This window comes from Canis lupus, chromosome 4 (genome assembly GCF_011100685.1).
Source record: "Canis lupus familiaris isolate Mischka breed German Shepherd chromosome 4, alternate assembly UU_Cfam_GSD_1.0, whole genome shotgun sequence".
NCBI classification, from domain to species: Eukaryota; Metazoa; Chordata; class Mammalia; order Carnivora; family Canidae; genus Canis; species Canis lupus.
This window is the reverse complement of record NC_049225.1, coordinates 28,412,807-28,553,233: the sequence shown is the minus strand read 5'-3', so window position 1 is coordinate 28,553,233 and position 140,427 is coordinate 28,412,807. Positions and strand designations below refer to the sequence as shown.

Genomic DNA, 140,427 nt, shown 5'->3' with positions numbered 1-140,427 from the left:
TCTCTGCCTCTCTCTCTCTCTCTCTCTCTCTCTGTGTCTCTATGAATAAATAAATAAAATCGTAAAAAAAAAATAAAAAGAGGAAAAGACTGACCACGAGAAGACACCTCGGAAGGCCAAACCTCTGCAGAGGAGAGCAGTGCATCCATCTGGAGGCCAAGCAGCCCCTGTCAGAACAGGTCACAACACTCCGAGAGGTTTCATTAAGGAAATTAAATTGGTAGACTGGCGTCTGAATTTAGTGAAAGGAGGGAGATGTCAACACCTGAAAGAGTTTGGCCTTGAGTACAAAGAAAACGAAGCAGGGATCCCTGGGTGGCACAGCGGTTTGGCCCCTGCCTTTGGCCCAGGGCGCGATCCTGGAGACCCGGGATCGAATCCCACGTTGGGCTCCCGGTGCATGGAGCCTGCTTCTCCCTCTGCCTGTGTCTCTGCCTCTCTCTCTCTCTCTCTCTTTCTCTGTGTGTGCCTATCATAAATAAATAAAAAAAAAATTAAAAGAAAACCAAGCAAATGGATGAGGGGAGGGATAATTATTCACTCCGGGGGGCGGGGTTGGTGGTGGTGGTGGTTAAAAACCTAGTGCACGGAAAAGGGAATCACAGTCCGTCCATAGCTGAGAGTATAAACGCATGCGGATAGTGTTTACCTATTGCCAATACTCTTAGCACCGAGTGCGGCTCTTACCAAACTATTACATGGAGACGTTGCCAGAAGGGGGGCCAAAGAGTGAGTGGGGTCGTTGGAGGAAAAATGAGCCCTAAAAATTGAGAGTGGGTACTCTGACCAGAAGCCTCTTTTTCATGAGTCTCGTGCCGCTCTTTGACTCCTTGAGCTATGTGAATGAATGGCTTTACTAGAAATTCCAACTGTGCCCTGATTTCGCTCTTAGAATGCTCAAGCTGAGGCAGGCGGGCACAGGGAGCAATGCTAAGATACAAATGAAGAATCCAGGACCCCAAAGAAAGCTTGAGCTGTAGACAAGGAAGGAAAGGGTACATACAGGTATAAAAGGAACAATGGTGCTTCCGGGGATAGGCCCAGGATAATAGTGAGGCCTCCTCAGACTCACCCGGGAAATGGCACGCACAACATAACCTCGGAACCTGATCTTTAGGATGCAGCCCTGGTCTCCAGAGAACGTGGCCCGGGATGGAAGGCCCAGCAGCCACGGCTCCCCACGGCTCCCCACCCCTCGGGACTCCTGCCCGGAGGTGTTGACCTGTGCTCAGGCTTGCAGAGATCAAACTGGCTGAGGGGATTAGGATGTGCTTCGGAGCCAACAGACAAACCTGGCTTTGCTGTTGCCCCCCCTCCCCACCCTCCACCCCTACTTCCTCTAACACAGGTCATGGTCATGTCTGCAGTATCTGGGCAGACCCACCTGCCCAGCTTCACCAGACATTCCACACTCAGACAGTGGTGCCGGGAGTAAAGCTGCAGAGAAAGGGAAGGTATTAGGGGGAATTAAGGTGAGGAAGTGAGTCAGCCGGGCCTAAGCCTGCAGGCACCCAGAGGAGTTCTCAGGAGCAGGGCGGCTGCTTGTTGGGGCTTTCAAGTCAGTTTGGGAGTGTCCCTGAAATGTGACTCTACCCTGTCCCACCGAGCCCAGGGCGGGCAGGGAGGGTGACTGGGGCTCCTCCCTTGCCCTCTCCTGGCCCCCAGAGCATCCCTGATGGGCTGGGGGGCCTTGGATTTTGCAAGCCCACTGGTTTCTTTCTCATGGATCTGTTTGCCTTGTGCTCCCTGGAGCCAGGTCTGGGAAGGCGACTCTAAGGACGCCTCTCTTACCACCTCCAGGTGCCGCTTGGCAAGAGCACTGAGGGTGTGACTTGGGGCCTGGCAGGCAGAAACAGACCTCTCGGGGCTCAGGGGAAAGCCACCATCGTGCAGGGAATGTGCAATCTTCCACCCAAACAATGCAAATTCAAGCTCTTGAGCTTAGAAAAGACATCAGACTATCGGATATTATTTCCTCATCAAACAAACCCAGTTTTGGAAACCAAAACTATCTCATCCATTTGTGGTTGAATCCATTCACTCCATAAACACTCTGATATGCCAGGGTCTGGGCTCATTCAGCAGGACTTCTGTAAAGTAAACGACCTCACACCCATTAGGATGGCTTCTATTAAAAACAACAAGTGTTGGTGAGGATGTGATCCAGTAATTTCTTTTTTGAGAGAAAAAGCAAGAGAGTGGAAGGGCAGAGGGAGAAAGAATCTTAAACAGGCTCCATGCCTAGCTTAAGATAGTCCTGACCCGGGGCTTGATCCCATGACCCCGAAATCACGACCTGAGCCAAAACCAAGAGTCAGACACTTAACCGACTGAGCCACCCAGGAGCCCCTGATCCAGCAGTTTCTGAGTGTAGACCCAAAAGAAGTGAAGGCAGGGTCTCAAAGAGATACTTGCACACCCCTCTTCACAGCAGCATTACTTGTAGCGGCCAAAAGGTGGAAGCCACCCCGCGTGTCTACTGATGGATGAATGGATAAACAGAATGTGAAATGTCCATATACTGGGATTCTCAGCTTTAACAGGGAAGGAAATTGGGACACATGATAGCAGAGATGAACCCTAAGGACACTACGCTAAGTAAAATAAGCAAATTATAAAAAGACAGATGTTGTATGATTCCAGTTGTCTGAGGTCCCTAGGGTAGTAAAGTTTGTAGAAACAGCAGAATGGTGGTTGCCAGGGGCTGGAGGAGGCAAAGTGGGACGTTGTCCTCTCATGGGTGCAGAGTTTCAGTTTTTCAAGATGAAAAGAGTTCCGGAGAATGGCAGCAGAAGGATGTATATTTACTACTACTAAACCATATACTTGAAGATGGTTAAGATGTTAAAGTTTTATGTTATGACTATTTTGCACAATTAAAATAATATATGTATTTTAAAAGAGGCACATTTCCTTCCACCAACACACCCAGACACAGGCGGGCAGAGAGACAGGAACATAGCCACCATCCTCATAGGTACCAGGGATGATTTGTTGAATATTTATTGGAGAGCGCTACACACAAGAGTGCACACAGTGCAGAAAGCACCGAGGAGGAAGCATTTCATTTTGCTTAGGGGTGGAGATGGGGGTGGGTCATGGAGGGAAGGACATTCGAGCTGCACTTTTGAAGGTGACTAAGGGTTGAAGACTCTGGGGAAATTCCATGACTCCTGTGAGCCTCAGTTTCCTGATCCACAAGATGCCAAAAATGCCACCGTTGTAAGGGAGCTGTAAGAATTATTATTTTTTAATAACTGAGTTTTTTTTAAGATTTTGTTTATTCATGAGAGACACAGAGAGAAGCAGAGACACAGGCAGAGAAGCAGGCTCCCTGTGGGGAGCCCGATGTGGGACTTGATCCCAGGACCCCAGGGTCACGCCCTGGGCTGAAGGCAGGTGCCAAACCGCTGAGCCACCCAGGGGTCCTGGGAGCCTAAAGGATTAAATAAGAGAACATATAGCAATGGTCTGACGCAGGAACTGGCACAAAATACACCATCATTTAAAGGTAACTTCCAGCATCCTTATCGTTATGAATCACCATCATCATTACTGTCATTCTATTTTGATCCATGTTGGCGATGGTTGAAGCAAAAGCTAAAATAGTAAGTCCGGGTCAGGTTAGAAAGGGGCTCAAACGGGGCACCTGGGTGTTTCTCATGAATAAATCAATAAAATTTAAAAAAAAGAAAAAGAAAGGCTCTCAAACAGTCAAGACTTTAGTCATATCTTCCCAGCTGTTAGGAGCTTTGGTAGGTTTTCTAGGCACAGACTATCTGGGATGTTAGAACTGGATTTGTTTGCAGTTAAGTTCATATACCGACCTTATGTTTAGCTGGTTTGGGTGTGTGGGCTCCTAGACCATCCTATCTGGGTTTCGGTGCCACGTTTATGTATCAGAGGGGCTTTATGAGCCAGTTCCTCAGGACACCCAGGAGAAAAGCTCTAGGGTGCCAAAAAAACAGAGGCAGAGGACGCAGAGAGGAGGATGCAACAACTATCACTAGGAAAGAAAACTTACTTTAAAGCTGGCCATGGGGACACCTGGGTGGCTCAGCGGTCGAGCGCCTGCCTTTGACTCAGGGCGTGATCCTGGGGTCCTGGGATTGAGTCCTGCATCGGGCTCCCCGCATGGATCCTGCTTCTCCCTCTACCTGTGTCTCGGCCTCTCTCTCTGTCTCTGTGTGTGTGTGTGTGTGTGTCTTTCATGAATAAATAAATAAAATCTTAAAAAAAAAATAAAATAAAACTGGCCATGTGGGCACCACAGTTTCCTGAGTGAACAGATAGTATAGCTTGCAACATTTAAGGAGGTGGCCCTTGTTAAATACATATTTTTCCCTCCAACATTTTGTGTTGTGAGATGTGTGTGTGTACGTTTGTGTGGCGAGGGCATTAAGCAGACCTGCTGGTTGTGCTCCTCTGTGCATGGACATCTACAGCAGGGACTGTTCGCTGTCCTACAAATCCATTCTCTCTTTTTTCTTATTGTGGGGCGTAAGGGCACAAGAATAAAGACTATGTTTCCTAGTATCACTTCCAATTAGCCACTGGGATGTAAGAGAAATCATCTTGTGTAACTTTCAAAAGGTGTATTCAAAGAAAAGGGGTGAAACTTTCTTTTTCTTTCCTCCTTGTTGCTGGAGAGTAGATGTGAAGGCTGGAGCTCAAGCAGCCTCGTGGGAGTTTAGCAGCTCAAGTCACGTGCAGAGGGGAGTGGAACAAGGTAGAAGAAACCACGGAGCATTACACCAGCCTAGGCAGCTGATCCGTGGTCTTCACTTACATAGGAGAGGAATGTACTTCTGGTCTAATCTGCTGTTATTTGGGGGAATTTGTCACTCACAGCAAAACAATCGAAACTGTCACAGCAGCTGATAAACTCTGGGCTTATTCCCTTTGGTGGCCTTTCTGAACAGTTTCTGCCTTTAGCTTCCCTCAGACTCTCACCCAGAAGAAAGGAAATTCGATGGGTGTTACAGACCTGTGTTAGGGAGACCACCCTGGGGCCGCTAAGCGAGATGCCTTCCGAGATGCCCTCCGGATGAGGATGCCTAGAAGCAGGTGAACCACTTCAGAAAACAGTGAGGCATTTACCTGCTGAAGGTAAACACTGCATACCCCTGACCCAGCAGTTCCCTTTCTCATCCTTTTAAACGCGATTTGTGCACACATGCCTCAGTCAGGAGTCACGAACAGCAGCGTAGTTAGTAATCACCGAAGACTGGACACAGTCCAAGTGACCATCAACAGGAGAATACCTAGGTAAATCAGGGTGCGTGGGCACAATAGGATTGACCATACAACAGGGAGAAGGAATGAATTTACCACCGCAAGCATCGATGTGGGCAAAAATTCCCCCCCCACACCAAAAAAAAAAAATCGTATTGCAGAAAAGCAGTGAGCCACAGAAGAAAATGCACGATCCTGGAAAATCGGAAACCAGGCCACTCTAGACACTGTGTGGTTCAGTGATATACACACACACACACACACACACACATATATATGGGGACATGCCGGACCTATATGTGTGTGTGTGTGTGTGTGTGTGTGTGTGTGTATATATTCATGGCCTAACTACAGAGAAAATCCAAAAACGGTTCACAGCAGGCTCAGGACGGAGGTTGGAGAAGAAAAAAAAAAAAGGACGGAGGTTGGGGGGAGTAGAGGGTGGGTGATGGGCTGTCCACGGAGGGAGCCCAGGAGGCCTTTGAGGTCTGGCTAAATGCTGTTTCTTACTGTGGGGGTGGGGACAGGAGGGGGTGGCTCTGTGGGTGTTGGCTCTGGCATTACGCTTCAAACTATATGCACACATTTTCTGCTCTCTTCCGAATGTGAGACAGGGAGGGGAGGAAGCTTGAAGGCTCTGTTGTGACAGTGCAGGGGAGAGAGGATGAATGCCTTTCCCCTCTTCCTTCCCCCGTCAGCAATCATGACTCATTCCTCCACCATTTAGCACTTACTCCATTCTGCTTGAATTACTCTGAGCTGTTAACACGTCTGTCTTCCTCTGTCATTAATTTATTCCTTCAGCTGACAATTACCGCAAGTCCCCAAAGTGTCAGCAGGAGGGAGGAGGGGGCAACAGGAGGGAGTTGGGTTGCCACTAAAGAGGATCACACCTGGCCTCTCCTCCTGCAGCTCAGAGTCTGATGGGGGAGGCACACAAGTCTCTAACCAAGCGGCCTCATTTGGCTCTGGGCCTTCAGGGCCTGGGTTCTGAGGCAGCAGGTGGGATCCTCGGAAGAGCCCGGAGGGGCCTTACCCCCCCCCACCTCTGTACCCCGGGGGCATCCCACGCCTCCCAGCAACAGTGGCAGAGACACTGGGAGTGCTGGTTAGGGCTGGTGTGCAGGTCAGGGTGACACTCTCCTAAGCTTAGCACGCAAGCCACCTTCAGAGAGTCCTGGCCTGGGGGCACTGTCTATGGTCAGACTCACGTGGGCCGAAAGCGCAGGTTCTCGGGCTGCTGCCCCGGAGGCCTTGGCCTTGCAGGTCTAGGCAGGGGGCCCGGGATCTGCATGGTGACCCCTGTTGTGTGGAGGAATGCGTAGTCTGCTCCCTTCTGCCTGGAGGCTGCGTTGCACCGTTTGGGAGGCCCAGGGGTGACTGGCCGGGGTGGGGTAGCAGAGCGGCCCCTTCTGTCCCGGGGACATGCCGGACCTCAGGTGGACAAGGCTTGATTCCTGTCTGTCCTCGCTTTGGGCTTAAGGGATGTTTGTGGAATCCAAATGATCGGGAATGACTGAGAGAGAAGCCAGCATGGCTCTGAGACGAGGTGACTCTTGCTCCCAGCTCTAGGACACCCCCCCCCAATTCTTCTGTGTATTTGTGTTCACGTGGAAACACCGGAGGTGGGGCCGTGAGATGGTGAAGGAGCTTACCTCTCCCCATCTGGCTTTCGCGGCCCATCCTCTGCTCGCTGGTTGTGTGCCCGTGGACACCCCGCTCCAGCCCGCCGTTCTGTCGCCCCGTCCGTGAAGTGGGTGTGCTGATACTGGCACACGTCAGAAGGCTGCTCTGGGAGCTGATACGTGGGAAGCTGTTCATGCACCAACATCGTGCCCCGCTGCCTCTGTCCTGTGTGGAGAAGCTGGGGCCGGCCGGGGTGGGGCTGAGCTCCGGGGCAAGAAGGGACTCCCACCGTGAGTTGCCTGAAGAGAGGAGGCCCCGAGAGGCTAGGTGAGGCACCCCGAAACCAAGCAGGAAAAATCCCTCCATGTACAGGTGGTGACCAGCCTTCCCCGCTTGGGAAGATCCTAGGCTCCTCGGAACTCACTGGTGGGTGCACTTTTGCTCTCTCTCTCTTTTTTTTTTAAAGATTTATTTATTTATTTATGATAGACATAGAGAGAGAGAGAAAGAGGCAGAGACACAGGAGGAGGGAGAAACAGGCTCCATGCCGGGAGCCCGACGCGGGACTCAATCCCGGGACTCCAGGATCACGCCCTGGGCCAAAGGCAGGCGCTAAACTGCTGAGCCAATCAGGGATTGCCTTTTGCTCTCTTTTTAACCACTTTCCCGTAGGTAAAGGTGACACCTGTGGAGTTCCTGGAAAGGCTCACGTGTTGGCTTTCAGAGGCCTCTGGAAGAGAGGACCTGGGGTAAGTAGGCACTTCTCCCGCCAGGGAGGCTTCAGGGTTCTTCCTTGAGCAAAACGAGGGCCCTGTATGTGTGGATACACCCAGGTGAGCTCAAAACAAGAGGGTAGTGGATCGTGTGGGCACTGAGTTGACATCAGAGGTGACTCGGAATGGGGGAGTACCAGGAGGCTCTCCCACAATCCAAGGCAGCTTCTTCCCCCAAAGATTTGTGTCCAGAATGATTATCTCATTTCCCAGGTGTGAAAACAGTCACAAAGCAATTAGGCAATTAAGAGATGTGGGGATAAACGAAGACCACCCACATGAGAATGGGCAAAGGCCAGCTACCCTCAGCTTGCCATCGCAAGGGAGTCAGCCTTGCTTTTTGGTGTGCGGAGGAGCGGTGAAGTTTTATAGCGGGAAGGGGGAAGCTTCCAGGTACGCCCAGATGGGAGGCTTGGCATGGGGAAGCCGGAGGCAGATGAACTAGAAGCAGACCACCCCACAGGATTGGCGAGGGGACCACGGTTGGCTTCTCCATTTGGTCCTAAGTCGGAGGCAGAAATTAGGGAAGCCGTCAGTTATGAAGTCCTGGCTCTTTTGGGCCGATTACTGTAGGAATCGTTGTTTGGCTTCCCGGACCAGTTGCTGTAGGCAGTGGGTCGGCTCTCTGAACTGGTTGCTTCAGATGGTGGGTCAGAGTTCTATTTTATTTTTTATTTTTTATTTTTTTTATTTTTATTTTTATTTTTTTAAATTTTTTTATTTATTTATGATAGTCACAGAGAGAGAGAGAGAGGCAGAGACACAGGCAGAGGGAGAAGCAGGCTCCATGCACCGGGAGCCCGACGTGGGATTCGATCCCGGGTCTCCAGGATCGCGCCCTGGGCCAAAGGCAGGCGCCAAACCGCTGCGCCACCCAGGGATCCCTTTTTATTTTTTATTTTATTTATGATAGTCACAGAGAGAGAGAGAGAGAGAGAGAGAGGCAGAGACACAGGCAGAGGGAAAAGCAGGCTCCATGCACCGGGAGCCCGATGTGGGATTCGATCCAGGGTCTCCAGGATCGCGCCCTGGGCCAAAGGCAGGCGCCAAACCGCTGCACCACCCAGGGATCCCTCTATTTTTATATATGATCTAGCCATTGTCTACTTGGATGTTCGGTCTCTCGGCGGTCTTCGGGGTCTTGCATGCCAGCAGCTGCCTCCGCTGTGGCCGCCGCCCGAGGGTGCCTGCCTAGCGAGGCCTCCCACAGAGGGGCTTTCCCCCGGGGAGCACCCCCAGTCAGGTTGCGCAGAGCTGGAGGCTTCCTGGCGGGAGACTAGAGGCCGCTGTTCCACCTGGCAGCCCTTGCTCCGGCTGCTGCTTCGGCACCAAGGAGGTTTGCTCAGTCGGCAGCCCTGCAGACGCCCGTGGGGAGCTGCTCCTAAGGCATCGGTGCTAACCCTGATTCCATCGCTTTGCATCTTGGCGATCCTGTGCAGGTTGACTTGCTTCTCTGAGCCCCCACATGGCCCAGAGGCACTGCTATCGCCACGTGGTGGTAGGAGGTGGGGAGAGACGATGGAGAGAAGGTGTGAAAGGATTTCGAATGCTCTGGAAGGGTTGGGGCCCAGGTGGGTTTCTGATTTTACCCAAACTTTCCCAAGCTGCACCGTCCTGTCTAGCAGGCTGTTTCTGGCTTCGGTTCATTCTCACCGCCTCCAAGAGCTTGTCAGGCCCAGGAGTCCATTTGCATTTGATGTACATGTGTCCGCTCAGCTTCATGGCTGTCACTTTCTAGCTTGTTCTCTGGTGGCAGGGTTTCAATCTTTTGAAGGTAGGGGTAGTTTTGATGCATTTTCTGGGGCTTCTTGGCTATTGCCTGACACTAGAGATTCTCTCCCCTACAAGGTGAGACACACACGGCTCGCAGGGCCGGAAGGGGTAGGAGTGCCAGGCACCGGGTACCTCCTCTGTAGAAGGGAGCTGATGGAGGCACATCCTACCTGTGCTGCGGTGGAGGATACCTGGTGGCTGCCGGGGAGACGTTCAGGGCAGTGCCCGGCGTGTACTTGGCACTCAGGAAAGGGGAGCTGTCATCATGTGCTCTAGGGCTGGGGCTGTAATAAGCCCAGAGACGCTGGTGCTCTCAGACTAGAGTCTCAGGTCTAGACTAGAGAGAGGGGTGAAGTGCCCCCAGGGAGTTCCTGGGCGCGACGATGGGCACCAGGACCAGGTGACTTCCTGGCCTTCTTCAGTTCGCTCTTTCAACACATAGTCATGCATCAGACTAGATGCTCGGGATACGCAGGTGAGCCAGGACAGGTGTTCCGTGGGGCTTTTGGTTCAGTGGGAAGCGGTCACTAGACACACAGTCACGTAAGAGATGACCTAAACTGTGAGGTGTACTAGGAAGGACCATTACTGCTCAAAGGGAATAGAAGCCCATTTTGATGATTTAGGGAGATGCCAGGACTGGGTGGGCTTCTGCAGAAGTGACCTTTCAACTGAGGCCTGAAGGGTGGAAAGGTGCTAGCTTCCCTCTCCCCCACCTTCCCTTGCCTGGGTTCTTTTGTTCTCAGGTACTTTCATGAGAGAGGCAGAGAGAGAGGCAGAGACACAGGCAGAGGGAGAAGTGGGGTCCCTGTGGGGAACCCTATGTAGGACTCGATCCAGGACCCGGGGATCACGCCCTGAGCCAAAGGCAGATGCTCAACCACTGAGCCACCTGGACGTCCCTGTACTTCGGAGGCATCTGCTGCAGGCCTCTACCATCACAGGTCCATACCAGGAGGGCTGGGAGAGAAGTAACACTGCCAAGTCCCTGTCCCACTGTGTTCAGGTGCTGGAAACCTACCACTGCCAGGCCACAGGTAATGGCAACAGGGGGAAGAAGTGGTTCGAGGCATACATAAGCACCCTTGGAGTTCTGGGGAGAGGCGGATGGAGTCAGCGGGGGGCTTTCCTGGTCCTCAAGGTGAGAGGCGTTTGGACAAGGTAAAGAGGAGGCAGGAGGAGTGGGTTCTCAGGTGAGGACAGAGAGGGTCAGTCACTGGAGCATTGGGGAGGGCGGGGGGTGCAGGGATAATGAAATTAGAGCCCCACAAGCCTTAGAAGTCCAGCTCAGGAGGTGCACTTGGTCCCGTAGGCAACGGGGAGCTAGTGAAGACTGGAGGAAGTGGGGAGATAGCGGTGTTCTGAAGGGGAGAAACTTTGCAATTCCTGAAGCACGGATGGGAGCCTAGGCCGGCCAGTCCTGACCCACTAAAGGTTCACAAAGACCACTGCTCTCATACCCGAGGTTCAGCATCACTGTTGTCAAACTAACAGCCCTTTGGGAGAGGTAACTAAAAGGAAGATGTTACCCCATGATGTCAGAACCTTTCCAATTGTGGCTTCAAACTGGTTTCTGTAGAAGGAATACCCCCGGGGAAGTGCTTAAATGCAGAGAAGTGATAAAGGGTGAGGAGCTGGGGCATGGGCTGTGTAGACAGAGCCATGAATTTATGTGCTGAACTTGAATCCTTGCCCCAGTTCTGACAGCGTAGTTTTGGGCCAAGCTACTTCTTGGCTCTTCATTTGCAAAATGAGGCGGGCAGCCCTAGGGCCTAAGCCTAGGGCCTGGCACACAGTGAGCACTCAATAAATAGTTGTTAACTATTTATTTAATTGTTAATCATTAATTAGTCCTTTCTAAGGTTCTCACAGGCTTTAAATCTCTGATCTCACCCTGTCCCAGTACCTTGGGCAAGACTCATTACTAAATGAGACTCTCCCAAATTTCCTGTTTTAAAATTTTAGGAAATTTGCCTCTGGGCTCCTCTCGAACTAAGAACAAAAGCCGTCTGGAAGAAAAATGTCCTCATGACTTTGAGAAGCTACCAAGAACCTCGTGTAAGTTTTTTTTTTTTTTTCCCTAAACAGGTATTTAGTTCACTTCACTGTCACAGCATTCTTAAAAAGTTGTGCGAAACATAGCATGTTCATCAAGAGAATTCCATTTTCAGCATCCTGGGGGAGTTCATTCTGTTCAGGAACTCTTCAAGGAAATCCTTTTAATTGTCACACCTTAGATATAGGGCCACCCGCACTTTCTAGGGTGGGGCAGGGAAGCTATCCGAGAAAGAATTGCTTCTCTGCTCACACCCATCCAAGCGCTCATACTAGTACAGTTTGTACTCACAGACACCCACACTCACGCCAAAACAGCCCCACAATGCCCTTCCACACTTGCTGTGCACACATGCGCAGGCATGCTCTCGCGTGCAGCCTTGTTTCCTGCCAAAGGAGCTGCACACGTGGAGCGGAGCACCAGGATCTGTTTTCTCCAGGGAACAGCTGTTGCTTATCTATTAGAACATAAAATTCAGGGGTCAGAGGCCTCTGGGGCCCCAGCTCACTCAGCCTGTGGAGAAAGCCTGGTTTCGAAGTTTCTTTATCTGAAAACTTCCCCTCCAGTTGTTTGTGGAGAACTGGATTTGTTTTTTTAAAGATGCTATACATAATTACCCCCAAATCAAGTCCTGCTAGAAGAGTAGGTTTCCATTCACTCATACGACAGGAGTTTTGGGGTTTTTTTGAGGGCCTATGAAACTACAGGCATCATGGTAAGTACCGGGGGTTTAGCAGTGAATAAGGAGATGCTGCTTCTGTGCCTGCAGAGCTCAGAGTCTTTGGGAATTGTCGGTTTTCCATGGCTGCCGTAACAAACTTGCCTCAAAGGTAGGGCTTTATTTTATCCTATTTTTAAAAAGGATTTGTTTATTTATTTGAGAGAGAGAGACAGCGAGAGAGAGAGAGAGAGAGAGAGAGAGAGAGAGAGAGAGGAAGAGAGCACAAGCAGAGGGAGAGGCAGAAGCAGGCTCCCTGCCGAGCAGGGAGCCTGATAGCCATGTGGCCTCACCCCAGGACCCTAAGATAATGACCGGAGCCAAAGGCAGCCGCTTAACCAACTGAGCCACCCAGGTGCCCCTCGGAGGTAGGGCTTTAAAGCCCATATTTAGTGTCTTATAGCTCTGGAGGTCCAAGGTCCCAGTTGGCTCAAATGGTTTCTACACTCAGGGTCTCACAAACCTAAAATTCAAGGTGTCAGCTAGCAGGGTTCTTGTATTATAATAGGGAGGCTGTTTGCTCCCTGGCTGTCAGCCGGGGACCATCCTTTGCTTCTCCAGCCTCTTGGTCTTTGCCCTGGGCCCCTACATCTCAGAGTCCCCCTATGGGAAGTCAATCCTTGAGGTTGGAATCTCTCGACTTCCCCTTTTCCTGCCTCCAACCTGAGGAAATTCTCTGCTTTTAAGGGCTCCTGTGATTAGACTGGGCTCCCCTGCCTAATCCGGGCAGCTGTCCCCATCTTCAAGTCTGTAACTTTAATCACACCCGCACTGGTCCTTTCGCCTTGTAACATAACCTACTTCATATTCACAGGCCATCCTAGGGGGGCTTTTCTGCCCTTTTGAGAGGAGGTGGGTAAGGCGCGCGTCTGGCTTCTTAAAGTATACAACGTCTAAGGTGAAACGTGAAGAATGGGCTCTGAATCAAACACTTAACACCCCCAGGCAGGACTGGGCTTGCAGTCCTGGGGGGAGGGGGCCTGGCCTTCAAGACCCCATTAGCCTGGGCATTGGTTTCCCAGCAGCGTCTGGTGGGCCCAGCCTGTAGCAGGGCAAGGCAGGAGGAGAGGTGGGGTGCTCCCAGTGCTTGGCGGGGGCTGAAGCAGGTGGAGTTCGGGCACCTCTACTGAGCTCCCCACCTGCTGCCACTTCGGGGGGCGTCTCTCACTTTGCTTCTGAGGCTGCTCCGATGTAAGGTATTCCCCGTCTTGCTGTCGTCGGCAGAAATTATTTTTGAAATGGGGCCGCGGTGCAAAACTCCTTAGTTGCTTATTCATTCACATGTTCACTGATTAATGTAAAAATATGTATTGAGCATCCAACACATGCCTGGCGCCAGGCGAGGCGGACGCGGGCAGAGAACGAGGCAGCAGGGGCCCCTGCTCTTGCCATCTGAACGCGAGTCAAATGGAAGTCTTTAAGCCGGAGGCCACAACCTTTCATTCAGGAATCTGGAAACATCTGCTCAAAACCTGTCCCTGCGTGCCCTGGAGAGACTTTCCTCTCAGACCCACAGGAGAGTAGAAGCCAAAAGCACGGTGACATCTACCATGGCTTGAGCACTAACTACTTTAATACTCTTATTGATATTCCTCTATTGAAAACGAGGAGACTGCGGCACAGGGAGTTGTGCTCAACATCTCAGGGCTAATAAGTTGCAAAGCTAGGGTTTAAAGCAAGCATTCTGGGGCCCTGGGTGGCTCAGTGGGTTAAGCATTACTGCTGAGGTCGTGCTCGGCGGGGAGTCTGATTCTCCCTCTGCCCCTCCCCCTTGCTCATGCTTTTTCTCTCTCAAAAAAACACAACAAAACAAAAAAGTCAGGCATTCTGACTGCAGGAGTTGCCTATTGGAGAGCTGCATCTGGGGTGGGGGGGGGTTCTCTGCCCACTAGACACCAGGCATTGTGCTAGGGCTCTGATACAGCCCTAGCTCTGAGTCCTCCTAACCCTGCCAAAGGGTCACGTTCACTCCCAGTTTAGACGTGCTGTGGTTCAGAGAAGTGGAGCAGCCAGCCCAGGCATACACAGCCAGGGGGGTCTGCGGTGGGATCTGAGCGCGCATCTGTCCCACTCCAGTGTGGTGGAGGGAGCTGGGGGGACAAGAGGAAGGAAGGGTCACCCGTGGGGAGGAAGGAGCCAGCGGGGGCAGAAGGGTCAGGGGTCAGAGGGAGAACAAGGAGTTCTCCGAGTGGGGCGAAGCAGAGCAGAGTGGACACTGTGGGAGGTGTGAAGGAAGGTGAAAGCCCGTGAAAGAGCACTCATCTGTGGGGATTGTGCTCAGAAGGAGGATTGCAAAGCACCAACTGAGGAGTGAGCGGCCTATGAGTGGGTGGAGGTCGCCCTGTCGGGCAGTGGTTCTTTCCTGACATAAGAGAGGGTAGGAGGCCCCTAGAATGGGGAGACTGGGGTCAGCGGGGTGTGTGTGTGTGTGTGTGTGTGTGTGTGTGGGTGTGTGTGTGTGGAGGGGGTGGGGGAACCATGTGCAGGCCTATGCTGAGACTGCAGGGATTGTACCCAGAGCATGAAAGAAAGGGCTGTTCTCAAGGAGGAGGGGCCCTGTAAGATCAGAAGAAAGAAGGAAAAGTAGGTGCATCTGCAGAAAAATTCTGAGGCAGTCATAGGCGATCGGGTGACTTGTACAATGGGAATGTCCCACGTTGTCCCTCAAACCTCCTCCATCATGATGGATCCATGTTTTCTGGGGCCACCATAACAAATTACCATAAGCAGCAGGACTTAAAACCAGGAGGCAGAAATCTAGTGGCGCTCATGGTTCTGGAGGCCAGAAGTCTGGAATCCATCATTCCAGGCTTCTGTCCTGGCTTCTGGTGGTTGCCGGCAGTCCTTGGTGTTACTTGGCTGGTAGACCCATCACTCTACCCTCTGTTTCCATCTTCTTAGAGACGAAATACATAGTATTCTCTGCTTTCTGCTTTGTGGAAATTTGTGTCCAAATTTCCCTCTTCTAAGAACCCCAGTCATCTGTTAGGGCTCACCCTAATCCTGGATGACCTTATTTTAACTTGATTATATCTGCAAAGACCTTATTTCCAAATAAGGTCACATTCCCAGGTACTGGGAGTTAGGGCCTGAACATATCTTTTGGGGGTGGGGGGGTACAGTTCAACCCAGAACAGGGCACAAGGGAAATAGTGTGTGAGAAGGTGCCCTGAAGGGTATAAAAATGCTACAGAAATATAAGGTCACTGGTTCAAGGAATGCTAAAGTTAAATATGTTTAGAAAGGAAACTATTTCCTCCAGAATTGATGTTTTTGCATAAAATGCCACAGTTTCCAATAAAGGGTCTGCTGAAAGTCATGTCCATCACTGGGAGAAAATGCTCTTAGCAAATGAGCTTCCTCACTGCATCCCTGGAAGGCTTTCAGAGAGAAAACCCCCATGCTACCCACCATCCTTTTAGGGGGCATTGGGAGACTATGCCTCCCTGCCGTCTCAGGCACCCTCTGGATCAGGACCTACCCACAGCTGGATCTAACCATAAACCCCAGCTTCTCCTCCTCCCCCCCCCCTTCCTTCTCATCCCCTAGATTTCTAGTAGATCCAGCTAAGAAGAGAGGTCCTGTCCTTCAGGTGTGTCCTGAAGGATGGATGCCTTTGCGGATGATTTCCAGCTCTGCAGTTGCTGTAGAGGAGGTGGTGGCCAAAAGGGGGACCCATGTCTCAGGGGCAGGGGGTGGGGTGGGGGGACAGCTAGAGGGAGCCTGTTTAGACCTGTGCAATAACCAGCTTTCCCTTCCCCTAGAACCTTGCTCAGCTATAGAAGCCCAGACGATCTGAGCAGGGAGGCTTTTAAAAATAATTTAGCTCTGTCATTTTGGAGTCATGGAGGCCTTAAAGAAGCTAATCAAAGCTATAGACCACCCTCCACCCCAACCCCATCCCAGAAATACACCTGTGTCTACAAAAATGTTCAGATCATTTCAAAATCTTCACTGACACCCTCTAGCTTTATTCATGGACCCGAGGCTGATAACCCCTGATTAAACACACTCTTTCTACCGTTTTCCTGAGGAGCAAGGGGAGGCCAGCCAGCGTAATTGATTTGCTCCCACCTTGCACAGGTATATTTAAAGGGCAATCCAAAAGCGAAGTGCAAATTCTGGTTCCCTTGTTCTAACCACTGTGTATAGAGTTCGTTTCTATCAAATAAAAGTGACTCCTCCCCTTAAAGAAGCAGAATCTTGAAGAAAATTTTGCTTTTGGAGGCGGGAAAGGAAGTGGTGGGGGTGGAAGTGAATGTCTGGAGAAAAGGCACCCTTGGCCTCTAGTGTTTTTTTTTTTTTTTAATTTTTATTTATTTATGATGGTCACACAGAGGGAGAGAGAGAGGCAGAGACACAGGCAGAGGGAGAAGCAGGCTCCATGCAGGGAGCCCAACGTGGGATTCGATCCCGGGTCTCCAGGATCGCGCCCTGGGCCAAAGGCAGGCGCCAAACCGCTGCACCACCCAGGGATCCCGGCCTCTAGTGTTTGTAACTGAGATGCATTCACGCCGAGGCAGACATTTGCCATGGTCCTGAGATCCCACTTCATACTAGCGGGGTGGGGTTGCTGAGAGCAAACAGTGGGGCGCTCCAGTTTTAAGGACCACCTCCTGCAGGTGGAAGGTAAGTGGCATGTGTCCGCAAAAGGCTATAAAGGAAGGCAGAATAGTTCTTGGCTCTGGAGTGGGAGTGTGGATCCTCCGTGAGTGCCTCGGGGTACGAGGTTTCTGTGGTCCCATTGATTTGCCTTCTCTGAGACAAGGTGGTAGTCTCATGGTGACACCTGGGGCGGGGGCACCTCTCTTGCCCAAAATATCAAGGCCTCCACTGCAACCTCCCCCACTTCTTCATCTAGCAACACATCCCCTTTTTCCTCCCAACATCCAAACCCCTCTAGACTCTGGGGACCAAGCCATCTCAAATGGGGGTGAGCGCAGAGGTCCTAATGAACAGAGACTGGGGAGTCCATTGGGAAACTCTCTAGAGGTTCCTCGGAGTGGCCCTCACCAATTCGGAGGAGGTCTTAACGTGCCGATGTCCAAGTTTAGGGGACTCTGCCCCCACAATGGTGTCCAGGCTTTATTTTGGGAGTTCTCAGATTAGAGACCCTGGATTGGGGTGGCGGGGGGCACGGTTTTGTTGGAGGCCGGCTCCAACAGCCTGGGGGCCCGGCCTGTGGCTGCGGGTCCGCTAACTCGGCGCCCCCACCTCGGGCTGCACCCGGGCCTGGGGGGTGGGGGTACCCGGAGAGCGGGGTGGGGGGGTCCCCGCAGAGTGTGGGGGGGCCCGGAGACCGTGGGGGGGCTGCGAGCTTGTCGCCCCCACCTCCGGCTGCAGCTGGGCCTGGGGGGGCGGGGGGGACCGGAGAGCGGGCTGGGGGGACCCGGAGGGGGGCGATGCGAGCGCAGCGCCCCCACCTCCGGCTGCAGCCGGGCCTGGGGGGACCCCGGGGGGGGGTGCCGGAGAGCGGGGGAGATCCGGAGAGCGGGGAGGGGGGATGCGAGCGCGGCGCCCCCACCTCCGGCTGCACCTGGGCCTGGGGGGACCCGGGGGGGTACCGGGGAGGGGGGGAGATCCGGAGAGCGGGGAGGGGGGATGCGAGCGCGGCGCCCCCACCTCCGGCTGCACCTGGGCCTGGGGGGGGTACCGGGGGAGGGGGGAGATCCGGAGAGCGGGGAGGGGGGGATGCGAGCGCGGCGCCCCCACCTCCGGCTGCACCTGGGCCTGGGGGGGACCCGGGGGGGTACCGGGGAGGGGGGGAGATCCGGAGAGCGGGGCGGGGGGATGCGAGCGCGGCGCCCCCACCTCCGGCTGCACCTGGGCCTGGGGGGGACCCGGGGGGGGGGGTACCGGGGAGGGGGGAGATCCGGAGAGCGGGGAGGGGGGATGCGAGCGCGGCGCCCCCACCTCCGGCTGCAGGCAGGGCCCTGGGGACCCCGGGGGGGGTTGCCGTGAGAGCGGGGGAGATCAGGAGAGCGGGGAGGGGGGATGCGAGCGCGGCCGACCCCCCACCTCCGGCCTGCACCTTGGGCCTTGGGGGGGGGTACCGGGGAGGGTGGAGATCCGGAGAGAGGGAGGGGGGATGAGGAGAGCGGAGCCCCAACCTCCGGCTGCACCTGGGCTGGTGGGGACCAGGGGGAGGTATTATCCGGGGGATGGGGGAGATCCGGAGAGCGGGGCGGGGGTATGCGCGCTCGGAGCCCCCACCCTCCGGCTGCGGCGGCCCCTGGGGGTTGGGGGCCCCGGAGATCGGGGGGGGGCCGAGAGCGGGGGCGGGGGATGCGGGCAGGGCGCCCCTCGGCTGCACCCGGGCCTGGGGGTGGGGGGTGCGAGCGCGGCGTGCCCGCCTCCCGGGCGGGTCAGGGGCGGGTCGCGGGGAGGCGGGGAGCCGCGGCCCTCGCCATCCCCGGGGGCCACCGCCGGGCGCTGGGGGGCGGCGGGGGAGGCGGGGAGGCGGTCGGGCCGGGCGGCGCCGAGCTGCGCAGCGCGGGGGCGGGGCGGGGGCGGGGCGGGGGCGGGAGCCTGCCCGCTGCAGCCCGGCCTCGGGGCGCGCCCCGGCCGCCGTCCCCTCCTCCGCCGCCGCCGCCTCCTCCTCCTCCTCCGTCCCCTCCTCCTCCTCCCGCGCTCGCAGCCCCGCCGCCGCCGCCGCCGCCGCCGCCAACATGGCTGCGCTGCTGAGCCCGGGAGGCGGCCGCCGCTGAGCCCCCGCCCCGCCCGCCCCGCCCGCCGCCCGGCGCCCCGCGCATGGCCCCCGCCGCCCCGCCGCCCCGCCGCCCCGCGCGCTAGGCCGAGCCAGGCCCCCGCCGCCCCCGCCGCCCCCGCCTCGGGGAGCCGCCCCCGCCTCGGGGAGCTGCCGTCCGCGGGCCGGGCCGGGCCGGGGCGGGCCGGGGCGGGGCGGGGCGGCCGCCACCATGGAGCCGGGGCGCCGCGAGCTGCTCGCCCGGTGTCAGCAGAGCCTGGCGCAGGCCATGACCGAGGTGGAGGCGGTGCTCGGGCTGCTGGAGGCGGCGGGCGCGCTGAGCCCGGGCGAGCGGCGGCGGCTGGACGCGGAGGCGGGGGGCGCCAAGGCCGAGCGGCTGCTGCAGCTGCTGCTGGCCAAGGAGCGGGACCACTTCCAGGACCTGCGCGCGGCGCTGGAGAAGACGCAGCCCCACCTGCTGCCCATCCTCTACCTGAACGGCGTCGTCGGGCCGCCGCAGCCCTCGGAGGGCGCCGGTGAGTGCCCCCCCCCCCCGCAGCCCCCGGGTCGGGGCGCCCCTGCCCTCCCGCGGCCCGGCCGCACCTCCTCGGCGAGTCCCGGGCGCCCCGACACCGCCGCCCCCCCCGCCCCCCCGCCCCGGCTCCGCATCCTGCGCCCGGCGCCCGGGAGCCCGCGCTCGCCTCCGACCCGTGACCCGGCCTGGAAGACGAGCCCGGGCCAGGGCTGCGCCCCGAGGTCTGGGCCCCGCCGCCCCGGGCCTCGCCCGGCCGCGGGTGCCTCTGCCCTTCCCGGCCGTGCCCGCCCCCTGCGCCCCCTGCGCCCCCTGCGCCCGCCGCTCGCCGGGACCCGCGCCCGCCCGCACAATGCCTGCTTCGGCTCTTTGGAAACTGGGCCTGGAAAAGTTGGGGAAGTTGCATTGCACCATGGGAAAATCCTGGTGGCGGCCGCCGGGGCCCAGACCCTGCCCGGCGCGAGCTGCCCGAGGAGGCCGGTGGCTGGGGGCGGGCTCCGAGCACCCTGCGTGCGTGCCTGGGGGGGCGGCGGGGACGTTGGACAGAGGCCGGCCCGCCTGGGCCCGCAGCGCGCAGAGCCAGCCTTTTAGACAGGGAGGCTGGAGGAAGAAGGCGTAGCACCGAGGGAGGAGGTTGAACCTGCGCTTATTAGGCGCCTACTGTTGTGGCAGGCCCTCTGCTCTATGGCATTGATGGTTGCCGCTCCGCGAGCTGTGTGTACTTACTACTTTACCAGGGAGAAAACTGCGGTTTGGAGTGTTGAGAGGCGCAGAGCGTTGGGCTCCAGGAGTTTTCAATTAGGACCCAGAGTTCTGTTTGACACGCTCAGAGCCAGGGTGAGTCTGGCTGCCACCTTTTCTGTGTCTTGTTGTCCTGGTTGGAAGAGCAAACTGAGACGGCTGACAAGGAGCCGGGAGTAACTGTAGGCCAGAGGCTGATGAGACCCGTTTATTTGGTTGTTAAAAGCCTCACTTATTAAGGGGGTGATTTTATAAGCTGTTCCCGGGAAGAGCTGCGGTGTATGTTGGCCCTCTCAGCCTCACTTTTTATAGTGGAGGAAACTGAGACACACAGAATAAGCTGTTGTCCCCACAGCACTTCATTTCCTTGGTGGCCCACTGTCTCCACTTTGGGATATCTGACTCCAGCATTTACGTCCCTTAGACCTGCTTCAGTCTCCCAGTTATGGTCATATTTGAGGTGATGGGCAGGCCCGGTCCTCTCCTGGGCTGGTGCTTTGGAGGATGCTAAGAATGGCTGTCAGATGTGCCCATTGAGGATAAAGACACAGGGAAATGTCATTGGGGTAATTTTTTTTCCCCCTCAATTGTTTATATCTATTTTTGAAGGAGGAAGTTGATCGAGGAAGTGCAGACATTAGAGTGCAGACCCACGTCCTCCCTCCTTGGGATGTGTTGGAATCAGCACTGGCTTTAATATCTGGAATAGAAGGATGAATTGCCATTAATTCTCTCCTTCTCCGTGCCTGGCAGAGAAGGGGGGCGGGGGGCTCACTGGGGCTGAGGTTGTAGGAGCTGGTCTTGACCTCCAAGGAAGAGATGGGGTAGGGTTGGGATTCCCCACCCCCCACCCAGGGCAGTGATTTAAGACGCTAATGTTACCACAAAGCAGAATTCTGTGGCTTTGCAAGGGCTCATGAAATCCTCAGAAAAACAGTTGTTAGGGGGGAGTTACGTTCATTTTAGTTAACGCTTTAGAGAAGAATTAGGGCAGCATGGTATGGCAGGAGAGAGCTTCTGGGGTGGGGTAGTGTGGCGTGCAAGTAAACGGTAGTATCAGGACCTTTGTAAAGGATGAGTTATTGTGCAGTGGTTTCCCAACTTTCTTTTTTTCTCTTTTGGCCAGCGAGCCCTTCTTATGGGGCAAAGCTCAGTGCGTAAGAGAGCTGCTCTGGTTGCAGGGAGGGAGGCACTCTTCCCTTTGCACACAGGTCCGCCACCCTGCTTGTAGTCAGCTCCATGCAAAGCTTTTGTGAGGAGCCTGAGAGAGGAACCAGCTGGCTTCGCGGGGATCCCTAGCATCAAGGGGCAGCCCCTTTGTCACTGTGTCTGTGTTACTGGTGCAGCCATCACCCAGTTAGGGGCTTTATGGTGGCTTCCTTTTTTTTTTTTTTTTTTTTTTAAAGATTTTATTTATTTATTCATCAGAGATATACAGAGAGGCAGAGACACAGGCAGAGGAAGAAGCAGGCTCCATGCAGGGAGCCCGATGCAGGACTTGATCCTGGGACTCCAGGATCATGCCCTGGGCCGAAGGCAGGCACTAAACCGCTGAGCCACCCAGGGATCCCTATGGTGGCTTCCATACCCCTCGTGGGCCGCTGGTCCGGAGCGCCCATCCCCTGGCTGGCACTGTGGCACTGGGATTTTGCTGTGCTGGAGGCAGGTGATGCCCAGCAGCACCCCCCACGCGGGCCTGTAGCTGAGGGCGAAACTGGCCTGGGTGGTCTTGGGCAGATGAGCAAACTAAATCCATCTGCTGTGCTCATGCTCAGAGCTGCAGACATTTATAACCCACCAGATTCAGGCCTAGGGTATGAAGATGACTAAGGAACATACAGTGTTGTTTTATTTGGGGGCCAGGGCCATTCCTGTTCCAGGGGTGATGCTACATTGCTGCTCAGCATTTTGAATCTCACGGCATACTTTTACATCTCACTTAATTCTGTAGCCGCCCCAGGGAGATGAGGGGTGTCTTGTCCGCATTGCACTGGGTTCCACACTCACATCTGTATGGTGTGAGGACAGGGCAGGAGTCACAGGACAGGAAGGGGCCCGAGGTGAGGCTAAGGCCCCTGCTCCTGATTCCGTGTTGGGATGTTTTCTTCTGTTACCTGATTAGGCCCCCTCAGTACAATTTCAGGCTGTTTCCTGCATTGAGAAACTCTGGAATTTTCTAGCATACATGGATCTGTAAGGAAGAAATGAGCACCTTTGCCTCTGCTGGTGGTACTAAGAGGGCAGAACTCCTGTTCTCTCGAGGGGCTCAGGTGTCTCATGTCTTTCTTTTCTGCAGGTGAACCAGGATCTTGTTTGGTCATTCAGAACCCACTCTGTCCCTAGTCTTTTTTTTTTTTTTTAAGATTTTATGTATTTGTTCATGAGAGACACAGAGAGAGGCAGACACATAGGCAGTAGGAGAAGCAGGCTCCCTGTAGGGAGCCTGATGCAGGACTCGATCTGAGGACCCCAGGATCACGCCCTGGGCCGAGGACAGACGTTCAACCCAGGCGTCCCAGTGTCTAGTCTCTTCTCTCTGATTCAGTTACTAACATCTGAGTTTTCTCACTTGAAGATCCTTGACTGCCTGCCGTCTCCCTGCAGTGAGGGCCCCTTCCTGGCTGGGAGCCTCAGTTTCTTTACCTGTGAGATGAAACTAAGGGTGCAAGGCTGCCTGTCCCAGCAACTCAGGGGGAGGGCGGAAGTGCCTGGTCCTGTGCTCAGTCCAGTGGGTCTGCCATGCGCACGGAGACAGAGGTGAGGAGGATGTAATTCCAGCTCGCAGCTTGCCACCTAGTTGGGGGAATGGGACACTCAGGAGAGTGACATGATGAGATAGATCAATTGAGTGATACAGATACAAGCAGGCTTTTTCCTCCTTTTAAAACTCCGTATATCACATACTTTGCCCCAACATTCTCGTCCACCTCTAGTGGCTCGAATTACCACCTAAACGTGAAGGTCTCCCCCAAATCATGTTACCCCGGGCCTCTCGTACAAGACATAAGTGGCAGACCTGGTGGTTGCCCCTGTGTGCTCGGAGGTGAAAGCTCCCCTCTCCATCACTGTGCCTCCTGGTCAGTGTCCTCACGCGCTGCTCACTTGGCTTCACCAGCGGCGTGGGAGCAGACCCGGCAGTGGCTGCTGGAGGAAGGCTTCGAGGAGGGACTGGGTTGAGCTGATGTCTAAGAGGCCGCGTGAATGTGCACAGGCAAAGGAGGAGGACATTCTGGTTCGGGTTGCAGAAATGAGACCAGTGTGAGCAGAGCAGGCGTTGGCATGGGCTCCGGGTTGCAAAGTTTGCTGGAGTGACCATGATGGCTAGGCTGAGCGAGGGCGTTGGGAGGCACTGGCAATGGGGACACTGTCCACTTGTCACAAGTTAAAGCTGGAAGACTTTTTTTTTTTTTTAAGGAATAACCTACCAGGCTTTTCCAGCAGGATGAGTACAGTTGGCTGCTGATTGTCAGGTGTGGATTATTTATTATTCATTGGAGGTTGCCTGTCCCTTTGTTCTCTACTCTCTTTAGGTACCAGCTACATCATCTTTGTCTACTCCAGCCTGGAGGGTCAGCAGGGACAGGGACATGAGTAAAATTTCCAGCCATTGTAGTTTTTCTTCTGGTTCTTTTATTTGTGTTATTTGAGAGGAAGCCATGGAGACACTTGCAAGTAATGGTTAAAAAAAAGTTTCTAAGAGAAGGGCAGATTTTATTTATCCCTCTACGTGTATTAGTTCAGGGCACCTTTATTGCAAGTGATGGAAACTTAGCTCAAAGTGTAGTAGGCAGAAAGGAGGAATTTATTATATAGTATTCCAAAAGCTTGGGGTGGATGGGAGAACCCGGCCTTTGGATGATTGATCCCTGAATGCTGTGGGCTTTTTCCATGGAGCATGGCCTCAGGACCTTATGGACTTCATCTTCATGGTCCCTGGCCAGAGAATAAAGGGATTTTATTTACTAATGAGAGACAGAGAGAGAGAGAGAGAGAGAGAGAGGCAGAGACATAGGCAGAGGGAAGAAGTAGGCTCCATGCAGGGAGCCCGACGTGGGACTCGATCCCGGGACCCCAGGATCACACCCTGGGCTGAAGGCAGATGCCCAACCACTGAGCCACCCGGGTGTCCCAAGGGAGCTCCATTTAATGAGCCCAGGGGGAGATCCCAGGGCAGATCTCTGCTTCGCTTGACTTGAGTCTGTGTCCACATCAGGCCCAACCACTGTGGCAAGGGCTAAAGGACTGAGATTGTCTCAGCAATTGACCCCATGAATAGGGTAAGGTGATGGGATGCTGTGGCTGGCAGCCTGGACAGTGTCATATGGTTCTTGAGGTGGGGGTGGGGTGAGGGAGCCGTTCTCCAAAGCATGGTGAGCAGAAAGGATGTTGGTGCAGCTAAAACAGCAAGCAGTGTCCACTAGATGTGGTCCCATCTTTGTGTGATGCTCAGTTTGCAAACCAAGTCCTTACTGGAGTGGGGTGGTAGGACACGGGCTCATCCTTTACCAAGTTTTAGACTTTGAGCGAGGAAGTTAAGCCTTCTGAGCTTATCTTCTACTCTGCATAGTAGCTATGACAGTAACTACTTGACTGTGCTATTTGACAATCAGTAGTAAGAGGGAGAAGTATTTTGTTACTGTGGTGAGCAACGCAGCATCCAACCGGCCCTCTCACTAGGAACCTGGGATTCTCCTGATATTTCTGAGGGTTATGTCAGGGCTCCTTGGAAACTACGCTGAACAGATGTTAGGGCTACTGTTCTTGTGGCCCTGGGTCACCTAGAGTAAAATATAATCTCCATGAATTCACTGTTGGAGCCTGGCCCAAGATAGGTGTTCAGTAAGTTTCTGTTGAATGGATGACTTGTCCACTATGTGTAGAATGAGTGGTGTGTCCCGTGTAAGTCCAGATTCTCTTCAGAAATATGTTCCTAAGTGGTGACTTCACAGTGACAGGAGGTTGTGGGAGTGTGGGAAGGCTAGAGTGAGTCCCAGATGCACACACGGATGTCACCACCCACAGTATGTCTGTAACGGAAGCAGGTGGTGTGACATTGATGTGCCAAGTTCCCAAGGTTATCCATCAGGTACCAGTGTGCTGGGGCTGGCTGCCAGGAGCCATGTGGGGTGCCCACATTGTCTGTTACGGGGTTGGAGACACCTTTCCTTTTCACTCTCAGAATTTGAATGTCAGCTTGGTGTCCTCGAAAGAGACCTGGATGGGGATCTGCTCCTAACTGTGCAATATCTTGACCTTGGATGAGCTTCTTAGCCACCTGGTGCTTGGGTTTTTGTTGTTGTTGTTGTTTTTCCAGTACTTATGGTCAAACTAGAAGTGTAGCTTGAGTAAGCAAGGGCTTGCTCAGTCCTATGGGATTCTCAGCGCTGCCAAGGTGGCGTTCTGTCCAGGGAAGCTCGGGATTTGGGCGTGATTCTGAGACTTCTAGCTTTGTACCATGGTTACTGTTTTCTGATTCAGTGTTAGGGTTGAGTGGTTTTATTTTTTTATTTTTATACTCTGGCTTTCTTTTTCCTGAAAAAGTAAGCCACATAGGAGAAATATTTTGTGTTGGGTGTTTTGGCCCCTCCCCTATCTCATTCCAGCCACCTGTATATTCTGCAGGCCAGTGCCAGGGGGTCTTCAGTAATTTTTGTAACCTTGGGAAGACACGAGCCTCAGGAACATTAGGCATAGAGCAAGAGGGCTGAGCTGCTTCTCAGTCTGTGCAGTAGGGATGCAGAGTGTGTTCAGCAGAGAAGACTTTTAAATGGGATTGAGCTGGGGGTGGGTGATGGGTGTTACACTGTTTCTCACATTTCCCTGGGCCAAGTAGCATGTCCCTGAATTTTGTGCCTCTACCTTTTTGAGACAGAATTCCATGAAAGTGCTACAGAAACATTTAAAACTAAACGGAGATGTTTGGAGCACCCCACGTTGGCCATCCAACTCTAACCCCTTGATGGATAATCGAGAGGCGACGGTTCACCGTGACGTCCATCTCACACTAAGGGTCATAACCCCTTCGCTTTGAGTTTTGTTTTTTATTTTGATAAAATATATGAAACATAAAAAACTTACCATTGAACCATTTTCCCCTCTGTTTTTATTGTGGCAAAATATACATAACATGAAATTTACCATTTTCACCATTTTTAAGTGTACAGTTCAGTGGTATTTCGTATATTCCCATTGTTGAGCAGTCATTACTCCCATCTATCTCCTGAACTGCATCTTGCAAAACTGAAGCTCTGTATGTGTGAAACAGTAATTCCTCATTGTCCCCTTCCCCCTCAGCTCCTGGCAACCCCCATTCTACTTCTGTCTCTGACTTTGACTGCTCTGGGTGCCTCATAGAAGTGGAATCACACAGTATTGGTCTTTTTTGATGGGATGATTTCAGTTAGCATGGTGACCTCAACGTTCATTCCCACTTAGCATGTGTCAGAATTTCCTCACTTTTAAAACATTTTTATTTGATTAAAAGTTTTTTTAATTATGGCAAATAACGCGTAACCTGAAATTTACATTGTAACCGTTTTTAAGTGTATAGTTGAGTAACATTAAGTGTACGCACATCCTTACTTAAGAGATTGCTAGAACTTTTCCATCTAGCAAAACTGTAACTCTGTACTTATTGAACAACTCCCTGTTTTCTCCTCTCTCCACCCTTGGTAACCACCGTTCTACTTTCTGTCTCTTACGAATTTGACTGTTCTAGGTATGGCATGTAAGTGGGATTATATAATATTTATCCCTTTGTAATTGTCTTACTTCACTGAGCATAATGTTTTTAAGATTCATCCACGTTGTAGCAAATGTCTGAATTTCCTCCCTTTGTGAGACTGGATAATATTCCATTGCATGTGCAGACCACATTTTTTTTTTTTTATCTGTCAGTGGACACTTGGGCGGCTTCTACCTTTTAACTCTTGTGAATAAAACTGCTGTCACAATTGGTATACAAATACCTCTTCGAGTCTCTGCTTTCGGTTCTTTTGGGAATTATTGGTAATTCTATGTTTAATTTTTTGAGGAACCATCATGTGGTGTGCTTGAGTTTTAATTATGAAATCCATACTATCCACAGCATCTTGACTCAAGGGTGAATGGCCTGGCTGGAGTCCTGATTCCAACATTTTCTTTCCTTTTTTCTTCTAACACCTGTGGATTTTTACCTGCCACCTATTTTGGAAAGTCTCAGGACAGTTTCTTTGGACTTTAAAGAAGGATTTTAGTTTCCGTAGTCACCTGGGACGCTTGAGGACCAAAGTTAACTGTACAATCCCAGCAGTGTTCATATCTGGCCATCGAGGGGTGTTCACACATTTCCATCTTGTTTCCAATACTAATATCTCCATCCCCAAAGGCCCTGAAGTATGTTAGTTATTTCTGCTCTGTACACACTTCCTCCTTTTCCCATTCTGGGTTGGTTTTGTTTTTCAGTCTTGGATCCAGGGTAATGGCTATCAAGATTTTCTTTCAGAAGGCCTAGGTCAGCATTTCCCAAGGAAACATCTTCTCATCACTGGTCCGGTGGGATGTTAGTGGCGTAGCTTGACAAAAGGGTTCTGTGGTCAAAGCATCTGAACAGTGCTGGTTTGAACAGGACTTATTTACTGGGAGCCTCTTGAGAGCCCTAATACCCCAGTGTGCTTCAGGGATTTCACTGGAGTGGGTGCACCAGGCAGCGTTTCCCAAATGGATTTGACCACAATATCTTTTTTCATTGAGCATCTTGCGACATCAGAGTTCTGAGAAGTGCACTTTCGGGAAACTTTAACATCAGTGCATGCAACTGGAGCATCAACGTATACCATCGTTTCTTCAGACTTTCTCCCAGCGCTTGCTCTCGCTCTTTCTCTCGGGGTACCAGACCCTGACCTTTCCCATCTTCTAAACTCCAGTATCAGCTGCAAGAGGCATGTGTGGTTCTAGGGCCCATAGATTTTTTGGACGTGTGGGTAACTTAGATATGCAGTAGATTCTGGGACTAGTAGATGTTGAGGGTGTGTGACCTTGGGTAAGTTGTATGACCTCCCTGGGCCTCCCAATTCCCCGGTGTGGCTTGATAAGAATGAGGTCTGATTTTGCGATGGCTGTTCTTGGAGATGGTTAAGTCTCTCGCAGTTTTCTCCTTTTTCTTTCTTCCCCTCCCCTCCCCTCCCCTCCCCTCCCCTCCTCTACTCTATGCCCCAGATGGGGCTTGAACTCATGACCCTGAAACCAAGAGTCACATGCTCCACCAACTGAGCCAGCCAGGTGCTGCGTCTTGCAGTCTTCTTTAGGTCTGAGTGAGCAGGACTGGGCTTTGGTCCCCAGTTAGGGTTTCCAGGGGTGCCTTGTGGAGACATGTGATTGGACAACTGCTGGTCTGGGACTGGCTAACTGTTGGTGCTGGGCTGGGGAGCAGGAAGATAGTCTCTACCCCCAGAGTGCTAGGAAGGTGGTCGACTGGTTGACCTGGAGGAACAAGCCAGGTGGCTTGAACGTCATTGGTAGGTTTGGAGCCAGGGAGAGAGGCCACAAGGCTAGAGACTGCTGAGTATCATAAACCAGTCTTGGGATGCCCCCCTCCACAGACTGGGGTTTAAATCCTGGCTCTTCTGTCTTAGGCTGTGGGACTTCAACTTCCTTCCCTTCTGGCTTTTCTTTCTCCTTATCTGTAAAAAGGCGAATAGCATTCTCCTCCAAGGGCTTTGGTGAGGACCGAGGTGACTTATGTGAGGTGAGAGCTGTTGCTGCTCTTCTAACCGTCCTGCCCTTGAATGGAGAGCCAGTGTCCCACCTGTGCCGGGAATCAGTATCGTAGGGCCCAGGCCATACCTGGAGTCAGAGTCTGTCTAGACTGTGCAGCAGACTAGGAGGCCCTGCCTCCTGGGGCTGCTCAGAAACACGCTTTCACAGTATTTTCGTCCTGTAGCCCACATTTTAAGGAGGGAGTTGTCATGGGCTCAGGAAGGACCTCAGGAGGAGCTTATTTTGTAGAAAAGAAGACTTAGAGGGGCTTGGATGCCTGTTTTCAGAAGGACACAGGGCAGTGATGAGACCCGATTTTCTTGGACCCCAGAGAGCTAAACAGGCTGACAGGTGAAAGATAACTGGGAGGTACAACTGAATTCGACTTAAGGAGGGACCTGCCTCCCTCCTTCCTTTCTTCTTAGACTTTATATCACACGACTTTCAAACCCACGCAGAGACGGAGTGTGTAATATAATGGACACCCTGCTCTCCCAACAATTCTCACTTTCCATAGTAATTTCAAGCCCCAGACAGCCTACTGCTTCCCCATAATGCTTTAAGAGATAAGAAGGCCTTTTAAAAAAGCATAGCCAGCCAGCTGACAAAATGCATGCATGGTAATTTATTTTTTATTTTTTAAAAATATTTCATTTATTTATTTTGCAGACAGAGAGAGAGAGAGAGAGAGAGAATGTGCACAAGCAGGGGAAGCGGCAGGTAGAAGGAGAGGGAGAGGTAGGCTCCCCGAGGAGTAGGGAACCCAATGTGGGGCTCCATCCCAGGACCCTGGGATCATAACCTGAGCTGAAGGCAGATATTTAACTGAATGAGCCACCCAGGCGCCCCTTCATGCTTATTTCATGTCTTCTCCTTCTTACTTGATACTCTATGTTTTCTCAGAAATGACTTTTTATAGATGGTTTGTTCAAATCAGGATTTTTAGTAAGGCTCACACATTGCATTTAGTTGATGACTCCCTTCTGAGTGTCTTTTATAATCCCTGGCAGCTACCCTTCCCCTGGTCTTTTGCTTATGGAAGGACTTCTCAGTGCCAGCCAGCCATGGCGTGGACTCTTGTAGGGCCTTCCCGAGAGTTCACCTAGGTGACAGGTGTGCACAGGGTGGTTACCCGGAGAAGGGGCTGTGGAGTCCAGCCATAAGCCTCTTCAGCCTCTGTTTCCTCATGGAGCTGTTACAAACAATTAAATGAAAACATGGGAAGTGTAAATGTTTTCTATGATTGATTGATTGATTTAAGTTGTAGGGCTCTTTTCATTGAGCAGACTTGTATATGAAAGGCAGATGTGTCAAGCAGACAGAAAGGTGCTGTGGTGACTGGGTGTGGAGGCCTGGAGCCCATCTGTTTTCCTCGTGGCCTCCCCGAGGCCCCCCTGCAGAGATCCGCGGGGCTCTCCAGGGTTCACGGAACACAGTCTGAAAACCGCTTGTTCGGGTGCTTTTGTTTCAAGATGCTCCCCATGCTGAGAGAGAGAGGAGCCACCCACAAGCCTCACCTTCCTCTGACTCAGTGGAGCTGAGTTGGTGAGTCATAGCTGGACATAGAGGCTGCCATCGGTGACAGCCGTGTCTCCACCAGATACTCTTGTCTTTGTCTGCTTCCTCTGTTTACCTTCGTAGGTTTCCTTTTGGGATGACCCATGCTCTCAGAAATGACAGATGATCACAATGTGGCCACTAAAAAGTCCCCACTGTCTGCTATCCAAGACAGTTCTGTGAGCAGAGTGCAGCCCCATCTGTTGGGGGCCCTTGGAGTGGGAAGTGGTTACCTTTTTTGAAAATTTTTTCTTTCTTTCTTTCTTTCTTTCTTTCTTTCTTTCTTTCTTCTTTCTTTCTTTCTTTCTTTCTTTCTTTCTTTCTTTCTTTCTTTTCCTTTCCTTTCCTTTCCTTTCCTTTTCTTTTCTTTTCTTTTTCTTTTCTTTTCTTTCTTTCTTTCTTTCTTTCTTTCTTTCTTTCTTTCTTTCTTTCTTTCTTTCTTTCTTTAAATTATTTTTTAAAGATTTTGTATATTTATTCATGAGACACAGGCAGAGGGAGAAGCAGGCTCCATGCAGGAAGCTGGATGTGGGACTCGATCCCAGGACCCCCGGGTCACGCCCTGAGCCCAAGGCAGATGCTCAACCACTGAGCCACCCAGGAGTCCCCTTCTTTTTCTCCCCCTTCTTTTTTTAATATTGTCACTAACCGGCATGACCCCTACATTGCATAAAAGAACTGTTAGCCATTGCCGCATGCATAAATCAGGCCCTGCTGATGCGTAGCCTGCACGTGGAGCCCCAGAAGCTGCCTGTGTGGGAAGCAGGTGGTGGTCCCCCACAACTCTGAGCTGCTGCCAGAGTTGGCTCAGTGTGCCCATGTGCAGTGTTCTCGGGCCTCTTTCTGTGTTAACTTCGGGTTACTTGTCTGAATGGTATATGTCCTTTAAAATGGCGTGGGACCCCCAAGGGAATCTCCTTAGACCTCATTTTGACCATTGTGAATCTTCTGTCCACGTGTGAAAATCTGTCTGGCCAGTAGGGAGTGATGTGATACCAAATGGAAATAAACTTAATTTTGTTTTTATATTGTGATATAAGAAGTCATGCTTAAAAAAATTAGAACCTGGGGCACCTTGGTGGCTCAGTGGTTTGAGTGTCTGCCTTCGGCTCAGGTCGTGATCCCGGGGTCCTGGGATCAAGTCCTGCATTGGGCTCCCTGTAGGAAGCCTGCTTCTCTCTGTGTCTCTCTCTCATGAATAAATAAATAAAATCTTAAAAAAAAAATGAATTAGAACCTGAAGCAGCTTAGAATCAATACTCCCAATAATATCTCTTCTTACTCAGGGTAGCCTCTCTTTCTTCTAATCTGGTCAGAAGTTTCATTTCCTGTTGGTGTTTCTTAAGCAGCTTAACATTGTGGAGTATCAAGGTTGGAAGGGGTCTTAGAGACCACTTTGCCCAAACAGCTTATTTTTGTAAATGAGCAACAGCAGTCCACAGACACAGAGACTCCACCGGGCTCTTAGAGCACGTCTTTGGCAGAGTGGGCACAGGACCCAGGTATCTTCTTCGCAGGTTGAGGCTCCTTCCAAGGTGTCTGTGCCAGCCACAAGCTGGGTGGGGAGTCTCGGGAACCTTGGCTGGTTTTTCCTGATCTGGGCCTGGCTCTGCAGGTCCCAGCCTTTCCAGTGAGGCTGAGCAAATGACAGGCATCTCTGTTCATGGGGCTGTACGGTAGCTTCTCATGCCTGACCATTGAGAAAAATCTTTATCAGTCTGTGCAGTTGGTATTTACGTTCTGCACATGGGCACACTGAGCCAAGAGACGCTTGTCGGCCTGCTCAGGGCCACCAGCTGCTAAGAGGCTGGGCAGGCTTTGGAGTCCTTGTCAGTTTCTTTATAAAGACTGCATTTGTTCTGGACTCTGGCCCATCCGATGAAGGTCCCCATTGAGACGTCTGGTCCCTAGCCTTGGACACCCCTCCCCTCCTTGTCACAGCGTTCATTCATTCAGCACCTGTCAAACCGACGGACTCTCTGGATGTAGACATAGGATGTGACATCTAAATTTAGTGCTGAGTCAGAGGATGGGTTTGATATTGGCAGGAGGTACCTCCTTGTCTCATTCTTTTGTGACACAGCAGAAACATCCAGAGCTGCCTGCCGTGGCTTCTTATTGCTTAGTCACAGGACAGAGTTCAGACAGGAAAATGATGCCATGGAGCCTCTTGCTCCAGAGGAGAAAGCATTGAACAAAGATAAGAGGGTAAAGGCCCGTGGATCCTGAGTTGGGACCCACCTCCATGGTTAACTTGGTGGGAACAGGATCTAGGAAAAAGCAAAAAAGTAATGAAAGACTAAAATGTAGTGCTTCTGGGTCCTTCTATGGAAAGAGTACAGCTGAACCTGAGGCAGCTTAGAATTTAGGGTCTACGTGTATGAGAGCATACAAGCCTGTCTATTCTCCTTGACTTGTTTCTGATAGAAAATGTCAGACCACCTTTATAAATCCTGTCCTATTTTCTCTCCAGTTTATGAGCCCAGGGAGAGGAAACAAAGCAGTGAGCAGTTGTCTTTACTTTCTGTGCCAAGTTGGGGAATTTCGTGTAAGGTCGTTCTTCTGCTCTCAACCTCCCTCATTTTTTTTTCTTTTTTTTTTAAATTTTTAAAAAATTTATGACAGAGAGAGAGAGGGAGAGAGAGAGAGAGAGAGGCAGAGACATAGGCAGAGGGAGAAGCAGACTCCCTGCACGAGGAGCCCGACATGGGATTCAATCCCGGGTCTCCAGGGTCACGCCCTGGGCCAAAGGCAGGTGCTAAACTGCTGCGCCACCCAGGGATCCCTCAACCTTCCTCATTTTAAGGCTTCTCATGAACACTCACTGGAGCTGACCACAGTGTCTTCTTGCATGAGTTTACCTGACTTTAGGGTGGAGCCTAGATTCAGACCCAGATTTTACCTGTCGATCTGTCCATTCATCTGTCTCCCCACCTGTCACACGAGCAGCATGTCCCTGGTCATTGCTCTGCCAAGTATGGAGCATGAAAAGGTGAGACAGACATTAGCATCACCTGTGAACAGCACCAGAGACCCGCACCAAAACGTTCTTTTAGCTGGAGTATATAGCCCCTTGTTCATCAGAGTTTTTTCTCTTGGTTGCTCTATCCTGGAGCTTTTAGAAATGCCAGAAAGTAATCAGCCCAGCTTATTGACCTGCTACTCCTCGCCTTCCGTTTGGTGGTTTAAAGCAAATGGTATGTGTTTCTCAGAACAACAAAAAAGATGGGCCCTGCCCACTAGGAGTTTATTGTCTCATTGGAAAGCCCCAACCCAAAGGAGCAGCTGTCCAGCCGTACAGATGCCCCGGAGCAGATGAGGTTGCTTTAAGGAGACTGGAGTGTACTGTGCGCTGGGCAGGGGCAGAGGGCTGACGGGCTAGGTGGGTGCAGGAGACACGCAAGGGGGAAGGCAGGCCTGGTGAAGGCGGTACACAGGGCGAGAGCAGGAGACTCGCGGAATCCATCCTGTGAGTAGTGGGTCTTTACGGGAGTCCCAGGCTTCTGCTTGGGATGTGCACTCAGCAGGTGCTGGGAAGATGAGGCCAGGCTAACCCGGCCCCGGGAGGCACAGGGTAGGTCTGGTTGCTGCTTCCAGTCATTCTCCCTATGATTGGTTGTCTGTGAGGCGCCTTGAGCGTGCAGCCGGAGGGAACCGGCAGTGCTGGCATGGGGTGCTGGGTTGGAGGAGGAGGGGGAGGGGTGTAGGCTGAACGGCCTTCCCACAGTCCTCGGAGATGCCCGCTTGGCTTTCTCTGATTTGTTAGGTGGATTGAAAAGCTAAGTTTTTCCTAAGGTCCGAGTGTGTGAGTTCTAGCCGGGGTGTGTAGAAGTCAGCCTGTGAGAGCTCTGGGCCGTGTCCCCTGGCCCCTTCATGTAGCCTCTCCGGACCTTATCCTGGTTTGTTTGATGGGGTCTGTGACACCACCTCCTTCCCAGAGCCCGTGTGAAAGGAGGTGGACGGTGCAGGGAAACGATCCCATGCATGCAGATGATTGTGTGCTGTGTAGATGGTACATGTTTCTATTGCGCAGGATGCTTGGTCTATTATTTTTGTGTTCATTGTCTCGTTTCCTCTCATTAGCAACCCTTTGGGGGTCCTTACTCCACCTGACAAGTGAGGGAACAGCTTGAGGAGGCCCTGTCACTTTGGGAGTCAGTTCAGTGGAATGGTTAAGAGTCTGTATCTGAGCCAAGTATTGGGCTCAAACCTGGGCAAAGTCACCTTCCTTCTCTGTGTCTCAGCTTCCCCATCTGTGAAACGAGGGTAGTAGTAGGACTTTGTACTGCAGGGATTAAAGGAATTACTGTTTGAAATTGTTTAGAGCAGTGCCTGGCACTGTGTAAGCATAGACTGTTCTTTATGTTGTTATTAGGGCCCCCCCCCCGCCGTCTCCCGGCTGTGTAAGTGCCACCTGAAACTGTGAGATCCAGGCTGGGTGGGTTTGGCTTGTTCCCCCACTCTATTCCACACTCACGGTGTGGTCTACAGACTGGTGCTGGTCTGTGAGCTCCAGGCTCCTGATCTGTGATGTTAGCATGGAGGTTACAGTTAGGGTTTGGCAACCTTCAGAGCAGTTTGACCTTGCCGGAACTCATTGAGCAGGTATAGGCTGCTTCAGGTGCTGTCCAATCACATGGGGAGTCACATGTGCCCGGAGCCGTGAGTAACCAGCAGCAGGAGGAGGACCGTGTGACTGCAGATAAAAAAATGAGAGCTGCACTCTGTTGCTTCCCACCCCTCCACAGTAGGCTCCCTCGGGAGGACCCTCTGCCAACCGAGCAGAGCAGGCAATTCCATGGCATTTTGCAAGCCGGTGCATGATGTTTATGCTCCAGCAGGCTGTGACAGCTCAGGGCAGCGAGGTCTCCCAGTGGAGATTTGTATTCATGAGCAATTGTTTCCAGTCAGTGCCATTGACGCTCACTGTAGCAAATGCCTTGCCAGCTGTTCTCCTAGCAGGTGTGGTTCTCACAGGTTTGTGAAGAATCCACTGTGAACTCTCTTCCTTTCCACCTCTTGGGCTGGCAGCAACGAGAAAGCTGGATGCTGGGGTGCCTGGGTGGCTCAGTCGGTTAAGTGTTCCACTCTTGATTTCCACTCAGATCATGATCTCAGGGTCCTGGGATCAAGTCTTGTGTTGGATTCCATGCTCCTAGTGGAGTCGGCTTGTGTCTCTTCCTCGGCCCACTCCCTACTTGCGTGCTTGCTCTCTCCCTGTTCAAGCAAGCAAGCAAGCAAGGTGGATGCTGTCCATGCACAGCAGAGCGTTGGGGTACAGAAACTTAGCCCTGCTGGTGCAGCCATCCTGGAGCCTCTGCCAGGGTCCCCACAAAGCCCTGACCCTGTAGCCTCCTCCTGGGCGGAGATCGCCCAGCCTCTCACACAGGTCCCTGAGGGGACAGGTTCACTGCAGTGCCTTACAGGGTAGTGTCCATTCTAGGGAGAGCTGATGCGAGCAGCGGTGGGCCCGGACCCACAATCCACAGCAGTTGAAATGACTGAGGAGACGCTCGTGGCCCAGGGATAGATCTTAAAGTACAGTGCCCAGTGACAAAGTAAACCGAGATGGATAATACAGTGCTATTATGTAAATTAATCATACAGATAATACCCATTTCGCAAGAACACAACATAAACACAAAGGAATGGTTGCCTATGGATGTGCAGGAAGAGAATGGTCAGGGAAATGGGAATAAAAGGAAATAAAATGAGAGGGGGAGGAAAGAACCTCACTTTTTCCTACAGGCTGCTGTCTTTGAGGGAAGGGCCTTTGTTCTTGATTGCTCAGCTTTTGGTGGTGTGGCATCTGTGTGTCTTGGCCAAGCTGGCAACCTCAAGCAGATGGTTCACCCAAAAGTGGCCTCAGAGAAGAGTTACCCATACTGGTACTGCGCCACTGGGCAGGGGCAGCTGTTCACGGAACAGTGGACTCGGTAGGGATGCAGGTGTTTTAATAAGCATCTAGGTAATTGTGGTAGGTAAGAGGTGAACAGTGCTGACTTAAACCGCGTGTTGTGAAGAGGCGTCAGCAATGCTTGCAAAACCCCACGTTCTCATCTTGGTCATATTGGGAAAGTATGGGTGGTCACCTTGTAGGTCAGTTCATTAAGAAAACAGCTCTGTTCCATGTGTTCATTGATCATGTGATGCCGTGTAGTGTGAACTGAATGGGGAGATGGGATTTTAGCTTCAGGAATCCTGTTTAGGATAAGGAATGGTTTTTTTTTTATTGCTGGAAAGTATTGCTTTAGGGAAGGGAATGAGCTTCTGGCTGCTGGAGGTATTCAAGTAGAACTTCAAGCATGGCAGGGAAGGAGTCCTTCTATCACGTTCATGGTTGGAATAGATGCTCCCTGTGATCCTTCCTGTTCTGCCTGAATGGGGCTTCAAGTTTTAGGCCTGATGCTGATAATTAAAACAGAAAGGTTACTTGGTTTAAAAAAATATGTAATTAGCCATGTTTATGGTAGAGAATTTAGGAAAGGTAGATAATCAAAAGGAAAATAGTTTGCAGATCATCTTACTAGGTGGAGATAACCACTATACAATTATTTTTTCAAGAGTGAGAAAGGAATCTTTTTTTTTTTAAGATTTTTTAAAAATTTATTCATGAGAGACAGAGAGAGAGAGACAGAGAGAGAGAGAGGCAGAGACACAATCAGAGGGAGAAGCAGGCTCCATGCAGGGAGCCCGATGCGGGACTTGATCCTGGGCTCCAAGATCATGCCCTGGGCCGAAGGCAGGCGCTAAACCACTAAGCCACGCAGGGATCCCCTGAAAGGAATCATTTTTAATGGATGCACAGTATTGCCCTGTTATGCTGTGTGTCACTGGTTCCCCCTGCTTGGAGATTCAGATTCCCCATTTTTCAGTATAAATCATATTTGAGTGAATGTCCTTATGCATAGATATTTGTGTAGTTTTTTTAAAAATAGGTATTTTATTTTTTTAAAGATTTTATTTTTAAAAAGATTTTATTTATTCGAGAGAGAGAGAGAACATGAGCAGGAGGGGTAAAGGGAGAAGCAGACTCCCCACTGAGCAGGGAGCCCGATGCAGGACTCGACCCCAGGACCCTGAGATCATGAGCTGAGCCCAAGGCTCACTCTGAACTGACTGAGCCACCCAGGCACCCATGCATAGGTATTTGTGGGTTTCTTTATATCTTCAGGGGGAATTCCTGAAAGTGCTGCCACTGGGTCAAAGGGCATGTGCATCTTTGGGGCTTTTGATGCACGTTGCCAGGCTGACGCTTCTGACTGAGTTGCTCCTAGGTTTCTCCAGGTGTGGCCTAGGCAGTCTTCTTGAGAACCCTACCCCCCCCCACCCCGAAGCTCCTGAAAAATGGGCCTCCTGGGCCTCACCACGGGGGTCCTGAGACAGCCTGGGGGTGGGTTGGTCTCTGTATCCACATTTCCAGCATGCAGGAGACCCCACCTCAGGGATATCTATGCATGTGTGTCCTCCGTATGTGAGCCTGCTGGGAGAAGGGAAGCAGAGCGGCCCATCTATCCCATCCTGAGGGCCACCTGTGATGTTGGTGGGCGCCGGAGGAGCACAGCCCAGGGACCTACCTCCAGGCACCATTTTCCTTACTGTCAGGTGGAGTCTTAGCGTGGTTTCGATGAGGCAGCATCCTCTCTGTACCAATACGTGTGTGATGTCACGAGGTGAGAAGGATCTCACTGGGGCCAGGCCAGATCTGGGAAGGGAGCCCTGGGAAAAGTGGGTCAGGACGCAGAGCTCCTCTTGGCCTCTTCCCCTAGGCGACGTGGGAGCAGGGTGCTGGTGGCTGAGGTCCCCTCCAGGCCCCGGCGTCTTTCTGTCCAGGTCAGCGGAGAGGAGCTGCTTTTGCCGTGGACTGCTGCCTCCCATGTCCAGGGGGAGAGAGCCGGGAGGCCCGGGGCCTGAGCACCAGGGGGCAGTGGAGAAGGCGGGGAGCTCGGCCCCCAGCCGGGTGGGGGCCTTTTGCCATCACCCTGTGGCTGCCTTTCGCCATCACCCTGTGGCTGAGCTACGTCCTAACCCTGGAGCTCAGGTGTCCCCAGCTAAGGAAGAACTGCTCGCCGTGTGTAATCTCCAGCAGGTTACTCTAGACAGGCTGTTTACCAGTTGTCCCTGCAAAGGTCAGGTCCACCTCTGACTGTCCTGTTTCCTGGTCTGTAAGTCTAGAAGGGAGATCATTCATTCCCTTACTCACGCCACCACCCTGAGCTGGGATGGTGTTGAGATGAATGACCTACGTTATGAAGCAGGTAGCGGTGCCGCTGGCTGGGGGACTGGTAAGTTGTGCTCTAATGTGGTTAGAGACGGCATCAGAAAGCACAGCCAAGCAAGGGATTAATGTTTTCTGACAGAAGGGAGAGTTGGGCCGAGGGCCATCACATGGAGGGTGTAACTGGAGAGCTGGGCTTTGAGGGCTGAGTAGAAATGGTCAGGTGTTGGGTAGGTGCCTTCCAGGCAAGGGAGGAAAGAGCAGTGAGCCAAGAGCCTGGCGTGGTGCGTCGTTGTGGGCACCGTGGTGACTGGACGGTCAGGGAGGGGCTGGAGAGGGCAGGGCTCAGGCCGTGGCCCTGGCCTCCCAAGTCTGCTTCTGACGCTTCTCCGTTGTGTGGCTTAGGCCACGAGGCTCAATATTTCGGAGCCTTGGCTTCCTCCCCTGCAAGATGAAGTAACCAGACCAACCTTAGAGGAAGTTATTAAATGGTGTAACACACAGAAAATGTGTAGTATGTAGCCCAGAGCTTGGCACAGTATCACGTGCTCCATAAGTATTTGTTTCCCTCCTTCCAGTACTAGGGTGAGACTTCCTGACTTGATCTCATAGGCCATGGGAGCCATGGAGAGTTGTGGAGCCTGGGATTAATAAGATTATATCTATTTACTTGAGTGTTTGTGTGTTTTTATTTATTTATTTAAGAAAAAGATTTTATTTATTTATTTGAGGGAAAGAGAAGGAGCAGGGGAAGGGCAGAGGGAGAGGAAGGCTTCCGGCTGAGCTAGGCTCCATCCCAGGATCCTGGGTTCATGAGCTGAGCTGAAGGCAGATGTTTAACCGACTGAGCCACCCAGGCGTCCCAGTTGTGTGTGTTTTAAAGATAGCTTTGTTAGTCTGGTGAAGGATACTTGGGGTCTGGGGTGGTGAGGCTAGAGACACAGGCTGACGCCAGGAGGGGTGAGAGGGATCCTGCCCACATGGTCCCCTGTTGCATGTCGCGTCCGTCAGCTCCAGTGGGCTGCTGGGATGGCCTGCCTGAGCGCTGGGCAGTGGTTTTGCCAGGAGAGGGTAGATGTTGAGATGTGCTCCCAGGGAGCTGGTTAACCCTAAGGGAGGCTACAGAACTGAATACTTGTGGGGCTCGGGTCTGGTCAGGAGAAAGGGGGATGCATGTCCAAAGGTTGGGCTGGAGCCTGTGGAACAGGCCATGATGGCGATGGTTGGCGTGACGGCAGCCTTAGTGCACACTTACTGACCACTTTTGGTGTGTGCAAGGGAGCTTATGTTGACGTCTCGGGGCTCATCACGACCAGGAGATGCGGGGCTGTTACTGTCCCCGTTTATGGGAGAGGGGACGGAGGCACGGGGAGGGGGGTTACTTGCCCAGAGTCCCAAGCTGGCGAGTCAGGGTTTCACCCCTGCGGTTGGCGCTCAGGGGGCACGCCTGCCGAGAGGGGCTGTTAGACTTGGGGTTTTGGCTCTCGGGCCCGCCGCGCCGCGTGGGCTGCCCCCGAGGAAGAGCGCCGGGCGCACGGAGGCCGTCAGCGGCGGGCCGGTTGCCTCTGGAGGCCGCGGGCCCCGAGCCTGGCGAGGCCGGACGGCAGCCTGGGTGCGCGGCTGCGGGAAGGAAGGCGAGTCCCGTTGAGGCGCTCGCCTCCCCGCCCCTCCTTCCCCGCGTCCTTCCCGGGCGGCCCGGCCCCTCGGCCCTCGCGCGGGGACACGAGTGAGCCCGTGAGTCCGGGGTCACCACCATGTGCCGAGTGCCCGCAGGCCCTGAGAGCGGCCCACAGGGTGGCTGCCGCCCGCCACCCCCGATGGCAGCTGTCCTGGGGCCGCGTCCGGCCACAGAAGCCCCCAGGCCGCCGCCTCGCCCTGGCCCGAGGCCTGAGGCCAGGCCTTGGCAGGGGGCGCCTGGCGGCCCTTCCCCGTGGCCCTTCCCCGCGGCCGCTGGCGAGCGCAGGCGAGCGCAGGCTTGACCACGGCGGGGCCTGGAGGGGGGGCGGGCAGGGGCCCTGCGTCCGCCCGCGGGCGCCCAGGCAAGCCCCAGCCCGAAAGGAGAGACCCGGGGCCCGGCCTCGTGACTCGTGCGCCCTCGGGAGCTGCTCCTGCGCCCGTGCCAGGTGGTGTCATCCGGGGGTTGGATTAAAAGATAACTCCGTTGGCAGGAGGAGCGGCCCTTTGCTGCCTTTAACCAGCAGGCCGTGGCGGGCCCCGGGCAGGTGCTCCCAGCACTGCTGCTGGGCGCCTCGGCCTCTCCGCTCGCTGCCCTCCGCTCCTGTCCCTCCTGCGGCCGGGCTGCCCTCCTCAGATGGCCTCTCCGCCCCCTGTCTCCTCTGGGGACAGGTTGTAAAGTCCCCAATGAGCAATTCCACAGGATTCGTTTTCCTTTTCCTCCCTTCCTGTCTGAGGAAGGCAAAGTCCCCTGGAGCTGCAGGTGAAGTGTGCTGGGGCAGAGTAGAGGCGAGGAAACGGAGTCCAGGCTGGTGGGAGGGGGCGGGTGGAGGGGTGCGGGCCCAGCTCAGCCCAGCTGCGCTGCGGTGTAGCTGATGCAGGAGGCTGTTCGGTTCCTCAGGAGCTGTGAGTCTGGGGGGTAGTTGCTCCTTCCGAGCTGGCATGGCTGTGAGTGGTCTCGGGGGCCCTGAGTTGGTGGTCACAGGGCTCCTGAGGCTCTCTGGGCAACCCCAGACGGCCGTACTGCCTGTGGGCAGTGGAGATGAAGTGCCTGCCCCGCGTTCCCGAGCCTTCAGGGGACCCACAGGCAGGGGGGCCAGAATAGTTTGGTAAAATATTTCCAAGCTTCTTCCCATGTTGCCCATCATTGGACAGGCCCTTATTTTGGGATCCCTTCCCTTCCGTTCCCTTCCCTTCCCATTTATTTCCTTCCTTCCTTCCTTCCTTCCTTCCTTCCTTCCTTCCTTCCTTCCTTCCTTCCTTCCTTCAAGTCATTATACCCACTAATAAACTGTACAATAGAATTTTTTCTTTATTATTTGCCTAAACATTTGTTTCATTAGAGGAAAAAAATATTTTCAGAGTATTTTCCCTCTTGTGTAGGTAAAACATGCATCATTATTCACCTATTTTTATTTATTTATTTTGTTTTAAAGATTTTATTTATTTATTCATGAGATACAGAGAGAGGCAGAGACACAGGCAGAGGGAGAAGCAGGCTCCCCATGAGGAGCCCGATGTGGGACTTAATCCCAGGACCCCGGGATCACAACCTCAGCCAAAGGCAGACGCTCAACCGCTGAGCCACCCAGGCGCCCCACTCACCTATTTTTAAATCACGAATAAAGTGGCAATAATTTAAAAAATGTGATCTAGGCAGTGGTATCCTGAATCATTTTATTTTTTTTCATATTTTTATTTTAAACAAATTTCTAACAGTATTTCCGCCCTCCCCAATATTTTGTTTTGTAAATTTTCTAGTACACAGAAAAGTTGGAAGAGTAGTACAGTAAACATCTGTACAGATGTCACCTAGATTCATCAGTGGATAACAGCCTGCCACAGTGGCTTTTTTACCTGGTTACTGTCTGTATAGTCATATACAGTTGTTTTTACTCATTTGCTTGGAAAAAAAAATGGTGGACATGAGGACACCTCACCCCTGAACACTGAAGCGTGTGTCACGTGTGGCCCAGGACGTGCTCCTACATGACACGCCACCGCTATCGCACCCGAGGAATTCCACGCTGATCCAGTATGTTCTACTATGCAGTCCTTTTCAAGTCTCCCCGATTTGTCCTAAACATGCCTTTATTGTTTTTTAAAAACTGAGCCTCTAATAAACACGTTGTATTTGGTTGTTATGCTAATGTTATTCTTAAAAACCTGGATTATAAACTTGATTATCAGTGATTGACATATCTTTGTTAGGGCGCCGTGTTGTAACACAGATGCGTACGTATATACATTACTCATCCGTATCCCCTAGGCAGTCTTAGAGTTCTGGAAACTTGGGAGGGGCCTGGGAGATCTGCCTTCTTCTTCTTCTTTTCTTTTTTTTTTAAATGGGATCTGTGGTCTGAACATTGGAGAGACCTTTCCAGTGTCCCAGTTTGAGGTCTGCATATGGGTTCTGAATTTCTTAGGTTTATGAAATTTGACACCTCCAAGTCTGGACATTTTAAACTGTCCCGCTAAATTCTTTTAAGTACCCAGGGCTCAAATATACCATTGCCTGGAGTGTTATAGGTCATTTGACGTAAAACAGAGAAAAACTAGTGGTGTCTTCTATAAAGCTCAGAACCTCCTCCTCCCCCCCTCCCCTTTTAGTGTGGGGTCACTGGCCTCCTTAGCTCTGGACACCCTCAGAAGGGCTGATTGCTGCAGCAGCGGGGAGGGACGGGGAAGGTCATCTGCCTCCCCTCCCCCGGACTTTGCAAAGCCCAGTCCAGGAGGTGAAAGGGAAAGAGCAAGGAGAGGTGCCACGGTGGCCAGTATGGTTCTGCCCTTATGGAGCCAGGCCTCTCTGTTGGCCCGAGGGTCCTGCTGTAGGTCTCCCTTAGAACCGAGAATGAGTCCTCGATTGGAATCGGTTGGACTGGTTTTAAGTCCAGCTGTGGGCCTGTCTCATTCCTTTCCCTCCTGAACCCTTCATCCACAATCCAGAGGGTTGTCATGAGGTTTCCAGAGCAGAAGTTGAGTGAGTGCTTTGAAATTGCAATGGAAGGAGGTGGGCCTGCCCTTGAGACCGTCCATGGCGGGGTGGAGTGCTCTGGCAAGTGCATCCCCCTGGAAACTGTCAGAGACGGGTGTTAAGACCAGCTTGCTCTGGAGAGTGGGGGCGTGGGAGTGTGGGGGCCAAATGCCAGAGAGAGGAGGGCAAGAGTAGGGAACGGTGATGCCCTAGAGCAGGAAGGTTGCAGTATGTGCCCATGGGAGGAGCTTCTGGGACAAGGCCCGGCTTGAGTCTTACTGGATGCACACGGATAGAGAAGAGGTATAGCGAGAGTCAGGGAGCAGAAAACAAGAAGACCCCCTGAAAACAGACCGGCAAGGAGAAGGCCACTTTAGGACTGTGTTTCGAGGAAAGGGTTACTTGGGATTATGACTTGTTCTTTCTACCCTATCTCAGAAAAAAAAAAAAAAAGAAGCTTTATTCTTTGCTGACAATAAAGCATGCACATTCATGTAGAAAATTCAATTAATGAAGAAGAAAAAGGAAAGGCACACAGAATCCCAGAGGCAACCCTATTAACATTGTGCTGGGGGAAAATGGAGCTTTGATTGTATGCCAAGCATCGTGCCAAATGTTATCTCGTTTCATCCTCGCAGAAACCCTGGGAGGTAGGTACTTTTATTATCCCTGTTTCATGGGAGAGGAAAGTGAGGCACAGAGAGGTTATAGAAGGTGCCCTGAGTCACACAGGACGTGTTTGAGCTGGGATTCCCGGCAGGGGGTGGGCTTCAGAGTCACCCTGGTGACCCCTCTGGGACACTGACCACCCGACCACCCACCCCTCTGGGACACTGTCCTTGGTGTGCGGACATCTGATCAGTTTGTATGTGCACACGTCGTGTCCTTCATTTTTTTTTTTTTAAGATTTTATTTATTCATGAGAGAGAGAGAGGCTGAGACACAGGCAGAGGGAGAAGCAGGCCCGATGCAGGACTCGATCTCGGGACCAGGATCACGCCCTGAGCCAAAGGCAGATGCTTAACCCCTGAGCCGCCGAGGCGTCCCACAGCGTGTCCTTCTACACATGCAGGCTACTATCCAGATTCTCAGTTTGTGATGGAAACTCTAACCACCATTCAGTGGTGCAGACGGATGGGCATGGCAGTGCTGCACCATCTTCTACCCCACAGTGGTCTGGGGTTTAGAAACAGGGATTTTGGGGTACCTGGCTGGCTTAGTTGGTTAAGTGTCTGCCTTTGGCTCAGGTCATGATCCCAGGGTCCTGGGATTGAGCCCCATGTAGGGCTCCCTGCTCAGTGGGAAGTCTGCTTCTCCCCCTGCTCCCCCCCCCCATTTGTGTGTGCTCTCTCTCTCTCTCTCTAATAAATAGTCTTAAAACAGATTTTGCCTGCTTGCTGTAGTTGCCTGAGAAATAGAGAAATCACTCTATTGGTATTCTGATTGGTAGACTGGATCCAAGATGGCCGTGTTAGGAGAGGAGACTGGGGGGGGCTCCCCAGCTCAGGCCTAGGGGGTAGGTGGGATCTAAAGCTGTCCCCCTCCCATCTGCTAGAAATAATGTTTTCTCCTGGGAGAATTGGTAAACCAGGTAATGGTGTCTGTGGTGATTTCTAGGCCACAGGGTGTGGCTCTTCTTTGGTTATTTTTTACTTGGCCATCTGAGCTTCCTCAGACTTCTGTCCTTCTGCCCCAGGGCCTGGACCATCCACAGCTGGTACATCCAGGGACTGGCCATGGACTTGGCACTTCACAGCCAGGAATCGCTGCCCTGTGAGATGTGGGATTGGCAGATGTTGCTTGCCTGGGGGCAGGTACTCCTGGAAGCCTTCCCCGCCGCTGGGGCAGTCCTTAGAGCAGGAGCCAGCACCCGGGCTTCCAGGGGCGCCGCAGGCCCAGCCTCTTGCTGCCTTATTTTCCCAGCTGTGCAGTGGGCTGATGCTTCTGCTCCTGCTGCTTACCAGGGTTATGGGAGGCGTAAGGAGCTGGGGCGTCAGGGAGATGCAGCATCGTTGGGGAGCTCAGCCCCACGGGGGGGGGTGCCTTGTCCTCGGTGTGCGTGCACTTTCCTTCTCTCGCCTTGCTCTGGTACTGGAGGCAGGCAGGCAGGCAAGGTGAGATTTGTTCATCCTCCATTCAGAGTGGGCTGTTTGTGTGGTCACGTGACCCGCACACCCGGGTCAGAGGCAGGGCTGGAAGCAGGTGTGGCCTCCAGACCGGTGCCTAACCCTGCCGCACTCAGCACACTGCTCTTGTCACTCGATGGTTCGTGTTCCTTCACCCAGTTGCCCAGTGCTGCATTCAGTCGGAATAGAGAGCATGAAGCCAGGGCTCCAGATTCAGCTTTGTTTGCCCCGCTCTGTGGCTCTGGAATACATCTGTGGGTCGTTTATTTGTCCACGGATTGTTTATTGAGCACAGATGCTTGCCTGGTCCTGTGGGAGATGCCGGAGCAGCAGACACGAGAAAGGTAACACCCTGGTCACAGAGAACTCGGTCTTGTGTGGGCGGCAGCTCGTAAAGAGTCCGCGCTGATACAGTGGGCAGGTGCAGTGTCCCTGCAGAGCAGGGTGGGGCTCTGGGAGTGCAGACATAGGCAATCCTGACTCTGCTGGAGCCTCAGTTTCCCCATCTGTCAAATGGGTGCATTGGACTACTTGATATTTGGCATCCCTTCTGTCTTTTACATTCTGTGACTCTTCATGAAAGGAGTGTCATCCTGGAGGTGAAGACCCACCTAGCGTCAACCAGAATTTTATGTTTAAGGTGCTCCCAAGTCAGATAGAGAGGAGTCTCTTGGGTTCTATATCTCTTTTCACAAACAATTACTCATTCCCTGATGGGCCAAATACATTTGTTTTGTATGGCCAGGAAATGTTTTTCACACAAGTTGGTTTGGCTTATGGCTGTGTGTTGGTGCCAGCAGGCTGCTTATGGGTCACCGGGTAGAGAGGGATTGAGGGCACGTGTCAGATGTGCTATTGTGGATCTGAGCCAGGACCGGATGTGATTCCATTGGCTGGGGTGTCCCATCCCTGGTTCCTAAGGCCTTATCTGGGGCTCGTGGGCTGTGAGAGGTGCTCACTGTGACCTTGAGTCCCTGAACCAGGCCGCAGCAGGGGGCAGGGCTGGGACCAGGTTTGAAGGACCGGGAGGTTCCAGGGACCCTGTCTCCCTAGGGCTTCCTCTTTCTGGGCCTCATCCTTGGAAGCTTGGCCAAGGTTATACAGTCAGCAAGTGGTGGAGCCAGATGCCTCTTGAGTCTGTGTTCCTGCCTCCTGAAGCTCCTCAGAGAGTGAGCTTTTCAGCAAACCAGTGTCTGATTAAGACAAAGCACCGAGATGCTACATCTTCATTTGGGTCCAAGGGCCTTTTTCATGGTGTCCTGTGGAGTGATGTGTAGTGGGGACCAGAGGGGAACATGAGTATAGAGAATGAGCTGAGGGGAGTTCTTTTCTCTGCTGTGTGAGCACTAGGGGGCAGGAGGGCGGGAGGGAAGGAGAAAGGTAGGAAAGTTAGCTTGCCCTGTGTGAGTGGGCCGCCCGGGGTGGCAAGGATGTACCTTCACTATCTTCACAGAGTGGAGATACCCGGACTCTCCCCTCCTTTCCTCCCTGACTCCCTCCGGTGTCGCAAGTAGTACTGGGTGCTGTGGGGATGAGAGAGGTTAGCTAAATCTTCTTCCTTAAGTATCCAGTCCTGTCATCGGCAGGACTGGATACTTAATTTCTGGCCTGGTGCAAGTTGAATATGCAGGGCCCCTGCTCATAAATCACTAAGAACCAAGGCGAGGACAGTGGAGCATGAAGCTGGGTGTGGGTTCGTGAGGCTGCACGGGCTGTGCACCCTGACGCCGGCCCTGGTCCTCAGCCTCATGGGCAGAGCCTGGCTGGCAGACGGTGGTTAGAACCATAAGCAAGTACAAGCAGGTCATGGTAGGACAGGAGATTTCCAGATGGAGGGATGGGGAAGGCTCCTTGGAGAGGGCGCCTTTAAAGCTGGACCTGGAGGGATGGCTGGGGCTCTGGTGGAGGTGGTGGTGATGGTGGAGGCAGAAGTGTGCCCACGGGCAGGGAGTGATGAGCACGTGGGCCCGCAGCCTGGCTGGCGGGCTGGGTGGGGGTGGGCAGCAGTTGGGTCCAAGACTCTCCAATGCCAGCCTGCAGGCAGGCTTTATTCTGCAGCCAGCGGTTGCTGGGAGCTTAGAGATGGCACAGCTGGGCTCTGGGAAGTGCTCTGGGGATTGGTGCTCGCCACCGATATCCCAACATGTGCGAATGGCTCTGATGCTGAGACACTTTACATTTGTTATTCTCTTAATCCTCCCGGGCCTTTGCAGGTGAGGAAGTAGAGGTGCAGACAGGTGTTAGGTACCTTGCCCGTGGTGGTAGGTGGTGGAGCTGGGACCCTAGAGACTCGAGGTGAATCTGGGGGCCAGTGAAAGCTTTTGAGCTCTGAGCGATGCCTGGGTGGTGGATGTGGGCACCTGTGTGGCTCTCGTTGTCAGGAGTTCCCAGCAGCTGAAGATGTTGTGCAGTCCTGATGGGTGGCATCTTGCTGTGGCTCAGGGGCAGCAAGGGTGGGGGCACCCCATGTTGAGAAGCAGCTTGCCTTTCTCATTGGTGGATCCTGCCGCTTGTTATCTCCTGGTTTTTGGCCCCAGTCTGCCTCTGAGTTTCTCCTTTTCCTCCTCATCACACTTTGGGCACGTAAAGACGGTAGTCTGTTCCTCCAGAGCTTTTATTTATTCCTTTTTTTGCAACTTTCCGTTCTTTCCTCTGTCCTCCGTTTGCTTTGGTTTTATGCTGAGTGTGGTGGTTCAGGTGTGGCTAACAGCTGGGAGAGATGGGATTGGCTTTGCGTGTCTCAGCAGGCGCCGTTGGCTTTCAGATCTTCCTGCACTTTTCAGATGCTCGTTATCTTTGGTCTCCACCTGCTGGGGGCTGGTGGTGCCCCTCTCCATCATATGTCTACTGGACTGTGTCCCTACACATTTCCGAGCATCCTCTTGGAAGACTCTACTCTTCTACCTTGCACCCCAAGATTGTTCATGTGACAACTCCTCCTTGTGAGCACCTTTCTTCTTTTGCTCCCAGTGTCAGAGGACCTAATGCTTATTGTAGAGGGACAGAGATGGAGGTGAAATAGCCTGCAGCTGACCCTGCCTGACCCTTCCTGGGTTTGGACACTGAATCCTACAGTCTCCCAGCCTGGCAGGTGCTTGGTAACTTGACACTGTCCTGCTAATTGTCTCTTGAGGCCACAGTGAGCCCTTGTCACCACCCATCTACCAGGACCGTGGTCCCCGACTGGGCCAACTGGTTGAGCCACTGTTCTGGGCACTCATGGGAAACAAGTGGCCTTTGTGGTGAGCTGGTGGACAAGAGTGGTCCGTCAGCATGGGTGAGGTGGCTGCACACGCAGGCCTGCGGGGCTGGGTGGGGCCCAAGGCAGCCGAGTCTGAGCTGGGAAGCCCACAGTGGACCTCATTTCCTTGATGATGGGGGTGGGACACAGAGTTGCAGGGACCACTCCTTTCCTCTTCCGGTTGCTGTCGAAGACAGTGTTCTCTGGTGGTTTTCTAGTGACTGAATCAAGAAACTTCACGGGTTCTTCTACCTGACATAGGCCTGGGAGGTCCCCTGTAGGTTGTGACCCTTCTTCATGGCAGGGTTTTTACCATGTCTCCTTGAGATGTCAACAGAGGAGAAATGAGACTCTAGGAGAGTTGAATGTTTCAATTTGGGCAATTCTTTCTCAATTATCTTGAAGGAATCTTTCTAAACTCCCCCACCCAAACGCAAACCCCAAACATACCACACATTTCAAAAGACCACACACCTCAAGGGAACTTGGTAAACATGAGGTGACGTGGTCTAACTGGGTTGAAAGTATGAAACTTGTGGGGAAGATGTATTTAGTAGCAGGCGCTGGGCTGGACATCCTCAGAACTCCACTTGCCCCACAGGCGCCGATGCAGAAAGGTGAATTTGGGCACACGCCTCGCTGTGTTTTGAGGCTATCGGACGAGGCTCCAGTGAATGATCTTACTATGAAAAAGTGGCTGGCTCTTCAAAAGGTTTCCAGAGGCACCTGGTGGCTGGCTCGGTTGGTTGACTATCTGACTCTTGGTTTTGGCTCAGGTCATGATCTTAGGGTCCTGGGGTCGAACTCTATATTGGGCTCCCTGCTCAGTGGAGCATCTGCTCCCTCTGCTTCCGCCCCGCTCCTTGTGCGCTCTCTTTCCCTCTCTCTCTCTCTCTCTCTCTCTCTCTGTCTCTCAAATAAATAAATAAATAAAGTCTTTAATAAGAATGTTCCAGAAGAATCAGTATCATTAACTAAAACTGCATCCAACAGTTTTTCTTGATGGACATTAGTAGTAGTTTGAACTTGCTCCTCTGATTCCATTCAGATGGGACTTCTGCTTTTCCTGTTATTGTAGGTTTTTTTGCCCCCACCCCTTGAAACTTTTTTGTTTTTTTGCATATTCTTTCATAGTATTTCCCTTCTCAGGTCATCTGGAGGCAAGATGTGCTAACACAGTTGGGCCGTGCTCGCAGGAGCTGCAAAAGGAGGGGCCCCGTGAGGTCATTTCTCCAGGACTGTGAGGGGCTGAGCACATTTTATCTTCTAGTAACTCAGCCGGCTCTTCCTGCACTTTGCGTTTGCTCCGTCCTCCTGGTGCTCCCAACTGCCCTCCCCACCCGCCTCTCCCATCTTTGATGTTGTCGCCGTGGACAGAAAGCTGGGAAAATAAAAGAACAAGTTGTAGACTTAGAATGTTTGCCCCCAAGGAAAGTGCATATTTGCACAAAATCCTGTCTGACAGTTTCCATTTTAACTAAGACGTTGGGGGCCCAGCAGGCTGTAGGAAATATGAACATTGGCGCTTCGCTGGGCTGCATGCTGATGGGGGCTCCCTGGCTGAGCCCCGTCTGTCACTTGAGATCTGAATTTTTCCGATGAAAATCACTGGCTGGCCATGGGCGACCATCGCCTGAGCTGGGAGCACGCGTGCTGCGAGTGGTTTAGGAGCCTGCCTGTCTGCCCCTCAAGGTCTCTTTCTTTGTTTTTCTGAAATGTGATGAAAATGGAACGTGCTTTTAAAAATAGATATTTTCTAGAGGTGACCTGGCTGGGACTTGGTTGCGGGGTCTTCTCCCTTCTGCCCCGTGAGTCCTTTATCTTATCTCAGCTGATAGGATGCTGGCAAGGGCTGCTTGTTTTTGCTTTTGTTGTTTTATAACCCCCTTTTTATTCATAATAGTCTTTCCAAATATATTCCTTTTTATTACTTATTTATTTGCACACAGCCTGAAGATTCTGTAGAATTCCTTAACTGTACTAATGTTTTTTCCTTAAGAATAATTTTTTTTTCTGATTATCAAAGCAATGCTCAGTTAAAAAAAAAAGCGGGGGTGGAGGGGGGAGGGAAGATCCCAGAACTGTAACAAGGTAGAAAGCCTGAGTTCCCTTAAACCTGAGTATCTGCTGGGAGCAGAAAGGCTGGGGAGAAAGGCTCAGTGGCCTCAGACAGTGGTCATGTAGGTGGGCGAGGCCGTTCCGGGGATCATACTGTGACTGCTGAGTGGGTGTGGAAGGGCAGAGGGGTTTTGGTTTAGAGGCAGCTCGGCCATAGTTAAAGGGTGCAGGGCTTGGAGGTGGGTGCAGCTGAATGATCGAGGGCTTGTTCCTTAATTTTTCTGAGCTTCAGGGTCCTTGTCTGTCACTCGGGGCTAATTGCAATACCTCTTTGCTGGAGTGCTTTGAGATTTAAGTAAAGATTACAGTAATTTGATGGTCTCTCATGGCTGGCGCTGTGCTAGGTGTCTGTACTGGAAAAGGTAGCCCAGAGTCTGGCACAGTAGCAACTGTATTGGTGCCATAACAAAGTACCCCGGACTGGTCGGCTCACACCACAGCTGTTTATTGTCTCGCAGCCCTGGAGGCTAGAAGACTCAGATCAAGGTGTGGGCAGGGTGATTTCTTGGGCCACCCTCCATGGCCGTAGGTGAGTGTCTCCTCTGTGTCCTCGTGGGTGTGTGCTCACACCTGTGTCGATTTCCTCCACTTAGAAGTTTTAGGGCCCACCCTACGGACCTCACATTAATCACCTCTTTTACCCTCTAACACAGTCACATGCTCAGGTAGTGCGAGTTAGGGCTTAAGCTCTGAATTTTGGAAGGGACACAGTTCAGCCTTTCCACAGCGGTTATTTCTATTATGCACGGTTCTGTGGTGATGAGGGGCCCTGAAGCTGGCCTTGGCACCGTCTCCAGCTCTCACTGTGACCTGGTTCGACCAGACCTCCTCTGGACATCTGTACCACGTCAGGGCCGGGCAGTCCAGGGGTCCTCGTGAGCTCTGAGGCAGCTGAAGGTAACTGGAAAATGTGGATTGAGCACTTATTCACACTTACCGTGTGTGGCTTGTGCCAGGGTTGGCGACAGCAGGCACGGTGGTGCAGACCTGGGGGTGCCCTGTCCACGGGAAGGGGGCTGGACGTGTTCGCTGTCAGGGCTGCTAGCAGATGGCCAGTGGACCAGGGGCCAGGAGAAGGCTGGGATCTTTGGGGGCTGCTATGCTCTGGTTTCATTTGCTGTGCTCTGTGGTTGTGGATGTGGATTTTGGCTTTTCCTCCCTTGAAATATTTTCTCGTTACTCAAGATCTTACTTTCTCTCCCGAGGGCTGCCTGTGTGCAAAAGATAACCCACATCCCTTTGTGCATTTGAAATACTTTCTCTGATTTCCTCCCCCGTTTCCTGAGGTCGACTTGGGGCACTTTGAAGACCCTGTGTGGCCAGATTTTGCCTCAGGGGGGTGGGGGAAGCTCTTCTTGCTGCATTTGAGGAAAGAATGACCTGAATGTTAGAATGTGAGATTGGCTCTGCACTCAAGTTGAAGGTAAATGGGAGCACTAGATTGGCTGAAATAGTAGGTGTGAAACTAGAACATGATGGAAGGAAGCCTTTGTTACAGGGGTTTTTAGGAAGAAAGATGTTTCTTTATTTGGTGGGAGTGGGGTGGCTGCCAAGAGGAACACTCACTGCCTGAGTGTGCTGGTGCAGTGTGTCTGTGGCCCTGGGTGTTGTTTAGAAACTCCCCACCCCTGCCCTGGCTGTGAGCATGTCATACCTGAGTGCATTTCTGTAGACGAGTACGTGCAGCTGTTCTTCTTGTAATACAGTGTAAAAGGTCCCTGTGGTTTCAGGAATGGGTTCTTTCCACCCACTTCTGGAGGCCACCTTTTCAAAATCCACACAGGGTGCTGGGTAAGTAAGGGGTGAACCTTCCTGTCTGGTGTCCCCTTATTCTAGAGGAAGGGTGCATAAAGTGTTCTAGGGCTCTTCTTCTTCTTCTTTTTTTTTTTTTTTTTTTAAGATTTTATTTGTTTATTAGAGCGAGTGAGAGAGAGAGAGAGCGCGCACGAGAGGGGAGAAGGGCAGAGGGAGAAGCAGGTTTCCCTGCTGAGCAGTGAGCCCAGCATGGGACTTGATCCCAGGACCCTGAGATCATGACCTGAGCTGAAGGGTTTAACTGACTGAGCCATCCAGGTGCCCCTCCTAGGGCTCTCCTTGGATAGGAAAACCATCTGCTCTGGTCTGGGCCTCCCAGAACCCCCTGAAGGGCCAAACCCTTCTTTACATTCTCTGTTTCTCAGAGCCTCAAAAGAAAAGAATACGTGGGAGATCACTGTTCTTTTATTTACCTCTGAGGGCCCTTTCGGTCCTGGTCCTTTAAAGAATGTTGAAGAAACAGATTGGATCTTAAAAGATTTCATTTATTTATTCATGAGAGACACAGCAAGAGAGAGGCAGAGACATAGGCAGAGGAAGAAGCAGGCTCCCTGCAGGGAGCCCAACATGGGACTCGATCCTGGGTCTCTAGGATGATGCCCTGAGCTGAAGGCAGGCGCTAAACCGCTGAGCCACCCGGGGATCCCCCAGATTGGATTTTAGAGTTAATTCCAATCTGCCCCACAAGTAAGCTTGTGGGGCAAATAAGTAAACAGAAAAAATATCTGTCAAATAAATAAATAAAATATTTTGAAAAAATTTACAGTAAGCTTGGTAAGAAGTGAGCACCATGAAATAGTGTTTTTTTTTTTTTTTTTTTTTTTTTTAATTATTTTTTTTTTTTTTTTTTTTTTTATTTATGATAGGCACACAGTGAGAGAGAGAGAGGCAGAGACACAGGCAGAGGGAGAAGCAGGCTCCATGCACCGGGAGCCCGATGTGGGATTCGATCCCGGGTCTCCAGGATCGCGCCCTGGGCCAAAGGCAGGCGCCAAACCGCTGCGCCACCCAGGGATCCCTTTTTTTTTTTTTTTTTTAAGATTTATTTATTTTAGAGCAAGAGAGCATGCAAGAGCAGGAGAGGGAGAGAGAGAATCTCAAACGGACACCCCCCCCGAAGTGTGGGGGCCCTAGGTAGGGCTTGATCTCACGACCCAAGTCCAAATCAAGAGTCAGACACTAAACCGACTGAGCAACTGAGGCACCCCCCCAACCCTTTTTTTATTTTTTAAGATTTTATTTTTAAGTAATCTTTATATCCAGCACAGGGCTTGAACTTCTGACCCTGAGATCAAGAATCGCATACTCCACCAACTGAGCCAGCCAGGCACCCCTGAAATAGTGTTTCTTGTCGGATTGGCCCTTAGGAATCACCCAGTGCCTTCCCATCATGCCCTCAGCAGACGCAGCTAATCCATCATGGGCTCCTTTCCCGACAAGCGCAGGTGTGGCCTCAAGCTCTTTTAACACGGTACTCTGGGCAGTTGTCACGAGACAGGGCAGTTCCTCTGCGATGAACCTCTTGGCCTTATCTGGTCTAATCCAAGCTCATCAATTCTGATGGAGAAACCAGAGCCAATCAATGGCCTTACTTAATTGGCAGAGCGTTGTTGACCTCCGGATGACCACACCAGACGTTTCTTTGCCTTCCCTGCCCTACCCCAGTGTTTGGTTTGGCAGACCAGCCCCTCTGGCCACTTTCCTCCCCGTTGCCGTCTAGAAGATTTCATTCTCTTGTTCCTCCTGTCCTCCTGAATGGCCTCTGTGTCTCTTCCAGATATTTTTATTCCTTCTCCTGTTCTCACAGGGTGTCCATCCCAGAATTTTGTCTGTATGTGCCTAGAACAGTACTTTCTGTAGTTGCCCATTATGAAGTCTAGATCTGGCCCTCCCTTGTTACTCCTTTCATTTTTTTAAAAAAGATTTTATTTATTTGTTCGTGAGAAACACACAGAGAGGCAGAGACACAGGAGAAGCAGGCTCCATGCGGGGAGCCCGATGTGGGACTCGATCCCAGGACCCCGGGATCACGACCTGGGCCAAAGGCAGATGCTCAACCCCTGAGCCACCCAGGGATCCCCTCCCTCAGTTCTTTCTTAGCCAAGGGCTTCATATTACCAGGTAGGGACTGTGAGCTGGTCACACGTTCTCCAGGCATGATGGGATGACTCCCATGGGGACTGTATTAGTCTGAAACTGTCCCCAAAGATTTGGATAGCTATAATACAGAGAGAGATAAAGCTCTTGCCTTTTTTTTTTTTTTGAGACAAAATACATATAAAAATATTTACCATCTTAACCAGTTTTATGTATAGAGTTCAGTGGTATTAAACATTCATAATGTGCTACCATCCCCACTTATCTTTATCTCCAGAACTCTTCATCTTACAAAACTGAAACTATACCCATTAAATGGTAATTCCCCATCTCTCCCTCCTCACTCCAGCCCCTGACAACCACCACACTCTACTTTTTTTTTTTTTTTGGTTTTTTTAAGATTTTATTTATTTATTCATAAACAGAGAGAGGCAGAGACACAGGCAGAGGGAGAAGCAGGCTCCATGCAGGGAGCCAGATGTGGGACTCGATCCTGGGTCTCTAGGATCACACCCCAGGCTGCAGGCAGCACCAAACCGCTGCGCCACCGGGGCTGCCCTACTTTGTCTCTGTGATTTTGATTACTTTCAAGTACTTCATATCAATGGAGTCAAGCGATATTTGTCTTTTTGTGACTGGTTTATTTCACTTAGCATAATGTTAACACTCTGTTGTAGAACATGTCTGAACTTTCTAGCTTTTTTTTTTTTTTTAAGATTTTATTTATTAGAGAGAGAACACAAATGGGTGGGACAGAGAGAGATGGAAAGAGAGAAAATCTCAAGCAGACTCTGTGCTGAGTGTGGAGCCTGACGTGGGGCTTCATCTCACGACCCCTTAGATCATGACCTGAGCCAAAATTGAGTTGGATGCTCAACTGACTGCACTACTGAGGTGCCCCTGAATTTCCTAGCATTTTAAAGCTGGGTCACACTCCAGTGTATGATGCCCCACATTTTGCTTAGCCATTCATCTGGCAGTGGACACCCATGTTGCTCACACGTTTTACAGATGTGATTACTCAGCTGTCAGCATAGCTGTAGGAATATTCCTTGAGACCCTGCTTTCAGTTTTTTGGCATATATGCCCAAAAGTGGATTCAATGATCATGTGGCAAAACTATTTTTAATTTTTTGAGAAACTGCCATACTAGTTCCACAGTTGCCTGCATCATCTTACCTTCCTACCAGTAGTTTCATGAGGGTTCCCATTTCACCACATTGTCACCCACACCCTTTACTTTCTGCCTCATTGATGGTAGCCATCCCAAGCAGTCCAAAGGAGTATCGCCTTGTGGCTTTGATTTGCATTTCTTTAAGGATGAGTAATGTTGGGCAGCCCGGGGGTGGGGGGGTGGGGGGGCGGGGGGGGAGGGGGGGTTTAGTGCCGCCTTCAGCCCAGGACGTGATCCCGGAGTCCCACCTCCGGCTCCCTGCATGGAGTCTGCTTCTCCCTCTGCCTGTGTCTCTGCCTCTCTCTGTGTGTCTCATGAATAAATAAATAAAATCTCAAAAAAAAAAAAAGGATGAGTAATGTTGAGCATCTTTTCATTTGCTTGTTGGGTGTTTATAGATCTTCTTTAGAGAAATGTCTATTCAAGTATTCAAGTCATTTGCCCCCCCCCCCCCTTTTTTGAGAGCAAGAGAGGGAGGGAGGGAGGGGCACCTGGGGGTGGCTCAGTTGGCTAAGTAAGCATCTGTCTTCAGCTCAGGTCATGATCTTAGGGTCCTGCAATTGACCTCCACAGCAGGCTCCCTGCTCAGTCTGCTTCTTCCTCTTCTGCTTGCCTCCCTCCCCATTCATGCCCTCTCTCACTCTCTTAAATAAATAAAATCAGAGAGAGAGAGAGAGAGAGAGAGCTGGAGGTAGGAGAGGGACAGAGGAGAGCAAGACTCTTAAGCAGGTTCCATGCTCAACAAGGAGCCTGACTTGGGCTTCGGGGCTCAGTCTCACGACCCTGAGATCAGACCTGAGCCAAAACCAGGAGTCAGATGCTTAACAGACTGAGCCACCCAGGCATCCCTCATTTGCCTATTTTTGAATCCGATTTTTTGTTTTTTGTTTTTTAGTTATTTATTCATGAGAGACACACAGACAGGCAGACAGAGGCAGAGGGAGAAAAAGGCTCCATGCGGGGAGCCCCATGCAGGACTCGATCCCACAACCACGGGGTCACGACCTGTGCTGAAGGCAAACACTCAACCACTAAGCTGCCCAGGCGTCCCAGAGAGAGAGAGAGAGAACTTTGTTTTACGAGTTCTCTATATATTCTGATATAATCCTTTGTCATATATGTGACTTGTAAATATTTTCTCCCATTCTGTGGGCTGCCTTTTCACTCTGTTGGTAGCACCTTTCAATGTGTAAAATTCTTAAGTTTTCATAAAACCCATTGTGTCTTTCTCTTTTTGTTGCCCATGTCTTTGGTGTGATATCTAATCATTGCCAAATTCAATGTCATGAAGCCCTATATTTTATTATAAGAGTTTTTTTTTTAATTTTTTATTTATTTATGATAGTCACAGAGAGAGAGAGAGAGAGGCAGAGACACAGGCAGAGGGAAAAGCAGGCCCCATGCACCGGGAGCCCGGTTTTTCTGTTTCTGCAAAAAAGTTCATTGGGATTCTGATAGGGATTGTGTTGAGTCTGTGGACCCTGTTGGGTAACACTGGCATTCTGACAAAGCCCTTACTTTTTATTCATTTCCTTGTGTTTGTTGTTGCAGTGTGGTGTTTTGAGTAAGTACTGGAAAAGGAGGACTTTCTGGAAGAGAAGAGGCTGGCAGTGAAGAGAAGGAGTGAAGGCGACTGGGGAACAATGCACAATGTCAGGGAGCAGGGGACCTTGGGTCTCTGGGGCAGGTTCGCATTTGTGAGCAGTTCCTTTCCAGTTTACAAAGCACTTTCAGTGTCTTTTATTTTATTTGCTGGCACAACAATCTGTGAGATACAGATAAAGACTTCTTACAGCTCCGGTGTATAGATGAAGATACTGAGGCTCAGGAAGATAATTTGACCCTTTAGTAGGTGACCAACCCAGGGAGAGCCCAGATCCATCCAGCTCCTGACCCTGTGCCCTTTGTCCGGTGCACTGTGCACTCAACGTGGCAGGGATCTTGGTAGGTTCAAACTCAGCAGGAATGTTGTGTGGAGGGGGAGGTAAGCGGTTCTCCATGGTCTCCGAGTCCTGGGGACCCAGCTTGCTGGTCAGTAGTTTTCAAGGCACCATGCAAAGCCGACAGGGAGGGTGCTGTTGATGCTGCTGAAGGGAAGGAGGCAGAGGCAGCAGCTCGTCGCTGGTGAGAGCAAGACGTTTCCTCTCTGGCCTTTGTGGGCTGAGTGTCCCTGAGCTGTGCGGCCTGGGTGTCACGCCCTTGCCTACTCTGCCACTTGTGCCTGAGACCTGGGCTCTTCCCAGAGCCATCATTCCCTCTGGCTGACTCTTCTGTGTACCCTGATCTGAGATTAATGGGCAATGGCCATTTGGAGGATGACGTGGGATGAAGGGGACGGTGGGAGGGAGACATTTTGCCGACTTTGGCATTCAGTGTGAGCACTAGAGCCTTGAGCAGGTTCCCCAAACCCCGCTGGTTCATACTGTTTGCTGCCTTCTAAGTCAGGATGGAAATGTCTATCTGGCTCATTCCAGAGATGGTGGTGGTCTCCCTTGGGTGGCCAGAGGAGTGACCAGGTTGGGGGCGTTGAAGCCAGGAGCAGAGGACAAGGCTGGCAGCTGAGGTGTGGCAGAGATGACTGGAACCATATTTCTCTTACTTCTCTTCTTCCCTCCTGCTGTTGTAAGGATAACCTTGGCCACAGTGCCAGATGCTGGCTGATACGCTGCTCTCTGGCATTGCCCCCCAGTTTCTGACTTGTCAGTTGTGACTCCTAGGTGTGTTGTCAGGGGTTGGCTGCTCACACCCTCTGCTGTCCACTGGATCAAGGAACTGGTGAGTTTTGTCTCTTCTGATCTTGGTGGAAAGGAAGTAATCCAGGGCTAGTGGTAAGATCCACCGCTTAGTGGCTTTGTGGATGTGGGTGAGTTACTGAGCCTCTCTGAGCCTGCATTCACCATTCATTCATTCATTTATTCATTTGAGAGACAAAGAGCACAAGCAGGGGCAGAGCCTGAGGGAGAGGGAGAAGCAGATTCCCTACTGAGCTGGGAGCCTGATGTGGGGCTTGTTGATCCCAGGACCTGGAGATCATGAGCGGAGCTGAAGGCAGATACTTAACCATCTGGGCCACCCAGGTGCCCCATGCATCTCACCATTTAGAAAACAAGTTAAGAATCCATTTTTCACAGTGTTGGGATGATTAAATGAAACAAGCCATATAAATAGTACCTTCGTCGTGACAAGTACTTAATAAATATTAGCCGCTATGAGCAGTCAGAGTGTGGTTGTTAGTACTCTCAAGAAAAGCTTGAGCCCAAACCTGTAAGGTGCCTCGTGCTTCTTGGTGGCTTTCCCTGTCCCTCTGACATGTTTCCATCAGTCCCTTTGATCCCCAGGGAGGAGGTGGAGTGCAGGTACAGTTTGCACTTGCTCTTCCTCTCCCTGAAACAATCTTTTTTCAGCACTCTGCACTTCCTCAGGTCTCTGTTCAAATGTCACCTCAGAGAGAGCCCCCCCACATTGTACCACAATAGCCACCTCTCCACCCCACCCTGTCACCCGCCCTCTGTTTTACTATGCTGTATTTTTCTTCATAGCATTTCTGACTTGATGTAGTTTGCATTTGTTTATTGGTTTAGTCCTCTTCTTCCACCCTGGCTCCTGTGAGCTCCATGAGAGCCGGGACTCTGTCTCTCATCCTCTGCTGCACCCCCAGGACCTCCTAGCACAGCGCTCGCTGAGAGGCTGGTGAATGAATTGGCTCTGTGTTTCCCCAGGGCAGACATGCCTACCAAGGGGTGGTGCCTAGTGCGGAGCGCCCTCGCTCCATCTCTTGAGGTGTGCTGACTGGTGCCCGTGTGTAGGTAGGTGGTAGTGAGGATGCTGAGGAGGTCGGGGCGGGCTGGAGGTGTGCCAGGCACACAGCAAGTGCTCTGGCTTGTTCCATGTGACTCAGAACATGAGACCTGCAAGGAAGGCCAGCGATGGATGGGAGTTGGCCATGGCCAGACAGAATGATGGAAGAGGGCAAAGGGGGCCTTTTTTTTTTTTTTTTTTTTTAAGATTTTACTTATTTATATTAGAGAGAGGGAGAGCACGAAGGGGGCACTGGGCAGAAGGAGAAGCAGACTCCCCCACTGGGCAGGGATTCCGCCTTGGGGCTCAATCTCAGGACCCCAGGATCCTGACCGGAGCCAGAGACAGATGCTTAACCCACTGGGCCACTCACGTGCCCCGGGGTGCCTCCTTATCCCAGACACGAAGAAAACAAAGGCACAGGGCTGTATTCAGGTACTGGGAGGGCACAACCCGGTGGAGGGGAGGCAGCAGTAATGAGAGCTAGGGTTTATGGAGTGCTTGCCCTGTGCCCGGCTCTGCCCTCGGGGCGTTACCTCTCTTTACTCATTTGGCTCATACCCATCATTCTTCCTGCTTTATAAACCGAGATATGAGGCACAAAAAGTGGAAACCACTTGCCCAGGACCACACAGCGCTTGTGTCGACCCCGGCAGTGGTGCAGGGCAGCGCGCTCCAGGTGTGGTCTCTAGAGGAGGGAGCCTCTTCTCCCTTTACTGAGAAGTGGAGACGGAGTCCCAGTCGAGAGTGGGAGGGAACTGGCTGTGCCCCGGGCCTTGCAGAGAGCTGCTTCGTGCCCGTTGGGACTCGTGGTGCTGGCTAGAAGTTTATTCCAGGGCAGATGTGCCGCAGCGAGCTGTCCATCTGCGGCACCGTGGGGGCTCGGCTGCCCCACGGGTGAGCTGCTCTGGTTTCCTGTGCCCTCTTGCTGGGTCCTCCCTGTTGCTATGACAAGGCCACGAGCTGTGGTTTAGGGGATGCTGATTGGGCTCCGTCACGCTTGTTGGTGGAATCATTGCATTTAGTAGGAGACTCTTAACACCTGTCCTGATCCTCCCCCTGGCCCCATAAAGACTAGCCTCCCAGGGAGCCCAGCAGACCCTGCTTCGGGCCACGTCCTCGGTGCAGAACTGTAACCCAGCCCCTTTGGGTGATGACAGAAGAAAACGGCTTGTTTTAGTGACAGAAAGCCAGAAGTGAGAGGTGTTCCCACCTGGTGCCAGGTTGTGATGGTCCCAGTTCCTCCCAGTATTCCCATCCTGGAGCTTAACCTCTGACAGCAGGATGACGAAGAAGGCCTCCAGGAGCCTTTCCCAGCTGATGAGGGGAAACAAGCTCTCTGACGGCTGTTTTTAATCTCTGGAAACTCAGCAAACTTCCATCATCTTGCGCCTTGGGGGCGGGGAGGACTCAGGGCCTGACAGGGAGAGAAAGGATCCTTAATCTTACTGAGTGATCGGTTCCCGGCATGCGTGTGTTTTTTTTTTTTTTTTTTTTTTTTGCGTGTGTTGTTTTGCCTACCTTTTCTGACTTTAGCTTTTGGGGCAGTTGTGGTGGGAGATGGGGCTGTGGATCACAGATGACAGCACTGACAGTCTGGGAGCTTCCTCAGGGTGTAGCTCAGTTCATCATCTCACAGATGATTCCAGAGTCCAGTGGGAGGGGGTCAAGGAATGAGCTGAGAGCCCCGCAGGCACCCTTCACCCCCCCCCAACCCCGCACTTCTCATTTGCACACTTAGCTTTCCGCTTAGCTAGGAAACGGAACACCCCCTTTCACCTCTGAAGGATGGGCTACTGGTTCATTTCACGTCCTCAAAAAGGGAGAAATAAGCACCCTTACTATGATATTTTAGCAAGTTTTTTTTTTTTTTTTTAAGATCTTATTGATTTATTTGACAGAGCGTGAGAGAACACGAGCAGGGGCGAGGAGCACAGGGAGAGGGAGAAGCAGGCTCCCCGCTGAGCAGGGAGTCACATGTGGGGCTCGATCCCAGGATGCTGAGATCATGACCTGAGCTAAAGGCAGACGCTGAACCGATTGAGCCACTCAGGCACCCCAGCAAGTTCGTTATTCTTGTTCCGAACTTTGCAGACACTACTCCAGCTGTATCACTGGGGAGACTAATGCTGTCTTCACTTAACCAACTGGACACTTTGGGGGGTGGATTACGCACACCAGGGCGTGCATCTTCACCTGACCCCTAACAGCAGGCCTTCTGTCTGTGCATGTCAGGGAGAAGGTGATTCCCCTGTCCTGAGGCAGGCATGCGGGTGCAGGAAGCAGGACTTCCTTCACTGCTATGCCGGGCTCTGGCTGCTGCTCCGTTCCGGGACCGTGGTCACCCCATACCTCTCTGACAGGCTGGGGCTTGACAGCCTCCTAGTTTGGGTCTCAGTGTCCACAGCCTTGGGCCATATTTTTAAAGGGAAGGCAGCTGAGGCCCTGGGGAGGGGCGTGACTGCACTGACTTGTGATTTTGCAAGAGGGGTCTCAGCAGCGGGGGGGTGGGGGGGTACCCTGCCAGCAGCTCCTGTGGTCCTCAGAAACGGGGAGGTTCTCTGCACAGCACACTGCACTCCTCACACTCTTGCCTCCTTCCTCATGTCTCCAACTCCCAGAGTCGGTGCCTCTTGCATGAGGGTCCCTGAGCCCTGGGACCTGCCTCTGCCCTGGGCATGGGCATGGGTGTTGGGGCGGGCTGGAAGCAGCAGTGTATGTCAGGGTCATGGAGCTGTGGCTCCTCTCTTTCTCTTTTTTCCCAGGTTTAGCCCCCATCCCTGGCTCAGCAGTGCCATCTCAACAATGCCAGATGAGTGTCCTCTTGGTGGGGGAAGGAGGGCAGAGAGGGATCAAGCCCCTTCTGGGGGTGGGAGGGATCCAGGCTGGAGGGCCCCGGGCAGGGCTGGCTCTGTTCTGAGACTTTCCACTTGCACAGGGGGACAGGCTCTGCCTGTGTTTCTTCCAGGCTGAGTTGGCTTCTCAGGTGCTTGTCAAGGTCACTATCCTCCAGGGCCAGTGCCAGGCTGCTTCCTCCATGAAGCCTCCCCTGACTGTCCTTCCTTCTTCAGAGCCGGGCAGCAGTGTTGGGCCTAGGGATCAAGAGTGCAGCCTTTGGGTTAAACTGGGCTTGTATCTTGTCATTCCCTTACTGGTTCTATATCAAGACCTTAAGCAAGTTTCTTAATTATCCTAACCCTTAGTTTTCTCCTCTGTAAAATGGGCCTGTTGACAGCCTCAGGGTTGTTTTAGGAGTTTACTGAGACAATGCATGCCAAGTGCTTAGCACAACTTGACACTTAGTAGTGCTCAGTGTCTATGAGCTGCTATTGTTATTGTTGTTATTATTATTATTATTATTATTATTATTATTAGTGAGTTCCCTGTAGTCTGGCAGCCTGTCAGCCTGTACCGCTTGGCCTTGTCACTGTAGTGCAGCTGTCAGTTTCGCTAGTCAGAGGATTGGGAATGGCAGTGTTGGAAGGTCCGGTTTGCCAATAGTGGCAGCAGCTAGCACTTGGAGCACTGGCTGTGCAGGTGCTGTTTCAGGCCCTGTTCACATCAGCTCCGTAGCGTCCTCTATTAGGTAAGCACTCCTCCGAGCCCATTACACAGGTATGTGGAGGCAAGGAGGGGCCGAGTGACTCACCTGAAGCACCTGGCCAAGGGGCAGAGTGGGCAGGCTGGCGCCCATGTGGCTGTCCTCGTCGTCACCGCCTCCCTTGACAGCTGAGCGACCCTGGCTCAGAGGGGCAGGGACTACTGCCGAGGTTGCCCAGCAGCTGGGGAGCCTCTTGAGCCCCTGGCTGGCCTTTTCCCAGGCCTGGCCCCGGGGGCCTCGTGGGGCTCAGGCTCGTGTTAGGAGCCTGATGGGCACATGCAGGTCAAGGGAGCGCTGGGGTGCTGTCAGCCATCTGTGCCCGGCCGTGGTTCCTCAGGGGTGAGCTGGGGGGGGGGGGTGGGCTCCAGGGCGGGGCAGGTAGCTTAGTGGTGACAGCGCCTCCCGACCAGAGCCCCCGGGCACAGCCGCCGGCCTTCGCAGGTGCCCGGTGAGCGGAGCGGGGTGGGCGCGGCGGGCAGCGCTGGGAGGAGGCCCGTGGGCAGGCCCTAGGCTGGCAGAGGTGCCCTGGATCCTAGTGTCCCTGGGAGGAAGCGTGAGCCAGCGGGGCCCGTACGAGCTCCAGGTGAGGGGAGCCAAGCGCAGGCTGCGGGAGGCGGCCTTGGAGGACTGGGCCATTCCGCTATTGCTCGGGTGATTTTACTGGAAGTTCTTTTGAAGTGGTCTCGGTGACCCACTGGGGCTGAGTCACAGAGTAAACGCAATTAGCAGGGGCTGGGCTCTTGGGAAGGATGTAGAGCTTGCGTGGGTCTGTTTGTGGCTCTCGGGGCCCCTGCCGTCGCCTGCACTGGCTCCCACGGCTCCCGGCAGCCTTCGGGCCCTGCCTGCTGCCCCACGTCTCCTCTGTGTGCTGGGGCGTTAGAGCGGCAGAGTCCCAGGCCCCCCTCGCCTGCCCACATCGGAACCCATCCTCTGCTCGGGTCTCCCCGGTAGTCCCTGTGCCAGTAGAGGCCTCCCTCGTGTCCCTCTCTGGTTACGCGTCCATGCTCTGCTCTCCTTTCCTGGACGTGTTTCCAGATCATCTGACTTCTGGGTCCTCTGAGGACCTGTGCACAGGCTTGCCTGAGTTTGTGGGAGCGCCCTGAGTGGCAGCGCCCTGCTGTCCTGTGGGGGTGTGGGAGGGCCCATGGGGGCGTGGGCAGTGCCAGAAGGGGAGCCGCGCCGATTCTACAGGCCTCGGCAGTCTGGGCCTCTCCGCCAGGTGGAGCATGTGCCTTAGGCTTCAGGGCACATGGGGTGCAGGTGCCTTCATGGGGGGCTGAGTGGTGCCTTTGAGATGAGACTCCTGTTGGCCTCCAGATTCGATTGTGAAACCCCAGAGGTAGATGACGCCCGACACCCGCCCTTCAGAAGCCACCGGCTTTGAAAGGACACCGCGTGACTCTGGGAGGAGAGTGACTCCTCTTGCCTTTTCCCGACATCCTGACCACATAGGCTTTTTAAGACAACAATAGTAGCAGAGACAAAGCATGACCAAGACAAACGTCGTCTTTGGGCCTTTTTCTCCTCCTCTGAATGACGTCTGAGGCCCTGGGAACGTTGTAAAAACTGGGCCCCATCCAATTTTGATCCCTCCCTGCCATTCCCCAGCGCCTAGGAGCCCTGCCAGCCGACTCGGGGGCGGAGATGCCCAGAGATGCAGATAGAGATGTCACGCCGCCCCCAGGTCATGCCCCAGAACCTCGGCAGGACTTCGGGGACTGGAAGAACAGTGTGTGGTTGGCCAGTTGACTCCCCCAGCCAGGGAGGGAGATGGGGCGGAGAGAGACAAGGATGTCTGCCAAGTTTAATTAACAGTGGAAACTGGCCATGGGGGAGGAGAGAGACGACTTGATGAGGAGGGGTGCTTTACTGGAAGATGGGGCTCTGCTGGTGCCAGTAGTGAGGGAGAAGCAGGGCGTTCCCGCAGGGAACGGCGGTGCCGCCAGCGCGATCGGGGCCCGGCTCGGATCTGGGGGTGTGAGTGGGAGGGTTTAGTTGTGTCTCCTTTTCCAAGGAGGCATCTTTCGAAAATAATCCACCAACATACCGGCTGGCTAGCCTTCCATTAACGTAAAGAAAAAAATAATTAAGAAACCGTCCATTGAATTGAGGAAATCGGTGTTGCGTTGACGTGTTTGTCCTTGAAGACACCAACGGAGTGCCTGAATCGTATCCGACCTTACTTCACGGGTCCTTATGCAATGCTTACTGTTTATGGTATGGGAAGAGAGAGGATTTGAGAAATTCGTGGCACTCATTGTTTTATTGAGACAAAAATGCAGAAATGTTGAATGGACAGCACAATGAATCGTGTGGGCCGAACATGAAATACAGGAGGTATTTCGTTGAATGTTGCTATTCATTTTTTTTGGTGGGATCAAGGAATTTCAGGGCTGCATGGGATTTTCTGGTTCCTTCTCCCTTGGAGTGATGGGCAGAACCCTCCTGAGGCCTCCCTGCCAGGTGGGCGTGGGGCCTCCGTGAAGTGAGTGAGGGCGTGTGTTGAGGGGGCCCCGCCCTCCCCAGCTCTCTTGAGACCTAGCCAGCCCTGACCGTTGGGTGCCCCCACCCGAGGCTTTCTAGAACACCTGCCTGCCATGTCCAGTCCTGCTGCCAGAGGCTGTATGGCACAAATGGATCCCTTTGACAGCCCCATCTGAAGACCGAGCAGCTGTCTACGCCCTAAGTCATCCTCTTCAGTCCATGCTAAACATCCACAGGTTTTCTTTATTTTAAATAAACTTTTAAGAGCCTTTTAGATTCACAGCAAAATGGAGGGGAAAGCACACATATCCCCCCCTGAGCCGACAGGTGCACAGCTTTGCCCCCTCTCATCATCCCACGCCTCAGTGGTACATTCGTGACGATTGATGAACCCACACTGACACGTCGTTATCACCCAAACGCTGTAGTTTACCTTAGGGTTCACTTGTGGTGTTACACACCCCATGGGTTTGGACAGATACATAATGACATAATACCCACAGGTTCTTAAGAGAGTCTCAGAAAATTTGATAATGAGGCCACCAGTCATGCCTGGCCACTGTCCTAGTTCTCGCCGTTACCAAAGTCCCTTTTCCTTGGTTTTTCTTTTTGTTCTCTGCTTTCATCTCTTTTTCTGGTGGGCATGCCTGCTGGCTCCCCTGCACACCCCCATCTCTTCATCCCTTCACCGTCCCTTCGGAGAGTGTGCAGGTAGACAGTAAGCAGCTGAGTTGTGGTAGGAGAGAAACCTTCAATCTGGCCCCCACGTTTCTGGTCCCGGAGCCCTAGAGCTCATGAGTTCTTGGCTGCTTTTCCACATCAGGGCCCCGAGGCTCGTTCAAAGGCTTTCCTGCAAAAACCCCATCTCTAGTCACCACTCTGCCCGCTGCACACACCTCTTCACTCTGTAGGGCTTTCGGTTCCAAGGGCAAAATACTGCATTCCGGCCGTTGCCTGGATTTCCTTGACCTCCACCTGTGCACGTGGTGCTCTTCTCAGCTCCTGAGGTAGTCTTGGAGGCGGTTCTCCCTCTAACTTGGTGTCACCTGTAGTCACAAGCAAAACATGCCATCAGGGGAGAGTGTGACCCTAAAATAAGACGGGAGAGAGGACCTTACAAGCCGTCGGCTGAAGCTCCGTACAGGCCAGGGAGCAGAGCTCCGGAAAGCAAACGACCTGCTCAGTGTGACCCAGCTCCTCCTGCGTAGACGAGAGCTGGTTTGGAAATGGGGTTTCTTCACCCAGAGGTTACACTGGTGCCCAGGTGGGTAGCCTCCTGGCTTAGAAAATGCTCATGTTCAGACTGAACTGTGGTGTGGTACGGTTGTGCCTCTAACACCAGGAGTTAACATTAAGTGTCGGCCAGAAAAGGGGCACGTGCTGCTCCTTGGCTTTGGTGACAGTAATAAGGGGGCAGTCCCTGACCACATTAGTAAGGACCGAGCTGGAATACATTCAGACCCGAGAGCAGAACAGTCGAGCAAAAAGAACACATAGTTCGTAGATGTGTAACTTCTGCTCTGTCGCTCTCTGCATGGATGCTGGCATCAAACTGATAAAGACCCGGAGGAAATCCCCAGACCCTGTTTTAACCTGGGGCATGTTGCTCCCTTGCTAAGCTCTTCCCCAGTCATCCTAAGGAGAAGCCAACTGATTGGCTCCGACTGTGCGTTAGATAAGTCTCCAGGGCAGGTGAGGTGAGAGGCCCCGCAGAAATACCACAGACTAGACCCTGCTGACCACCCCTGCCTGGCCCCTTACGTCCGACTTCTGGTCACTGACGTCGTGTTGGTTCTCAGTGTGGTGTTGACCGAAGATCAGCTGGCCTGACAGTAGTTTGGGGTTAGTAACAAATGGTCTGTCCTTCTGTCCCCAGGCTCCACCTACAGCGTCTTATCCATCATGCCCTCAGACTCAGAAAGCAGCAGCTCCCTCAGCAGTGTGGGTGAGTACCACCTGGGCACCCCTCCTTCCTGGAGGGCACCGGGCGGGTCGGGCAGCTGGGTGCGAGCCGACGTGGCCCCGAGTCTGGGGGGTGGGAAGTCGGACTCCCCTGTCAGATCATTTGTGGGGCCATCTTCTGTTGATGCCATTCACACCTTCTCCCATCAGCAGGACGTCCTCGTGACGGTGGAGGGCAGGAATCTGGTTCTGGTGTTAGCAGGGAGGCAGGTGCTGGGGGAGGCTGTGTCTCCCCCTTCCCTCTCTTGGTCAGGGCATGGGACTTCTCAGTGAGCTTGTCCCCCCCAACCCCAACCTTGTGCCTCCGTGACCACTGTCCATGAGAATGGCCCCTCTTGGGACTGTCTGTTGTAAGTGGGAACAGCCCCCTGGGCCGCGTGTTGCCTTGGGGACAGGAGTTGCCTGTCCATGTGTTTCCAGAAGCCCATCAACGGTCCTGCCCTCCCTTCACTGGAGACGTCCCGACAGGAAGGTTATCCCGGTCTCCCAGCCCTCCCACACCTCTGTCACCCATCCTGCGTCAGGTGCCTTCTGTTTAACACCCTTGCGTGGTTTCTCACATCCAGATCTGACCCTGATGGACAGAGGGTCGTGGAGTTTCTGTAGTCGGAAGGGCCCCCAGAGGCCATCCGGTCCAGTTATTTTATCTCCTCTGTATAGACAGAGGGGGAGACTGACACTCATGCCGGGGACTCCAGGCCCAGTCCGGGGCTGACCTTTCATGTGTTAACTCGAGGAACACTTAGGGAGCACCTCTGCTGCGCTGGAAGTGGGTTTGGAACGCAGTGGGGAGTAGGGCAGATGTGGTGTCAGGGCTTGTGGGCCTTGGGGTACACGGGGGAGATGGTTTTCTTTTTTTTCTTTTTTCTTTTTTTGGGAGATGGTTTTCTAAGCAAACACGGTGCGTGAGGTCAGTGCAGTCAGGGAGGTACCGGTAGGGGGTGCCGTGCTGTTTCCCAGGGCTGCCGTTACGAAGCGCCTTACACAACACAACTGCATTCGCACACAGTTCTGGAGGCCACACATCTGATGGCCTCAGGGCAGGGTCTGTCCCAGGTTCCTCTCCCTCCTCCGGTGGGGTGTTGGCAATCCTGGGTGGTCCTCGGCTTTTGTGTATCACCCCAGTCTCTGCCTTTGTCTTCACGTTGTGGTGTCCCTGTGTGCGTGTCTGTCTGCACGTCTCCTCTTTAAAAAGGGACACCAGTCCTACTCCAGGATGACCTCGTCTTCACCTGATCACCGGCAAAGACTGTATCTCCAGCGAGGTCACATTCACATTTATAGGGTGGGGGTGTGCGGTGTGAGGATTTCAGGACTTTTGGGAGGACATGGTGCAGCCATCACAGGTTCCGTCATCCCTGTCCAGGGTTCAGGGAGGACTCTTCTGGGACCACAGCTCAGAGCTTCAGTTGTGAGTCCATCACCCCAATGGTGGGGTTGTTGGAATTTCAAACATGAGACTGGCTCCCGGGAAACCCTTGGGAGTGGAGCAGTGACAAGGGGCTTTTTTTTTTTTTTAATTTTTTTGATTTAAAAAAAAAAAGATTTTATTCATTTATGCAGGAGACACACAGAGAGGCAAAGACACTGGCAGAGGGAGAAGCAGGCTCCATGCAGGGAGCCCGATGTGGGACTCGATCCTGGGACCCCGGGATCACGCTGTGAGCTGAAGGCAGATGCTCAACCACTGAGCCACCCAGGTGTCCCGACAAGGGGCTTTTGTAAAACCGAGGTGTTTGGTCCCCGAGTGCCCCTCTCTTGCCTCCTCCATGCCGTATCCTCTCTCGGCTCCCTGTTGCCCCTGGGAACGAGGTACAATTATCTAATAGGTATCTGACAAATTCCTCATTTCAACACTTCAGGGCTTACCGTCTTTCTTTGAGGAACCTTTCTTAGGAAACTTTGCATTAGTCTCTCCAAAGTGAGAGGTATTAACTTAAACCACAGCAACTATTGTTACCAGTGGAATTTTAAGCAGGAGTAGGAAGGTATTTTTTATGCAGCTGGACCTCCGCACTTTCTGGAAGAAGCTTCATGTCAACGACCCACCATTTCGTTCAACCCATACCTGAAGCTGGCTCAGTCTTTGGGGTGGAGTGGTCAGCAGCGTCCCCACACACCTGTCGGCCAGCAGGCAGACAGCAGTGTAGCGCTGCATGTCCTGGAGTAGGCTGGGCCTCAGGTGTCGGTGCCCAGATGTTGAATGCTGAGGGTCTGGGTGCTCCCCTTCAGGTCAGACCCTCTTCAGCTCACCAGGACCCAAGTCTTGCTTCTCTTGTTCTTATGCCAGTGGTTGTCATCGTCCTGGGGGTGAGCGGCCCCACTTCTCAGTGTCCTTGTGGCTGTACCAGCCAGGAGACCTTTGGCTGTCGCAGCTGGGAATACCTGCTCACACCGCCTTCAACAAGAAAGAAACATGTGATCTCACATAGTAAGAAGCTGCTGAGGTTGGGCCGAGTACACTGGGATGTGGCTCTGCGAGCGTCTGCGTGTGTCTTCCCCTCAGGCTGCTGGCAGGGCCTCTGTAGCAGCACTTCCAGCTGTCACATCAAGATCTGGCGGTGTCGGGGGCTGCATGCAGGGTCCCTTATGAGCACCACCAGCCACAGGTGGCTGTTTATTTTCAAATTGATTAAAATGAACTAAAATGAAAATGTCTAGTTTCAACAATAACACGCACAACATTTCAAGGGCTCTCTGGCCACCTGTGGCTCGTGGCTGCTATATTGGACAGAGCACATACAAGGACATCTCTGTTATCGCAAGGATGAAGAGGGTCCTCTAGCGTCTCCTTGGCAGCAAAGCAGCCTTCCGCAGAAATCCCTTGGCAGGGCTCCCCACGCTGACCACAGCTGCGTCACAGGTCTGTGCCCAAAGCAGTGGCTCACGCGGCATGGTCTCTGGACCAGCAACACTCAGGCACCTGTTGGAGATGCAGGTTCCTGAGCCTCACCCCATACCTGTTACATCAGAAGCTCTGAGAGCAGGGTCCAGCATCTACATTTAACAGGCCTCCCGGTCTGAGGTGGGCTGGCCTGACTTCATCCTTGGTGAGGGCACTGGAACGTCTGTGGCTGGTGTGGGCCTGTCCCTTGGCATGGAATGAGCGGTGGGGTCAGCCACGGGGACCACTGTGGCGCGTCCTGGGGAATTCCTCCTGGCTCAGCCTCACCTGATGACAGGTGATGCCCTTTCCCTGCACCGCGGTCCTGGCGGGAGGGGGCCTGTAGTCAGATGGAGACTGGCTGTTCCTGTTGGTTCACGGTCTTTCTGCACGAAGCGAAGGCAAAGCAAGAGCAACGTCTTACAATAAAAAGATCACCTCCGCTCTCCCACGTATGTCTCCTTAACAAACACCATTTGGGGAAAGAATGGCAAGTTACGGTCTGCATGACAGTTGGTAGGGGAAGTCTTGGGTGTTGTGTGCTTTCTGCGAGGCTGGTGCCTGATGGGCTGCCCTGGCTAGTGTTAGGTCTGCAGGTGGCCTGTCCCCTCTCAGCTCTCAGCTTGATGCTGCTAACAGCTCACCACGCTGGAGCTAACCTAGAGTCTTTCTGCTGACACCTTTTCTGGCACTTTTCATCAGCTGAGTGCTGAGGCTTCTTGGAGGCCTCCCCCATCCCATGCAGCCCGTCCGTAGGTAACCTGGCCTGTGCGTAGCCCTCCCGGATCTGCCCCAGGAACACACACTCGTTTCAGGCAGTTGATATTTTTCTTCCCCATTCATCCTGACCTGATTTCTCAGGTGCGTTTTATCTCCCACCTGGGACAACTGGGGAAGTTTTAAGGAGAACAGACATCCTTGAGTAGCATTTATAAAATGAGCTTCAAATTTTATGCAAATTGAAGCAACCAGAGAGGTTTCTTACTAAACTAAGAGGTCTCTTGGCTTGTTGGCAGGAGAAGCAGCTGAAGGGCTTCCTCTGTATCCCAGCGAAGATTCCTTGAAAGCACGGCTTCTGGTTGGCACAGGAAGGTGGGGTGAGTCATCATGGAAGCAGGTTCTGCTCCCGGACTCCTTGTGCCCTCTCACCCTTCCTTTCCTGGGCCTTTGGATCAGGGGCCTGTTTTCTCAGTTCTTCCAAACAATGGGAGCACCTTCTTCTCTTGGGCATGTGCTTGTGCGTGCAGGGTCACAGAGAGCCCTGGCCCCTGCTCTCACAGCAGCCAGGTGTCTCCGTCCGTCCAGGCTGCCAAAACAGAATACCACCAACTGGGCAGCCAGAAAACAACAAACGCTTATTTGTCTCAGTTCTGGAGGCTGGGAATCCAGGATCCAGGCAGATCCCGTGTCCAGTGCGGGCCTGCTAAAGGGTTCACAGATGGCGTCTTCCTGCTGTGTCCTCACGTGGAGAAAAAGGGGAGAGAGCTCTTGGGCTCCTTTTATAAAGGCACTAGTTCCACTCACGTGGCATCTGCTCTCATGAACTAGTCACTTCCCGAAGGCCCTGCCTCCTAATACCACACCTCGAGGCTTAGGATTCCCATTTAGGGATTTTGGCGAGGGGACACCAGCATTCAGACCGTAGCACCAGAGAGGAAAGCGACGACCGGCCTTTGTGCCGAATATAAAACAGAAGGAACCAAATAGCTCAGGGGAGGAGGCAGCTATTTCTGATGCGGGGTGACAGTAAGTTTCAAGGAGGGAGGTGGTCCTTGTGTGAGCCTTCTAGATATGTTGCTTCAGAAGTAGGAGCAGGGGTCCCTGGGTTAAGCGTCTGCTCCCGCCTCAGGTCATGACCCCAGGGCCCCAGGATGGAGCCCTGCATTAGCAGGGAGTCTGCTTCTTGGTTTGCTCTTCCCTCCTGCTTGTGTTCTCTCTTGCTCACTTTCTCTCTCTCAAATAGTAAATAAAATCATTAAAAAAAAAAAAAAAGTAGGAGCAGTGAGGAGGCGATAGGCCATCATCACCGCCTCTCTTGGTTCCGGTTTCTGCAGAGTGAGCAGACCTTGAGTCAAGGATCTGATTTGAGGGCAAGTGCTTTACCTGGACGCGGGGCGTGGCCGCAGCCTGCACCGTCAGTCCTGGGAGGAGCTGGGCCTCCGTCCTGTACTGACTGACCTGGGGGGCCATCCCCACCCCCCGGGCTTCCACAGTTAGGGGAAGGGGCCCTCCCTGCGTGTCGTCTGTGGGCAGTGCCCTTAGCTGTAGTGGCTGCAGGCCAGCCAGTAAAACGGGGGAGGAAAAAGCCCCTCTGGCCAGGGCCAGAGGTTCTCAGACTCGAGCAGGCATCAGAATCACCTGGACAGGAGTGCTGACTCCACTTCCTGGGTTTCGGAATTAGCCCCGAGAGGGACGTTTCTAACAAGTTCGTGACACTACGGTGCTTTCAGAAGCACTGGTTTACGACGAGGAACTGTGTCTCTCCCGATGGCTCTGGCTCTCTTGGGCTGCAGATGAGGGGGGCTTGGTTTTGCTTGCTGCTGCTCCTGACGACCGTGTCCTGCCGCTGCTTTGCTCCTCCCCTGCGAGCCAGGGCCTGGAGGGAGCCAGGGAGCTTACCTGGGCACGGCCCCTCCACCTGCCCACGTCTGACCGGTACCAGTTTCCTCCTCGGCTCTGGCACATGGGCCCACAGGGCTCCGGAGCAGAGCTGTGATTTGTCCAGCTGTAAATAAGACAGCGGGGGCGGCCTTGAGCTGGAGTGCGGTGGCGAGGGAGCTAAGGACACGGGTTTCCGGCCAAGATGACCCAGCTGTCAAGCAGCTCACTAAGCCTCAGTGGTCTGTGGAGGTGGCCGCACCAGCCCTGGTGACCGGGAGGCAGAGCCAGGACTCCTGTGGAGAAAGGGGCCTGCCCTGTCTCCCTGCGGATTCTGCTGCTGCCGACACTCTCACGCCGAGGCCCAGTGACAGATGGCTCTTTGCCCAAAACCCCGGGCCCGTGGCTGCTCTCCTGGCATCTCTAAGGCACCCCCATTTTTGTACCATCTAAGTCCCTTACCCATGAGCCCCATCCTGGACACAGAAAGGAAGAAAGAATCTGCCTTCTTGGAGTGGGTTCCAGAGTGGAAAGAGGAAGGAGTGAAGTCAGGGCGAGTGGACAGTTTTGCTTTTGATTCCCAAAGTACAGCTGTGCAGGGATTGGAGAGTGGAGGGAAGGACGTCTGAGGTTCCTGTGGACAACTCACTTGGGCTTAGTTATTATTTTGCTTGTTATTTTTTAAAAGATTTTATTTATTTATGCATGAGAGACACAGAGAGGCAGAGACAGGCAGAGGGAGAAGCGGGTTCTCCGATGTGGGACTTGATCCCAGGATCACACCCTGAGCTGAAGGCAGATGCTCAACCACTGAGCCACCCAGGCGCCCTTATTTTGCTTGTTTTGTAAGCTATCTGCTGTACCTGCCGTGTCTGATGGGGTGGGAGGCTGGCGGTCCAAGCTCCACCGACGACCACACCACTCCTGGGATGGTGGCTTCTGTTTGGGGCACCACAGGTTTTATTGTTAGCTTAATTTTTTAAGAAGTCATGTCATCGAGGTATAAATTGCATTTAGTAAAACTTCTCCTTTATGTATAGTTCAGTGACTTCTGACAAACTCACATGGTCGTGTAACCACCGCCACAGAAAGATACAGAGCATCTCCCTCAGCCCAAGACATTCCCCTCTGTGACTTTGCACTCAGCCTTTCTTCCCTCCACCCCCACTCCCAGCCCCCAGCAACCATTCATCTCTTTTCTGCCCTATGTTTCCGCCCTTTCTCAGATGTCCTACAAATGGAATCGTATATTTATAGCCTTTTGTGTCTGGCTGCCTTCACTCAGCAGAGGGCTTTCAGACTCCCCAGCTCTCGGGGTCCTGGTGCTTCGTCAGCGGCCATTCCCTTCCCCTGCTGAGTAGTATTCCTTTGGAGGAAGGGGACGTTGCCATTTATCCATTCGCCCTCTGCTTTAAGTGCTTGTGTGCTAGTGTTTGTGGGCACGTAGCTTTTCTTTTCTCGTGTCAGTACCCAGGAGTGGGATTACTGGGTGGTAGTGTAAATGCATGTTTAACTTTATAGAAGACTGCCAGGGGCACCTGGCTGGCTCAGTTGGTCAAGCGTGTGACTCTTGGTCTTGGAGTTGTAGCTTCGAGCCCCAGATTCGGGGCCTAGAGGTTATTTTTCAAAATTAAAAAAATAAAATAAAATAAAAGACTGCCAAAGTGCTTTCTAAAGTGGCCGTGTCATTCCACATTTCCACCTGCGACATTTAGGAATTCGAGTTTCTTCCTTCCCTTGCCAACATTTAGAGTTGTCGCCTTTTCATCTTAGCTTATTCTCACTCGTAGTGATAAAGGGACTTGACAATGGTCTTCAAATACTTTCAGGTCTGTTGTATAGAAGAGGAGTTAGTTACAGGTGTAGGAGCCTTGTGGCCCTTGGGAGCCCATCTAGGTCAGTGGAGGAAGTTGCGGGAGATGGATTCTAACTCTGTACAGAGAATGACTTGATGGGGAGGGATTAGCTGGGCTTTGCTGTAAAGTAGTGAGCTCCCTCCCTGTGGCGGAGTTCCAGCAGCCTCGGCCGCCTTGTGGGGCATTCTAGCAACCAGTTTGGATGGGAGGGCCACATCACCTTCAAAACGTCTTTCAGTCTTGAGGTGCAAGCAAAAAAAGAATAACTTTATTTTTAAAGATGTCATTGATTTATTTGTGAGAGAGGAAGCACGAGCAGGGGGAGGGACAGAGGGAGAGGGAGGAGCAGCCTTCCCGCTGAGCAGGGAACCAGCCTCGGGGCTTGATTCCAGGACCCTGGAATCACGACCTGGATGGAAGCCAGATGCTTAACCGACTGAGCCACCCAGGCGCCCAGAAAAGCTTTATTTTTAACTGACAGGGAATGGAGAGGATTCTCTGCAACACTTATCATTAATCTGGAATGTCCAGGCTTAGCTCATCTTGGGATTCTTCTTGAGGTGCCCTGTGGTCCTGCTCTGCCCCCCACCTTCCTAACTGTGGCATTTCCTACTTCAGACAGTCTGCTGTGTGATGGCTTCTCAGACCTGGGCGGCCTTCTTTGTATGTCTCAGGCATGTTCAGACCTAACGGGAGGCGGCGTAACGTCGTGGTTGAGGCCCTGGCTTTGGAACTGGAGCCATGTGTGCTTGGGGTGCACCATTTTCTTGGCTGTGCCATCCTTTTCGATGTCAGTTTCTCACGGGATGGTCAGAGCACGTACCTGGGAGGGTGCTGTGGGCGTTCATCAGGTACAGAGTGCACTTAGCTCAGAAACCAGCACCTGGGTTATGCTGGGCAATGTCCGCACTCCTTTCATTGTCTGAATGCTAGGCTCCCCCAGGTCCTCATACCTGCAGAGCCAGTGTCCTCATCCTGCCAGAGGCTGGGACACAAGGCCCTGGCTGTGTGTGGTGACAGATCTGATGAGCCCAGTTTCTGTCCTGCTCCTTCTCCTTCTCCCTTCAGCTTCCTTAACAGCCAAGGAACGGATGCATCTTCCTGTTGCCTTGTTCGCAAAATAGGGGGAAAATTCTTTCTCTGGTGGTGCTTTTCATTTCTGAAACTCTCAAGCTGATGTTTCTGTAATACTTCTGGGCTTGATTATAGCAAGAGCACCTGCTCTCAAAGCACGGCTCACGTGCTGTCCCTGAGGCCCTTTCAGGGGGCTGGTGAGGTCAAAGCTGTTATCATAATGATACTGAGATGCCGCTTGCCTTTTCCACTATCATCCTCTCACAGACTTTGCTGTAGAGCAGACTTTTCTACAGGTTCACCCATCATGTGTGATGCTGCACAGGTGGAGACTCTAGCTATCTCTCTTAAGCCAGAAGTCAACAGCATTGTAAAGATGCAAAGTGATGCCACTTTTTAATATTTTTAAAGTGGGCTGTACTGCATAGTGTGGAGCCCAATATGAGGCTTGAACTCATGACCCTGAGATCATGACCTGAGCTACGATCAAGAGTCAGATGCTCAATTGAGCGACCCAGGCTCCCCGATGCCACTCTCTTGCTATGTTTTTTGTTTTGTGACGGAAAGGTTAATTTTCATTTAAAAAAAAAAAAAAACTTACGTGGACATGTAGTGGATTTTTGGTTATTTTAAAATTAGCAGATATTTTAGGGACGCCTGGGTGGCTCAGTGGTTGAGCGTCTGCCTTTGGCTCAGGGCGAGATCCCGGGGTCCCGGAATCGAATCCTGCATCAGGCTCCGTGCATGGAGCCTGCTTCTCCCTCTGCCTGTGTCTCTGCCTCTCAGTGTGTCTATCATGAATAAATAAATAAAAATTTTAAAAAATAGTAGATATTTAAAATTTTTTAATTTTAATTTCTAATCTAGTAGAGATCATTAGATACTTGTAAGCCATGTAAACAAAAGCTCTTAGGAATCCTCATTTTAAGATCATAAAGAGGTCCTAAGTCAAAAAGTTTGCAGACCTTTAGGTTATGACCTTGGTCTCTAGGGTCACTTTTCAGAGAGCCAGCTAAATTCCTGCAGCTTGGATGGCAGGGTCAACCTGGCCTTGGGTTAAGGCTCATCTGCCCGAAGAGGAAGAAGTGACACAGCCTGCACAGCTGTAACCAGCTGCTTTCCAGAACTCCGGGGGCAGGGCTGAGGGTCCAGGGTCTTTTGGGGGGAAGGTGAGGGAAGGCTTCTCAGGCTGTGGAGTAGGACGGTGTGGGGGGCGGGGGAGATACTGGTGGGCAGCGCTGGTCCTGGACCCCTCGTCAGAGGGCATTCTGACCCAGAGGCCTGGCCTGAAGCCTGGGAATCCTGGTTGTTACAGTCATGGTGGTTTTACAATAACATGCACTTTTGAGGGGACTAGATTCAGTGGTTGGGCTCCCCACTTGGGAGAATGCTGAACTGAGAGGTGGGGGCTCCTACCTCACGCCGCCTTCTAGCCCGTCCCCCAGCACTGCAGAAGTCCCCATCTTCCCTGACACTCCGGGAGGATGCGGGGCCACACCTGAGTGTCCATCTTTTCTTTTGGGGGATACTTGGCTTGCATAAGTAGTCAGCCAATAAGGATCAGCTGGAGGGGGGGCTGGTGTCAGGATGGCACAGGGTCAGAAGACCTGCTTCTTGCCCTCCGCACATTCTAGGGCTGCTGGGGAGACAGGCACTGTACTCCCTGGGGTGAATCAGCCTCCCAGGTTACGTCCATCAAAGGAGATGGCTGCTGTGAGTTCCTGGGACCCTGCCGAGCATCTCCGAGGGTTAGCGGATATCCCAGGTGAATGTGTGGACAGAATTAAATATAAAAGCATCACAGATTTTGTCTCTGCCTCCTGGCCATTTGAGTGAGATGCTTTCTTCTTAGAAAAGGATTTAGATCTTGTCAGAGGTGCTAGTGGTGATCACTGTTCCTTAGTTATAGCATGGGCTTTCCTTTGAGACAGTCTTGGGTATAGGTGATGAGGGCCTGGGCAGACAGAAGCCCCAGGATGTCCCTACATCATGTCACACCGACCTTAACCATGGTCGGCTGTCCCTGAGCGCCTTCTCCGAAGCCCACACGCCTGGGCTGGCTGGGGCAGGTCCTCCGGGCATTTGGAGAGGTTGGAGAAGGGAGGTGTGTAGTGTTCAGCCCTGGTTGGGGGCGGGGACGGGAACTCAGACCTTGGGGCTCAGCTTCAGAGCCAGCGGCCTTGGGCCTCAGAAGCTTCCCTGGCTCCCACCTGTCCCTTCCTCCTCAGGCTGTGGATCCCGTTCTGCTCAGGCCGTAAGTTGCCTCTTCGTGCCCAGGGGTTGCAGATAGTTGCTGTTTCCAGACCAGGCAAAGATGCGCAGATCAGGGCCCAAAGGGTTCCATCGTGGAGCTGTCAAAGTGGCTGGGAAGAGAGTGGGGGTTCCCAGTCAAGGCCAGCAGAGGGTGGTGGATGATGCTTGGGGGCTGGAGCAGATGGCCTGGGCTCAGGTCTCAGCCCTCCCACCCCCACCCCGTTACTCCTGACCTGGGCTCATCTGAAGGGCAGTCGCTGCAGGACCCACCTCGTAGGGTTGTTGGGTGCAGCTGACGCAGGCCAGGGGCTCAGAGCAGTGCCCGGCAGCCTGGGTGAGTACTATCTAAATGTGAGTTCACTTTAATATTTATGTCCCCCTGGCCAGGTACCACCGGGAAGGCGCCATCCCCGCCACCCCTCCTCACCGACCGACAGGTGAATGAGAAGGTGGAGAACCTCTCCATTCAGTTGCGGCTGATGACCCGAGAGAGGAATGAACTGCGGAAGCGCCTGGCCTTCGCGACCCACGGGACGACCTTTGATAAGAGGTAGTGACCACACCTGCTTCCCTGCCCAGGCCTGATGGACAAGGGCTGCTCTCCTGATGCCATCACGCCACCACCCCTCACCCCTTAGACACTCATCCTTATCTCCCGGGGGTCCGTGCTATGCTGCCAAGGTGGCTGTATGCTCACTGCCCCCCTCACTTTGAAATGCTCTCCCAGCAGCCCTGGATGAGGGGAGGGGGCGCAGGCCGCTTATGCTTCCTCTGAGCTGAATTGGAGCCTGTGGCCTGAGTCACACACGCAGAGATTGAGAGGTGTGGGTGTGTCTGTCATATATTCATCCTCTGTGGATGATGATTTGGTGGGTGGTTTTGACAGCAGCTCGCAGGGCCTGGTCCCACTCTGGTGCCTCCTCACGGGTTAGTTGGGTGGCCTCGGGCTTATCACTGCGCTTCTCTAGGCCTCTGTCTTCCAGCACCAGGACAGTATGCTTCCTCATTGTCCTCGTCTGCTGCCTGTATGCAGCCCCTGCCCTGATGGAGATAGTCGTCCCATTGCTGAGCCCTTGACCCGCCTGGCTGTGTGCGTGCATGTGTGTGCACGTCTGTGCGTGTGTCTGTGCATGCACGTGTGCCACCCCTCCTCACTGTTAAATGGATCGTGACAAGTGCACACCTTAATTCTTCCTGCTGCATGTGCGTTTTTGGAGGATATATACCGCCTGGCTTCTTTGCTGTTTTGGAGAAAATCTTTGATTCGTCTTTTGTTGGAATTCAGAGGTGATACCAGGTCCGCGGGGTGGGGCAAAGAGAGAGTCTTTACCCGCTTGCCCATCCAGGAGGGCTTCGTGGAAGAGGAGGGATACAGTGTGATTCATTCTTCTGGGAGATGCTGGTTGGGCTTCTGAGGTGAGGGGGATTGCCTTAGGAGCATCAGGCATGGATGTGCCTCATCCTGAGGAAGGTTCCTCTGGGCTGATGGCAGGGCTGCAAAGCCTATTCTCTGAGCTCAGCACAGAGCCAGGGCCAGTGGAGACACGGGGTGCTAGAGTACATATTGTCCAGGGCCTGCCTCGTGGTCCCAAGGCAGAAGGAGTAGTTACACAGAGGCTCTATGGCTAGCAGAGCCTACAGCATTTAATTGTCTGGCCCTTGACAGAGAAAAGTTATGAACGCCAGCTGTAGGGCAGGGGTTCTCAAACTCGAGCGTGCACCAGGTCATCAGAGGGCTTGTTAAGGCATAGATTGCTGCTTAGGCCTCCCTCCCTCCCACGTGTCTGATTCAGGAGTTCTGGGGCTGACCTGAGGGTTTGCACTCTAGCATATTCCCAGGTGAAACTAATGCTGCAGGTCTGGGGACCCCACTCTGAGAAGCGGTGCTCCTGGCCAGTGTTCTCAACAGTGGTGACACACCAGAATCCCCTGGTGTCTGTCTGGGTCACATCCCCAAGGATGCTGATGTAATTGGTCTGGGCCTTGGTATTTTGCTGGGTTCCCAAGATTGACAGTCACTTTCTTAAAAAGAGGAGAAGCTTCATCACAGGTTTCTGGTGTGCCCACTGTGTGTCAAGTCCTGCTGCACAGGTTCCCAGGAGCTGCTAGGGAGTAAGACAGTAACTTCTTAGCGCTCCAGGCTCAACCAGGGAGCCTGGGCAGCCAGGGCCCTCCACCCTAGGGATCCTGTGGGTTTGGGGATGCCAGGATATGGGAGTTGAACAAGCATCAGGTGGTTGTGGTGCACAGAACCCCAGTGTCCGGGGACACTGGGCTGGAGGCTACCCGGGGCAGAGACACCCGTTGTCCGAGTGATCCCGGGGCCTGTGTTCACTGCTGCTGTCTGGGTCAGGCCCTACCACAGGCTGAATCCCGACTACGAGAGGCTGAAGATCCAGTGTGTGCGGGCCATGTCGGACCTGCAGAGCCTGCAGAAGCAGCACACCAACGCCTTGAAGAGGTGCGAGGAGGTGGCCAAGGAGACCGACTTCTACCAGTGAGTGGGACTGCCATATAACAGCTAGTGGGCCTTCAGCAAGAGAGTTTGGGTCTTTGGGTCTCGGTTTTTCTAAGTGTAGGGTGAGCTGTGAACCCTTTACACCAGCTAGTGACAGACTCGGAAGCACAACAGGTAGGAAAGGGATTGAAAATTAGGCAGTAGGCCAGGCAGATGGCTGTCCAGGGGCTTTGCTGCAGCTCCTGCTGTAGGAGAGGTGGCCGGGCATGTTCCCCTGGGTCTCCTGGGGCCCCTCTGAGTTTACTGGCCTGCCTTACCCGCCCACTTGCTGACGTTTGCCCAGGCCTGTGCCAGGTATGGGCCCATCACCTTGCCTTGGCCTTCATATGTGTGCTCTTCTTGGTCTCAAGTTTTTAAAAAATGGTTTGGGTCTTTCTGGCATTTGGCTGATACCACGCTTTGGCCTGCCTCTGAGTGCTGCTGCCCTGACTGCTGTGGGCTCCCATCGGGTATATTGGGACGTGGAGGGGCAGGAGAGGAGGGGCTGGAGGGGTGGAGGCTGGCTGGGCTTCACCGTGTGTATGGGGGTTGTAGCACACTCCACAGCCGGCTCCTGAGCGACCAGACCCAGCTGAAGGACGATGTGGACATGCTGAGGCGGGAGAATGGACAGCTGCTGCGGGAGCGTAACCTGCTGCAGCAGTCTTGGGAGGATATGAAGCGGCTCCATGAGGAGGACCAGAAGGAGATCGGTGACCTCCGGGCCCAACAGCAGCAGGTAGAGCCAGGCAGGGTGGCTGGGGGCACACCAAAGTTGGGCATACTCCCACCCCCATCCATCTTCCCACTTCCCATCCATCATCCATCCTCCCACTTCCCATCCATCCTCCCACCTCCCATCTATTCTTCCACCCATCATCCATCTTCTAACCCATCATCCATCCATCATCTAGCCTTCCACCCATCATCCATTCTCCCACCTCCTATCCATCCTCCCACCCATCATCCATTCTCCCATCTCTCATCTATCCATCATCCATCCTTCCACCCATCATCCATCCTTCCACCCATCATCCATCCTTCCACCCATCACTCATCCTTCCATCCATCATCCATCCTTCCACCCATCTTCCATCCATCATGCATCCTTCCATCCATCATCCATCCTTCTACCCATCATCCATCCTCCCACCTCCCGTCTAACTTCCCACCCATCATCCATCCATCATCTATCCTTCTACCCATCCTACCACCTCCCATCTATCCTCCCACCCATCATCTATCCTCTCACCCATCATCCATCCTCCCACCCTTCATCCATCCTTCTATCCCCCATCCATCCTTCCACCCATCATCCATTGTTCTATGCATCATTCATCCACCCAGCCCCTCATCCACCCACCCATGCATCATTCATCCATCCAGCCCCTCATCCACCCACCCATCATCCATCCACCCTCCCACATACCCATGTGATCATTTAGAAAGTATTTTTGGAGTGTCTGCCTAATGTGAAGCACTGGGATATCTGTGAGCAGACACTGTTGAACTCTGTAGTCCAGTGGGGGGAGACTAATGCTAGTTAAATGATCACACATATCTGTGTATCACTGTGAGTGTTGCAAGGGCTACCAGGGAGGAGGTGCTATGCAGTGGTGTTCAGTGTGTAATAGGAGTTTGGCTTCGCAGGTCTGTAGCTTCCTTCCTTTGTATGGGTCATGTGCGATTTCAGATGAAGAGAAGCTTGGAAGTATTGAAGCCCTGTGCAGATATGAGAGGGAGTCATTATTGTTGTTGGTTTTTGGTGGGAGCATGGCTTCTTCCTTTGCTCCTGGCTTGCATTCCAAGTTATTTTCTTTGCCATGCTCAGCTCTTGTTTCACATGGACAGGCATGAGCAGTGGGCCAGTCAGTCAGAAAACTGGCTTGCTGTGAGTGCCGTTGGCCAGTTCTTCTCTTGTAGCTCACAGACGGAACTGCCCTGGCCCATGGCAGGGGCCACGGCCACCTTCTGTGTGCATCGATGGTTGTGTGTTTGGGGTTGGAAGGCAGTCCCAGTGAGCGGCAGAACATCCCCGTCCCCATCCCCATCAGAATCATTTATGGCTCCCTGAGTTAAAAGAGGACTTTGGGGCTTGCTCAGCCCAAAACTCATATGTGACAATCTGAGCCTGTCTGATGATGTAGCATGATATTGTCTCTCTTGCTTTCTTTTTCATTTACAATTCAAATGTTGTAAATTGTGAAACTGTCACAAACTTACAGAAGAGTTACAAGTACAGCACAAAGAATTTTTACCCCTTATCTTTCCAGGACAAATTGCCAACCTATGTGCTTTTTAATAAGGTTATTTTCCTATAAGACAGTAATACAAACATCAACATAAGGAAGTTAACACTGATAGATAGCTAATACCATGTAATCAGTAGGCTCCAATTTGAGTTTTGCCCGGTGTATAAATAGTGCCTTTAATAGGAAAATGATCCAGTCCAGAATCAGGCATTGCACGTAGCTGTCACGTCTCTTTGGTCTCCTTCAGCTTGGAAGAGTTCCTCAGGCTTTGACCTACATGACTTTGATGCTTTATTATTATTATTTTTTTTTTACTTTGATGCTTTAGAAGATGACAGGCCAGTTATTTTGATGCATGTCCCTCCACCTGGATTCGCCAGATCCTCCTGGTTTGATTCCATTTGTGCATCTTGGGACTGTCACAGGAGTGACGCTGCCACCTTCTCACCGCATCTTAGAGAGTGGCCCTTGGTTGGATAGGACCCATTACCTGTGATGTTCCCTTTGATCACTCAGTGAAGGTGATGCCTCCAGGCTTCTCCCCTGCAGAGTTCATTGTTTTCCCTTTGCCCGGCTGTCTGACTGTCTCTATGTAGATTCATGATTTCCTGCTTTATTCAGTGGGTTTGGGATTCATTGTGAACACTTTCTTGCTCTCTGGCACAAGAAGATGTCCCAGGCTCATTTCATTTCCTGCCCTTGTCCTGGGAATCAGCCATTTCCCCAAGGGGTCCTCATTTCTTTTAGTAGAGGATGGTACTTAGGAGTGAGATCTGAATGCCAGGTGTGCATAGAGCTAGTGGGGTATCACTGTTCCCAGGTCGTCTCAGTAGCCAGAGTAGGGGCTATCTCAGTACCCCATGCCCCACTTACATCTCTGTTTCCAGGTCTCTGTCTCCCCCGCCCCCTCATATATCTGTATCTACAATACATAGCATATATATTGAAATCTGTGAGTTTGCACTAACACTCCCAGTTCCAGTCCAATGCCACAATACCGTAGGTTCATTCTAGTTGCCTCCCTTCCTGTTTTTGTCAGCTCCCTCTTACAGCAGCGGGAAACCACAGCAAGGGTCAGGGATAGCCCCAGCTGAGTGTTTGTGTGCCTTCTCTGCCCTGGGGCCGGGAGTGCTGGCCACACCTCCCTGTCTTTACCTTTACCCACCAGTTCCTTGCTCCTTTATTTATGGGCATTTTTCCCCCTGTCCAAATTTGGCTCAGCCTTTTGACTTGGATTTAGCTTGGATTTTATTTTCTTTGAGTGATTTCTCATTTCAGATGTATTCCTGGCTCCGTCTCAGCCTAAAGAAAGTTCCATGGCCTTGCCAGAAAGTGGCAGAGTGGGACTTTTTTCAGGGTAGCAGTCATGGTCTCTTATGTCGCCCTGGAGGTTAGATGATGTTGCATATAAAGCAGTGGCACCGTGTGCCCACCAGTGTGAAGAACTCCATAAGTGTCTGCTGTCCTTCTTGCTTTTGTCCTAGGCCTCTCAAGGCTGGGCTATAATCTGCCCTCCTAGGGATGTGGAGTGGTTGCCATAGCCCCCATGCCCTGCTGGGGGTGGGGTGGAAGGTGGGGCAGCCACTCTGCGATCGGTTTGGCAGTTCCACAGACAGGTAAACATACAGTTCCCAGATGACCCGGCAATTGCACGTCGAGGTGTAGTCCCAAGAGAATTGCAAACACACATCCACAGAAACAGCTGTAGTGTCAGTGTCATAGCAGCAGCATTCAGAACATGGAAACGGTCCAGCTGTGGTCTGCTCTAAATGGCGGAATATGAACATTCAGCATAAAAACAGGTGACGCATTGACACTTGCCGCTATCTGGATTAACCTGGAAAACCTGGTGCTAAATAGAAGCCAGTCACAAAGGACCACACGGTGTCTGATTGCATTTGTATGGAAACTTCCGGAACAGGGGATTCCACAGAGACAGGAGAGAGACAGGGGTTGTTTGGGGCAGAGGGGTGGGGGGGATAATAATAAACAAAATAATAATAAATAAACAAATAATAAATAATAAACAAAATAATAAATAATAATAAACAAAATCCTGTTTATTCTGGAGGGAGGGGGAGTGCTGATGGGCACGGGTGTCCTTGAGGGCTGGGGATGACAATGTGCCGCGATTACGTAGTGGTGGTTACCGCACAACCTTACCAGGATTTACAGCCTGGTAAGTGTGCCGGCTCCACTGACTGGGGCCTTGATTGGGTGAATCGTACAGTGCGTGACTTCTATCTCAGAAAAACTCCAATTACCACCTTTTCATCAAAGAAAGTCTGCCCTCATGAGGCGTAAAGTTTCATGGGCTCCCAGTTCTCTCTTTACTGAGGACTTTCACAGCTCGAACAAACATCCGGACTGAGATTGCTCTCTCCCCTCCCCCCCCTTTTCCTGTTCTCCCCACAGATGACATGGGAAGGTGACTCGCCCTCCCCTCCAGCCCGTGCCTCGTGCCTCGTTCTCCTGTCCTTTCCTACAGCTGTGACCCTTGGAGGCTAGTTTGTTAACGGTGGCCAATGAGGTTCTCCAGTTCTCTTCAGCTGGACCCGTGTCCCTTGGCAAGTGCCACCTTAGGACCACATGAGGACAGGAGGCTGGCCGCTGCGGGGGTGGGGGTGGGTAAAGGTGCACCTCTGAGCTGCCAGGGCCACCACCGGGCTGTGGGAAGCTCATTCCTGGGTGGGTCAGCAGGAGAGGAAGCAGGGGACATGGGGGTGGCCACAGGTTTCCTCCCCACGGGGCCCCAGGGCAAAGGTTGACCTCGCTGGACAAGGCTGGTTTTGTTGCCTGGCTCCTCCCATGCCTTGTTAACTTGGAGAGGCCCTTGCGGGGTAAATGGTGCTGTTTGACTTGCGTGTTTGCTTGAGAGATTTGTGGGGCTCCACAGCCCTCCGCATCATTTATCTCTGAGGAAATGAGGCAGCCCTAGCCTGGAGGGGCGCCACAGGTCCGGGGCTTGGGGCCTGAGCCCTCTCCCCAGCTTTGCCAGTGTGCATAAGTGTGTTTGCATGCATTTGTGGTGGGGGAGGCTCGCAGCCTGGCAGCTCCATCTCCAGGCCCCTCAGAATGTGCCGTCTGGATTTTTCTCGGTTGCTTCTGAAATGCCCAGGAGAGCCTGGGCAGACACTGCCAAGCCTTGGTTAGGGGAGCAACATAGAGGATCTTCTTTCTTTACTACTGTGATGCATGTTCTTTAGTTAAAAAAGAAAAAAATCCTGCAAACAGTAAAGTCACCCACCCCCACCTCAGCTTTTGGTGATTCCTAAAAGTTGACTTCTTTTCTCAGATATCCCAGGAAAGGAGTTTCTTCGTTTCTTTATTGAAGCCCAGAGGGACGAGTGTTTCTTACCAGTGTAGAGATGGGGGCCATTCTCTTGTGGGCTTCCCTCGGCTCAGCGGCCCCCCTCCTGTGTGGGTGGAACCAAACCCTCAATGTGGGCCCCCCCCAAGCCCCCCTGGCGGGGGCCACTTCCTCCCTGTCCTCACAAGCTGAGGGGAGTCATCTCTAAAGACTTCCATGCCTGCCTCAGATGAGTTGTTTGCTGCCTGTCTCTTGAGAATTCTGGGCCGAATTAGATATTCTCTCTCACTTGGAATTCCACTTGCCTTGCTGGGAAGCTAAACATTTGCATGTGTGTGCACATGTGTGCACAAAGGATGAACTACCTAATAAGACTATAATCATCTGATTATAGAAAGGAAAAATTCTATACTAAATAGGATAGATTTTCAATTCTCTGGAGTTAACTATGACCATGATTTTTCCAAACTTCTTCAGAGGCTGTGATCACATTGACCCAGGCATGATTCTGAGCCCTGCTTGTAGAGGAAAGTCGAGAAGTGTTTGGGGGCCCGTGAGCCTCTTTGAGTGTCTGGATGCTGTCCCGTGGAAAGGGATCCTTCTACGTGACTAGGGCTAGAATGGGAACAAGAGGGTAGGAGTTGAGGAAGGCAAATTTCAGTTGAAATAGGCAAGACCTGGTCCTGCGAGTGTTCACCTGGGGGTAGGGCCGTGGCCAGAACAACACAGGCTGTGAGCCTGAGGGTCCCAGGTCCCACCACGTGATCAGAGCTGGACTGTGAGCATCAGAAGGGATTTCTGGGTCTGCTCTAGGGTTCTCCCTGACTAACGCTGTCTCCCCGGATCTTGTGACCATCCTGGCATCCAGTTCACTCTGCCCTGGATTGTCAGGCAGGCTCCAATCCAAGCTCCTCACGGTTGGAGCATTTGGGGGACTGTTTCCCAGGGAAGAAAGGCCAAGCCATGGTGTAGACCCCAGAGTCTGTTGTGGACTTGTGAAGATAGCAAGGCCCAAGGTGAGGGCTTTGTGCTGTGTCAAGGCTGCCTTTAGAACTAGTTTGTTTCTTGATGAAGCTCAGATGTGGCAACTGCAGGAGAGCCTCGGCCTGTCTACCCAGGGCTGCCACCTAGCGGGCGAGTCTGAGAACAGCAGCAAGGCCTTTGCAGAAACCAGTCTATGTCTTTGGAGCCAGTGGGGTTGGTTCTCACCTGGCTTAGGGGATGATTAGAGTGTCAGACATTTGAAGTGATTTATTTATTTAATTATTATGTATTTATTTTTAAGATTTGATTTATTTATGCATGAGAGACAGAGAGAGGCAGAGACATAGAAGCAGGCTCCCTGCGGGGAGCCTGATGCGGGACTTGATCCCAGGACTCCAGGATCACAGCCTGAGCGGAAGGCAGATGCTCAAGCACTGAGCCACCCAGGTGTCATTTTTTATTTATTTTTTAAATATTTTATTTAGTTAGTTATTTAAGGGAGAGAGGGAGAGAGAGTGTGTAAACATGAGCCAGCGTGGGGTGGGCAAGAACAGAGGGAGAAGCAGACTCACCACTGAGCACAGAGCCCAATGTGGGACTGGATCCCAGGACCCTGAGATCATGACCTGAGCTGAAGGCAGACACTTACCAGACTGAGCCACCCAGGTGCCCCTTGAAGCAATTTTTAATTGGAATGTTTGAGGTATGTCCACAAGTTAGGGCAGCCCAGTCTAGAAGCTGGACCTTTTCCAGACACAGGTGGAGATATACTGATTGACCCAGAAGACAAGAAAACTCTCCATTTGCTCTTTGTGTCCTGGGCACCTGTGGATATGAGTCCCTGTGGGATGCTCCTCTGTGTCATGGGCACTACAGAGGATGACGTGCTTGGTGTCCTCCAGCCCTCAATGTCTGCACCTGGAGACGTTCAGCTGTCCTGTTTATTCTGGACTGGGACTCATTTCTCATTCATGATTTATGGAAAACAATAATGTATGTCCCCATCTCACAGAAAAGATATTCCAAGTAGTTTAAAGATTTAATGTGAAAAGTAAAACTGAAATTTTTAGAAAAAATAATATGAGTATCTTCATGATCTCAAGGTAGGAAGGAGCTTCTCAAATAAAACAACCAAAGCCCAAACCAAAAAGGAAATGATTGATAGATTTTACTGTTTCAAAATGGGAAACTTGGTATAACATAAGACTCAGATTGGGAGAAGCTTTTGTAATATATACAACTGGGAAAGGATTAGTACCTAGAATTAATGATTAATTAATTTTTAAAATATATTTTTTTAAGATTTTATTTATTTATTCATGATAGTCACACAGAGAGAGACGGAGAGGCAGAGACACAGGCAGAGGGAGAAGCAGGCTCCATGCACCAGGAGCCTGACGTGGGATTCGATCCCAGGTCTCCAGGATCGCGCCCTGGGCCAAAGGCAGGCGCCAAACCGCTGCGCCACCCAGGGATCCCTAAAATATTTTTTTTACTGGGGCCCCTGGGTGGCTCAGTCAGTTAAATGTCTGCCTTCAGTTCAGATCGTGATCTCTGGGTCCTGGGATTGAGCCCCACACCAGGCTCCCTGCTCAGTGGGGAGCCCGCTTCTCCCTCCGCCCCTCCTTGCGTGTGCTTGCGCATGCTCTCTCTCTCTCTCTCTCTCTCATTTAAATAAATTAAATTACTTTATTTGAGAGAGAGCATGCATATGCACACGGGGGGGGGGGGGCGGCAGAGGGAGAGGGGGAGAAGGTCCCAAGCGGACTCCACACTAAGACTAAAGCACCCAGATGCCTCAGTACCTGGAATTTACAAATAAGCCTTCTAGAAAGAAAGGAAGAGAGAAAGGAGCAGGTGAAGGAGAGGGGAAGGCAAGTCAAAGGATATGACAAGACAATTTATAGAAGAGAAAATGTATAAAATCAGTGAATAGGAGACATAAGGAGTATTGCTCTATCTTTTTAGTAATTGGGAATGCAAGTTAAAAGAGCCCTTATTTGTCTGTGAGTTTGGCAATACTGTCAAAAAAATCTGACTTTCACCACAGCCGAGAGGTAGAAACAACTCACATCCTTTGACAAATAAATGGATAAACAAAGCACAGTACATATGTACACTGAAATATTATTCATTTTTAAAAAGAAATACTGTCACATGCTACAGCGTGGGTGACCCTTGAGGACATTGTCCTAAAGGAAATAAGTCACAGAAAGAGAAATAGTGTACGATTCTGTTTGTTTGAGGCACTTAGAGTCTTCAGACTCATAGAAACAGAAAGTGCAGGAGGGTGGGTGCCAGGGCTGAGGGAGGGGGGAACTGGGAGTTGTTTGATGGGGACCGAGTTTCAGTTTTGCAAGATGAAAAAGTTCTGGAGGTGGATCACACGACAGTGTCAATGTACGAAACACGACTGTAATGGACACTTCAAAATGTAAAAAATGGTGGAGACTGTTACGGAGACCGTTACGGAGACCGTTACGGAGACCATGGACGTGTCCATCAAACGGAAAAAGAATGTGTGATGTGCTCATGCAGTGAAGTACTACCTGGCATCCCTTCCCTGGGTCTCCAGAGCAACATGGAATCAACAGGAGCACCTCTAGTAAGAAGCATTAGGAATTTTCATGAAGGATCCTTGGGTGGTTCAGCAGTTTAGCACCTGCCTTTGGCCCAGGGCGTGATCCTGGGGTCCTGGGATCGAGTCCTGCATGGGGCTCCCTGCATGGAGCCTGCTTCTCCCTCTGCCTGTGTCTCTGCCTCTCTCTCTGTGTCTCTGATGAATAAATGGATAGAGTCTTTAAAATAAAAAGAAAAAAAATTTTCATGAATACGTAGGTAGTATAAAATGTTGTGCATGGAGATGGGTGGCAGCAAATTTAGGGGAACGATTCATTCTGGAGGGCAAGAGAGGGATGCTAGATACAAGAATGCAGCAGGGGTCTTAGCAACATCTGTGATGTTTTATTTCTTTGGAGAGCAATTTGAGACATGTGACTGACAAGATATCAGGATTAGAACTAGGTGGCAAATTACATTGCGTGTGCTGCTTTTTCTGTAGGTTTAGAAGATATTCTATTTTGTTTTTGTTTTCAGAAAAAGACATAAGACGATAGAATGGGCTTAGTGGTTGTTTTCTGATGGATTTCTTTGTTTGCAGCTCTGATCTGCCACAGTGAAGTATTTTTACCAAACAAGGTTTTATTTTATTTTATTTTTTAAAGATTTTATTTATTTATTCATGAGAGACACGGAGAGAGAGGCAGAGACACAGGCAGAGGGAGAGGCAGGTTCCCTTAAGGGAGCCTGATGTGGGACTTGACTGGGGATCACGCCCTGACCTAGAGGCAGAGGCTCAACCGCTGAGCCACCCAAGTGTTCCAACAATGAAGATTTTAACTGCCCAAGGAACCCATGTACTGTTTGTTTGGTTATTTATTTATTTAAGATTTATTTATTTATTCATGAGAGACACAGAGGCAGAGGGAGAAGCAGGCTCCCTGCGGGGAGCTCGATGTGGATGCAGGACTCAATCCCAGGACCCCAGGATCACGCCCTGAGCCAAAGGCAGACGTTTAACCACTGAGCCACCCAGGTGTCCCCATGTACTGTCTTTTAAAATAAGTTTGGATTTCAGTACCCTTGTCTTGTAAGATTTCCTTTGAAGGAAAGAGTTTTGCTTTAAAAAAAAAAAAAAAGAAAGAAAAGAAAGAAAGAAAGAAAGGAAAGAAAGAAAGAAAGAAAGAAAAGAAAGAGATAAGACAAAGGGGAAAAGACTGGCCACCCTGACCGAGCCGATTTCCAGGGTGCCCTGCCTCCCCAGCAGTCCGCCATCCTGGACTTACATGTGCTTACATGTCCTAGAGGAATAGGCTCCTTCTCCTTGTCTCCGTGATTTTGACTTTTAGCTCTGACTTGTTCATCGTATTTACTGAGGGCGAACCCTCGCTTCCGAGGGAGTATTCGGTAGTCCCAGATTCTTGTTCTTGAGAATGCAGAAATCTGATAACTCAGGGTCTGTGCTGAATATGCAGATAATTCCCGGCCTGTTGCATTTGGAACAGTCAAGCAGGCTTTTCTGGTTGAGTCCTATCATTTGAGGAATAAGGAAACTGAAACTCAGAGATGTGGAGTGCCCACCCAAGGGCTCAGATCCCCTGAGGTGCTTAGCAGAAGTCAGCAGGCCCCTGGCAATCGATTAACTCATCTGGGTTTTTATTCTTTAAACCAGCACCTTGAATGAACTTGAGTATCTGTAATTTGCAGTAGGATACTGTTTTACTTAAAATCCTCCCATGGTTCCCGTCTTACTCAGGATACAGCCTTTGCTGCGAGCCTTGAAGCTGTGCCCATGTCTGCAGCCTCATTTTGAATCCACTTCTTGTTCATTGGGCTCTGACTGGAGCCCTGCCCTTCTCTTTGTGCCTAGAATGTGTGTGGGGGTTCCTGCCTCAGGGCCTTTGCACTTGTTTGCCCCTGTGTGCTCTAACTGCTGCTCTTCATTTGCATCTAGACTCAGGAGTCACTTTCTCAGAGAAGCCTCCTTAAGCATTAGCCCCTCTATCTTTTCTCAGTAGCCCTTATTATACTTTGAACTTATTTTATTTATTATTTTTAACTCTCTCTCTCTCTCTCTCTCTCTACCTACCTGTCTGTGTGTTTATACCCTCCCAGGAGGATAAAGATCCATAAGCCGCAGTCTTTATGTGTCCTGTCCAGCATCATCAGTGCCTAGAATATATTAGATACCTGTGTTGAGGGGTCTTTAGCACCTCCCCCAGGTTTGGTGATTTGCTAGGATGACTCACAAAACTCAACATGTAATCATACTCAGAGCTAAAATTTATTTCAGTGAAAACACACGAAGCAAAATCAACCAAAGGAAGAGGCACATGGGGCAAAGTCCAGAGGAAATCAGGTGCTGATTTTCAGGAGGCTTCCCCTGTGGAGTCACACGAATTGTGACCTACTGCCTGCCCAAGGAATTTACTGGGGTCCTGCCTCCCAGGCACCCTCTGCCCTGCATGTACTGGGATTCTGGACTCCCGGAAGAAAGCAAGGAGCCCATCAGGTTCCCGGATGCCAGCCAAGGGTCAACTTGCCAGCAGGCCTTCCTTAGGATAGAAGTCCCCGGTCTGCTTCGGGGGCTCTTTTCTACACACTTAAGAAACATTTGTGGATGAGGAAATTGACCAGTGTGAGTGCAGGGCCTGTGGAATCAGACCTTAGGATGCCTAATCTCCCTCCTCGGTCACCAGTACTACTCGCAGACAGACAGACGGAGAGTGGTGGGAGTTTGTCCCACCTCCTGTCCTCAGGCCCTTGGTAAGTGTGACTCTCTGGTCCCCAGGTGTTGAAGCTCAACGGGTCATCAGAGATTCTCAATAAGCTGTATGACACGGCCATGGACAAGCTGGAGGTGGTCAAGAAGGACTACGATGCCCTGCGGAAGAGGTACAGCGAGAAAGTCGCCATCCACAACTCCGACCTGAGCCGCCTGGAGCAGCTGGAGGAAGAGAACCAGCGTCTGTTGAAGCAGACGGAGATGCTGACGCAGCAGAGGGACACGGCCATCCAGCTGCAGCACCAGTGTGCCCTCTCCCTGCGGAGGTGAGAGCTGCCCTGCCCGTCCCCCGTGTGCGGGGAATGGCCAGAGGGCCACACGGGCTTCCTTTGCCGCAGGCCCACTCTCCTTTATGGGCTTATTGCTGGCAGCCAGGCTCCCAGCCACTTGCAGGGGGTAAAAAAAAAAAAAAAAGAAAAGAAAGAAAAAGGGAGGGGGGCTCTAGTGACTCTGCCCTTTTTTTTTTTTTTCCCTGCCTTTTTATTCAAAAAATATTTTGGGGGTATTTGGGGAACATTTTGTTGGCACTCCATGTGGCTTGGGAATTGTGTTCCTTCCTCCCATCCGAATAGCTCTGGGTGTTCTGACCATCCTATTTCTTAGGTCTCCGCGCAAGCCTCTTCCCTCTGTGTCACCCACCCACCCAGCAAATAGAATTATTTGCCCTAAGCATTGTTTCTTCTAAAATGTCATTTTTAAAAATGTATATATAATCTGTGTGTGTGTGTGTACATGTATCTCTGTATATCTGTATGTATTTCTTTCTATATATACACCTGCCCTCAAACAGCATTTCGTAACGTGTGTTCCTATGGAACACCAGTTCCCTGGAGCATTCATTGGCATCCCATGCAAGGTGTTCTCTGGAGATAGAAAGGATTAGGAATTGCTGAATTATACTCAGACAGGAGTCTACATTGCAGGACTTCTCAGAGCCTTCACTCTGGTACCCTGCACTAGCTGCTCCAGGACGGGACAGTGTTTCCCAATGTAAGCCATTAGAGAACACACTTCTTTTTAATGGAGTTCCATGAAGAATTGGTATTCTAAAGAACATGCTTTGAGAAGTGCTGCTGGAGAGCTGTGGGTTCTGGCTCGCAGGGTTGCCTCTATGGAAGGTGGCTCCTGGCCTGGAGGGACCGAGCTGTCATCTTGCATCAGTCACCCACACCAGGCCTTATCGTCTGTATCTGGGAAATGAGGTGGTCAGACTAAATGATCATTAAGGCCAGTCTTACCTCTCATATGCTGTGTTTCTAGCATTGTTTTCTTTTTATTCTTAAAAAACAATGTTACTTGGCTGTGGGAGAAATACACTGTTATTTCTAGTAGAGCCGAGGGCATGAAGTCCTCAGATCAACTTCTGGTGTTGGTGGGAGGCTGAGAAAAATTCCAGGTCCGGGGGCACTGGCACTCGGTGACTTTCCTCTTTGAGTGGTGCGGATGACCTCACTCGAAACTTCATGCTTGACTGTCCAGGACAGCAGAGCTGCCGGGCAGGTCCCCGCCCCCCTGTCCCAGCTGCCTCTCTCCCCCAGGTTTGAGGCGATCCACCATGAGCTGAACAAGGCCACAGCCCAGAACAAGGACCTGCAGTGGGAGATGGAGCTGCTGCAGTCGGAGATGACCGAGCTGAGGACCATGCAGGCAAAAATGGCCAAAGAGTCAGAGAAGTACAAGGAGGAGCGGGACGCGGTGTACAGCGAGTACAAGCTCATCATGAGTGAGCGTGACCAGGTCATCTCCGAGCTGGACAAGCTGCAGACCGAGGTGGAGCTGGCCGAGTCCAAGCTCAAGAGCAGCACGTCTGAGAAGAAGGCCGCCAGCGAGGAGATGGAGGCGCTGCGGCAGGTGAGCAGTGGGCAGCTGGCCTCCCAGCCTCTGAGAAAGCGACGCGAGAGTGGGGCTGGGGTGGCCACCGTGTCCTGCACTGGTGGCCTCTTCCTGAGTCAGAGCAAAGGGCTTCTCCTGTTAGGCCTGCAGGCTGGCTGGGTTATGGGATTCCACCTGGGAGGCTGCTGAGCTCACACCTGGGGCCCAGCTCCAGCCTGGGCTGCAGGGCATGCAAAGGGATGTCCGGCTGTGGTCCGGGCCTTGGAGCTTACAGTGGTGCAAGTAAGTCAGGTGATACACACAGACGTGTGTGCTCTGTGCACAGACACTCTCACACCCCAGCTGGTGGTCGAGGGCGCGTAGGTCAGCCTGGTGTTGGCGGTCACTGCATGTCTCAAAGACTTGCCCCTTGGTAAGATCCCAAGGCCAAGTACCCAAAGCCATTGATACCTTTGGCCTTCTGAATCCAGAATAGACCCCTCAGATTTCTTTCCTTTTCCCCTTTCCTGGCCCCCAAACATCTGAGGAGTCTGCTCCTTAAAGATCTGAAGTCCTGCTGGGGAGAAGCTGTGCTAGGCTGAGCCCAAGGGGCTTTAGGCCTTGCTCCCTGGGGGAAATGCCTCCAGTGTCAGGGGCTGGGCTAGAGTAGCACCAGAATCGGGCCACTGAGCTGGACTCCTGGGTGATCAGCAAGGGCTCTCTCCATCTTTCCTGCCTGAGCCACCTTGACCTCGTTGCTGACACGGTTTCCCCGTAAGTCCAGGTGAGCCCTGCTGGGGCTCGTGTGAGCTCGTGGATTCGCTGTTGGAGGTTCCCTTCCCGTTCTGTTGTGTGGCTTCGCTTAGAACTGCTGAACTGATCACAGCTGACTTTTTCCCACTGAAAGAGTCCTCTGCTCCTGCCCCTCCATTCTCCTGCTCTGCAGGTCAGGATGTAGCCTTCGAGACTGGTCTGTGAGGAGCAAAAAGCAAGGTGTTAATGGTCAGACAGGTAGGTGGAGGCAGCGTGCGTTACATTGTTGTGGCAGGGCTGGCACCGTAGGGGTGGCCGGGACTCTGAGTCTCTCTGCAGATAGGGATGCAGAGATATCCTGGCGGTGCAGGGGGCCGTGGGCATGCAAGGTGCAAGGGCTCGTCCTGGGGGAGCCGCACTCCTCAGTCACGGGTCCTCTGGCCTCTCTGGGCCTCAGTTTCCTCTACAAAATGTACATGAGAGCAGTGCCTCACAGGGTAGTTGTTTACTTTATCATTAAGATCATCACGCCCATCATCCTGATCCTACTGCCCTGTTAGGACCTGCGTGAACCCTAGGAAGTTGTTTTTATAGGCAAAAGTGGGCCATTAAGAGCGATTTCATATGACGGGAGTGAGACTTCTCCAGACCTCGAAGGCGAAAGCCTCATGAAAAGGACTACCTGCTTTGATGAAACCTTTGTAAGGGCATGATGAGAGAGGTTTTAATAAGCAAAGGTCATGGACTAGAACTTGGTCATTGTCCTAGAGAAACCATCCCCTCATTTTCACATTGCTGGTATCTGAATTATTGGGGAAAATGTCGCTACTAAATAAGAAAAACAAAACGGTGAAGAAGCAAACTTTGAGTCAGTCGCTAAAGGGAACCGTCCAGGAGAACGTGTGACCCGCGGAGAGGGGGTCGGACCGCAGCGCCCTGGTTCCGGGGTTGACTGGCTTCCCTCAATCGGTCGTCCCCGCTCCCCTGCCCCAGCACTCGGCGTCCTGGCTCCCGGGCCTTCGCAGGGGGCATTGGCTGGGTGTCAAGCGTGCCTGTCAGCCGAGGCAGGAATCTCTTCTAGGCACTGTTCCGAGTCAGCAGGCTGGAGAGGAGAAGCCCCGCTCCCACCCGGCGCCTTCCAGAGCTGGAACCCTCGGCTCCTGCGGCCGAGTTTGGCCGCTCAGACAGAGCACACCTGCCGGAGGAGGCCGGTCGTGGCCTTGGCCTCCGGCCCTGAGGTGTGGTGGGAGCGCCTTCCCTCCCAGGCCCGGCCGGTGCTGGGGTCCGTGGAGGCCGGCCTGGGGCCCGCTGCCTCCCTGATCGCAGGACTCTGCTCACTGCGCTCAGCGGCGGAGGTGGTGCCCTTTCTTCCCACAGACTCTGTTCTCTGCCCCCTCCCCTCCCCTGTGGCCCCCTCTCTCTCCCCTCTCACTGCCCTCTTCTCTGGAGTGCGCTGTGGCGAAGAGGGCTTCGGGGGCCCGTCTGCGTCCTGGCCCAGCCCGGCTGTGCCCTCTCCCTGCGTCCCCCCCTGAACGGGCACGTCTACAGGAGCTCCGTCGCGGGCCACCGTCACGGCCCCTGGGCACAGGAACTGCCCGGCCGGCTGGTCTCCACTGCTGGGGAGCCGGGGCCCGCCAGGTGACAAGAGCCCGAGCTCCCGTCCGCCCGTAGGAAGGCCAGTGTGCTCGCTCAGGGGGGGCTCCCCCTGTCCTTGCCTTCCTGCCGCCCCTGAGGCAGCTGTGGCTCTGATGTCCTGTGCGGTCGGTGGCGCTGAGCTCGGACCCGAGGGCCAGAGTGGAGCCGTGTGAGGGAGGAGGTGCTGTCGGGGCGAAGGACGGCCTTCTGAGAGCTCGGAGGCTATGAGCCGCCCCCCAGGTGGGAGCCACGGGTCAGGTCGCTCAGGAGCACCTTCCTCTCCCAGCACCCCCGCGTGCCTCCGTGGGGTCTGGCTTGTGGGCTTTGTGCCTGGGCCGAGTGAGTGACTCGGGAAAACCAGTCCCTCTTGTCCCGAGCCTGTGGCCCCAGGTCACCCAGGGCCAGAAGGAGGTCTCGGGTGGTGCCCTTGCAGGTGAAGACCGGCGGCTGGGAGAAAGCACAGTGTAGAGGGCCTGGGGGGCCTGGCGCTTCCTGGGCCCCGAGCATCCTCGTCAGTGTTAGCACGGGATCACACCGAGGGTCCTTTCAGATACCTCACCGTTCTTCTCCCCTGTGGGTACAATGAGGTCTCGTACTTCTCGTGTTCCTCATATGGAAGCAGTGTTCCGAGAGTGAATTCATTTTGGAGACCTAACCGCGGGGGGAGAGGGTAGGAGCTGCCCAGTGGTCAGTGCTGGCCTGTCGTGTCTCCCCTCCGGTCCTCATCCGGAGATGGTCGTCCAGGGCAAAGTGGAAAGGCCTTGCAGTGAAACCACATGTACTACAGTGTTTTGTTTTGTTTTTAAAGATTTTACTTATTTATTCATGAGAGAGAGAGAGAGAGACAGACAGGCAGAGGGAGAAGCAGGCTACACGCAGGGAGCCCGATGTGGGACTCAGTCCTGGGACCCCAGGGTCACACCCTGAGCCAAAGGCAGATGCTCAACCCCTGAGCCACCCAGGCGTCCCCAGTAACACAGTTCAAATGTAAAACTATATTAATATACTATAAAACATCAAGTAAAATGTAACTTTAAATAAATGCTATCATTAAACCTATTCCTTATTATAATAAGTCCTTGATGCGTTTAACAGTAGTAATTGGTCTTTAAAAAATAGCAAAGTAAACAGATCCTCCCCACGACATGAAAGTGGGAAAAAATCAAAACGGAAATTATTGGAATTGATCTCGGAAAATGTGAGGTGTGAGCCAAGGTGTACTTTCTGTGCAGACTTTAGTCTTGACTCTGTACTTGAGAGATGAGCGGGGCCTGTGAGCTGACCCTGTGTGTTTTCCTCTGTCTCATCCTCCTGTCTTGGCTGAACCTTTTTTTTTTTTTTTTGCTGAACCTTTGAGGTCTTTTCGAACGCGTCTTAGCCGAGGTAGCGTGTCCAGCTCCGCGTGGACGGCAAGCTGTGGTTCAGCAGAGGCCTGTTTGTCTTCCTCGCCCCTGCTGCTCAGAGGTGGGGATTCCTGGCGCAGATGCAGCGCCACCTGCCCCTCTCGTGTCCTGTCTGTGCTTTGTTTCTGAAAGCCTTCGAGCTGCATCGGGAATTCCTCCTGCGGTAGACACTCACTCTGTCATTTCCCCCCGTGTCGTCTAAGGATTATTGGGGTACAGAGGGAGCTTTTTCTACAAGTGCTTCCAAGACTTTGATTCAAAATGGTAGCAGAGCATGTAATGCTTTGGGGAGGTGTCAAGGTGCAACTGGTTCAGATTTCAGCTTTTTTAAACAAACTGAGACACACAGGACTTCTCCAGCGAAAACACTGGGGTATTTTCGGATTTAAAAATAACTCTGGGTCACCTGGGTGGCTCAGTTGGGTAGTCGTCTGCCTCCGGCTCAGGTCATAGTCCCAGGGTCCTGCGATCGAGCCCCACTTGGGGCTCCCTGCTCAGTGAGGCGTCTGCTCCTCCCTCTCCCTCCACCCCTCCCCTCCACTGTGCTCTCTCTCACGCTCTCTCTCTCTCAAATAAATAAATAAAATCTTAAAACTATAACTCCATATGCCAGAGCACAAAAATGAGTATTGCCGACACAGGGGGTTGGGAATCATCATGATTGACGTTTGCACCTTTCACTGCATTCAGGGTTGCCTCGTTATGTTTTGATGGGAGAGCTCTGTAGAGAGACAAGGTGGGTTGTCAAAGGTAGGAGCCATGCAGTGGCAGGGAGGAGCCTGGAACAAGCCCTCCGGGGGAGGCAGGCCACCTGGGCCACTGAGATGGAGGCTGAGGAGGGGCTGGGTTCTGGTCCAGGCTCTGTGGGCCACGGTCGCTAGGTTTCTTGAGTGTGGCTGTGGGACATGTAGTCACGGGGAGGGGCGGGGCGTGGTGCAGGTGCAGCAGGGGTGTGTTGGGATGGGCTCAGGCTAGGATCCTGTGTTTCCTTCCATCCAGCTCCTGAGGGTTCAGCCCCTGCACCAGCTAGAGGGCACTTCTGGGCCAGGAAGCTCAGTAACCACCCCTCTGCTCACCCCTTGACCCCAGCAGATCAAAGACACGGTGACAATGGATGCCGGGAGAGCCAACAAGGAGGCTGAACTCCTTCGAAAGCAGTGCAAGGCTCTGTGCCAAGAGCTGAAGGAAGCCCTCCAGGAGGCGGATGTGGCCAAGTGCCGGCGGGACTGGGCCTTCCAGGAGCGGGACAAGATCGTGGCAGAGCGGGATAGCATCCGGTACAGGGAACCCCTGGCCTGGAGCGGGCTCCAGTCTCCCCATGACGCATTGGGTCTTTGGGGAGGGTCAGAATCACTTGCCACGTGTTCAGGTGAGGTGAGAGTGGCCTCTGTTCCTCTCTTCTCACCTGGGGTGATGGCCCAGCCTTGCTTCATAGCGTTCGAAGTGTCCATTATGTCTCTGCTTCCCATTTTATTTCAACCTATGTGTCTGCGTGTGCACCGTGTCTGGATGAGACCCTCCCCCTGCCATGGGGAGGCACAAAGACGTTTTTTTTTTCTTAGGGGGACCTCTGATGAAACAGACATGTCAAAAATGTGTTCTTTCAGTTGGTATTCTCTGGGCACCTACTGTGTGCCAAAATCTTAGGTCCCTCGGACAAGGAGACCCTGGGAGAGAAACAGCCTCCAAGTCTCCCGGGCAGGGGTGCCCAGCACTGTGGGGACCACAGGCAGCTTTGTCAGACAGGGCAGCAGGGGAGGGCCATGATATGGTGAATCCCAGGGCCACAGTCAGAGCTATGATGGGGGCATGCAGGGCACGGGGGCACAGCTGGGGCAGGCGTGGACTTGGGAGTCACAGGAGAGGCAACTGATGGGGGTTCCTGATGGCAGGCAGTGAGGGCCTCAAAAGGGACACCCTGCAGGGTAGCCTTGATTCTTGGCTGGGGTAGAGCCATGAGGGGCTGTGGTGGTGCTTGTGGTGACTTGGTCATTGAGAGTTTCAGAAAGATCCCTTGTGGTGGTCGGGAGGAGAGACTGCTCCCTACCAAGGCTAGTCAGGAGGTGAGGGTTCAGGGTGGAGGGTATTGGGGGCCATGCAGACATGGGGACCAGTCCTTAGGGGCCGTCCAGTGGTAGGGTACAGTTCTGGAGGTGGCCCAGAGCACACGCTCCCCTGCTGCCAGGTCAGCTGTCCCTACTTTCTCTGTGAATGACTGACGTGGTCCTTCGGTGGGGAGTTGTCAGGCCCGCACTTTGCACCTGCCCAGAGCTCAGGGCTGCAGAGATGCATGAGGCATAGTTTCTATACAAGTAGGGGGGCTCAGTCTAGTTGTGGGGTCAGGGACAGCTCTAAAAGGCCTGCATGTGGGTAGATAGGAAGCATGTGATAGGTGCTGGGATACAGAGGCCTGCCAGGCGGGCTGGGGCTGGGGGTGAGGCATTCACCGAGGCACACTGAGGGCGAAGCTGTGGGGTGAGCACTGGACGTTCAGAACCCGTTGCCCAGTAACTGTGGAGATGTCTTGTTTCCTGGCCCTTGGTGTCTTCTTTGACCCTCGATGGGGTTGGCCCGGATGGCCTCACCTCTGGACTCCCAAGCACTCCTTCAGTGCATTTGGAGGCCAGGCAGGCACCAGGGTGTTTGGGGGCCAGGGCCGCAGTCCACTGCAGGCCGTGAGTCCTCTGCCCTTCTCCCCTCACGGTGACCTTGGCCTCCGTCTTCCCCACCAGGACGCTCTGTGACAACCTGAGGCGGGAGCGGGACCGGGCGGTGAGCGAGCTGGCCGAAGCTCTGCGCAGCCTGGACGACACTCGCAAGCAGAAGAATGATGTCAGCCGTGAGCTCAAGGAGCTCAAGTACGCCGGGGGGGTGGGGGGGCACCTGCCCACCGTGAGCTTGCGTCTGGGGGTGTGGTGGGCCCTCTCCTGCCAGGGCAAGGCTGCTGCGTGCCACCTGGCTGTCTGTCCCTTCACCCCGCTTCACTCCATCCGTCCGTAGAATGGATGTGAATGCTGTATCCATGCTGAGAGTTCATTAGAAATTCTTAGACCGTCACAGAAGACGAGGGCCCTTTGGTGAGCATGTGGAGGTGGGCAGGTACCGTGTGCAAAGGCACGCAGGAAGGAAGGTCTCTGTTCATAGGCAATCCATTTGGAGACAGGGCAAGTGGGTACTCTCTGTCCGTCCGTCCATCCATCCATCCATCCATCCCCTCTCTACCTCATTCATTCACCAACTCTGCAAGCATGTATTGAGTGGCTGCTCTGGATGGGCTGGGCCTGTGGGAGGTGCTGGGGAAGCCACTAAACTGTGGACCAGGTCTCTGCCGGTGGGGCTCCCAGCACACAGGAGGAGACAGGCCACAGGCAGGCCCTCCAGCGACAGCTCTGTGAACAAAGCCCTGACATGGTGACGCAGTGTTTGGAAAGCCGTCACCACGTGGCAGTTTGTTCTGCCTGTGGGCTTCAGATGCCTGCTCGGAAGAGACTGCCTGGGGTGTCAGCCTCCCCCTCAGTACGGCACTGCACCCAGGATTGTGACTTGAGACGTGGTGTCCCTAAGCAGTGGCCTTAAACTACAAAGATCAGAGTTAACCAGAGAGATTGGCGGAAGCCCGAAGCTGTCCCTGCAGGTAGCAGCGGACTCTCCTGAGAAGCAGTGGCTCTCAGTGCAGATGGTGGTGAGGGTGGGGAGGAGAGGGCGTGCAGGTGCGAGCCTTGCAAGCCGGAGCAGCACCTTTCAGCCAGAGTGACAGCCTCCCGTCCCTCCCCCATCAGTAACTCTAACATGAGCCACCCAGCTTCAGTTACTCGATAAAAACACGGAATCTCTCGGGCTCAAGTGCTCTAAAGAAAATCTTGGGCTAAGAGGCAAGTGACACACTCTCTCCAGGGACCCACCTTGGGTCTAGCAAGTGATGGAACCAAATTAGGGTAAAGTCTGGCCCCTGGGGGCTTGAGCTCCGAAGGAAGTTTTACATTTTAATGGAACTGGAATTGCCTGGAACTTCTAAGAAAGTTGAATTCCATTAGTTTGTTCAGCACGTCTGAATCTGCACCTCCTCTTTGTTAATGCTCTCTAGCCAGTGCTGGGGCGGAGGCCGAGTTACTGCCCAGAAGGCCCCGGTCTGCAGAGGCGGCACACCTGCCCCGGGGGGTTCTGAGAGATGAGCCAGTGCAGCAGCGTCAAACACGGAGCTCGGGCAGCCCCCGTGGCTGGTGGCTCAGCGGTTTAGCGCCGCCTGCAGCCCGGGGTGTGATCCTGGAGACCCGGGATTGAGTCCCACATCGGGCTCCCTGCATGGGGCCTGCTTCTCCTTCCGCCTGTGTCTCTGCCTCTCTCTCTCTCTCTGTGTCTCTTGTGAATAAATAAATAAAATCTTAAAAAACAAAACAAAACAAAACACAGAGCTCCAGGCTGCACAGGGCTGGTGGGAGCCATGTCCCAGGAAGGAGGCTCTGGGGGCTCTGCCCTGAGGCTAAGTAGCGTTCTGGAGCTGGCCCGTGAGAGCACAGCCCAGATGGAAGCGTGGACCTGTGAGCATGTCCACTTGAGCAGGAACCAGGAAGAGGTCATGAGTGTGCCCGGAGCCCAGAGGGTAGCGTTGATGAGATGGAAAGGTCATCGGGGCATGGGTTTTAGGACCAGAGGTGTCAGGTGTAAGTTGCTAGGTGTTGGTACCAGGTTTCTGGATATTTTTTCAATCTCCTGACTGGATCTTTCTGGGAGCTTAAATTTTTTAATCAAGTCCCATTTATTGATTCTTAATTGTTAATTTTTAATGGATTGTATGGTTACTAAGAACCCTTAACCTTAATGCTACATCTCAAAGATATTTTCCCTTGAAACATGTTACAGCTTTACCTTTACCATTCCAATCTGTGATATGTTTTGAGCTGATTTCTATGTAAGTCCTGGTGTCTTCAGATTTTTGCCGGGCGTGCTGGTACTCCAGCATCGCTGGTTGAATGCTCTCCTTTGTCTACTGAAGTACTTTGGTCCCTCTTGTACTTTGTGGGGTATTTCTGGATTCTTCATTCTGTCCCAGTGATCTCTATGTCTGTCTTCCTGGCAATTCCATACAGTCGTGATTTCTGTAGCTATAGGAAACATCTTAAAATCAAGCAGAGTCATTCCTCCCACTTAATTTTTCACTTTCTTTCTTCCTTTTTTTTTTTTTTTAAAGAATTTATTTATTCATGAGAGACACAGAGAGTCAGGGACATAGGCAGAGAGAGAAGCAAGCTCCATGCAGGGAGCCCGATGTGGGACTTGATCCCAGGACCCCAAGGTAGTGATTGGCAGATGCTCAACCGCTGAGCCATCCAGGCGTCCTAGTTTTTCACTTTCAAAATTGTTCTAGCTCTTCTAATTCCTTGCCTTTCTTTCCCTACTCATTTTTGAATAGTCTTGTCCATATCCACAAAAAGTCTTGCTGGCATTTCCTGAGGAATTGCATTAAGCCTCTGGATAAATTTGGGAAGACTTGGGTCTTTTTTTTGAAAACCTCTATATCCAAGAAGCTCTGGCATGCTGCTCCAGATTTACTGGGAAGCTGGCATGAAGTATGAGAGCACAAGGAGCCCCATTGAGCCTTCGTGGTGACCTTCAGAGCTGGGACTGGGGCGAGCTGCTTCCCCTCCCAGGGGACCGTCGCCATGGCCCTCTCTGTTCCTAGGGAGCAGATGGAATCCCAGTTGGAAAAGGAGGCCCGGTTCCGGCAGCTGATGGCCCACAGCTCCCACGACTCGGCCATCGACACAGATTCCATGGAGTGGGAAACAGAAGTTGTGGAGTTTGAAAGGGAGACGGTGAGCTGCCTCCATGCCTTTTCTTGCCTGCTCTGCTGACTCTGGGCAGGGGTGGGAGATGGTGGCCCCCTTGTGGGGTTCCCCAGGGTCATGGCTGTCAGTGTTGAAGCTTCAGCTTCCCTTCCTGCCGGAGCACACGCATCCTTTCGCTGTGGTTGTCCAAGCTGGCTCATGGCAGGTTGGTCCCTGTGGCCTCTCCAGCGGCAGATGCTGGCACCACGCGTGGAGGGTGGAGGGCAGAGCAGAGCCCTGCTGCAGGGACGTGTGTCTGCAGTGGCTGGAAGGGGCAGATGGCAGCTGCCCCCGGGCTTCGTCCTGGGGACTGAGCGCCCCGTCCGACCTGGTGAAGGGCCAGTCCTCACGGTGGCCAGTGGCCTGAGCTTTAAGAGTGGGATATTTCTAATCACTGCTTTGTAAAGTGTGTGGCTGCTGTTCTTTTGACAGGAGGATATTGACTTGAAAGCACTTGGGTTCGATATGGCGGAAGGTGTGAATGAGCCTTGTTTGCCTGGGGACTGTGGGATATTTGTCACTAAAGTGGACAAAGGAAGCATTGCTGATGGCCGCTTACGGTAAGGGTTGAGGAGGCCCAGGCTCTGGAGGGAGGGGGCCCCTCTGACCCTTTGTGAGGGACCCAGAGAGCCAGGCGGCAGTTAACTGAGCACACCCTGCGGTCTGAGGGAGGGACTGGCAGTCTCAGGCCTGCAGGCTCCGCTCCTAACATCCTTCTGGAAGGAGACTGATTCACGAGAGCCTGTGAGTCTGATCTTTGCACAGGCCCCCGGTACCACGCTTCACCTCTCTAGGTAGGAGAGGGCTCAGGCGGTATGTGCCCGAGCATGGGGTGTTGTGACATCGCGTGTTTGTTCCGTGAAAGAGTAATGATAATAAAGTACTATTTGCTAAGTACTGGTTTAAGCACTGTGTATAATCATTTCATTAATCTTTAAAATCCTATGAGGTACTGTAGTGCTAATTGCCTCATTTTACAGGTGAGGACACTGAGGTCCAGAGGAGGTAGGGCACACAGCTAGTATGTGGTAAAGCCAGAATTTGCACGCAGGCAGTCTGGTTGTAGCCATTTGACCCTTCCCAAAGAGGCCACCTGTCTGACCTTGTATGTGGGGCACCCGCTTTCTGGCACTTGCTTCCCCCAAACTGTAGCGATGGGGCCTGCCCCCCTGGCCCCAAGGCCTGTGTGGGCACTGACCTGGCTGTGCTGCTCCTCAGGGTCAATGACTGGCTGCTGAGAATCAACGATGTGGACCTCATCAACAAGGACAAGAAGCAGGCCATCAAAGCCCTCCTCAATGGGGAGGGGGCCATCAACATGGTTGTGCGGCGGAGGAAGTCTCTGGGCGGGAAGGTGATCACACCACTGCACATCAACCTGAGTGGACAGAAAGGTAGTGGGCCCGCAGACGCAGGTGGGGCGCCTCCCACAGCAGGGCACCCCTTCCTTGTGCAGAGGGGATATGTGCGTTTTCAGGTGTGTTGCTTCAGAGGCATCGATGCTGCTTAAATGTAGCATGGGTGCCTCCCTGGCAGGGGGCCCCCTGGGGCCTGGGTCTTGCTGGTCTCCAAGTGTTTGATTCCCTGGAGCAGACATGACTGAGCCCCGGGGTGGTCCACCAACCTGGCCTGGATGCTGGGACTGACAGGTTGCAGTTGGCTAACGTGCCCCTCATGAGTTCGTCTTACAGAGATGAGGTGGGACAACCAGAGGGCCATGCGACCGGGGCAGGTATTAACTGGACACTGCCTGTGTCTGCCCTCTGTGGTTTTCACAGACAGCGGCATCAGTCTGGAGAATGGAGTGTATGCTGCCGCTGTGGTGCCTGGAAGCCCGGCTGCCAAAGAGGGGTCCCTCGCCGTGGGAGACAGGATTGTGGCGGTAAGCCTCAGGCCTGGGGCTGTCTGCCCCATGTGGACGGTTAGAGGACGTCGGGGCGGTGGAACACAAAGTAGTGATTGGAGTTTCTATGTTTGCCTCGTTCTCTAATGTGAACAAACATTTTTTTTTCTGACAGTGTATTTCTAATTTATAGTAGAAAATAGGAAATATGAAGGAAATAAGAATCCCTCTTATTGCGACCACCTACAGATAAAAGGTTATCATGAGCAATTTGAAATGTATTTCTTTTTCTTTTTTTTTAATTTATTTATGATAGTCACACAGAGAGAGAGAGGCAGAGACACAGGCAGAGGGAGAAGCAGAGGGAGAAGCAGGCTCCATGCACTGGGAGCCCGACGTGGGATTTGATCCCGGGTCTCCAGGATCGCGCCCTGGGCCAAAGGCAGGCACCAAACCGCTGCGCCACCCAGGGATCCCGAAATGTATTTCTCTAGAGCCTTTATTCCACATACGAATGTGTATTTACATCAAGGTTTTCTTTATTTTTTTTTTAAGATTTACATGAGAGAGAGAGCACACACACGCATTTGTGAGAGGGTGTGCACATGGGGGGAGGGGCAGGAGAGAGTCTCAAGCAGATTCCTCACTGAGCGTGGAGCCTGACGTGGGGCTCAGTCTCATGACCCATGAAATCACGACCTGAGCTGAAACCAAAAGTCGGATGTTTAACCAGCTAAGCCATAGGCGTCCCTATTTATACCAGTTTTAAAAAGAAGATATCTGTATGTGGTTTTTAATTAATTTTTTGTATGATTTTTAAAAATTTTGTAATTAAACATTAGATCCATTTATTTTTATATTTACTTTTTAATCACCAGAGTAAGACTTACATGCCATAAAATATTCATTCAATATAAAAATATGTAAAGTGGTAATCCCCGCTTTTCCCCTTTAATCCTATCCCTGGAGAAAACAAAGCTCTGCCCCCAGTTGCAAGAAGTGCTTCTAGCCAGACCATGAGTGCTCATACAAATTGACATACACAGATAAAGCTTCCTGGGTTTTGTTTGCTTTTTAAGATATAGATAGTGGTATCAGCCTGCTATTCCACATCATGGTTATCTTTCCAAAGTGAGCCTCATTATGTTTATCAACCTCGTGGTGATCTGTAGTTGAAAGCTTCCCTCCTTGTGCACGTAATACGTTGTCTTCAGTTTCCGCCATTGCAGATAGTCTTGCCATAAACTTCATGTGTCCCTTTTGGGGACACCCAATGGCATCCCTGGTGACCAAGCCCCCAAAATGCTGTGAGATTACTGAGTCTAAATTAGTATTTCTAACTGACTCATTAAAGTTGAAGTCACACCCTTTCCCCCAGCACACACACAAAATCCCAGTTGTACAGAAGCACACACGACAAACACGTGTCCCTCCCACTTTTTCCTTCCTTCCTTCCTCCCTTCCTCCCTTCCTTCTGTTTTCCCCCAGATGGGATCATAATATACTCAGCTGCTAACCTCATCTTTTGTGTCGCACAGTGTGCCCTGGAGGGTTCTTCCACGGGGATCATGTCAGTAATTGCATATTCCTTCGTGGCAGCAAGTCAAGCTGTTAACCGGTTCCCCCGGTGGACAGTCAGGTCATCTTTGCTTCTACAAGCAGTGCTGTAAGGCCGCTGCTACATCCCTCCACAGAGACCCACAGGAATGTGCGGGGGATGATTGCTGGATCAGTGGGCACCAGCATTTAATATTTGACATGATCTTTCCCTGTGTGGTCAAAGAAATCATGGTCTTTTTGATCCTACCTGTGGTGTGTGAGGGAGCTCATTGCTTCCCATCTTTGCCAATGTTTTTCAGATTTGGGGGGATGTCAGAATCTGAAAGCAATATGGCCATTTTGAAAAATTTTAAGATGTGGAAAAGTTGGGGCACCTGGGTGTCTCAGTAGGTTAAGCGTTTGCCTTCAGCTCAGGTCATGATCCCCGGGGTCCTGGGATTGAGCCCCACATAGGGCTCCCTGCTCAGCGGGGAGCCTCCTTCTCCCTCTCCCTCTCCCTCTGCAGCTCCCCCTGCTTGATCTTTCTGTCTCTCAAATAAATAGATATAATCTTTAAAAAGATGTGGAAAAGTTATAAAGAAAAGAACTACCAAATTAATCCATCACTCCAAAATAATCACTCTGCCTATTTTGTTTTTTTTTTTAACTTTTGGTTTTGAGGGATCCCTGGGTGGCGCAGCAGTTTAGCGCCTGCCTTTGGCCCAGGGCGTGATCCTGGAGACCCGGGATCGAATCCCATGTCGGGCTCCCGGTGCATGGAGCCTGCTTCTCCCTCTGCCTGTGTCTCTGCCTCTCTCTCTCTCTCTCTCTCTCTCTATCATAAATAAATAAAAATTAAAAAAAAAATTTTAACTTTTGGTTTTGAAATAGAGAAATAATTCAGTTGTGACATTAAATAAATAATATTGAAAAATAGATAAAGTGGTGAAGATAGTGCGGGGAGGTCCCATGTGCCCTTCATGCAGTTTCCCCTAAAGGTTACCTTTTACATGACTAAATAATATCGAAACTGGGTGGTTGATACGGGAACCGTGTGCGTGCGTGCGTGTGTGTGTGTGTGTGTGTAGTTCTACGTCATTTTATTATCACGTTTTAAGTAACAGCAACCAAAAAATTAAGATACAGCGCTGTTCCACTGGCACAAAGGTCTTTCCCGTGTTACCCCTCTATAGGAATATCCACAACTCTGCCCTCCAACCCTCTTCCTTAACCCTTGGCAGCCAGTTTGCTCCATCTGTATAATCTTGTCATCTCGAGGACATTCCATAAATTGAATCATATGGTTTATGTCCTTTTGGGATTAGCTGTTCCACCCAGCATGCTGCCATGAGACCCATCAGGTGCTCAGGGTCCTGTTAGCGTGTTTTTCTTGACGCTATATTTTCTTGACGCAGTATTCCGTGGTCTGGGTGGGTGCATCCCAGTCTAACCATTCACTGTCATGCATACGCTTATTTAAAAGAGTGCAACATATCAGTGAGAAATGTGGACAGAGGTTGAGGCCTAAGAGATTATGAGAATCTTCACGAACAGTGATGATACCATCTCATCTCACATGACACCTCACAGTTTATAAAGGCCTTCCACACCATGATCTCATTTTTATTTATTTTTTTAAGATTTTATTTATTTGAGAGAGAGAGCACGTGCGAGAGAGAACACAAGGCAAGGGAGAGAGGGAGAAACAGGGCAGGAACCCAATGCGGGACTTGACCCCAGGACCTTGGGATTATGACCTGAGTTGAAGACAGATGCTTAACTGACTGAGCCACCCAGGCGCCCCACCATGATCTCATTTTTAAGTCTTCAGACCTGGCAGGCAGATGTGTTTGTTTATTTTCCACTCTGTGCGTGAAGCAGTTCTGAGCCGTAGTCAGCACCTCGCATGGTGGGCAGCAGCAAAGCCTGGCTGCCCCCCTGGGGTGCTTGGTGTTCTGGTCCCAATTATACAAGCACCTGCCCCTAGCATGATTTTAAGGCCGTGTGTTTTCTTTGCCTCAGATGCCCCTTAACTGGATTTCTCAGGCTTTCCTGGGGAAGCGCTTTCTCTCCTTTGCCAGCTCCAGACTTGGGTACTCTATAGAAGAGCCAGGCCCACTGTCCAGAACAGACTGGCAGAGACGCTGACCCAGTGGTGGGCCTCACAGGCTCTCTGTCTGGTCCTAGATCAATGGCATTGCACTGGACAACAAATCTCTGAATGAGTGTGAATCTCTGCTGCGGAGCTGCCAGGACTCCCTGACCCTCTCCCTCCTGAAGGTAAGGGCCCCCACCCAACACCGGCTCTGCTCTCATCGGCTGTGGGGCAGGCAAGGCCTCAGCTCCGTATACCTGAGCTGCTACTCGGCATCGCTGGGAGTCCTTGAAAACAAGGTATTGATTTATAAAGTGCAGGGTGTGCATGAATCCTGACTGGATCCTGGTTTAAAAACCAAAACAAGACATGAAGGACATTTTGAGGACAGTGATGTACATTTGAATCTGAACTCAGTAGTTATTTTTCCTGGGTACAGTGATGGTATTGGGGTTAAAGGGCCAAATGGCCTTATTTGGGGGAAGTATATGGTAAGGTTGTTAGGGGTGGGATGTCATAATGTTTAAGTTACTTCCAAATGCTCTGCAGTGTGGATAAAGAACAGACAATTTGGTAAAATATTGTTGACTCTAAATGGTGGGTTTATGGACATTGAACTTTTCTCTCAACTTTTATACGTAGTTGAAAGGATTTATGATAGAAGGTTGAGAAAAATAGGCCCACTCACTTCATTAAGAGATGTTTTTAAAAATTAATGATCTTAAAATTAACAGACTTTTTGGGAGCAGTTTTAGATACAGAAAAGGTGAGCTAGTTCAAGAGTTCTCATCCAAGCCCTCTGCTCTGCTTCCCCTGCTGTTAGCAGCTTACATTGGTGGGGTTCATTTGTTATAATCAATGAGCTAGTATCAATGTAATATGTTTTTATAAAGTTTATTAATTTTTTAGTAATCTCTACACCCAGCTGGGGCCCCCGAGATCAAGAGTCATGGGCTCCCCCAACCGAGCCAGCTGGGTGCCCCTATAATAGTATTGAAGTCCATAGTTGACAGGAGTCACTCTTGGTGTTGTACATCCTATGGTTCAGACAAGTGTATCCACCATCATAGTATCATACAGACTAGTTTCACTGCCCTAAGAATCTTCTGAGTTCCACCTTTCCTCCCCGTTTCCCCCAAGTCCCTGCAGCCACTGATCTTTCTACAGTCTCCATAGTGCTGCCTTTTCTGGGATGTCACAGTTGGGATCACCCAGTATGTGGCCGTTTTGAATTGGCTTCTTCCAATTCAAAGGAATTATGCATTCCTTGTGCATAGTAATATGCATTTAAGCTTTCTTCCTGTCATTTTGTGGCTTGATAGTTCATTTCTCTTTGTTGCTGTATGATTTAAAATCCTATGAATGTACTACAAGATAGATATTTTTTTAATCTTTACTTTTTTTTATTTTTTAAAAGTTTTATTTATTCATTCATGAGAGACACAGAAAGAGAGGCAAAGACACAGGCAGAGGGAGAAGCAGGCTCCCCTGTGGGGACCCTGATGTGGAACTCGATCCCGGGACCCCAGGATCAAGCCCTGAGCTGAAGGCAGGTGCAAAACCTCTGAGCCACCCGAGCATCCCTTTACTTTTTTACTTAACTATTTTATTAAAATGTAGGTAGGGCATTGTGCTGGCAGCTGCAGATGGTGCTGGAAGTCTCTCCCATGGTTCATGGTGGCCAGGGCCATGAGAGAGCCTCGCCGGTCAGGGACAGGCGTGCACGCATGTGTGTGCGCGTGCATGTGCATCGGGCCAGCCGTCTTTGGGGGGTGTGTGGACTGTTGCTGATCCTCACTTCCCCTGCAGGGACTGCGTTCGGTGGCGGTGCTAGTTCTGTGGCCTTCCTCCCTGTTTCTCACTCTCTGCCGTCCCCACGTAGGTGTTCCCTCAGAGCTCCTCCTGGAGTGGCCAGAACATCTTTGAAAACATCAAGGACTCTGATAAGATGCTGAGTGTCCGAGCCCATGGCCCCGAGGTCCAGGCTCAGAATAAACGGAGCTTGTTGCAGCACAATAACTCCACGCAGACGGACATCTTCTACGCAGACAGGCTGGAGGACAGGCGGGAGCTGGGCCCCCCGGGAGGCAGCAGCTCCTTCCTGCATAAGCCGTTTCCTGGGGGACCCTTCCCGGTCTCCCCCCAGGCCTGTCCCAGTGCCTCCGAGCGCAGCCTGAGCTCCTTCCGCTCAGACGCCTCTGGGGAGCGAGGCTATGGGCTGCTGGATGTGCGCAGCCGGCGACCCCTGCTGCCCTTCGAGACTGAGGTGGGCCCCTGCGGGGCGGCCGAGGCCCCCCTGGATAAGGCCGACCCTGAGGGCTCCAACAGCGGCGGGACCTGGCCCAAGGCGGTGCTCGGCTCTGCGGCAGGGCCCGAGAAGCTCTCTGTTTATAAGAAGCCAAAGCAAAGGAAGTCCATCTTCGACCCTAACACTTTCAAACGTCCTCAGACTCCCCCCAAAATAGATTACCTGCTCCCTGGCCCTGGGTCTGCTCACTCCCCCCAGCCCTCCAAAAGGGTGGGGCCTCTGACGCCCCCAAAACCTCCCAGGAGGAGCGACTCCATTAAATTTCAGCACAGACTGGAAACCAGTTCCGAGTCCGAGGCCACTCTGGTGGGCAGCTCCCCGTCCACCAGCCCCCCGAGCGCACTGCCCCCTGACGTGGATCCTGGGGAACCCACGCACACCTCACCCCCTCGCAAGGGCAGGGTCCGCATTGCTTCCAGCTACTACCCTGAAGGGGATGGAGACTCCTCCTACCTGCCCGCCAAGAAGTCCTGTGACGGGGACCTCACCTCCCAGAAGATGGACGAGCTGGGGCAGAAGCGCCGTCGTCCAAAGTCTGCTCCTAGCTTTCGGCCCAAGCTGGCTCCAGTAGTGATTCCTGCTCAGTTCCTGGAGGTAGGGTGGGGGCGGGAGCGTGGGGAGGGGTCCTGAGCTGGTGTCCCCAGCCTGGTGCTGAGCCCTGAGCACCCACCAAGGAAAGGGGAGCGGGCTGGTTGGTGGATGCCGGCAGGAAGGAGCCGTCCTCAGGAGATTGGAAAGGGATGTGGGGGGTAAACATGTCAATGGGCATATGATGCCAAGACAGGAACACTTTCTCGGGTGTGGTGTCTGATTTGCTTTCTCATCAAGAAGCATTTGAACTTGTACAACAAAAGCAGGTGACCTGGACCTGCCTGGCAGGATGTGGGGAGCCGCGATAGCACCTGTGACTCTGTTGGCCGGTAGCAGGGGGCGGCTGGCTTGTTTCTGTGGGTGCTGTAGTCATTTCCAGGTGGGAGAAATTGCTCTGAGCTGGAGAACAAATCCGTGCTACTCTCTGCAGGCAAAGACCCTCACACAGCCATGCAAGTTTGGAGGAGCAGTTCTATATATGTGCCTGGTGGCCTCATGCATCCTACCTCCTGTGCATAATTTACTTGAGAGAACAGGTTCTTTCTCTGTGGTTTTCTTCCAGAGTAGTTTTGAAGGAATTTCTTCCCTTCCAGGTATGTAAGGCAACATGAATGGGCAGTGACCTCCCTGACTGTCCCGTCACGTGTCCCAGTGGGAGAGCTAGTGCTTAGGGCACAGGCTTGCAGACACCTGTGCATTTCCACTTCCAGCCACTGTCTCTTGTCTTTGGTCCTGCAGGAACAGAAGTGCATCCCGGCCAGTGGAGAGCTCTGCCCAGAGCTCCAGGAATGGTCCCCGTACTCACCAGGGCACTCCAGCCGGCACAGCAACCCCCCATTGTACCCTGGCAGGGCATCTGTGGGTGAGTCGTTGGGCGGCGAGGAGGGTTCATGCTGGCCTCGCAGGGCTGCTGGTCCCAGGGAGAGCGGAGGCAGTCATTTCAAGGTGCCTCTGTGTGTCCTCAGACCAGAGGTCCAAAGAACGAGCAGTGGCTTCCCTGTCTGGGATGTTCAGTGTCATATCAGGGACATTTCTTAGCTTCTCAGAGCACCTTCTTCCCACTGTAGCCTGGGAAATAGGAAGCAGTAAAGTGAGTTCCTCCATTGTACAGGTGGAGAAAGCCACTAGCTTGCATAGGCCTGGGGCTGTGGGATGATCGTTCTTACCCAGCCCATTTCTAGGCACCGTTCCCCGGAGTATGACCCCGAGCACCACTGTGAGTTCCATCCTAAGGAACCCCATCTACACCGTGCGGAGCCACCGGGTCGGCCCCTGCAGCTCCCCGCCTGTGCCCAGAGAGGTCGGCCCCCAGGGTTTGCATCCCAGGTATGTGAAGTCAGCCCACACCTCCCTGCACCCTGGCTGGCCAGGCCCGCGTGCACATACAGCCACTGGTGCATAAAGTGGTCTGCAGGCAGAGAGTGTCCTTGCGAGGCCGAGAAGGGGCTGATTAGAGCCACACTGGGGCCCCAGGAAAAGTGAAGTCTGAGGATGCTCTCTTCATGCACCAGCACGGAGCTTATAAAAGTAGAGAGAGAAAGAGAGAGAGAGTAATGGCAGCTGGTGCTTAAGTGCTCACGTGCCAGACAGTGTACTGGGACCTTTGTAAACCTCATCTCATTTAAAGGCCACAGCAACCCCGTGAGCACTGTTGTCTCCGTTTTGTGGATGAGGAGACTGAGCCTTAAAAGGTGAATGGGCTGGCTCAAGGTCATTCATTCATTCAGTCATTGCAAGTTCTAATTGGTCACCTACTATGTAGCATGGACTGTCGTAGTTCCAGGGGGGATATACAGTGGAGGACGTAATCAGTGAGCTGCTTCTCATGGGATGTTTATGTCTGAGAGTGGGAGGCAGATGAGAAGAGTGAACAGAGGGGTACTGGGTGGTGCTGAGTAGCTCTGAAGGCTGCAGCAAAGGGCGACCAGCTAGGTTGCGACTTGGAAGAGGGTGGAGAGTGGACTGGGTGGAGGGGAGGGCCCATGGAAGAGGGGAAGAGGGGGATGCTACCGAGATCGGGAGGCTGAGAGCCAGCTGCACAAGACCTAGGTGGAGTCCCCAGGAAGGCAGGCGTGGGAGCCACAGCCCAGATCCCTGGGAACAGTGGGCTGGGCTCCTGGGGCAGAGTCGGGAGCTTGGCCCAGGTGCCGTGAGTCAGGAGGAGAGCACAGGTTGTAGGGCACAGATCCTACGGCCATGATGCAGAGGTTGGGTTTTTGTTAGTCTAGGCTTTAGGTGGGGAAGAGATGTCTCATTACGCAGCGAGAAAAGGGCATCACTGGGTCTGATTGTAGACCCACCCGAGATGGGTGAAGCCTGGGCTCTGCGCTCCACTGTTCTTGGCAGCTGGCCTGAGTGAGGTGTGCAGGTCCCTGTCCATCCAGCCTCTCCCGCCCATCCTGGAGAAGAGGCTCCACTTCTCTGGGCCCCGGGTTCAGGGCCTGTTTTTCCCGGTGGAAGCCCTTGTGGAAGCCCTTGCTCCTGGTGAGGCCAGTCCAGTCCAGGGCTGAAGTAGATATGCCACTCCTCTACCTGCACAGCCCTTTCTCTGTGGGCGGGACCCTCGTTGGATGCTGCCTCTGAGCATGGCAGTCTGCTGTCCCCAGCTACCGGCAGGTGGCTTCTGTGGGCTCCGGGAGGCCTTGGCCCAGGCCGCCTCTAGCCCTGGTCTTCCTCCCAAGCACCTCACTTATGTGGTTCTCTTGCAGCGTCCAGCACCAGGGACGCCTGAGCCTGGACCTGAGCCACAGGTCTGGCAGCGACTACTCAGATATGAGAGCCTCCCACGGGTCCAACTCTCTGCCCTCCAGCGCCCGCCTCGGTAATGGTGCCACTAGAGCCTTCTCACCGTAGCGGGGTACTAGCCTTGTTTCCCTCTCCACCTCCATCCTCATGGCCCCACCTCCATATCGCCTGCCCACACAGGCCCTTCCCTGCTTCCACGGCAGGGTGGCCCCATGCTGCCCAGAGAGCGTCTCCTTCGGCCTCTGTGTCTCTTAGGCTTTCCCGGCAGGCATACGGCTGTTCCAGGGAACTCCTTGGCCCACAAGCCTCACTCCCTGTCTCTGAGCCTGTCAGTGATTCTGGGGGTTTCTGTTCACTTGTGAGGAATGCAGCCCAGAGGCAGAGACTAGCAGTTGCCTGATAAAGAGACTCAGGTGGCGCCGCTTCCAGCCACTTGGGGTGGAGGCGGGCAGTCCCCTCTGTCACTTGGGGGCTAGGGTGAGATTTGTGTGACCCTGTTCTGTCCAGGCCTGCACGGTTCACTCAGATAACCGGGTGTTGAGCATCTGCTTTTCTTGACCATTTCACACATAGGCCCCCTTGGGGAGAAGTGGCAGGGCCTGCTTTGCACTTGTTGTGACTGCCTCTTCCCTAAGAGGCACTGACGTGGTGAAGGACTGAGGGTGGTGTTTATACCAGGCCTGAAGTTTTGTCCCCTCATGGCACCATAGGGTCTTCAAGCAACTTGCAGTTCAAGGCGGAACGCATTAAAATCCCGTCAACGCCAAGATACCCTCGGTCCATTGTGGGCTCTGATAGAGGTGAGAACTCACACCCCCGTCCTCGCCTGCTGGCTTGCTCTGGCCTCGTCGTTCAGCGTCTGGGCTCAGCGCGTAACCTCTTCCTCATCTCAGTCAGGCTGTGCGTGCTGGGTGAGCCCAGGCTCAGGCCTGGTGACGTGGGGCTAGACTAGGTAGAAAGGCTGCGTGGAGCCCCGGCATCTGAATTCGAGGCCATACGGTGTGGCCGAGGCGTGGAGCCACGTGCCTGGATCGCATCTCCATCTTGGCCTGGGCCACAAGGGAACGGAGATGTGAGATCGCAAAGCCCAAGTTGCTTTGCACCTTTGAACCTTTGCAGGTTCGTTGTCGCATTCGGAATGCAGCACGCCTCCACAGTCACCCCTAAACATCGACACCCTGTCCTCCTGTAGCCAGTCCCAGACCTCAGCCTCCACGTTGCCCAGAATTGCCGTCAACCCTGCGGCCCTCGGGGAACGGAGGAAGGACAGGTGAGCACGCCTAGGCATCTGTACCATGGGCACGGCAGTGGGCGACACATCCCTACAGTAGGCCGGGGCTTGGTGGAGGGAAGGGGCCTTGCTGGTAGAAGAAGCAGGCGCGTGGGAGGATTCCAAATGAGTCAATGCCAGGGTGAGACCGCTCTGCTTGGGGTCACTTGGCATTCTCTGGCGTGCTGCCCCAGCCTTTCACCAGGACCCCCTGCAGGTGATGGTGCCAGGAGGTGGGGTGCCCATAGACGGCGAGGTGAGGAGCAGGCTGGGCTCCTGCTGCAGAAGGTCCATGGGAGGTCCACGGGAGGGCTGAGCTGCAGCAAGTGACGCTGGGGACCACCTGGTGGTGAAGATGTGGTGGCACCATGCGCTGTTTCCCTGGCCCTGGATTAAGCACTTTCCATGTGAAAAGTTGTGAAATCCTCACAGCGACCCATGAGCATCATCGTCATCATCATCATCATTGTCATCAGTTATCTTTTACAGATAAGGAAACTGAGGCCAGAGAGTTGGAGTAACTGGTCTAGGTCACATGCCTGGGGACTGGGCTGCCTTCCTTAGAATCAGGGCTCATTCTTATTCTTTGCTTTCTGGCTCCAGAACACACCTGTACCACTTGTCCCCTCCCAAGCTGTTTATCGTGAAATAAAATATGCATAGAAAAAAAGTATGTGAAGCGTAAGAGTGTGGCTTAGCCATCTAGTCGTTCATTTTGAAATGTTGGCCAGTCTGCGGAGATTTCAGGTTAGCTTGAGGCTGGAATCAGTCCAGACGTGCCTCCTCTAAGGGGTCCCTCACTCCCCCTACAAGCTCTACACACCCCACCCACCTCTGTTGTTCTTCAGAGTAGAACTGACCAGATCGTATTTCTAGTTAAGAGGTCCTATCTCGATTATAAGTCTTCAGGAGATCTGATTAAACAGGAGCTTGCTTTTATTTAATCACTTAAAAGGAACAGGGCCACTCTTGTCCACTCAAATCCAGAATGCCGAGGGCCCTCATCGCTGTGAGCCGTGAAAGGAACCCTGCAGGGTGGGCTCTGCGTTAAGAAAATGATTTGAACTGAAACATCTGAACTTGTAAGACAACCTAACAACTCCCCGGACAACCAGCGAATATTAACTGGAACATAGAAGTTGCTCCTATACTATCTATAGGACAGTAGGGGATGCAGATGCAGTTCATGTGGCACATCTCACCCACGTGATGCGCCCCAAGTCCTGGGTCACTTCACCCCAGCTCAGGTCACTGAGGAGTGAGACCTTCCACCAACTCAGGCGGGTTCCTTAGAAGCAGAAAGGACCTTGACACCTGCCATCAGGTGTCCCCATAGTTAGCTTCCCGCAGCGTCCAGAGAACAGGGCCTGCTCTGGGAGAGGCAAGTGTCCGTGCTCCTGCCCTCACAGTGCTTCCTGTCCGGTCAGAGGCGTAGTTATCATGTGTGACCCGACTGAAGGAAAGACAGCTGCTTTCCCCCTGATTCTAAAGTACATTATCATGTAACTTCTCATTAGCAGAATCCAGAAAGATGAGGAAAGTAGAAAGAAGAAAAGTCACGTGTCATCTCCTCAGTTGCCCTTCCCCTTTTGCTAAGTGTATATGTGTGTATGTTTAAAGGCTTGTTTTATAATTTGCATCTTTTTGTACGTGAACACTCTCATTTCACGGTGTTTGTAATATCACAAAGCGTGCTTTTATAAACCTCTTTGACTACACAGCCTTATTCTGAGAAAACTTTTGTGCATGTTATAAGAAATTTATTTTTTTATTTTTTTTAAGATTTTTATTTACTTATTCATGACACACACACACAGAGGCAGAGACACAAGCAGAGGGAGAAGCAGGCTCCCCTCGGGGAGCCCGATGTGGGGACTCGATCCCAGGACCTCGGGATCACGACTAAGCCAAAGGCAGACGCTCAACCACTGAGCCACCCAGGTGCCGCTGTTAATAAGAGATTTAAATCGTTTAGAAGATCAGAAAGTAAGGATTGTCCCAAGTCCCCTCACCTGGAGGTGCCTTCATAGAAGGGTCCTTCATAGGAACCTCTCCATGCGTGATTGGCCATGCATCTTTGTACAGATTTATAGAAGTGAGATTACGCTCACCTGTCTGCTCACACATCTCTCCCTGCTGGTAAATCCTGATCCGTATCGTTCATAATGGCTTTGTATGATGCTTACTGGGATTCAGCTACCTGCTGCTTTATTGAGATAGATGTAGGTTTTGGAGGTGGAACACAGGAAGGGGTTTTCAGTGAGAACTGAGGAGCATCAGACTCAAAATGAGCTCTGCCTGCATCTGCCATGCTGTCCTTTAATGCCGGCTGGGGGTATGAGGACAGTGTGGGTTGCTGCTGGTTAAGGGTTCTTACGACTCCAAACTGCCTGGCACTGTGGTATGTGATGGGTCTGCAAGTTACAGGCCAGGGATAAGCGTCTGAGCCACAGGATCAGAGAGGGCCTTGCGGCATGAGTGAGTTTGGGAAGCAGAGAGAGGGTGGGAGAAGTGAAGGGACAAGTCAGAAGGATTTTCATCTCAGGCTGCCAGAGGACTGGGCCCTGGGTAATGGGTCCCAGGCTGAGGCTGAGTTTGAGAGATTGCTGTGCCTCTGGGTAGTGAGGGGTGGCGGGCAAGGAGGTAGCTCAGCAGCCTGCCGGCCCATCACCATGTGAGCTTGTCCCTACCCTTGTGCTCGGGAGGGCAGCCCAAGGATGGGTTGCTCCAGCTGGCTCCTCCCTCCGCCTTTGGCTGTAATTTTGTCCCGAGAGGAAGAGCTTAGGGCAGTGTGCAGCACAGTCCTCACGGGGCGGCTCAGCATCACCTGCGTGCCTTTCTGTCTGTTAGGTTCTAGGCGTCTGTCCTCCTTTTCTGAGCATCCCTCTTTTCTTTCTAACTTTTTGCACCTTCCAGGTGTCTCCACCACCACAGATCCCTCCTGAGACTGCCTGTGGCCACCAGGCCCAGGTTCTCCTCCCTGAGGAGTCTGAGGTTGGCCTGACATGAGGCCCCTGCCCGAGTGCCCTTGTGCCCTGGCACGGTGGACAGCTTCCCCCCAGGCCAGCAAGTGCATGGTCCTCGCCTTGCTCCCAGCCTCCCCGCTCCCTTTTTAATGGCTTGGGTTTGCAGTGGCTTAATTTCCATGGTCATTGTACATCACTCTCTACTGGTAAATATAAAAACTGATACTGTATATCATTTCTTCTGGGTGACTATCATCCCAGGAACCACTTCTTTTCCTCCTAGGGCATCCTGAAACCCCACCAGGGTTTGTGGATAGCACATTTTGTTGTGGCAACTCCTCTCGTATTATGAAACTTTGTGCTTTCTCCCTGCCTGTCAGTGTTTATAGTTTATAAGGACCATTCTTTGTGTCTTTGGGGCTGGGTGCTTCTGTGGTCATTGGGGGGTGTTGTGTTTGTATTGCATGAGGTTCTGGGAATATGTATCACTGCCATACAGAGGTGGGGGTCATCACATTCCCATCCAGCTGTGTCATTAGAGGAGCATCTGGCGGTTCCCGCCCCTTTCTGCATAGCTGGTTGCATGTCTGACCTCCGATTTGCCCCAAACCTTTCCATTGTGTCCGAGTCCCCACACTGTTGGCTCTCTTCCAAGGCCCTATGTGGAGGAGCCACGCCATGTCAAGCTGCAGAAGGGCTCGGAGCCACTGGGCATCTCCATTGTGAGTGGAGAGAAAGGCGGGGTCTACGTCTCCAAGGTGACAGGGGGGAGCATCGCTCACCAAGCTGGCCTTGAGTACGGGGATCAATTACTTGAGGTAGGCGAGAACTGCCCCTCCGCACTGCATCCTTCTCTCCTACCTCTCCCCTGCTCCTCCCTTCTTCGGGAATGCTGTGCTCCCCCCGTCCCCAGCTCCCGTGACATCACTGAGTGTGCTCTGGATGTTTCCTAGTTCAACGGCATAAACCTGCGGAGTGCCACGGAGCAGCAGGCCCGGCTCATCATCGGGCAGCAGTGTGACACTATCACCATCCTGGCCCAGTACAATCCACACATGCACCAGCTCAGCAGCCACTCTCGGTCCAGGTGAGGGCCTGGGCCTCCCCAGGGGGGCCATCTGGGCCGGGGGAGGACAGATGGTGCAGCCAGGGTGCCAGCTGTGAGTTCTGGCCATTCAGCTGCCCTAAGTGGAGAGGTGGCCAGCCCTGCATTTTGGAAAAAACACATATAGGAGGAGGAAGATGCGAAGTAGGATACCTGAGGTGTGGGGTGTGGAAGCATGCAGAGCAAGAAGCCCCCCGACAGGTGTGTGGAGCCAGGAACTGAGGCCCTGAGGGTGGGATTCTCACGCAGAGTGTCCTCACACGCTGTCTGTATCTGCCCCTGAGCTGTGGGTTGCCAGGCATGTGAGAGAAGGGGGAGACATGCCCCGCCATGCAGCGCTGCACAGCTCAGCGAAAGGACAAGATGTACAACAGAGGAAGAGGGACAGTGAGTGTGTGGGCCTCCAGGCCGACACCTGAATTCAGAGAGGATCCCCAAGTTGAGGACAGGTGAGGGGGAGAGGACAGGCCGATCCTGCAGGGTCAGCGACCTGAGTCCAAGCTCCCAAGACGTCTGCTCTTCTCGGGGCTCGGAGCCATGTGACCCAGTCCCTGTTCAGAGCCCAGCCCTGGTCACCACCCGAGGGGGTGGCCATGGACAGCCGAGGACTGTGAGCCACTCCTTATTCCTCCTGACCTCCATTCCCAGCTCCCACCTGGACCCTGCCAGTACTCACGCCGCTCTCCAGGGCAGCAGTGCCCCCACCCCGGAGCATCCCTCTGTCATTGACCCGCTGATGGAGCAGGATGAGGGCCCTGGCACCCCCCAGGCCAAGCAGAGCACCCCCAGTTCCAGGTCAGCAAATCCGTGCCGTGAGCCTCCCATCTGTGCGCCCTGGCCCAGGGGGGTGGGAGGGTGGGCGGCCATGGCTGTGGCCCCAACTCATCCTGCTGCCGTCACCTGGGCTGCAGGCCATATAGCAGGTGTCAGGATTTGGGGTGGGAAGCATGCCATTCCTTTTTTCCTCTCACCCTCCTGCCCTTTCTCACTTTCTTGTTTTTTCTCTCTCTCTCTTTTTTTTTCTCATTGACTTGTTCTTAGCTCTGCCTCTCTCCTTTTCTCCTCTTTTTCTCAGTTACTCGTTTTCTCACTCTGTCTTTAGACAGAATTCCACAGTCACCACCCAGCCAGGCCCTGGGCTGTGGCCACCATCAGCAGTCGCCCCCAGGGAGCTCCAGGTTTAGAGGGTGACAGGCAAGTGTCCAGGCGTGTGCAGCACGTGCTGGGAGGGCCAGTACAGGCCACGACGGAGCAGTCAGCGAGAGTGTGGCAGGGAGCAGTGACAGTTAAGTCAACGCGTTCAGGGTGAGCAGGGGTCAGCTGTGCATACGGTGGGTGTGGAGAGAGGTCAGGAGGAGGCAGGCACGCAGCAGCCATCCTGTCATCCTGGACAGAGCTGTTTCCTTGGCCAGGGAATGTAGCCAGCCCTGTGCTCTTTGCCCTGGATCCGTCACATTGGGACTTGCCCGCCGGAGTCACAGCTGGCCTGTCCCCTGAGGTCCCCTCATCAGTCCCCGTCACCGTCCTATTTCCTCTTCCCAGCGTGCTTGCCGGTGTCTCCCTTGCTGCTTTGTGAGTTCCTTGACGGCACGCGGCCCCCTCTTCATGCTTAAGCACAGTCCCTGGGCCAGAGAAGCTGCTCTGCAAACCTTGCCAAGTGGTCTGTGGTGCCCTGGACTGTGAGGCCAGCTCTAACTTTTCTTAGGCAGAGCAGGGTTAGGAGAACAAGTGCAGTCCAGCTGGGAAGAGAGGCCGCCTATGGCACTCGACTGACAGCTGGGCCAGAAAGCAGGGGCATTTATTTCTGTTCGATCCCCCGCTGGCTCTCTCAGCTGGGGCCATGTTTTCACCTCGACAAACCTCAGCATCCAGCCCGTACACTAAGTCGCTAGAACCAGAGCCCAGATGGGACACCAGGAGACCTCAGAGGAAAACTGTCAGGGCGTTAGGGACTCTGTAGTCTTTGACACCCAGCTCGCCGCCGTGTGTGATTGAGGGACTTTATTTTCGTTCCTGAAGGATGGTGGGAGATGCCAACAAGAAGACTCCAGAGCCACGTGTGGTCTTCATCAAAAAGTCCCAGCTGGAGCTTGGAGTCCATTTATGTGGAGGGAACCTGCACGGGGTGTTTGTGGCTGAGGTGGAGGATGACAGTCCTGCCAAGGGCCCTGACGGCCTTGTGGTGGGGGACCTCATCCTCGAGGTGAGTTCTGAGCAGCCGGTGGCACGGGAGGCAGAGAGCACGGCCTCCTGCCTGGTGCCCCTGTTGGTGTTGAATGCTGCCAGGACCCTCGGGGTGGATCACAGGGCCCTGGTGACAGGAGGGAATTGGGAGGGAGAATGCTCTGCCATGTCAGCAGCAGGGCTGTGCTCTCATGGAGGGGCCCCCTTTTCCCTGGGTCTCCTGTTGAGGGGCAAGGGGACTTCACAGGAATTCAAAGACACAAGTAGCTTTTATTTTTAATTATTATTTTTTATTTAAATTCCATTTGCTAACATGTCCTATAACACCCGGTGCTCATCCCATCACATGCCCTCCTCGGTGCCCGGCACCCAGTCACCCCATCCCCCCACTACCTCCCCTTCCACAACTCTTTGTTTCCCAGAGTCAGAAGCCTCTCCTGGTTTGTCTCCCTCTCTGATGTCTCCCCACCCAGTTTCCCCCCCTTTCCTTATGGTCCCTTTCACTCTTTCTTATATTCCCCATAGGAGTGAAACCATAAGATGATTGTCCTTCTCCGACTGACTTATTTCACTCAGTGTAATACCTTCCAGTTCCATCCACGAAAGACAGAAATAGCTTCAACAAGATGAAGTGCTGTGTTTTCATAGCCCTAACTTGCTGGGAGATTAGCACAGGGTTTCTCGTGGGAGAAGCTGTTGGGGGCAGAGGACTCAGCCTTACCTGCAGAGGCGAGGCAGGCAGATTCCCGGTTAAGGGGATCTTAAATCTGCCTTCTCCCCCTACCGCCCTGTCAGGGTGCCTAAGCCGTCTCTGGCTTCTGCCCTCTGACCTCAGTCCCCTGTCCTCTGGCAGTATGGCAGTCTGGATGTGCGCAACAGGACAGTGGAGGAGGTCTACGTGGAGATGCTGAAGCCCAAGGACAGTGTCCGTCTCAAGGTGCAGTACCGCCCTGAGGAGTTCACCAAGGTCAAGGGTCTGCCTGGCGACAGCTTCTACATCAGGTACCAGGGGCTAGGAGTTCCAGGGATTCGGGGCCAGGGGAGGGGCTTCCTCAGGAGACTGGTCCTGGTGAGTGTCTCTGCAACAGAGAGAGTGAGACCATGGTCCTTGTTGCATGGGCCCCAAGCCACGTGCTCACAGAGAGATGCATGTGACTTAGGAAAACTTCACTTGAGGACTTGTAGGACCACATAGGGCTCCCTATTTAGGGTTTGGGGCTTGGGAAATTTTGAGGCTGCAGAGCCCCATTTTCCTGTGCACTGTGCTCCTCTCCTGGTCTGCCCCGATCCCTGGCTGCAGATCGTCTGCAGGGTGTGTGAGTGTCAAGGCATGCACGTGCCCAAAGTGCAGTAGGACTTGTGTGCAGGCCAGCCCAGCCACCAGGTGTTTTCTAGAGGGGCTCTAGCTTCCTTCGTGTTTCCTAAGTTCTGAGGCCACAGAAAGGAAAAAGCACTAATCAGTTGTGTACTGTGAGATACGGTCTCTGTCTCTAGGCCACCCTCCTTGGTAGGAGATGAGATTTCCATCCTGAGGAGTTTCCCTTCTGTAGGAACCGTTGACCTTGACTCGGGAGATAAAGGCCCGTTTGGAAGGCGGGATATGGTTCTGGTCCTTGGCAAGAAGTTCTTTATCCGATGGGTGTGAGGCAGCCCTCATTGCCGGGGAGCCTCAGTCTCAGGGGAGGCAAGACAACTTTGTTCCGTTACTGAAGCTGAGGCTCCCTTCTTTGGGAACTGCCTCCAGGATGGGAGAGGTGGGTCCTGATTGTGGTCCGGGGAAAGCGCAGAGCAGGAGAGCTGTCCCAGGAGACTGGCTGCCAAAGTGTGTGGCTGGTTGGTCCTCCACAGCCCAGAGCCCCCTCCTGATCCGGTTCCCTCTGTCACCTGCTCCAGGGCCCTGTACGACCGGCTGGCGGAGGTGGAGCATGAGCTGAGCTTTAAGAAAGATGACATCCTCTACGTTGATGACACCTTGCCTCAGGGTACCTTTGGGTCCTGGATGGCCTGGCAGCTAGATGAGAACGCCCAGAAGATGCAGCGTGGGCAGATCCCCAGCAAATACGTGTAAGTGGCCATGTCTGGGCTTGGAGGGGGCAGCGCCAGCCCTGGGGCTGTCCCACAGGATCGGGGCTCACGCTGCCGTGCACGCTGGCTTCTGGTCTGCACGCTTTGCCCCAACTGCTTGTCCAGGAAGCTGCTCCTAGCGCAGTTCAGTGCCGCCCATAGGTCAGTGCTACATGGGAGAATGGTGGCAACTTAGGAAATGCAACTTTTTAATTTTTAACAGATTTATTGAGATACACTCATATACCATGCAGTTCACCTGAAGTGTCCAATTCGGTGGCTTTCAGTGTACTCCGAGCTGTGTGCCACCATCCATCCCCGTGTCATTTCAGAGCACTCTCCTCAGCTCAGAAGCGGCCCTGCCCCTGTTAGCTCTCCCATCGGCCTTTCTGTCTCTCCTGCCCCCTCCTACCGGAGGCAGCCCCGACTCTACCTCTGTCCCTGTAGATGTCCCTGTTCTGGGCTTTCCTGTGAATGTGGCCTTCTGAGCCTGCTCTCTGGCGCTTGGCATAGCATTTTCAAGGTTATTCCATGTCGGTGTGCATCCATGTTTCGCTCCTTTTTGTGGCAGGAAGCCCCGCTTGTCATGACACCAGGTGAAGGCTGTCTTAGCACTTCCATTTGACACTCACCTGAGTACAAATTTTTCCGCTCTGCAAGCGTCCCCCACAACAGTGGTACCAAGGGGTCCTCAGTGGTGTGGGTGGGTGGAGTAACCAAGAGATCTGTCGAGGAGCATTGGAGGAGTCTGGGGTCCTGGCGGAGCAGGACGGGGTGTGTGGGAAATGCTCAATCACTAGGCCCTTCTCAGGACCACCCTTCCCTGTGACCACAGGATGGACCAAGAATTCTCCAGGAGACTCAGCATGTCTGAGGTCAAAGATGACAACAACGCCGCAAAGACACTGTCGGCGGCTGCACGCAGATCCTTCTTTCGAAGGAAGCATAAGCACAAACGCAGCGGGTCCAAAGATGGGAAAGACCTCCTTGCCCTGGACACCTTTTCCAACGACACCATTCCACTCTTTGAAGGCAAGTGGCTGAGCTCACTTTTCCAGCGGCTCTCAGAATTAGGTTTGCCATTGACACTGGCTTAGGCAAGATAGAGGTCCACCCTGCTTTTGCATAGGAGTCCTTGTCTCGATCGGGGTGGTCGTTGTCCTCAGGGGCTGCCGTCTGCAGGGCACGGCTTCCATGGTCAGCACATGACATTGCAGCTCCAACTATCAGATCATATTCAGTCAGCAGGAAAGGAGGATGGGGCAAAGTGTGCAGTTGAGTGTGCCTCTTTAAACCACTTACTTGGGAGTCCCACCCTGCGACATCTCCTCACATCTCACTGGCCACTGGCATCTGCAGGGTTTCAGCTGGCGCAGTGCTGCCCTCAGTACCCTAGGTTCTATAGGAGGGAAGAAAGGAAGGATGGGTACTGGATGGGCAGAAGCAGTCTCTGCACAACGCGTTGCTTCTCGTTTCTTCTGGGGTTATTATGGGCTGTTTGGGGATGACCTCCAGTCTCTGCAGATCTTTGGCCTTCTCTGGCTTCACTCCTGTGTCCACGAATGATTCTTACAAGATCTCCCCGGGCTAGGCACTGCACCAGGGCCGGAGTGGCATATTAGGGAGTATTAGACGTCCCCTGGCAGATTGCCCTTGTGGAGTGGGTACTTTTGTCCTGTAAAGCAGGAGGCTCTTGTGACCGCTGCTCATGGGGTTGCTGGTGTGTGTCCAGCATTCTAGAATGTTGCCCTCCCAGGCAGGCAGGCGACAAAGGGTGGGCAACAAGAGCTGATGATCGGACAGCTGGTTTCTTCCTTCCCTGCTCCCATTTTTATTGTTTAAATTAAGGCCCTGGCGCTGGGAGTTGAGTGTACCCCACCCTCGTTCGGGGCCCATTGTCACTCTGTCAGGACACAGAAGGCAAACCCCAGCCAGTAGGTCCACATCTGTTTCTATATGGCCTGGAGCTAAGAATGGATGTTTACATGTTTAAACGTAATGTAAGAATGTCTTCAGGTGCAGACACCTTTTGGCAATAACAATTGCTTGTTTTTGTTGTTTTTTTCCTTTCTGCAAAAAAAATGCCATTGGGATTTTCAGAGGGATTGCGTTGAATCTATAGATTGATTTGAGTAGTGTGGACATTTTAATAATATCGAGTCTCCCAGTTCACGAGCACAGGATGTCTTTCCATGTATTTGTACCTTTTTTGATTTTTTTTTTTTCAGTATTATGTAGTTTGCAGTTTACAGATCTTTTACCTCCTTGGTTAGGTGTATTCCTAAGTATTTTATCCTCTGTGATGCTATAGTAAGTGGGTTTGTTTTCTTCACTTCTTTTTCGGAGTGGACATTGTTAGTGTGTAGGAATGAAACTGATTTTTGCATGTTTTGATTTTGTATCCTGAAACTTTGCCGAACTCATTAGTTCTAACAGGGTGTGTGTGTGTGTGTGTGTGTTCTCTTGGGTTTTTACATCAAGATCATGTCATCTGTAAGCATAATTGTACTACTTATTTTCCACAGGGGATGCCTTCTTTCTTTTTCTTGTCTAATTGCCCTGGCTGCGATTTCCAGTACAGTGTGAGATAGTAGCGGAAAGTGTGGGCATCCTTGCCTTTGTTTCTGATGTTAGATGGACAGCTTCCTGTCTCTTGCCATTGAATATGACATTACGGGTTTTTCATATATGGCTAGTGTTTCACATATGTTCAAGTAGTTTCCTTCCATTCCTACTTTGTGGAGTATTTTGATCATGAAGGGGTATTTAATTTCATCAGATGCTTTTTCTGTGTCAGCTGAGATGATCATGTGGTCCTTCATTTTGTTATTATGGTCCATGATGCTGATTGATCTTCGTATGTTAAGAACCATCCTTTCGGGGATCTCTGGGTGGCTCAGGGGTTTAGCACCTGCCTTCGGCCCAGGGGCGTGATCCTGGAGTCCCGGGATCGAGTCTCACATCGGGCTCCCTGCATGGGGCCTGCTTCTCCCTCTGCCTGTGTCTCTGCCTGTCTCTCTCTCTGTGTCTCTCATGAATAAATAAATAAATAATCTTTTTTTTTTTTTTTTTTTTAAAGAACCATCCTTTCATTCTAGGTATAAATCCCACTTGATCGTGGCATATGATCCTTTTCATGTGTTGCTGAATTCAGTTTGCGAATATTTTGTTGAGGATTTTTGCTTCTACGTTCATCAGGGATATTGGTCTACAGTTTGCTTATTGTGTCTTAGGATGAATTTGGAAGTGTCCCCTCCTCTTCAATTTTTGGAAGATTTTGAAGAGGACTCGTATTAATTTTTTAAGTGTTTGGTAGACTTCTCTGGTGAAGAAGCCATCTTGTCCTGGGCTTTTTCTTGCGGGGAAGTTTTCTATAACTTGCTGTCTCCTTGCTTGGTATAGCTCTCTTCAGCTTTTTTTGTTTGTTTGTTTGTTTGTTTTAATTTCTTCATGATGTAGTCGTGATAACAGTCTATGTTTCTAGGAATTTATCATTCCTTCCAGGTTGTCTGGTTTACTTACATGTTAATTGTTTGTAGTTTGCTATAAGCTGTGAAGTCCTTATTATGTCCCTTTCTTCTTATTTCAGTGATTTAAGGCTTCTCTCCATTTTTCTTCATTATTCTACCTAAAAGTTTGTAAATGTTGTTGATCTTTTCAAAAAACCAACTCTTGGTTTCGTTGATATATTTTCTTTCTAATTGTTTTTCTATTCTCTATCTCTGCTCTTTATTCTTTCCTTCTGCTAATTTTGTGTTTAGTTTGTTCTTTTTCCCCCACCAGATTCCTCCAAGTGTGAAGTTAGGTTGTTGATTTCCTTTTTCTCAACATCAGCGTTTTTACCACTACAAACATCCCTCATAATACTGCCTTTGCTGCATCCTCTAAGTGTCCGTATGCTGTGGTTTTATTTTCATTTGTCTCCAGAAATGTCCTGAGTTGTCCTCTTTTTTTTTTTTTTTTTTCTTGGACTCCTTGGTGGTTTGAACATGAGTTGTTTAATTTCCATGCAGTGTCTATTTCCCTGTTTTCCTTTTTTGTTGATTTCTAGTTTCTTTCCTTTGTAGTCAGAAAAGATACTTTGCATAGTTTCAGTCCTCTTAAGTTTGTTTTGTAGCTGAACAAGTGGTCTGTCCTGCGAGTGCCCCCCAGCACTTGAAAAGAGTGTGTACTCTGCTGTTGCCGAGTGGGCTGTTGTGTGCACGTCCGTGAGGTCCATCTGGTCCACACGCTGCTTTTCCCTTCTTTTCTCTGTGGTGGTTTTGAAGTGCCTGGGCATACTGTGTTGCTGTCTGTTTCTCCCTTCAGTTCTGTCACGTATTTGGGAACTCTAGCTTAAGGTGCATGTGTCTTTATAATTGTTGACTCTTTTTGGAGAATTGACCCTTTTATCATTATGTAATGTCCTTCTTTGTCTCTTGTGACAGTTTCTGCCTAAAAATCTATTTGGTCTGCTGGAACTGTGGCCATTCTGTTCTCATTAGATTCCTAATTGCATGAAATATCTTTATTCTTTCACTTTGATTAGCCCATGTGTGTCCTTAGATCTAAAGTGAGTTTCCCTTAGCATGTAGCCGGATCTTGTTTATTCATCTGTTTAACCAATCCTTTCACATTTAAAGTAATTACTGATGTGGGAGGACTTGAGTTGTTTTCTGTAGGTCCTGTAACTTTTTTTGTCCATCTTTTCCTAACCTTGCTGCCATCTGTTGTGCTATGCTGGGTTTTGTTCTGTGGTTTTGGGGTTTTTTTGGTAGCAACAGGTTTTGATTCCCTTCTCATGTCCTGTTGTGTAAATTTCATAGATATTTTCTTTTTGGTTACTATTGCAATTATGTAAAACATCTTAAAATTATAACAGTCCATTTTATTATTATTTTTTTAAGTAGGCTCCATTCCCCACATTGGTCTCCATGCTGGAGACTCTGAGCTTCTGAGATCTCATGACCCTGAGATCAAGACCTGAGCAGAGATCAAGAGTTGGATGCTTAACCAACTGAGCCACCCAGGCACCCTGTAACAGTCTGTTTTAAACTGATAACAACTTAATTTGTCTCATATAAAAATTCCATGTTACACCTCAGTGTCTCCCTCCCCTTTATGTTGTTGAGGACACCTATTACCTTTTATTTTATATCAATGTATATATTAGCATAGATTTATAATTACTTTTGTGCCGTTGCTTTTAAATATCTGCACCAAATTTAAAAGTGACTTAAGTACCTATATTATGTTACTGCCAGATTCTCTATTTAAATGTACAGTTATCCTTCCCAGGGAGTTTTGTATTTTTGCTGGTTGGATTTAATGACTTGTGAGATGCTCTGTAGCTCTCTAATTCTGTAATTATGAGGACTTCCAATGAAGCAGATTGTTGAGGGAGGAACGGGAATCTTCTAAATTGGTATCCCACTGCGTGGAATGTTAATAGTCGTTAGAGGAGAATACGATTCTTGCTCCAGTAAGTCAAAGGCATAGTGACTTACTGTCCACGCAGAGGGAAATGGATGAAGAGAAGCAACGTATCCATGTGTGCGAGGTTCAGAAAGAATACAGGAGAGCTGTATGAATCAACAGGGATGCGTTCCAGAAACATAACATGGAGTGAGAGGAGGGACACATGTTTACATTATTAGGTCGTTTTTGTTGAACACATGCACAAAGCATACTTTGTAGTCTTTTTGGAGTATATAAAAAATCAACATGTGAGAATAGCAAATATCTGAAAGGATATACTTCCAGGTCCTAATAGTGGTGATGAGGAGGCTGGTGGGGGGACCAGGAGGGCTTGGAGAAGAGGCGTCAGAGAAGCCGTTTGACTTTCCCTGTAACATTCGATTTTTAAGAGAGAGGATGTGTCCAATTTCTCCTGGAGGAAGTCCTTGGCCCTGAGACTCCTCAGAGGCTTTAATCAGAAATACACAGGAGTTTCTGGATGGTAGAGGTGGCCACCAAACCCTTCCCTGCAGACCAGACCAGAACAGATCAGCTGGCCACCAGGTTGAGAAACGCTGCATAGAAGGTCGTGTAGGTGTATGTGGGTCGTCATCAGTCCTAAAAAAGTAAATTCGTGTGTAGGTGTGGGTGAGGGAAGAGGGAGACCGTTCACTTCCTGCTCAGTTCTGTCCAGGATCTTGGTCCGCGTGGAGCCCAGCCGGCACCTGGCACCACACTGTCCAGGCGCAGCCCTGCCTCTGGCTGTTGTGCCCAAGATCGCGAATCCGAGAAACCACCGAGGAGCCGACACCGATGCAAACACACGAGGGTTTATTTACAAGTTCGAGCTTGGGTCCAAGTATACCCAACACAGCGGAGCAGGGACTTGGACCCCGAGACTAAGAGGCGTAGCAGCTTTATAGGGGCCAGTGGCCCATGGGATACACAGAAAGTTGCACAGTCATGTCGGTCCACACACAGGTGGCCGACTGAATGACATCTTACCTGTAGTATCCATTTGAGCTGGCCTATTACTTTGGTCAGAATCGGCGCGCAGTTTGGTGCCAAAACTGCGGGGTTACATTGTTATGAGCCGATTTCCGATTAGGGTGTGCCCAGCGGCTTGACTAGGGTGGGGCAGCGCATTAAGCAATAAGCAGGTCGTGTGGGGGTCACACAGGAGGTGGCAGGTGCAGCACAAAATGGAGTTAGTCCTACTCTGCTTGTCCAGGGGTAGGGGATTTTTGTTCAATTTCCTGGGTCCCACGCTGGCCCCTCCTTCTGTCCCCAGTCAGGCCTGGCCGCACAGCTTGTGTGCAGCCTTCCAGGCCGGGCCTTTCCTTGCCCTTTCCCCTTGGCCACTTCAGCCCCACCATCCTGCCGTGCTCGGCCAGGGGCGCAGCTCCATTGCACCCCTCCTGGGCCTGCTGCCAGTCTCTTCATCTTCGGGCCGCACAGTATTTGTTTAACCCCTGCTGCTCCCTGGGATTTCTTGTTCTGTTGCCTGGAGTTGTGAGCAGCTCTTGGCGTGGTCATTGGGCCTTTTCACGAGATGCTGTCTTGTGACACCGGTTAGACTTGTTTTGTATTCTTTCCAAAGTGTTTCCGAGGTGCCAACGTGGTGCCTGATACTGATTTTAAGCCGTCTCTTTCTGCAAGGACTTTTTTCATTCACTTGGGGAAGTGGAGGTGTCCTACACAGATCACCTGGGACACCTTGGTTTGACACCTGGAACTGAGACCAGATGAGAGTAGCCAAAGTGTAATTTCTCTACTATGTAAAAGTCCCAGCTGGTCTGTGGTTCCAGGAAGGCAGCTCCATTCTGGGGATCCTCCAGGGACCCAAGTCCCTTCAGTCTTTTAGCTCTGTCATTTTTCTAAAGGTTATCCTCATCAGCAGGGTCAGAGGAGGCTGAGCACCCCAGGTCTTGTCCTTTTCAGCCCCTGGGAAAGGGGTGAGGAAGTGGGAGCTTCACCTCTGCTAACTGCTCAGGCAGGTCTGGGTCATGTGAGCATACCTACCTGCCGGGGAGGTTGCAATTCTAGGAAGCAGAGCATGGGTAGTCGGGGCGAGGGGAGCAGGCCCAGGACAAGTGAGGAAGACTTTGGGCAGAAGGAAGGGCTAAAATGACTGTTCTAGACTGGCTGTATTGGGTGTTTGCAGAGCAGGGACACTTGTGCTGGACTCCAGGAGTGACCATGCCCTGGTCTGCCTAGGACGTAGGGACTCAGCCCTAAACTTGGGCAGGCCCCAGGTGAACTGTGCTAAGCTGCTCACCCTGCCTGGCTCTGGATTTGTGGACTGAGGGGTGGACCTGCCTGGGGTGAGCACATGAGGGCAGCAGTGGGTCCCCGGCCTCTCTCCCTCCCTCTGCTCCAGGTGAGTGCCTGTGACACTGCTCCTCTCTCCTCAGATTCAGTGAGCCTCGCCTATCAGCGGGTCCAGAAAGTAGACTGCACCTCCCTGAGGCCTGTCCTGATTCTGGGGCCTTTACTGGACGTGGTGAAGGAAATGCTGGTGAATGAGGCACCCAGCAAGTTCTGCAGATGCCCCCTCGGTAAGGGGCACCCTCTGTGCCTGTTGGACTATGTCCTCCCATCTCCCAGGGCTGGGCCCATGGTGTCTCAGAGCCCTTCTGACCCAGGTCATGTTAGCAGGTGCCTTCTGTTTCTTTCTCTGGAAGGAAGGACAGCAGGACAGCTCTTCTGCAGTGCTCTTCCCTAGAATGTGCCATGACGGCTCACCATGCCAGGGGGCATCCTCATTCCTGTGTCTGTGCTTTGCAGAGGTGATGAAGGCCTCCCAGCAGGCCATCGAGCGGGGCGTCAAAGACTGCCTGTTTGTCGACTACAAGCGGAGGAGTGGCCATTTCGACGTGACCACAGTGGCTTCCATAAAGGAGATCACAGAAAAGGTACCTGTTGCTTAGACCAAGGATTAGGGTTTGAGCCTTTGGGATTGGACCTCCAGTGCCTCTGGACCTCTGCCCTATGCGTCTGTCTCCTGGGCCTTCTGTGAGCTCGCCTGTGACCTTAGTCCAAGTTAGCCTTTATCGGGGTTTGCCCCCTTTGCTTCTGTGTGGTTCCATTGTCATAAACGGTCCGCCAGTCCCTGTGCATGCGTCACCCCTTTCCCTCTGAGGACTCGGGATCTGATGAGAGCTTTGAACTCTAGGAAAGCCCCCACATGGGGGGTTCTACAACAGGGTCCTGCATCTGCTCAGCGTGTATGCGGAACTTTATGTGGGCCTTATTCTAGGGACAGGGCACCCACCTTTCCACTTTTCAGGGCTCCTGTCTCTGAAAGAGTTAAGAGCGTTTCCATGTGTCTTTAGGCTCTGGAACGTACTGGGGTCCATTTGCCAGGGAGCATGAGAAAAAGTGGGGAAATCTGTAGTGTATTAGAAAAGCTGCTGAGGGTGTACTCCTCGGGCTCGTCCTTCTCAGGGCGCTCATTTCACCTCGAAAGGCTCTGGTTTGCTCCTCCCTGGATGAGGGAGGTGGCTTCTGACAGCTGTGAGTGTGGATCGCCCAGAGGAAGCGGATGCACTCCAGCTAGGTGTGCCCCAGGAAGTTAGAAAGCCAGCCCACGGCCAGGCTCCCACAGTGGAGCTTTCAGGGATCAGGGGCAGCCGCACAGCGTGCCCATGGTCTGTCTATGGCTCACACTCCTGCTGGAGGCTGCGGGGACCCTGGGGCATTTCAGTCACAGCCACACATGGCACAGTCCCCTTCCCTGGGCAGGCCCTGCTGTCTGCACATCTTCATTGGCTCAGTCTGACAGAAGTGAGGCTTCTGAGGCCGGGCTGGGCAGGGCTTGGAGATGTTCCCTGGGTCTGCAGAGGCAGGAAAGGCTGGCTGGGGATGGGCCGTCCAGACCCCGCTCTGCCCTGGCTCTGGCCTTGGCCACCATCAGACTCGACAGCTTGCATGGAGAGGTTCTCTGGAGTAAAGCTCTCCGCGGCTTCCTCCTGCACGGTCTTCACAGTAGACTGGTCCTGCTGCCTCACTCATGGGGAGGGCCTCACGGGCTCGTTTATACGGTGGGGTGGAGCAGCGTGGGAGATAGGTTGGCCCCGTCAGTGGCAGAGACCAGCGGGAGGTGTCCTCAGAAGGACTCCAGTGTTTCTAGGGCCCGGGCCCTGACTCCTCATTCATCATCCCCTTTAGAACCGGCACTGTCTCCTGGACATCGCCCCCCATGCCATCGAGCGGCTGCACCACATGCACATCTACCCCATTGTCATCTTCATCCACTACAAGAGCGCCAAACACATCAAGTAGGTGACGGGCTCCGGGGGAGGGGGGGCTTTGGTGGCGATGGGGCTGCTGGCTCAGACACCGGGGCAGTGGGGTGGGCATGGAAGGATGAGATGGGCAGTAGGTGCAGGAACCCTCCCCATCGCACGCTCATTCAGGTGGTGCTAACCAGGCACAGTCCTGCTCCCCACCACCCTTTGCCCTGTGTGATGCCGCACGTTCCTAAGTAGTGCAGCTTTGTCCGCGTCACTCCCTGTGCATCTTGTCCCCCTTTCTCCTTCTCCTGCCTCTCAGCGGGGGCTCACAAGGACGCAGCAACTAGGTGACCAGCTGGGTCCAGGTCTGCGAGAAGCTGGCTTGGGATGTGATGAGCCTTTACTGTCACGGAGCTCCAGTTTCTGTACTGGTTGGGCCGACAGCTTGTCAAGGCCCCCTCCGCTTTACCTCTCTGTGCTTCCAAGCTTCTGGTACCTGTACCTGGGGGCCAGCTGAGGTGCCTGCCTTCCCCTCTCCTGCCCAGAGCTCCCCATGGGGCCTGCAGGCCATTGCTGTGCTTTATGACAGCAGCGCCTGGGGCCCTGTTGATGGAGGTCCTGTTACTCTGGACAAAGGAAGGAGGAGGGCCTGGGGAGGTGAGACGCTCAGCCTGCTTCTCTGGATGTCTGACAGGGAGCAGAGAGACCCCATCTACCTGAAGGACAAGGTGACTCAGAGGCATTCCAAAGAGCAGTTTGAGACAGCTCAGAAGATCGAACAGGAGTACAGTAGGTACTTCACAGGTAGGTGCGCCTCTGGCCTGGAGGAAGTGCAGGCAGCGGGGAGGGACGCAGGCTAACGGGAGACGGTACTAGCCCACACTTCCCGGATGCCGGCCAGTGCTGCTGCCGCCACTTGCATCACAGCTGTTCTGCTGGCAGGTGCAGGGCAAATAAAATACATCAGGAGTGTTATAGGTTGACAAGTAAAGTTCCCTGCTTTCAGCCTCATGTTATGATCTGGCCCCGTCCCCCAGATTTCTCCCCATCTGTCTCCCGGCACCAGTGCTGTGCAGGAGAGCTCTCAGGGCCCTCTGGTATAGCCATAGAGTTTGGTGAAGAAAAAGCTCCACTCCTAACAGCTTAGGTCTTTGAAAGACAGCAAACCAAAAGAAGCATGGCTCCAATCTGTTGGCTGCCATTGTACTTTGTGGCTTTCAACCTCTGATAAATCAGTTATTTGTAGGGGGGTTAACAACACTGGGGTCAGAGAGGCAGGGACAGTGATTTTAATTCACTGGTAGAGACTGTTAGCATCTAGTTTCCTGTGTCTCAGGCAAAAACAGTTGGTCTCAAAAACCAAGCTTGGAGCTTCTCTGTATGTGTGAGTTTTAATCTCTAATCCATCGTAAGCCAGTATCAGCCAAATATATTAATACTAGAGAAATGAAAAATTAAAAACTTACAAAATATAAGCTTTTGACTTTTTATTAGTTTCAACAGACATAAAATTACTCTTGTCACATTTCCACAGCAGTTTCTAAGCGCCCCCTATTTCTGTCCATACCTTGTGGCAGGCGGTCCGGGCGTGTTCAGTCTCCCGGCCCTGTTCCGTGGGGCACACAGGGAGCCTGGGCTAGTATCTCCAGGACCCATGGTGTTGAAGGCCTGCAGAGCAGGGCTGGGCCATAGCTGGGACATGTCATCTTGCTTGGGAAGCGCTGGCTCCTTAAACTCCTTGTTTTCTGGAGAAGCCGGCTACCATTGGGCCATCACTGCATAACCCCAGACTGCTTTCCGGGGTGCCAGACGCCCCCTTGGAAGACTGGGAAGACCCAGCGCGGGGCGTGCAGTTAATGCGAGTGGTCAGATCCTGATCGTCCCTGTTACAGGGGCTCCAAAACCTGACAAAATTTAACCCCAGCCTTCATGTGAGCCCACGTTGTCAGTATCCTACCGAACAGCTGAGCAGAGGGACAGATAAAAAGCCAAAGTTATTTGCACTTGACTCTTACTTTTCTTCCCCGATTTCTTGCTGATGGAAGAGAGCGAGGAAGGCAGGCCAAGTAGCTCCCATCAGGAAACCTAAACAGGTGTATTTTATTTGCCTGCATCCTGGGGTCAGACTCTGAGCTCAGTGATGTGTGTTTGGGGGCTCTTTTGCAGGGGTCATCCAGGGAGGAGCCCTGTCGAGCATTTGCACTCAAATCTTGGCAATGGTCAATCAAGAACAAAATAAGGTCCTGTGGATTCCAGCCTGCCCGCTGTAGAAGGGTGCCATTGCCATGCCGGGAGTGGCTGCGGCTTGTCTGCCGGCCTAAACGTCTGGCCCAGCTCCTTCTTAGCGATTGAAAGTCCACGTCTATCTGTATATAAACACAGAGGGGAAGGATCCACGCACATGGACTCCAGAAGCACCCCCTCTGTAGCTCGAGGGCCACAGGTGAACGGGATCCGGGCTCAGGCCAGAAGACTGTTCCTCTCACACATGTGCTTTAAGACAAAGCAAAAAAAAAAAAACCACAAAAGACTTTTGATAGAGGGGTTCAACACCACCCTTTCTTTAGCCAGCTCACCAGAGATGCTGCAAAGAGAACCTTTCAGATCACAAGTTTACAAGCCTTTTCTAAGTATTGGTTGTTTATGTTTACTTGAACGGCTCCATGTTGCCGGTGCCCAGCCCTGCCCTCCCCTGTCAACGTCCCGTGTTGCTTTGGTGTTGGGTTTCGTTCCTGCTTTCAGCAAAACAACTCTGGAACCTCGCTGGGGGCCACTCTGCTCTGGGAGGTTCTTGTCAGTGGGACCAGGGCTTCAAGACACTTCCCGCTCCCCGGTGGCACCTCTCCTGGAAGGACACCGTGACGGCAGGGGCTCAGACGTGCTGTGGTAGCAGGACCAGTGCCTTTGTGGGGCGGAGGCACCAGCGGCCGTGTCCTCCCCTCCTGCGCCAGGAAGGCCACTTGGGCGTCTTGCAAGCTTGCAGGCTTTGTCTCCTGCCCTCCGTGTCCTCTCATTTCTTCTCTGTCTGCTATTGTTACGTCCGCCTGCTACCTGGGCCGTCCGGGCTCCCTGAGGTCACCGCCGTGCCGTTGTCCTGGGCAGGGTGTTAACCAAGGGCTGGCACGTGCCACTGGGTCCTCCTTAGCTTCTGTAAATAGTGACCGCTTTTTCAGTGCAATTTTTGCAGGGTAATTCTTAAACTCCATAGACGGGGGCAGGCACACCAGCTCTCTCTGATGGGAAGATGCTCATGTTTCAGACTGGGAACTGCGAGCTCTTAGGGGAAGTGTCATGATGAGTGTCCCCGCTCTCAGAAGCTGGGGATCTAGTCTCGGTGACAGCACTCCTGGCATAAACAGTACCCCACAAGGACGTCTTTGGGGTTTTGTTTTTGGGAATTTTTTTTTTTTTTTTTTTTTTTTTGCACTTCTGATGCTGGATATCTCTGGCTGAAGATTTGATGTGGTTCCTCCTTAAAACTGTGCGTCCTGTTAATAAATAGGTACTGTACTGGGCTCCGTGTGTCACTGGGGTAGGACCTATATTTTAATACTGTTCCTAACATTTCATTTTACTAGCAAGAAATCTTTGATTTCATTTTATTCTTTGTAATTCTAGACACTAGATTGTAGCGTAGCTGACATTTTTTTTTTTTTAAAGGGATCTATTTTCTTGCACAGGTGTTCACAGAGATGTGTGTCAGTCCTCAGCTCTGCCCTTCATTTCACAGGTACACGCCTTCCTCTAGCTCAGACCACCAACAGACGGTGGGCTGGCTGGGGGCCTGCTCGGCGCCCTCGGGGCTGCGTCTCTGAGCCGCGGCCCGGGCGGGACTGTGATGGTACAGTGTGCACAGGTACTGTTCTGACAGACTGGGATTTTCTGTACTAAAACCTTACTTTGTATCAAAAGTTAAACAGACTTTAGTACAACAAATAAAGGTCAATTTCTGTAACTTGTCATGAAGATACCTGTTTTAAAATTGGCTTCCCGTGTGTTCCCTGCCCCCCCCCCAGCTCTCTCTCATTCCTAAGTGGGAGCCTGCTTTCTATTTATTTATTTATTTATTTATTTATTTACTTACTTACTTACTTACTTATTTATTTTTATTTATTTATTTTTAATTTATTTTTTATTGGTGTTCAATTTACTAACATACAGAATAACCCCCAGTGCCCGTCACCCATTCACTCCCACCCCCCGCCCTCCTCCCCTTCTACCACCCCTAGTTCATTTCCCAGAGTTAGCAGTCTTTACGTTCTGTCTCCCTTTCTGATATTTCCCACACATTTCTTCTCCCTTCCCTTATATATTCCCTTTCACTATTATTTATATTCCCCAAATGAATGAGAACATATAATGTTTGTCCTTCACCGACTGACTTACTTCACTCAGCATAATACCCTCCAGTTCCATCCACGTTGAAGCAAATGGTGGGTATTTGTCATTTCTAATAGCTGAGGAATATTCCATTGTATACATAAACCACATCTTCTTTATCCATTCATCTTTCGTTGGACACCGAGGCTCCTTCCACAGTTTGGCTATCGTGGCCATTGCTGCTATAAACATCGGGGTGCAGGTGTCCCGGCGTTTCATTGCATGTGTATCTTTGGGGTAAATCCCCAACAGTGCAATTGCTGGGTCGTAGGGCAGGTCTATTTTTAACTGTTTGAGGAACCTCCACACAGTTTTCCAGAGTGGGAGCCTGCTTTCCTGCCCTGCAGTGTGTAGCTGGATCGGCTGCCGTGAGAGGTTCTTCCCAGCGCTCGTGATACTCGGGAGCCCCTTCTACCTGCTGCATCAACGCCTCCGACTCCTCCCTTCCCTCCCATGTGTCCGTTCTGTCCCTCCATACACCCAGCAAAGTGTGGATGGTGGTTGCAGCCAGGCAGTTGATCTGTGTTGAGATTCGGATCCTCCCCTCAGGTGCTTATATTCAGGGCTGTGAAGAGCAAAAGGGATTTGAAGGACGCTAGGATCCCCTGATGTTCACAATCAGAGTCCTATCTGCAAGGGGGTGAGGACCAGGTTGGGCCCGCAGCGGGAAGAAGGCCTTGCCTGGCATGGGGGCTGCATTGTGATCCCACCCAGCGTCGCTGGACCATGAAGGCTCTCTGGAATTCCAGGCTGGCAGGAAGCCCAGACTGGCCTCATTAAATGCCCCGAGTTGGGGTCAGGGAAGAGTCCTTCTCCTCCTCTGGTCTCTTTGCCTGGGGTAGGTGGGGGCACAGTGCTAGAGAAAAGCCTCATGCTGCAGCAGTGACTTGGCCAATAGGGGCAGACTTGGGGTTCATGCCTCCTCAGTCCTTTCCTGCTGGGTGGAGGTTCCCTTGTGCACCTGCAGTCTTGGCCTCACCTGTAGCCACAGGACTCACAGGGCCATAGGGGCTGGTGCAGCTGGCTGAGGCCCAGGGCACAACCCTCTTGCCCACGTGCACCCAGCCATTCGGCTGCCCACACTTCCTCGCCAGCCCAGAGCCAGTGCTGACCCGAGAGGGGCAAATGGGGCGGCAGCTACTTGTCTTAGGCATGGGTTCTTTTCACGAGCCCAGTTATGCCAAAACCTTAAAGTTTTGCACATGCAGCTTTATGAGTGACCTTTTCTTCTTTTAGACTTTCACATGTTTTCTATAGGAAACTTGGTTTTCTTTCATAATTAAAAGGAATGGAAAAAAAATGTCTCTTTTAAAAATGGAGGCCAGCTAAGTTGCTAGAATCACAAACTGTTTCTGGAGCTGCCAAGTAGCATTGAGGGAATTCCTGCTTGTTTCCAAGCCATGCTGAAACTGGGACAGGGGAGAGGTGCACAGGAAGATCGGTCTCTGCCCTGAGTTGGCATCTGTCTCATG

The 140,427-nt window shown here is 52.4% G+C and overlaps 1 protein-coding gene across 5 annotated transcripts; it reads left to right on the top strand.

The window, feature by feature from the left end:
* The first annotated feature begins 19,098 nt into the window (after nucleotides 1-19,098).
* Nucleotides 19,099-138,537, top strand: DLG5 (discs large MAGUK scaffold protein 5). 5 transcript variants are annotated; one of them, XM_038534452.1, is made up of 32 exons: nucleotides 19,099-19,402; nucleotides 67,629-67,697; nucleotides 78,767-78,929; nucleotides 80,733-80,876; nucleotides 81,432-81,615; nucleotides 92,773-93,032; nucleotides 94,305-94,617; nucleotides 99,462-99,646; nucleotides 101,102-101,227; nucleotides 104,050-104,182; nucleotides 104,627-104,754; nucleotides 105,413-105,588; nucleotides 105,973-106,076; nucleotides 109,764-109,856; nucleotides 111,554-112,573; nucleotides 113,309-113,432; nucleotides 113,752-113,896; nucleotides 115,279-115,391; nucleotides 116,026-116,115; nucleotides 116,435-116,585; nucleotides 120,207-120,369; nucleotides 120,505-120,638; nucleotides 121,305-121,451; nucleotides 122,676-122,859; nucleotides 123,694-123,842; nucleotides 124,734-124,904; nucleotides 125,740-125,936; nucleotides 132,755-132,898; nucleotides 133,128-133,255; nucleotides 134,511-134,620; nucleotides 135,270-135,379; nucleotides 136,742-138,537. In XM_038534452.1, the coding sequence occupies exons 1-32, from the start codon at nucleotides 19,099-19,101 to the stop codon at nucleotides 136,843-136,845; spliced, it is 5,766 nt and encodes a 1,921-aa protein (XP_038390380.1). In that variant the 3' UTR covers nucleotides 136,846-138,537. The 5 variants fall into 5 exon arrangements, with proteins under 5 accessions (XP_038390380.1, XP_038390381.1, XP_038390382.1 ...); XM_038534454.1 differs by lacking the exon at nucleotides 19,099-19,402 and adding an exon at nucleotides 45,612-45,768 and having other exon boundaries at nucleotides 99,459-99,646; XM_038534453.1 differs by lacking the exon at nucleotides 67,629-67,697.
* Nucleotides 138,538-140,427: the final 1,890 nt, after the last annotated feature.

Excerpts from the sequence above, each read along its gene's own strand:
- DLG5 (XM_038534452.1), top strand. The coding sequence starts at position 19,099 with ATGGAGCCGGGGCGCCGCGAGCTGCTCGCCCGGTGTCAGCAGAGCCTG. Across the intron at positions 67,698-78,766 it reads CAGCTCCCTCAGCAGTGTGG|GTACCACCGGGAAGGCGCCA; the intron begins GTGAGTACCACC and ends CCCCCTGGCCAG. Across the intron at positions 80,877-81,431 it reads AAGGAGACCGACTTCTACCA|CACACTCCACAGCCGGCTCC; the intron begins GTGAGTGGGACT and ends TGGGGGTTGTAG.